The sequence below is a fragment of the Stegodyphus dumicola genome, chromosome X1, assembly GCF_044657685.1.
Source record: "Stegodyphus dumicola isolate Sdum_Otavi_A_Nest chromosome X1, ASM4465768v1".
NCBI classification, from domain to species: domain Eukaryota; kingdom Metazoa; phylum Arthropoda; class Arachnida; order Araneae; family Eresidae; genus Stegodyphus; species Stegodyphus dumicola.
The window spans coordinates 131,737,230-131,881,408 of record NC_140780.1 but is presented as its reverse complement, the minus strand read 5'-3'; the positions used below and the strand labels follow the sequence as shown (position 1 = coordinate 131,881,408).

The following is a 144,179-nucleotide window of genomic DNA, read 5'->3' as shown; positions in this document are numbered from 1 at the left end:
TCTTGTACCAAGCGGGACAGTCTCCGGCATCCTCTTTCTTTGATGACACGTGAATATCCAACACCTTGGCATCTACAGAGGGTGTTCACACATTTTTGTAAAGACTTTTTCCATGAATTTAAATATTAATTTTAAAATACAAACGTGACTGGCGTCAAATTGGAGTAAGTATCATCTGCAGCATTAAAAATATTCTTTTCATTAAAACATCGTTGAAAAATAAACAATGGATCGAAGGCTATATTTTTGCGCTGTCCGAAGAGAAGTGCTCTTATTCAATTATTAAAAAAAAAGATTTGAAAAGCATGATTTTAATATTTATACACATAAAATAAGTGACATAATTAATATGAAAGGAAAGGAACGTCAAATCTTACATCTGATTGGGAATCAGTTCATACTCGACAAAGGTACGTACAGTTCTTATTAAATCAACAGTTGCATCTCATTTTTTAAAGGAAAGTCTAGCCCCAAAAAGGCTATTGCAGAATTTTTAAATATCTCTGTAGGAACTGTGAACAAAGTTATAAAGTCTCTTTTAAAGCTAATCAAAACAAAAAAACATGATGTGTACCGCCTAATGCCGAAACATGTTTCTCAGCGTAAGACTATGTGCCGATTGCTGTATGAAAATTATTTGGCAGGTGAAAAATGGGAATATATAGTTACAATTGATGACGCTTGGATATACTTATCGACCTGCAATATAAAAAGATCGATATTCTACCAAAAAAGACCTTATATGTTGGTTCAGAAAAAATAAGAAAAGTTGTTCTAAAAGTTTTATTGTTATTACAAGTTTCTTTTATAACAGAAAACTTAAAATATTGAAAGTAGACAACCAAATGTCAAAATTAATTCGGATTACTATCAGAGATATGTTTTAACACCTATTTTTAAAGAACAAATTCCATCTCGTTACCCAAACAATCTTCACTGTGTTAAGTTCCATCAGGATAAGGCTCCAAGCCATACCTCTAAATCTACTGCTCTGTTTTTTTGAAAAAATGAGAAATGAATTCGGAATTGAAGCTATTCCCTTTAAATGCATCCCACCCAAGTCCCCTGATGTGTCTCCTATGGATTACTGTGTATTTCGACTTTTAAAACAAGCTCTTTATAAGTGGTGTCCCAAAATATTGAATGGACTCTGGAAGATTGTGAAGGAGGAGTGGAATAAAATCAACCTTGACGTCTAAAGAAAATGATTTTATCTTGGAAATGAAGATGTAATATGAGAGTTTAGCAAAAGGGCTATAAGAATGAACATATTAGAAAATAAAGTTCTAAGGTTTCTTTATATATAAATCTTTGCAAAATCGTTACAAAAATGTGTGAACACCCTCTGTCCTGCTGGTTTCACAGTCATTTATCCACTTTATATAAATACCAACAACGGCAGATCGTGAACAACATACCAGTCGTGCAGTTTCGGAGATACTCGTTCCAAGTCTTCCAGGCCATTACATTCCGCCCTCTATCAGATTCGCGTAGATCAGCAGCCTTTCCCAACACTCGTTAAAGTAACCGCGAGAATAATTCCTTACTTCAATCAATCAATACATGTATTGCCGCCGGGCTATCGCTAAGATGTGTGATGTTGCCGGCTCCATGATAAATCTGCCTAAAAGGCACATGACGTTACAAGTCGGCCGCAGTAAGAGGAGGTCTGAGATGAAGAGAGGGAGGAGACCATACACCCCAAGGTTTCAGAAAACCAAACATGAGAATAGAAAACCAGGAGAGGCTTCACAAAAGTGTGGAAATCTGACTGGTGTTAACAAAACGTACATAAAATAATACACTGAAAATGCAAAAATGTATTTATTATGAAAATGCAATAAAATGAATAGTAAAGCACAAAAATGATAAACACAAAATATATACAAAAATATATTACATTAACATATACGCAAAGGTATACAATGAAAAAAATTAAGTCGGGAAATTTGAGTCACGGGTGAGGTGGGCCGCGTAAGGTCTGATATTAGCATCCTCATGTAAGACTATGTAGTCGAAAGTATTAAAATCACTTAAATGTGAGCAGAATTTGACCTTCGTAAAGAAGTTTTTGTTCGTGCGGTGAATGAATTCCTCTACAGGTTCAATTTTTAAATCATTATGCAGTGTCATTGAGACATAAAAGTGAGCTTGAGTAATAAGCCTTGGATACTTATTTTGAACTATCTGTAGCTTGTTTAGGTCCTTTTTAGTGATTGCTTCACAGGCGGGCGAAGCATAGGTAATTGTAGGCCTTATAATGGCTGTGTAAACATGCTATTTCCTCAGAAGGTCCAGTTTTGAAAATTTTCCTGTAAGTGGAAATATATTTCTCATCGTGGAGAGGGCTTTACCACGTACTTTTTTTATGTGATCACACCAGTTAAGCTTACTATTGAGAGTGACGCCTAAGTAATTTGCCTTCTGCACTATAGGGACATCAACATTAAAGAATTTTATTCTGGCGGAGACGAGTCATGAGAAGGCTAAAAGGAGTTTTTCTCATGAGTCCTTTTTCTCCTTCTTATGACAAGTAGCTGAGGTTTTTGTGCGTTGATCGAGATTCTCCACACCGTGCACCAGTGTTCAATCTGAGGTGCGATGATCTGGAGTTTATTAATTGCATTAGCAACGCTAAGTGACTTAACCGCCAAAGCTATATCGTCGGTGTAGCATCCTATAAATCCATTTAAGTCCGTGAATACACGCGGAAAATCCGGCACATAAAATATATACAAAATTGGGCCTAAAATAGACCTCTGAGCTACTCCTGTATTAAGTCTCTTCTGAGTGGAGTCATCATTTCCGATATTCATGTAGAATTTACGTTTCTTGATAAAAGAGTAGATCAGTAAAATTTAGTCTCTGTTGAAATCAAAGCCGATTAATTTGAAAATAAGCCCACCAGGCCAGACGCCACGTCTGGCATGAGTAAGGCGACCTTTTGGTGATTATGAAGTGCCGATCCGATAAATTCGTTCAGACGGACAAGTTGCCTGGCAGTAGACAATGACTTTCTAAACCCGAACTGTTCAGGCGGCAGTTGGCCAGGAAGGGGTTCATTCTTCTTAAGATGATTCTCTTGTAGATTTTCCCTAATCCTGGTAAGAGGCTTATAGGTCTAAAACCCTCGGGTTTTGTAATGTCTTTACCTGGTTTAGATAACAATATGACCTTCGCAACTTTTTGTTTTTGGGGAAAGTAATGCATGCGTTCAGAATACTGGTGTACTTTGTGACAATATATAAAGGTAGTTTCTAAACTGCAATGTTCGTAATTGCGTCATATCCTGGCGCTTTTCTATTTTTTTTAATTTCTTGATATCCTTCACTTCACTGGGTGTAGTAAAGTCTGGTTTGCTTCTTGGGCTGGGACTATTCATCCTATCTAATGTCGTACGAAAACGTAAGGTCGCAGGGGTCTATGTTTGGCATGAACTGTTTTTCTAAATGTTCAGCCATTATATTAATTTTGCCCTTTTTTGTCATAGTAATTTTATTTTCTCCGTAAATGGGCTTATTAACAGTGGGCTTCCTTTTCAGATTTCTAGCGAACGACCAAAAAGCATTGTCTGGCTCGTTAAAGCTGGCAACTTTGTCATTCCATTTCTCGTCTCTAAACTTATAAATATTTTCTTTGATGATTCTATTAAGTTTATTGAGTTCTCTTTTGATATTTGGGTCCTAGGATATGCACTATCTCTTTCTGAACTTATTTCGCTCTTTAATCTGGTTTCGAAAGTTACTTGGGAGTCGTTCTGCGTTGTTATCAGCCGGGAATTTTTTCGTAGCGTTATTGTAAGCAGCAAGGGTTACTCTTCGTTAGAATCTCTATCCCTAAGTCAATATCACTGATGCTTTTAAGATTGCCAAGTTCCAGAGTATTTTTAATAAGGTACTCATTAAAGAAAGTCCAGTCCGTAGATTTTCTGTACTTTGTATCGTCGCATTGATTTGTGCCTAAAAAAAGGCAATAATTGGAACATGGACGGAAGCGAGTTTTATTTTAACTTCTACATACATGGGTATCGAGGCAGTAGCTAGAATAACATCCAGTATCGCTCCTCTTCTGGAGTTTTCCGGTAAATACGTAAATATGTATATTTCAGTTGGAGCGAAAAAGTAGATAGGATAATTGTTTATAAAGTCAGAGTTGTAACCCATTTTTATTCGAACTGCGACAACCCCATTTCACGTTCTTAGCATTCCAACCTCCTCCTACTATCCTCTGCTTGTCAGTGGGAAGAATCTCCGTAAGTATTCATCAAGCGGGTTGTTAAGCGAATTGTAAAGACAGCTAAAATATACTATCGCAAGCAGAGGGAGTAGTACGGAAACAGTAACAATTTTGCAGCCATTCCTTCTAATTCTCTTTCATTAGACAAGCTTGAAGGGACCTTTTTATAAAGATTGCAACCCCCTCCCCACCTCTATGACTCAAACGATCGCAAATGAAACAATTATAATTAGGAATATTTAAATTATTGCTCGGACAAGCATAAGTCTCTCTAATTAGAGTGATATCAATATCGTAGGTTAAGAGAAAGTTGTGTAGTTCATGAATTTGATTTAATACACTATGTGCATTCCAAATCATCAGTTAAAACGGAGCCCTTTAATTGTTGTGTTGACCCATTATTTGAACTATAATTTATGTTTTCTTCACTGGTTTGTTTAATTCCTTACTTTCTCCAACAGCAGTTAAATACCATTCCCACTTAATTATGTGCATTTCACGTCATCCAGACGAGTTTATTGAAAAAATGTGGGGATGGTCATAAAGTTTTGGCTCGTCTGTGCATTTTCAAAATGACGCAAGTATTCATTTTTTGGCCATTTTTAAATTTAAAACATTAATTTTGTAAAAATTATGATTTCTTTTTATACATCCTGGTCCCTATATATATCGAGGGAAATTTTGAACTCTTCATACAAACAAAATGCAAAAAGTGTGATTTCCGCAACATAAAAATTGATCGAGATATTTGATATTAAATGTGCAAATCTTTCACAGGATGTACATAAATTCAAGAGCGATATGTTTGCATTATTATTTAACTAAAAGTAAAACATCAATGAAGAGAAAAGGTTTCTGATCTTAACAGATTCAATGACAAGAATTTTTGTGCAGATTATCGTGAAAAGTATTGGTCAATGCAATTTCTTTAAAAAGGGGGATGTCATTCACAGAATCTTGTAGAAAGTGTTCCAGAAAATATTGCCAAGCACATATCCAACTATTAAAATTATTTGCATAAATTAAAAAAATGCTTCTAGTTTAAATGGTTTTTTCCATGCTTATTATATTATGGTTCTAAGGTAATACAATTGCATGAGAATACTAACAGCATATTCTTTAGTTAGAAAGCTTATAAATTACTCGTTTAAAAACTCTTTTAGCATATGAAATGTAAAAAAATAAATAAATAATTAAGAGCACTGACAAATCACAAAATGTCACTGAATGGCATTTAAGGGAGGGAACCAAACTCGAGTTGTTCTAATTTGTTCATTAACCGACCCTACAATGCAAGTTCAAAATGATCTCAAACAGCGGAAATTTTGAAATTAAATATCGCGGTCAATTTTTGCGTACGGGAATTTTTTTGTTTTAATTTTTATGATTAACGTTTCCCTAAATTTAAGCATAGAGTTCAGGGGAACGTATAAAAAGTTATATTTAGTGTTTTATACAAAATTAATTTTATGAAATTATGAAAACAAAATTTCCTTAAATTATGAAAACATTAATCTTTGAACCATTTAAAATATTTTTGGATTAAAAACAGTCTCTAGCAACGGTTGCAAAAATATAGACCGCGGGTAATGACTTTTGAACATGATGTATATACAACATAAAATACTGCATGATCTCTAAAACGGCAATATATATTTATGCGTAGTTAAAGCACTTCATTATTCCTTGATCTGGATTGTGGCAAAATCAATTAGAGCTGTATGCGTAAGGAGAGATACACCTTCGTGGAAGATTTTCTAACAGGCTCGTATTTACTTTACATATGACGAGACCACTGAAACTCTTATCTACGCTGTCCATTCCTTCGGATTTGAACCTAAGACGAATGAACTACCATGTTCAGTGGTCGTACCCACTTGGCCAATGGAAGGCACATTATGAATTGAAGAAAATACACGTAGGAGAGTGCTTTTATTTTTACTTATTTACAAACTACACGATAAGAAGTACGGTCGGCTGCAAACCATTACATGTGCCCACTGTAACGTCTTAAGCTATTTATCGACCCTCACGAAGCTCTCAAAGGAATGACCACATCGAAAGTTCCCACGGACAGAGTATTTCTTAGCGAATTCTAGGAAAGAGGAAGTGACCAGCAGTCACAAAACAATCTAAGCTTTTTTGTTCCTCTTATAGTTGTTCGAAATGAGCCATTGTTCCGTTCCCTTTCATCAGTTTATAGGTTCAGTGTCTCAGACCACCCGGTTTGAGACCCCCAGTTGGAATCGAAAAGTTCCCATGGACTTTTTCCCACACTGTCTTCATCATATCCAGTTGTTAATCAAAGTGCTCTCGCCAATCTAGAGGCGCTTCTAAAAATTACGGACAAATAAGGATCCTGGAAGTTCTTCCGACAGTACAATTTTGAACAAAATCATGGAACGCAGTTCCAGAGGGAGAGAAAAAGTGAGAGTTAGTTGCAGTAAGTAGAGAGAAAAACATTCTCTCTGGTTTTTTCCAGCTCTAACGACGAGCAAATTTTTGTTTCGATCTGCATAAAGCCATATTAATATCTCTGCTGAGAGATACAGCGAGGTAGCCGAGTTCGCCGGTACCTTACGGAGAGCATCCTGCTCGAACACAGCTCAGTCCGGCAACCACCGGCTGATTTGATTTATTCAAGACAGCCTCATCTTGAGCCTATTCTCATCTTGAACTATTTCTAAACAAGAACTTTCATCTAAACAGGACTTTATTCACCCTACTTTGAGATCAATATTTTATAAGTCTATTTATTTTTATTTATTTATTATTATTATTATTATTATTATTATTATTTTGCATATAGCCTAGAAAAAAACGGAAATAAAACTAGTTACGCTACCTCTTGTCTTTCGAATTCGTCACAGCTATAGAGGCTATGTGTAAAAATGGTGGCAGCTAAGTGGATCCTGGAGGAAGAAGTAATTGAGACTTCTCCGTTTCCCGCGCAGTGTCAGCTACAACAAAGACTGTGTGCAAAAACTGCCTGCAAAACGACAGAAGAAAATTTCCGCTTATGTGGATAATAGCAAGTTTCAGAGATCTTTATCTCGGAATACGCGTTTGCGGGAAGAAGTACCTCCAACTGTGACACCTACTATGAAGTGATTTGTGCATCCTGAATAGTGTTCAGTGAATAGTGATTTCCGTGCTAAGTGAAAAAAAAAGTGTGTTTTATTTAGTCATATAAAAAAGGAAACAAATAGTGCCATAGTTACGATGAAATGCTTCTGAATTGATTAGAAAGATGTGTCTGCTTGTCTGCAAAACGGGGTAAGTCAATTTAGACATTAACCTTTGTAGAGGCAATATATATTTTATTTTGTGAAATTGCTATGTCAGATTTATATGTTTAAATTGATAGGTCACTCATAACCCTGAATGGTTTTGAGAAACCGAATTTTAATGTCAAATTTTCAAATTTAAGAGGCATGTGTTATTTATAAATTAAGTTTTCTTGAGCTTTCGTCGAAAAGTATTTTAGAAATTTGCTTATTGTATTGAGCATTATCAACTGCTTGAAATATTTTATTTAAGCTGGTAAGCTGAAATTATTTGTTTAAAATTTGCTTTAATTCTTCAAAATTTTGCTAACCGCAAGTAGTCTGTGTAAAGCATATCATAAATTGCAATGTTATTTTGTGAAAGATTTTGATAGTAATGTATGTCAAGCATATCAAATTGCAATGTCATTTTGCGCTATTCTATTTAATTTTAAAGTGTGAAAGATTTTGATAGTAAGAAGCTAATACTTTTGAAAAACTATTTTATTTTGTGTATGATCTGAAATTTTGGAATTTGAAATATGTCATATCTTGGGAAGGGTAGGAAACAGGATCTCATAAATCTGTCTGAGGAATTAGGTTTGGAGATTCCCCCCAATGCAAAAATACAGGATCTTATAAACCTTATTGTGCAGAGTCCTCATTATGACGAAAAATTTGAGGCAACGCTAGAGTCCATTATTGAAACTCGGATAAAACAGCGTAGGCTCGAAGAAGCTGAACAGCAGAGACTAGAAAAGGAAAGGGAGAGAGAGTTTGAATTGGAACGACTGAGATTAACAAACGCCAACAGTGTTAGAGAAAATTCCCAGAATAATAATATTCCTAGGTCAATAAGAAAATTGCAAAATTTAATGCGGAGATATAATCCCGAATCATCGGATATTTCTCTTTATTTATCGATGTTTGAGCGTCAGGCTCGTAAAGCGAATGTAGACGAAGGAGACTGGGTGTCGCATTTGATGGCTTTATTGCCAATGGACATTGTTTCTATTATTATACGGGAACCGGAAGAGGAGCTCGATAATTACGTTTACGTAAAGAAAATTCTTTTACAATGTTTCAAGTTGAGCCCAGAGGCTTTTCGGGTTAAATTTGTTCAACACCAGCGGCGCACAGGTACTCGATATAAAGATTTTGCCTTCGAGCTGAGGAATTATCTGGATGAGAGGTTAAACGGAGCGGAAGTGAGAAATTTTGATTCGCTAGAAGACTTAATGTTGACAGACCAAATAAAACGTCGCGTAAACGGCGAAATTCGTGCACATTTCGTGGATGACTGGCCGAATATAATATCTTCCGCTGAATTATTCAGAAAATTAGATGAATATGAAGAAGTACGTAGGTCCATTAAGAAACCGACAGGTTTTGTTAAGAGCACCGAACAAGACTCTAAAGAAAGAAAGAAAGGTGAATCTGCAGATAGAATACGTCGCGGTGATGACGTCCCGTGATTAAAAGCTACGACGGAATCTATGGAAGTCGTAAATAATTTGGATATTTTGGGTATCCCAAACATGTGGCTTGACCCATATATTAGTACTGTGAAAGTCAACGATCGAAAGATTAAAATGTTTAGAGATACTGGATCCACTATTGACTTAATAGGAAGGGATCATGTAACATCGGAAATTTTGTTAAAGGAAACTGTCTTGATCAAGCAGCCTCTGGACTCGCAACCAGTTCGGTTGCCTCTTGCACAAGTAGAACTCGAAGGAGAGAATTTTGGGAAGGTAATTACCAATGCAGCAGTAATTTGCTAAGATCTCAATCAGGAATACTACTTATTGGGTAACAGCTCAGTTGATTGACCGTAATATAAAGATCTTTGGTAAAGATAATGCAGTGCAAGCGAAGTTGCCCCAACGAGATGCAGGCGTTAACCCAAACAAGAGAAAGGAGACGAAAGTCAGTGAGTCCGTACAGATGAAAAAGGGAAGTTTCCCCTTCGAGTCAGCTAAGGCCCGAGGCAAAGAAAGGGTGAAGTGTCCTCAGCTTTTGGACAACAAGGTCAAGAAGTGTTCAAATTAAGATAACAAAAGCGGTCATTAACCCACGAAGTACATGGGCTTCTTTAGATTTACGAAGAAAGCGAAACATTTTCTAAGAAAAAGACGCTGGTACGCCAGGACGAATTTTTGTCTGGAATCCCGGAAGAAAGAACTCGGAAAGAAAGGAGTGCAGGAAGACCCCAGGAGCGTTTCCATTCACGATGTGCTGTTCGGAAATCTGAAGCTGAACATCGAAATCGAACAGATAACTGGCAAAGTAATTTTCGAGATAGGAACAAAATATTTAGCCATAAGTGGGAAACCCACAGACATAATGAAAGCTCCTAGGTGCGAAAACGCAACAAAGAAGTTGAGATTTTATCTGAAGTAGGTTCCAATAGGAGCCGAGAACTTGTTTGAGCACAGTAATTTTTTGTTTGTTTTGTTTATTGTAGTACTTTGTATATTGTGTGTTGATCCTTTTAGAATTATGTAGGCTTTATTGTGTTCCTTAGCTTTATGGTACAGTTTCATCCTTGCAACTTCGAGGTTGTTTATCTCATAGGTGGGCTAAATAAATGCTGATGAGCTGAGACATCTAAAGGAAACACTCTTTGCTAGGATGTGATTCTTCGGTTATTGAATATGTATTTTTATGATGTGCAAATATAATACTAGAATAGTATACAAGTTATTTTTGTTTCCTGTTAAGCATATTGTAATGTGTATATATATATATATATATATATATATATATATTGAATTTATTAAATTCTCGCCTCTAAAGGTAATGCTTAATTGACATATATGTGAACTATCTATTAGTGACATTATTATTATTAGTATTATTATTATTGAATGCAACAGTGTTCTTGTTTAAACATACTTGAGGATATTTTTTAGAGGACAGCAGTATTTACCTCTTGTGTGTTGTGTTTACGAACTTCTGCAGAAGTGAGGTGAACTTTTCTCTCGTCTGAACTCGAGAAACGTTCTTCCCAAGGGGAAAGGAATACAGCTGTAACGTCTTAAGCTATTTATCGACCCTCACGAAGTTCTCAGAAAAGGAATGACCACCTCGAAAGTTCCCACGGACAAAGTATTTCTTAGCGAATTCTAGGAAAGAGGAAGTGAACAGCAGTCACAAAACAATCTCAGCTTTTTTGTTCCTCTTATAGTTGTTCGAAAGGAGACATTGTTCAGTTCCCTTTCATCAGTTTATAGGTTCAGTGTCTCAGACCACCCGGTTTGAGACCCCCAGTTGGAATCGAAAAGTTCCCATGGACTTTTTCCCACACTGTCTTCATCATATCCAGTTGTTAATCAAAGTGCTCTCGCCAATCTAGAGGCGCTTCTAAAAATTACGGACAAATAAGGATCCTGGAAGTTCTTCCGACAGTACAATTTTGAACAAAATCATGGAACGCAGTTCCAGAGGGAGAGAAAAAGTGAGAGTTAGTTGCAGTAAGTAGAGAGAAAAACATTCTCTCTGGTTTTTTCCAGCTCTAACGACGAGCAAATTTTTGTTTCGATCTGCATAAAGCCATATTAATATCTCTGCTGAGAGATACAGCGAGGTAGCCGAGTTCGCCGGTACCTTACGGAGAGCATCCTGCTCGAACACAGCTCAGTCCGGCAACCACCGGCTGATTTGATTTATTCAAGACAGCCTCATCTTGAGCCTATTCTCATCTTGAACTATTTCTAAACAAGAACTTTCATCTAAACAGGACTTTATTCACCCTACTGTGAGATCAATATTTTATAAGTCTATTTATTTTTATTTATTTATTATTATTTTTTTTGCATATAGCCTGGAAAAAACAGAAATAAAACTAGTTACGCTACCTCTTGTCTTTCGAATTCGTCACACCACACAACCACAATTATTAAATGCGGCTTTGCTTTCGCTAATCATGGGCGTGTCTCAGTGCGCGTCGGATGGATGCGGCGTACGTCTATCAATTTAAAATGAGGGGATTTTTTGTTTAACTTATTCATGTAGTAAAATCTTTATTAACTGCATTTATTCTGTAGGTATTCACTAAAGTGCATGCTGTCACGTTTACAGCTTCAAGGAGAGTACTTATTTACCAACGAATTTAGCGCAATTTATTATTATTTCTTAGTACTTTAAAATATTTCTCTACTTCAAGGTTTGCAATGTAATATAAACACTACCTGGCCAAAAGTATCCGGGCACTTCCCTAAAGAAGGGTGATCTGGCAGGTGACGTAATTTGATGCTTAACCGAAAGCTACAAAAGTGTCAGGTCATATTTATGCGTTTGTGAGACACCGAGTCAAAGGAGCTTGGTGACTTGGTGGACTTGGTGATCATGGCAGTATAGTGGGATCGTGAAATTTCGGACATTCTGCAGAATCCAAAATCCACTTTGATGTAATTGTGAAGTGGAAATGTCCAGGCAATGAAACTGCAGAAAAACGAAGTGAGGCTGAAAAAATTAGCGAACGCAGCCGTAGAACTCCGAAAAGGGTACTGAATCAAAATCGCAAGTCCTCGTTCGTTAAAATACTCAGGAGTTTCCAAAGTTCCTCAAGCGTTAATGCTAGCAGCAGGACTGTTCGTCGAGAGCTAAAACCTTGAGATTCCATAGTCGTGCAACCGCTCACAAGCTAAATATCACTCCTCAAAATGCGAAGCGTCGATTGGTGTGGTACACAGTGGCGTAAATAAGGGTATGCAAGGAATGCCATCGCATAGGGGCCCGAAGGCTTAGAGGGCCCTTAAATGTCCTGCTGAACTACATTTACATGTTTAAACTTAAAAGACGGATTCCATTACATATGTAAAGAAGCTTTAATTCATTTTCCCTTGATGAGTTCGGAATTAGAATTTCAATAAAAGAAGATTAATTATTATTTTTATATGTTTTATCTTGTATTTTTTCCCTTTTGCTTTTCATTTATATTTTTAGAATTTGTACTACTATAAATTCTTATTTTGATATGTTTTGATTTTGTGTTAAACCCCTTTTACACTATTGTTAATATTAATATAGTTGAGGAATAGCCTTGATTTGACTCCAATTTACTTTTAACTTTAGAATCTTTTAAGTATATGTAGATAATGGAATTTGTTTTCTTTTAAGTTTTTAAGGTCCCCTCAAATATATGGTGCAGTAACGCAATTCTGTGTATGACACAGATAGGAGGCCCTTGGAAGTACCTGAAATAGCTAAATTCAAGTGTTTGCAAAGGTTAAAATTCCAGCATTCGACTATGAAATAACTTCATGACCTACCCCAGTTTAGGGATAGCAATGAGAGGAAAATAGGAAAAGTTTCTTTGTATTCCTTAGTCTCAAACCTGAAAATTATTAAAGGCGACCCCCTAAAGTAAAGGTTTCTCCTTTTGCAATCCCAAATCAAAAAGAGGTGGAAGTAGAAATTAATTGTAACTATTTATTATAAAGTACTTATTATATATATATTAATTTTTTTCTGTATAATTCGCATTATGATCGAATAATCAGTAGACATATTTTCTAAGTATAAATCAAAGAAGTAACTAGGCAGGATTCTGGTACTTTGGAGTGAACTTTGCAAGTTAAGAGAAATAGTTATATTTTATTTGGAGTTAATTTTCATATGTCATTCTGGTAGCGTTTACTTTTGTTCATATATTGAATCTCACACTAGCTTTTCCATTAAACGCAAGGTCCAAAAATCAGCCCTAATATTCAATTTGAAAGTGAATTTATTAATGTGAATGATTCTTAGAATTTAATATAACATGTATTTCGTTGGTTCGCTATAAACGGCGTATAACTTTTCAAATTGTTGCCACCAAATAACCTCACCCTGTATTATTTTTAAAGAAATTAAATAAGGAAGAATCTGCATGTTTGAATTATAGTTCTCACAATGTAAAAAACGGTGGTACTTGCAACCTGTGCAACAGGTCGCACAAAGGGACAAGGTAAGGGACAGAAACATTTTAGATTTAGAAGCGCAATTGACTTTACAAAATGGCAAAGTTAATAGCAGATCGATTTTTTTCTATCTTTTTTACACTAATAAGCTGGAGGGGGAATCATTCGTAAGTATTAATTTCTAACTCCAGAATACATGTTTTTCTTTCTTAAGGACACAAAATCATTGACGTAATTTGAGCAGTTGTGGCATGAAAGGCAGTTCTAGTGCAGGAAACGCCAAGAATTTATGGCACACATTTGAAAAGGAGAGATTTCCCGTTCGGCTTAGAGATCTTTGAATATATTCAAGGTCCGGAAAAAAGGGGGCAAGTTTTACGACAGGCTACGAACACACAGATGGTCAAACATTAAGCGGCCAAAAATTTCAGTTAATTTCCGGCGTAAATTTGATGAAATTTTTTCATTTACTTTTTCACTCGGGGGGGGGGTAGGAAATGGGAATGGATGAGTATTTGTACTTGAAATAATGAGTAAATCAATATTTTTAAATTTTGCATATCAAAATTTACAAAATATTCTCACATTGCAGATAAAATAAGGTTAGGAATTCTTTAAAATCCCTAATCGAGAATTAAATCTGAAAGCACAGAACTCGTTTGAGGAGTTACTTGATTTGCTTTAGAAAAGAGAAGAGCTGTAGTGTTTCTTAACCTGTAAATTACCCATCTACCAAAAATTCACACTTATCTGTAAAAGATAATTTTGAAGACATTAAATTTGTTTTGAAAGTAATATATTAATCTCTCTTCGTTTGAAAAAAAATAATAAATTACAATTTTTTTAACATTTAAGCGTATAATTGAGTAATGCGCAATAATTTGTACGTTATTTAAACGGAATTGAATTATTATGTAATAATAAAGCCTTCGAGGACTATTTTCCTAAGGGGAAGAACGCCTTCATGGAGTACTTTCTAATCGTCATTTGAAATGAAATTTTAGAATTTACTTTACTTTTTCTTTTAATTTACTTTCCTCAGCATTCAGTACGTGAAATCATCAATAATAGTATAATAATGAAAATAAAAATGGCATCACACAACTAAAAGTATATACTACTTCGTAAATTTCGATAAATTAATTACTGAAAATATTAAACATATCAATGGCAGCGTTGCCCTAATAGTTTTAAGTTGCATTTCAACATCTGAAAGAACGCGAATTACATTGCTATCTTCACTACACAAACGAATGGAATACTTCAGAAAAGAATGCTCCCCCGTTATTGCAATATTTCAATAATTTTTGCAAATTAAAAAATTTAATTACTGCGGTTTAACAGTAAATGATGCGATTTTCACTCATAAAATCCCTTTGTACATTATTCTCTTTCATTTCAGCATCATTGCTTAACTTTTCTAAGACATAAATTGCTTCCGTTAATGTATGTTCCCATACATTATATTTATTTTTTATATTTTTATCATTAATAAATTCATGATTAAGATAAAAAAATTATACTGCTTAATTTATAAGCAATGTAAAGACTGGAAATCTGAGGTCATTAATTTCTGAGACATAAATAGCTTTCTAAGACGCAAATAAAACATAATAATAATCATAAATATAAATGCTCCTAAAATATATCCGCTTTTCCTAACTGATTTTTGCTTTTTGATCCACCTGGGGTACAACAAACCTTTTTTCGTAATGAAGTTTTGCGCATTTCTCTACGAAGTACGCAAAACTTATTTAATACAACTTTATTTTTACTAATTATGAAGAAACTTTCTACTTATTTTCTAAACAAGCATTTATGTGTACTACTTTTAGAATCAATGCGACAGAGTGTGAGTACTCATCTTCAAATTTACGTTAGTATCAATAAGCTTAACTCTAAATTATTAAACATTTCTGGGACCTTGAAACTTGGAAGGGAATCGTCATATTTTGCTACAGTAAGTATTTAAATTTAGATAAATCCTCATACCATAAGCATTTTGTGTTTAATTTTAAAATTTCTATTTCGTATTACACAATCACTTTCAAAGCTCTTTGGATACATATCAATAAAATTTGTTTCTACCTGTTTATGATTTCATCGTAAACTTGTGAAGAATTTCCTAAAAATATTCGAATATCCATAATTTTTACTGTTAAATAGTTAATAATTATACATTAACTGAAATGCATTTATAGTACAGAGGAAATGTAGAAAGATATTGCAGGTGATGTATTATGTATCATTGGAATATGACAATAATAATCGTACAATTTGACTGAAGAAAAAAGAAAAAAACAGATGTTTCAGCGTTTAAAAAGGGAAATGGACAATGGACATCTTTACAGTAAAGTCTTGAATGAAAGTTTTACTGTGACTCAACTTGGGGGAAGACACTGGAAATTTATAGAGGAAAATTATGGAGGCGGGGTCCCTTTCTTCGTTAAACAGCCGCATTGAAGTGTGAACCGCGACCCCTCAAGTATACTTGTAAATTGGCTGATGACTTAGAACAGTAAACTGAAGTTAAACTTGCTTTTATTCTAATGCCATTTCTCTAGTCTACGGCGAGAACAAACATAAGTTTTTCTTTTTAAATTAAATTTCAAAGGAATCTCAAATATAATTCTTCATTATATAGATAAGTTATTGATTTGTAATATCTAAATTAATCATAAACTAAATTTTTATAATTTAAAACTTGCTAAAAATTCAATTCAGCTAAACTTTTAATCCATTTATCTGAAAAATCCAAAAGTATCACCATTAACAATGCAAATGTCTACTAATATTAATAACGTATTGTTATATTAACATGAAATATTTTTATGATAAATATGAAATATAAATATAATCTATGTTTCCATACATTAAGAAATATCATAACAGGCCAAAATTAAAACAAAATTTTTTAAACACGTCCTGCGCTATAGTGCAGGATCGATCAACCAATCAATCGGCTCGACAATCGAAAATGAATCGACTTGAATGGAGCTCATTAACATCTAAAAAGCATTTCTATTAATATGCAAGATATGAGAAACAAGTTTGAAGACATTATGAAAGAAGCTGAGTTTATTGCAAATAAATGGGGCATAGAAACTAAATTTGAAAAATAAAAGAGAAATAAAGAACCTAAAACACTGTCATTGATAACAAATACGGAAATTATTAATAATGTTTCAAAAATACAGAAAACATATAAAGACTTGCACTGGAAGTACAACTTTTATTATTTATAAATACTTTCAGAACAGAAATCCAAAATTTGAAATCCTTTAAAGATTTAGCTAAATTAGCAATGGTAAAATATTATGACATGACAAGCAGTTATTCGGGAGTGTGCAATTCACTTATATTGTATTTATCATTACCTATAACCACAGCCATGAGTGAGAGGTCCTTTTCACTACTGAAACTAATAAAAACATATATAAGAAACAGCATGACACAAGATCGGTTGTCAAACCTTTCACTATTGAGCGTTGAAGCTGAGATGACTGTGAAAATGGATGTCCAAGTATTGATAAATAATTTTGCGGAAATGAAGGTTTAGGAGACGCAAATTTTAAAAGAAGGATTTTTTCCTTTATGATGAATTTTGGCCACCAATGTTATCATTACACTTATTGAGGGAGGAAAAAATTAGAGAAGAAGAGCCGTACGAGCGTTCGACAGAGTCTGGCACGACGGCCTGATCTATAAAATCAATAATTGCATGTTCCCCATCAGTTTTGTGAAGCTCATGATTTCTTATCTGAAGAGAAGAACTTTTCAAGTTTGGGTTGGAGATACTCTGTCACAGAAGAAAGTAATACAAAGTGGGGTACCGCATAGCTCAGTTATCGCACCAAGGCTTTTTAATATTTTTATAAATGACTTACCTAATCCATTCGGGTCTAAAACACTAAAATATGCAGATAACACAGTGATTTTGTCGCAATCAAGAAGCCCGCAGTTAGCTCTAAACAACCTCCAACTATACGTGAACGTAGTCGCCGCCTGGTGTCAGCTCTGGCAGGCAAAAATTAATACCACAAAATGCAATATTGTTCACTTTCGTCGTTACAGAAAAAATGAGAAAACAAATAGCGACATAAAAACTGGAAATGATATCATCCCAGTCTCTTCGTCCGCTAAATATCTCGGAGTGATTCTTGATGAACGACTTAGCTTTAAAGACCATGTAATTAACTAAGTTACCAAAGCAAATAGAGCTTACTGTCTCTCTATAATCTCATAGGACGGAAATCTAAACTTAGTTAAAAAATTAAACGTACTCTGTATTTAGCACTTATTAGACCAATTTTGATTTATGCAGCCCTGGCCTGGGCCACGGCGTTAAAGACTGAAGGAAAGTTAACCTCCTGCAAAATAAAATACTAAGAGCGATGGTTAATGCGCCTTGGTATGTTAGAAATACAATCATTTAAGAAGATTTAAAAATTAAACCAATACCGGAGCAGATCCTAATGGATGCTCACAACTTTTTTGAGAAAATGGAGAATTCGCCAGTCAATACTTTGAGAGACATGAGTCAATACTTTGAGAACTATGATCCCACTGTGGAAAGCGTCGTGAAACGACCTAGGTCAATTCACCACAATGTAAGGTGGTAGCTGTAAATATGTATATGGTTTTATGCAACTTGTCTCATTTTATTGAAGTATTTAATCAAGCATTTAATCCTAGTATTTATCCAAGTATTTGACCAAGATTTATTTCGTGTTTGTGAATTTGTGTTTGGGTTTACTACTAAGAATATGGACTTAGTGTCTGGACAGGCAAAGACTTTTAGTGTTATTTATACAAAGTGTAAATAATTGAACTCACCATGCCTACCACTGTAGATCCAAGCGTATTGGCTAGGACTGGTCACGTGATACTCATACCCTGAATTCTCAAGAATTAGGTATTATTATCTCGAATCTCTCATTAAGCAGTTTTATGTTCTTCAGTCAGGACTCAGATGATTTTCATGTTTGAAATTTTATTATGTTAGTGTACGCCACGTTGACTTTCCACCTTAAAGCTCTGATTGCCTGATCTCTCAGACTCTTATCTTCGCCTTCGGGTGAGTGGCGTGATAGCGCCCTAAATTTTTTCTACAACCGTGAATGGCCGTATGGCAAAGAAGTTGATGCCTGTAGTGGACGTAAAGCATAAGCATAAGAGCAGTACGGATTGAGGAAATTTAAAAGGAAACAGTAAAAATCTCTAGCATTCATATTTTTTATAAAAAGTATTCAAGTAGTTTAGTGTACCAAAATGTTTTTTAAAAAGACAGAAAAAACTTTACCATACATATTTCCTACAAAAATTGTACGTTCAAATAATTTTCTTTATGAAGTTTATGATAAATATGTTTTATATTTAACAAATGTATAATTTACATTATAAAAGCTCTTATTTATTACTTGTATATTATTGCATAAATCATGTTCATAAGCTGAGTAATATACATTAATCACAGAGTACTATACATTAAACCTCCTAATGGAATTTTTGGACTCAATTCATCGCAGGAACGGAGTAGATACCGCGTCGGCTGTGCTTTTGCCTCTGATAATTCTTCGCCCTGGATCTCTTCTGGTACCCCTTGGGGTTGTTGTCAATGGGTAACGATGACTATCTGCTGCTGAGGCTTTATTCGTTGCTTCCAGATCCCTCTGTGGCGCCACTCGTTTCACTGGTTTTCCATTCGCTGCGCTTTTTCTGTTTTCTGATGGCACTGGACCTTTTCTTGAGGCGGGATTCGTTTCGCTGGCCTTCCACTCGTACCTTCCGCCTTCTTCCATTTTTCTGCTAGGGGAATCCAGTTTGTTGCTTGAGTATCCGAAGTTCTTGGCACGTTTCTAGGATCCTGAAAAAGATCTCTTAAGACTTCAAAATCAGTTCGACTATAGTACGGTTTAACTTGGTCAATGTTAACTACTATTTCCTGGTCATTTTCAGCCTTTAAGTATAACGTTGTGTATTAAATTTTCTGGATAACAAAAGGCCCTTCGAACCTAGGCTCAAACTTCTCCACTCTATTTTCTGGCACAGATGATAAGAAATGCTTCAATTTTAATGTTTTTTGACCCACAGAATATTCTACCTCCCGTCTATTCCTGTCATAGTAGACTTTCTGTTTCTGCCTCGCTGCATCAGAATTTCTTACTGCTTCATTAATGACTTCTTGAATGTTCTTTAATTCAAATTCCTTTTCCCTTTGCTATGCAAAATAGAGTTTATCCAAGGGAGTGAAAGTTTCCCTCCCTAAAAAGAGTTCTGCGGGAGCTCTTTTGCGTAGTATCATGTTTCTTAAAGCAAAGCGTAATTCATTGATGCAGCTATCCCAACGGTCGTGATAATTTTTAATTTATCCCCGAATAATTTTAACAATGTTTTTGTTTACACGTTCCGCTATACTCCATTGCGACCTATATGGTATTATTTTCAGATGGCGTATGCCAAGTCCTGTGCAAAGATTTTTAAATAAGTTGCAAGGATTATGTTAATATTATTAACAGTTAAATTTTAAGTTAAAGTTCCCTCCTGTCAAATTCTTAACTTCAACTTACTACTTCCGGCTAGAACGTAGTTTTGGAATCACTGTGCAGAGTTGCGAACTCTCCCGATTTAGGCGGGAGACTCCCGATTTTCGACCGCTCTCCCGCCAACCCGATTTACAATATATTTCTCCCGACTTTTTCTTATTCTTAATATTTCTCACGATTTTTATGGAACTTGGCTTAATACTTCGTTATATGAACCAAAAAAAAGTGATTTTGGACGTCTGAAAGCAACTGAATTTTTTCTAGATTATATCTAAAATGAAACTTTGCGAATCGGATGAGAATTTCTGCTTTGCGATTGACAGCATACGCATCCAGAAACTTCGTTCTCCAGTTGTCCAACGGGCATCGAGCTCCACTGCGTGTCATCTGGCATCTGGCCAATGAGTACAAAGCAAGATCAAGGCCGTTGGCCGTTCTTTGGATGTTCTTTCGCTATTTCGTTCATCTTGTCCTGAGTTGTGTGAGTACACGTGCCTTTAGGAAATAGTTTTAGAAATTATCGTCTTTTGATATGTCTGCGAGAAAGGTGAAATACTCGTGCACGTTTCAAAAATGGTACACAGTTGACTTTCCTTCCATTATTTCTTCAAGGAAATGTAATAAATTTGCGAGGTGTACCATCTGTCGTTGCGATTTTTCGATTTCGCTTGGTGGAAGGGCAGATGTTCTCAAACATGTGCGTACACAAAAACACAAGGACAACATGAGTTGTTTTGAAAAAACGAAAAATTAAATTTTTCTTCGGAAACAAAAGACCAAAAAGTGATTAATGCAGAATGTCTGTTCTCTGCCTTTTTACTGGAGCACAACCTGCCACTGAATGCATCGGATCACGCTGTAGCTTTATTTAGAAAAATGTTTCCCGATAGTGAAATCGCTAAGAAATACTCAAGTGCAAGGACCAAAACAGGTGCAATTGTTAAAGAAATGGGTTTGAAAAATAAATCTTCAGTTATTGATTGCATTAAAACAGCTCCGTTCTGCCTCTCTACGGATGGAAGCAATAATACCAATTCAAAACTGTATCCAATTGTTGTTTCTTTTTTTAATCCAGTCTTCAGAAATTGAGTGCAGTTTACTTTCTGTCCCCACTTTAGAAGGACATTCGACAGGCTTTAATACAGCACAGCTAATTATTAAAACTTTAAAATAAAATGCAGTCCCTCTGGATAATTGCTTAGCGTTTGGTGCTGATAATGCACCAGTAATGGTAGGCTTGAAGACTGGTGTTGCAGGCATCTTAAGAAAGGCAAATTCAGATTTGCAGATTATGAGGTGCACCTGTCAGCTCTTAAATTTAGCAGCTGAAAAAGGGGCAGCTTCTTTACCATTAAATGTGGATGAACACATTGTTGATATTTATTATTATCTTGAAAGGAGTTCTAAAAGAAAGGAAAAATTGAAACAGTTCTAACAGCTGCATAATACTGAAATGAGAAAAATTTTGATTTTTTGTAATTTCTGCATCATTCAGCAATTCAACTGGCAGTTCTCAAAATAATACTGCAAAATATAAGCGTAAAGCTGATACAAATTTCTCTCAAAATAAAAAAAAAATTGCTCAACACACGAAACATTTTCCGATTACTTTAAGTTTATCTTGTGAAGAACGAATATTTATGTTTTTTTCTTCGGACCTTAACAAAGCTTTTTGCTTTTTTTTTACAATTCATTTTGCCATCATTCGATGTTCTGAACACAATTCTACAAAGCAGAATTCCATTAATTCATGTTTTGCAATCAATGATTTATGATCTGTTTAAAGACATTTTATCAAAGTTTGTAAAACCAGTCTGTGTTTTGTCTTGTAATTCTATATATGATATGATTTATGGTGAAACAGAAAATCAGAAGGAAGATGAAGATTTGGTAATAGGAGCTGCAACTACAAAAGTAGTGGAAGAACTTAAGACAAAAATAAGTTTTATCTTCATGTTAGAAATTACTTCTGTCAAGTATGTGATTACACACTACATAAATTTCCAGTCAACGATGAAGTGATTTTGCATGCTAAAGTTTCTGATGTTTCTGCTCTAGCAAATGCATCTTTTTTTATATAAGGTACTTTTTGAACAGATTTCCTGTGTTACTTCGTTTAGTCATGAAAGATGATGATATTGATGTTGCTACTGATATACTGCAGTCGCAATTTTGCAGTTTACAATTAGAAAACTTGGATGAAGTTATAAAATCAGCTAGGATTGATACCCAGTGGAGGTTAATTGGAAAATTGAAAGGTGCTGATGGAATTTTAAAATATAGTGAACTCTCTAGAATTATGTTGGCCATCTTGACAGTTCCCCATAGTAATGCAGAGTGTGAGAGGATTTTCAGTGTTGTTGCGAAAACGAGGACTAAATTTAGATCTAATATTAGTGATGACACATTAGAAAAACTTTTATTAGCGAAAGCAGGCCTACGTGGCAATTGCTATGAACAAAATTATGAAGTTTCTTTCTTAACGAGAGCAAAATCTGCCACTGTCCATAACATTTGTATGAAAACTGATTAAAGTGCCCTTTTTTTTTTTTTTTTTTTTTTTTTTTTTTTTTTTTTTTTTTTTAACGATGAAAGTAATAAAAATGTTTTTTATGTCTAAGGTATTTTTGTTTTGCTTGCATTTAAGACTTAGTAACTATTTAAAGTTAATTCATTATTAAAAACTATATTTTTATCATTTAAAAAGTCTTTGTAACATTGTGAAAAATCTCCTGATTTCTTAAAAAAATCTCCTGATTTTTGAGTGTCATAGGTTGGCAAGTATGACTGTGAATACTTAATGAGGAGAAGCGGTATTTCAACCGCGAAGTTCTACTTGCTGAGTTAGAGAGAATCAGAGTTTCTGATTTGCGCGCGTCTGCCTTTTGACTACTCTCTCTCAAAGCTGTTATTACGTTTGGCCGTACTCAGGCTCTTGGTAGCTTCGCAGTCATCTCGTGTTTAAGGGGCCAACTGCATTAAAACTTTGATTGCTGCGGCTATATCTCTTTAGTTTAAATTAGTTTTAGTTTACTTCATAGCCTCTTAAGTTCAAGCCCAAGTGTCGGCTTTTATTGTACACTCCAAGACGGAGTTCTGCTAAATCTTATTTGAATAATAAAGGGTTATTTACCCTTTCATCTTGTTGTTTCTTGTCACACGAACTCAAGCAATTATTCGCTGAACTATTCTTAGGATTCTTCACGTTCCACAATACTTTAGCATTTACAAAGTGAGGAACTCTACAAAGTGACTAACAAATTGTTTTCTGTTATCAGATATTACTTTTACTGGGGCCCCATATTTTAAAATATAATTATTTAAGAACGAATCTGACACTAATTTTGCTGATGCTGATTTAAGGGAAATTATTTCCACCCACTTCGAAAAGTGATCAACGATAGTTAAGAGATATCCATTCTTATTTAACCTTATTCAAGGGTAAGGTCCGAGCAAATAAATGCCCACCAGTTCATTGTGGAACGTGTTCTTTATGTTATTTAAGTGTCCGGCTGGATTATAATTAATGTCGTTGATTAATTGGCACATATGACATGATCTGACACACGCCGTTCCCCCTCTGTAACTGCGGAAAATCAACCGCTTCGCGGATCCTTTGCAATGTTTTTCTGATACCTAAGTGACCCGAAATGGGCGAATCACCAGCTCCTTTAAAATATTTAACCGTAGACTCGCTGGGATAACTGGCTGGTATTCGTGATTCTTGTTAGTTATTTTCGTATAAAACAGCAATTTATCAATCACTTCATAGTGGGCCGTTCTGTTTCGAATAGCCATTATGTCCACATGCTCGAGATGTTCGGTGTCTTCAAGGTATACATAAATATCTTTGAATTTCGTCTTCAGATCTGAAATTATTGTTTCACGGGACTCAATTATTCTGAAAATTAGCATCGTACATCTGACTGTATTTCCGTCTTGGGCAATCTGAATTCTTGATGGGGCATCCGCGACAACGTTTTCTTTACACGGCGTGTGCGTTATTAATAGGTTAAACTCTTGTAGCTTTAACATTCAACGTATAAACCGGGGTGAAAGATTCTTCCCGAATACAAATGACCAACTGCCGTATGGTTTGAGTAGACTGTCACTGGGGCGCTTTCAAAGTAAACTTGGAATTTCTGGACTGCTAGTAAGACAGCGAGAGTTTCTCTTTCTGTCGCGGTATAGTTGCGTTGAGTTTGATTTAACGTTTTACCATACTAGGCTATTGGCTGCCCATCGTGCGAGAGGACGGCCCCAGTTGCGAAATCAGAGACGTCTGTTGCAATTTCTAAATTCTGGTCCCCTTCTGGGAACTTGATAACTGGAGCGCTGATTAATGCGTGCTTTAATTCTTCGAACGCAGTGTTCGCCTCTGCGATCGAAGTGAATCTAGTTTCTTTTTTTTTTTTCGTTTCAGAACCAGTAAGGGTTCTACTATCTTATAGAGTCCTTGATAAATGATCGGTAATGCGAGCACATGCCCGAAAAAGATGCTAATTTTTTGGTAGTATCAGGAGGTGGACAACTCTTGATTGCTAAGCTTTTAGAATTATCGGTTTCAGTACCATTTTCCGAGATCTTATACCCGAGATTTCTAACTTCCTTTGCCGCAAACTAGCATTTCTTAGGATTCGCCTTGCGTCCGGCTTCATTTAATAATGAAAAACTTCCTCCAGATGTTGGACATGTTCGTCGATAGTTCCTCTGGTAAGGATTATATCATCTAAGTAGATGAATGTAATTTTGCCTAAGATAGGTCTTTATACGATATCCATGACTTTTTGGACTGTAGCCGAAGCTCATCATAAGCCAAACGGCATTCTCAAGAAGGCATACACTCTTGACTTCGTAATGAAAGCTGTTTCCTAGACAGCCTCGGGTTTTACTGCAATTTGAAAATATCCTGACGTCAGGTCTAGTGTAGTCATATACTTAGTAAATCGGAGTTTTCTGATTATCTCATCAATTATCGTCGAGGATACGTAGGATATTTAGTTATACTATTCAGTTTGCTGTAATCAACGGCGAATCTCCACGAATTCGGATCTGACGGTGGGAGGCCACTTCGTCTTTGTACATAAAACTACCGGGCTTGCGTAGGGGCTGCCACTTGCAACAATTATTTTATTCGCCAGTATTTTCTTAATATGCTGTTCTAAAATCTCTTTCTCACTTGATCATACCGATACGGCTTAGACCGGACTGGGCGGATATTTCCAACATTGATCATATGCTGCATAGCCTGGCAGAAACCTGGCTTCTCATCAAATAATTTACAAAAATTTCTTGCCAAAATTTTCTATTTCCTTTTTCTCCTCTTCTTGGAGGTGGTTCAGGTCCACGTCTGGAATATCCCCTCTTCTTCTTCGACAGCATCCATCAGGACCTGTAAGGCCCAGATGTAAGGTCCAGATTCTTAAAATTTAATTTAACACTTGCTGCGCGTAAAAAGGTGACCCCCAAAATAACCGAAGTTAGTAAATCCTTCACTACCAGAAAATTAACTTTTTGTGTCTCATTCTTTAGCTGCACGGGCAGCTCTACTTTCCATAAACAGATACACTGTTTTCCTTGGGCGGCAATTACCCTCTGTCCCGTGATTTTTAAATAGCCTGTAACGATAAAATTTTTTTTTAAAGAAGTCTTGCGACAAAAAGCTGCATTGCGCTCCAGTGTCGAGTGAGGCGGTAGTACAGACGTTGTTCACTAAAATATGAATTTTGGCAAGGCCAAATTTTGTAAAACTACCGTATTTAATTTTATTTTCGAGATATTTTTTTCAGGAGGTGACCGGCCCTTCTCAGCCACTCTGATCAGTTTAAATCTTTTTATCCCGCCTCTTGCTTCTGCTGCTTCTAATTGCGATATTCAAATGCTTTCGACTGACCCGTCTTCTTGTTATCACTTTTTTCAATCTTCCCGGATTGTCGAGAAGAATACTGCTTACTTTGAGGATTCTGTTGAGGTGAAAACCTCGAATACTGGCGGTAATTTGCTGAACACGCGTTTACAGCAGTTTATCTGCTCTGAAACTTCACGGTAAGCTGGAATAGGTTTTCCAATGTCTGTGGATTTCTTACCTCTAGGAAATCTTGAATTGACGGAAGCAGACGCGGCAAAATTACTTCGATTGGTTCATTATCTAGCCTCTTTCCATACAAGAGATTAAAAATTTGTATTTTCCCCAAGATACAGTGAGTCAAATCTTCGACGTTTGTGTGATATTTACTAAGTAGTTCTGCTTCTAGCTTTGCTCGACGGGGAATGCTTTCAATTGCGGGGTTTTAAGATTGTCCCATGTGTAGGTTTCGGAACATGGATCCACAACATCAATTTTCCAGTGTCCTTAAACTAACTTAGGGCCTGGCCTTTCAAGTTAGCTGTAGCAATTGTTACTTTCTGCAGTAGGTTTACGGCATGCAATGTGAAATGCAGGTCCAGCTGCTCTAGGAAAGTCATCTCCGAACCTTTGCCATTAAACGTCGCGGCTGGCTTCATAGCTGCCCAAAAGGATTCTAAAATGAAACCAAATCCCTCCATAGGTTTCGCTGGTGGCTATGGGATTTGGAAAGTAGGAGAGGTCAGCGTAAATTTTTTCTTATCTAACAACGTGGCTCGTCAAAGTACTTTGAATGCCAGTGTAATGTTCCTCCTTTTATCTATTAACTAAGTGAAGACCCTAGTCAACTACTAAGCGAATAATCGTTTAAGTCCAAGAACAGAAACGTAAACTCAAGAAGGGTTAATTACACTTTATTGCTCAAAATAAAGATTAACAGATGGCCCCTTTCTTAAGACGTACAACAAAGTCTTCACTTGGGCTTGAACTCAAAAATTTAAATCGTCACGATCGCAAAAGTCCTTCTTGGTGCTTCGATTTTTTTGCAAAAGAATGTATCTTCCTTATTTGAAATTTGGTTCTTAAGTAGCAGTAATAGTCAAGTAATATGCATTTATGACGGAAACGCAGGGCATATCCTAATCTGTTGATTAGAATTTGAAGAAATTCTGATTACTTGTGTAAACTCCGTACCTGTATTAAATGGGTAATTATTAGGCACTTAAAACAATAATATTTAGATATGTCTATAGTTCTTTATTTTGATTAAAGTTTTAGATATCTATCAAATAATGACAGCAATTATTCATTAAACGAATTAAAAAAAAATTTTTTTCTTGTCATTCTAGCTCCACACAGAAAAACAACTCGCCCTTCTACAATCAACACATGTAAACAATCATTTCTTTACGAGTAATCGAAAGGCGCCGAAGCAAAGAAGATTCTTTGGCCGAAGTGTCTCTGGGCGTTTAGTATTTCTCGGGGCATTTAGTCTCTGGGCATTTAGTATGAGAGCATTTCACGGCTAGACAACACATCGAAGAAAGGAAGGAATGTCTGGCTGTACTTATCTGTGCAATTCGGTAAAAATTTTCAACTGGCGTTTTCGTCTTTGTTATGCTTTATGTGGGTTAATGGTACGAAGGATGTTAGATTGTATGGTTCGAAGCTATAATTTGAACGTTTCGTTTTAAATGTTAAGATTTTCCTGGGTTTAATCGCGATCGTGTTGGATAATGCGTCTGAGAATTTCTGTAGTACTACAGCGATTGTTTCTTTTCTTGTTTTATAAATTCGTGCTATAAAGATATGTCTGAATATAACATTTCGGGCTTTCATCCGCAGAGAATCCGTTGGCGTTTCTCAATTTTGGAAATTCTAGGACTATGTAACTAATGTGTGGTCTGATGTGTATGCTTTGTGTTTCAGTTTTTGAAAAATGCGGTTTTGCGTATTGGGATTTTTGTAGGTTTTTGAAAACCGAATAGTGTATTAAAATATGTATATATATATATATTTTAATACACTATATATATTCACATGCACTTATATATCTATCTTCATTATAATTTATATATGTACACTTATGAGTTTAAAAATTAAAAGTTCGAGGTGATGTTATGGATTCTGGGAGAAGTAAACTTTAAATAAGAGCCAAAATGGAACATGTAAAAAGGGCAAAGTGAAAAAGTTTAAAAACCTAAAATATATTTGCATGTGGCAGAGGAAACGTTATTTTAATAAAAATTAAACCACAAAAAATCCATTGCTGATCATTTGTAAAATTGCAGCACAAAAAGGACTCTGAAAGGAGCGTTACAAATGATGGCGAATTGAATATTTCTAAAGTGATTGACTATTACTATCCTACTGCTGATTATATAAGTCAAATTAGAACTCTTTTCTAAAGTGTCTTTTAGAAAGCAAGAACAATTTTTTTTTTTTTTTTTTTTTTTTTTGTAAAATTTTTATTTTTCAGTATGTAAAGATTGTGGCTTTGTCATACCAACATTGATAGTTTGCTTTGAGAGACATTTGCCTGAGTAAACTTCTTATGAATTGACATACATGAAGCAGCAATTTAAAAGTTGCAGAGTGTACTGCTGAAGCAGTACTTTGCTGTTGGAATTTTTAAATTGTGATATTGGTGCAGGGTCACGAGACGAGTTTTTCGGATGGAGGGCATTTCTAAAAAAGTAGAACAAAATTTATTTGCAGTACATATTATGTGTTAAGCTTTTAAAATCAGACTAAAAGAACAAAGTAGAAGAAGTGTGTTATTAATGTTTATCCCTAGATACTAGTTCTAGTAAATTTTGTTCTGTCATTAAGTGCTTATAAAAATCTTGTGAATGCCAGTTAATTTTACATTTGTCTGGTTATGAACTTCAAATGATAGACCAGAGCATGAAATTGCACTTATAGTTTAAATTGCTATAGCCACATCATTGGAGTAAAAACTTGGCTTATTATGGCCTCCATCCTTGTTTTCTTCTGCAGATGTGTTCTTCTCTTCTCTTTTAATTATTATATAAACTTCGCTTGAAGCATAAGTACTCTTGTTAGATTTGTAGCTGATTTGATGGCTAAATTATCTGTTAAGTTAATAATTTTTCTTTGCCCCAATAAGTTTTTCATCTAGTTTAAAAAATTTTAGAGCAAAGAATGAATTGGTGTTTGAGTATCCAACAAAATTTCAAATTCCTCTTCCCTGTTTATATGATAATGCTACATAGCTCCATTCTTCTTTGTTTGGATCACATGAAAAACTTGAATGTACAAATTGTCACAGAATGTACTATGTTCTGAAACAAGAATTATTGCACAGAAACAAAATATTAATTAATAAAATGCCGATATCTTTTCCAGCAGTTTTTTTTTTTTTTTTAATTTTTTTTATCAGTTTAAGAGAGATCCTTTTTTTTTTTTTTTTTTTTTCTAATGTCTGCTCTTATTTCACTAAGCTTTAATCATAAATTAAGATCTACTTTTAATTTTGTTCAATATTTTTTTTTTCCAACTATAACATGAAAGAGCTTTATTTGAAATGCCTTTAAATTCTTCTTTTAAGTTCAGCCAAAAGTTAACAGTGTGTTATTTTTTAAATCTTCAGTTAGTTTGATCACAGGAAATTTCTATCAGTTGTTCTTTTCCTTCAGGAGATTTTTGAATTTAACAGTAAAAAATACTTTGTTTCTTTACGTACCACCTATTTTTTTTTTTTTTTTTTTTTTTTTTTTTGCATACCACCAGTTGAGAATCGCTGGTTTATACTAGGTTACTATACTACAAGGTTTGCTTTTGTGTTATGTAACCAACTCCTAGTCTGCTCAAAAGCAACTATTTCCTTTCTGTCTTCTTTCTTTTACTTTTGTAAATAAATATCAGCCTTGGAAAGAGGTTAACGTTGTTTGTCAACTGACTGTGATTCATACTATCTCTTGGTTTCTAGGAGACATCTTACTGCATGTCTACGTAACAGTGTCCTTTACAAGAAATTTCAAAGTTATTGGATTATTGATCTTTACATTTCTTCCCATGGGGATGTTTAAATTTGTTGTTTATGACACATAGCCCAGAAATCTTAGCAAATTTTTTAAAAAGAATTTTTGAGTGCTATAATTTCATGCTAAATATTTAATGAAACATATACCACAATCTGGTCAGTTGCTGAAATTTGGTCCTAAAGAAATAAAGAAATGCAACGTATATAATATTTAGCACATGATATACAGAATAGTTAAAAGTTTATACTTATGCTATTGAACTTTCTTTCTACTTTTCACTGCTGTTTTTAATTAGAGACCAGCAATCCTTTAAAACAGATTTTCTAAAATGTCAGAAGTATTATGCTTTTTTTGAAGGATATCTAAAAACCCTTCAAGCAACTTAGTTTTAAGTCATAAACATATTCTTAATTTAAGAATTATTTAAATTTGTTAACTTGTAAGTGTTTAATTTCAAGTTAATCATTAATTGTTTAATAATGAAAAGTCATGGAAAAATTTTCTGATTAAAATCAGAGCTGCATTAATCATTAATCACTTGCTGAGGGCGTCAAGGAAAGGTCTTTAGGTATGTTTTAGACTTGAAAGAGAAAGAATGGGGAAAAAATGTTTAAATATATGTTGAGGCGCCAACATTTTTCCAGTGCTTCTAAATATCTTAGTCTAAGCCTGATTAAAAATCTGTGCTTTCAACAAATATCTAGATATTGCAATTCTATTACACTATCATAAATTCAGTACTTAATTACTTATTCATTGAAGCTTTAAACATACCCAAATATGTCAAGAATAATTTTGGAATTACATAAATTCATCAAACAGTAAAATCGCTGAACACCAGCTAGTGGACCTGGCTTCAAATCCTAGCAAAGGGGCTAGCTGCATGACTAGTTACATGGATTTTCCTCATGTTTAACTTGAACCACATTAAACATCCTTTCTGAAACAATCTCTCCCTTTAGGTAGATATCCGTCAATTCAAATCACACAATGAAATAGCATAAAAAAGGAAATACATGTTATCGCATATCCACAAAATATACCAAAAGAAAATATCGACTAATATCGACATAGTTAGAAATTTCTGTGGCACATAAAATTCATTAACAACATCTAAAAACATTCTAGAATTATCTGAAACATACTGCTGTCACCACATAAATTCACAAAAGTAAGAGTAAAAAATATCCTGCGTGGTGCCCGATTGTCGGTGGCATTGAGCCTTTCTTGCGACAAACCCGTTCAAAACCATCTGAATGATATTTACATTCGATCATATGCATTTCCTTAGTACAAACAGGATACTTAAAATGACTACTAAGTAAACCTTCATTTACACAGCAGTCAATGCTTTTTTCTCCCTTTTGTTCCAAATCATATGGAAACTTCAGATTAATCTCATCAAATACAGCCATTTTATGGTGTATGACACAAAATAAGCAACGTACTTCCTATCTGACTTCCAATGCAGAAATAAGCCCTTAATAAATATTTTCTTATAGATCAAATTTACTGCAATCATGCAACCAAACAAGTCATAATAGAGTTTCCATAACATTCAACTACTCAGGTTAGCATAAATGAAACAACAAGTTGGCAATGTATGAAGCAACAACTTAGCGATAATCCAAGGGGCACCCTAAAATATAGACTAACCTGAAGTTTTTACAGATTGATCAAGGCAGATTTGAAGACAATATCAAGGATGGGAACAATTTAGATAAAATAATTAAATGCACAAATTTTGCTATAACGAAAAACAAATTATATGCATTGAATAGTAACTCTTTATGCTTTACACATTGTCTGGGCTACCGAGAATTTGTATCCACATGATGTGTGACTTTTGCCTCACTGTGCATATGTTTATGTATAGATTTCTGTATCTGTAGTCAAAGTAATATGGGACACAATTTGTACTTAAACTCATATGGAAATGTTAAGATTTTTCACATGCAATATATAATTCTTTCATTGTTTTGGGATAGCTATTATGTATTTCGTTGAATTTTTAAAGAATTATAAGTACTGAAAATAAAAGCTACCGTTTCCTATTCCTTCTTCTTCAAGATGCTAATCTAGCAATGCAATTTTTTTTTTCCAGGGGCTGTTTTAACATTCTTTAAGTTTATTTTTTAACATACCAAATCTTTCCTTTCATTTAAATTCTTTTACTATTCCATTTATGTTTGCATTCTTACTTTTGGAATTCATATTTTGTATATTTTTGCTTACAGTTTTAAGATTATGGAGTATGGTCACAATTACCAAATTTAGGTGTACATTATTATTGATTTTAGAGTTCTGAAAATTGTCAGGATGTTCATCAGATACCTTGGAAACATTATACATTTTAAAGTGTACTTGCTGCTTGTTATTCTATATTATCTTTTTGTATAGTAGGCAGTGAATTTTACTTAAGGCAGTTAGTTGTAAGAAAAGGATAGGATGTAATTAAGTGACTAAATTGTATATCCATTCCTGCTAATACAGACAACTGTAGACTCTTAATCCTCAACTCCTCATCTCAAGAGGAGAAGAATTTGACTTGATTTTGTTAATCCTTTGATATATAATGATGTTTGGGGTGAGTAGTTTATTATTAATGTCAAAACAGATTTGATATATCTTGGATGTTATGATGATGTTATAGTTAAGATATTTTCCCCCTCCTTACTGCATGCCTTTGTAGTATAAGTAGCTAATGATTGGGTGGTCTGGTGTTCGAATCCTGGTCAGGGCATTGTACATTTTTCATGGCCTCCTGCTTAAAAAAACAAAACAAAAGCCAAGTGATGCCCAAACTAAAAGGTGGTGGACGATGATGTGGATTTGATGAACAAGCAAAATCAAAACTTATCAGCCCGAGCATTTCATAAGTGAAATAAATGCTTATTTTCCTCTTAAAAGAAACAGCATACTTATTTCCATTCTTGTTTGCAACATGTTACTTATTTTTTACATAAAATATAACAAAATTTTAAGAAATAAAGCTTATGCAACGCTTATCAAGAAACGCTCGAAGTAACGACGTTTTTGGCTCAACTCGTTGTTGCCACACGGCGAATCTTAATAACTATCCAAAACATTACATCATGTTGCCACTTAGGAAGTCTTAATAATTATATGGAAACATTAAATTATATTCCACTACAATGACTCACCTCTAGGGTTTTGTCAGTTGGGTTCCCTTTTCTCCAGTTACTCTCTAAAATGGGGAGTATATAAGGTGTTTCCTCCCTCCTTTCCATGTGCCTTTGTGATGTAATTGGATAGCACGTCCTCTGAGCAGTCAGGAGGTTCGATGTTCGAATACCAGCTAAGGCATTGCACATTTTTCATGTTTCCTGCTTTGTAAAGAGGGGTGGGGGAAATAACAACTACGAGTTACATGTAAAATTTTCTCCCTTTTTTATTATATTTAAGAAGGTAAATAGATATTCAATAACTGCAAATTAGTCTTAAAAGTAAATTAATTCACATTTGTAAGCACATCAACTTATAGTGCCACCAACACTGGCTAAAGACTAAAGGAAAGATTCAATAATTCCTTGGACTATGGGACTGTGCTCAGAACAAGCCACATGTGAATCTTACAAAAACTGTCATCAAGAAGCAGTAAGCATGACTGATAGGGAACCCATGTTCCTTCAGCTAGTCATCAAAAAGGGATGACAAACCAGCATTCCCAAGTATGGGAGAAGTAACAGACACTGTTATCAATTCACAATTCCCTTTTCTTCAGCAACTTCAAACCCATTGAATCTCCGGTATTTTTCCATAACTTCAAGGAACTGGAAATTGGGACCTCCAGAAAAGAAATAACCATTTCTGGCCTTTCTTCTTCTTCAGCATCTCCAATTTTCACTTCCTCAGAAATTGTAACAAAATAAATCAAGGTCTTTTATCTTATTCACATGTCAAGGGGCTAAACTCCATTATAAGGTTTCCAGATTCAGCCTGAAGCTTTACCTGCCACTGTAGCCTAAAGAAGCAGGCCTTCTCTTTTTGCTAACTCTAAGGACGAGGTAGTTGTATAGAATACTGAGTACAGATATTAGTGAACGTACAATATAGGACTTCAAGAGGGAAAGTGTGCGAGTGATCCAAGGGGGAAAGTATATGAAGTGAATGATGTTTTGCGTAAATTTATGAAGTATTCTTTGTAATAGTATAACAATTGTTGAAGACAATTCTGCTATTTCACCCTTGTCTTTTAGTTATTAACTTAATTATTTAACCTTACCCTTCGGATATTAACTAATTTATTTAACAATCTTATCAACTGGACTAATTTAATCAATTTATATATGTATATATAGTATTTATTAATCAGTAATTGACTTTGTATCAGTTTGAATTAAAAGAAATCAAAGAAGGTGAAATAAAATAGATGAATTCAGCTATTTTTTTAACTTGTGAGGCAAAATAGAAGGAGTTTGTTTTTATACTTTTGATGTAAGAAAACATATATCCTCTTCCATTAATAAGAGTGGAAGGAGAAAGAGGCAGGTTTGAGCTAGTCAAAGATCAATTAGTCAAAATAGTATCTTAGTTACTTGCTTCATTCTTTTTCAGTTTAAACATTATGTATTTAAATGTTCTACTTTTTATTTTAAAGATAATTTGTATATTTTGTATCTTTTTTTAACACAAATGTCAAACCTTTTTGTAAATAATTAAGTATAACAAGTGATGTTAGCTGGAAAATATAGTTTTTTCCTTTTCTTTCTTTTTTTTGAGATGATGGTTTTGTAAATATATTTTTATATACAAAATGATGGCTCCACACCATTGTCTAAATGGAATGTATTTCTTGTAAGTTTTGTTAAATTTAATTAATCAAAAATTTCCTTGTCAGTTGCTTCTGTACGTAGCCTGTTTTAATAACATGCTGTTCATACACAACAGGTGAAGAAATTTAAAGCATCTGCATCAGAATGCATAACTTTTTAGACTTAATATTTGTAGTAAGTAATTTTGAGATGAAAATTCCTGTTATATTCTATGCTAATTGATAAAAGTATATACTTTTTTTTTTTAATTTCCTTTTTACTGTTTTGGTTTAGGAAAAGACAGAAGTTTCTGTGAGCTAGTATAATTCCCATTTTTATCAAGGCCATCTTAAGCAATTGCTTAAATTCTTTATAATTGAGAACTGAAAGTTTATAATTTGCTGTGTGATAGTTAACTAGAATTATTTTTGTAATGATTATAAAAAAAATTAAGTGCGTAATAGATTTTTTATCCCCTCCAGGGTTTCTATTTCAGAGGAAGGTCTGTATGCCGAGCATAGCTGTGTTAGCATCTCTTTATTATGATGAATACATAAATGTACTTTAAGTTTTGTGTTGATGTAATGTTTTTTGAAACATAATCTGGATCTACCAAAAACATGGACTGGAAATGGTATGTTTGAGCATTCAGATTCATTTTAGCATGTATTATTTTTGATTAATCATATTTTGATAAAATTATATGAGGTACTCAGTGTATCAACTGACATATGCCAATACATCGCTAAAAATTCATCTAACTCTGATTCGTGAGAATGTTTGATAATCCTAGAAACTGCTGAAGATTGTTCTAAATGTGTGCAATGTTTTATTTCTTCTTCCCCCCTTTATTTATTTATTTATTTTTTTTAATGTTCTCTATTTTTAGGGGTCAGAGGAGAGGTTAGGAAGGGTGTTGATAGCTTTATTTCTTATTTTAATGTTAATTTCAACCAAGTACATACCTATATTACGTGAAATTTTTGACAACCTTTTCCTAACAGAAATTTTTCAGCACAAAATATTTGTTCATCTCATGTTAATTTTTACTGTATTTTACTTTGTGCAGTGAATGCATTTGTTGAGATATAGAACAGTAACAGTTGTATAGGATATACCGTTTTAAATGATGGTACATGAAATGAAAATTAGTTACAAAATTTGGAAATTTGTTGTGATTTTTAATGGATGTATTCAAAATTTTTATATTTGCAATACTGTGCGAAAAATTTTGAAAAGCCTTCCCTAAGTAAATATGATTATGAAGATTCTAAACTTAATTGTGACAAATTACTTCCAGTTCATTTTTTTTCTCTCAGTTGAGGGAGTTTTTCAATGATGATGAACTTTTGGCCTGCAGAAAGAGTTAGACTTTCAGTATCTGCTGTTAATCATCTGCTAAATATTAAAACTAATTCAGAACTTTCTCGTTGTGAATTTTATCATGTAATTAAAGCAAACAAACCATTTCTGATAAAAGTCATGTCTAGTAAAAAATACAGCTGAATAAATAAAGTTTAATGTTACCATTAACTGTTAAGATTTTAAGTAATTTATAAAATATGCCCTGTGTTGAACCCAGAAAAATATAGTATACTTAAGAAGAAGAAAATTTTTGAAGAACTGATTTCCTCCACTCTTAGTTTAGATGTACCTGAAAAGCAAGGTTTTGTAATGCAATAAAAATTTTATTTGCGAATTTTTTTCTAATTTGTCTGAAAAAACACATTTTTCTCCCTTCTTTAATATAGATCAGAAATTATGTCAAAGATTTCACAGCCAGATTCTGTAAATGGTCTTAATATAGTAAACAATTATGTAAGCAATGATCTGTATGGAATACAGGATGTTTGGGCCAATAATATGGAACAAGAATTCATGAAAATCAGGCAGATAATTCAAAACTATACTTATGTAGCTATGGTAAGATGTTACCTCTTTCTCTCTCTCTCTATATATATATATTATTTTGGAAACTTTTTTATTATAGTGGTCCCCAACCATATTTCGCAATCTTAGATTTGCACCAAGATCTCAGCTGTAATTTTGCCAAGCTTATGAAGTGCAAATGTAAAAATAAACAACATAATATATAATAATACTCACATGCTGTTTTCTAAGAATCTTTATCCTTATTATTTTATTGCATGTAATTATTCCAGTCAACTGCAGCACTTTCACACATATTAAGCTGTTTATTACACCATTTCATGGATGTTAATTCCTGTGCCCAAGAATACATAAACCTAATAGCAGTGATGAAGGATAATCCGGAACCATTGAAACAATTTCCAACATAGAGGCCCTCCTTTTTGTAATTTTTAACATTGCACCTCCAAATGGTTTCAGTGTTAACATAAAGTTTCATATAATGGCCATTTACGCATACCTGTTTATCAGGTGAAAGTCCTCTTTCTTGAAAAATGGCATTCACCTAATTGCTTGGTAAATTAAAGATTGCTAATGTCATATTCACACACACACACACACACAAAAAAAAAAAGCAATGAATATATTTTTAAATAAACAATGTGAATTAAAAACTCTCATGAAAAATGAATACTATAAAAACATATGGCGAGAGCAAAAATGTAACACATTGCTAATATGCAACTATGTAGTGAGGTATAAGAACACACAACTGGTGCTAATACACAATCACATGTTTAGGTAAAAGAACATGCTGCCATGGGGAGATATCTTGGTTAATAGACAATTCAATCTCAGTGGCCACTATAACAAAGGAGTACCTTATTTGATATTATAAAAAATAGTCTAAAGAGGAAAAATTTAGTTTTTTTATTTTGCATGTTTACATTAAAATTGTTCTTGAGTAGTTAAAGTATCAGTATATTTTCAAGAATAATAATTTTACCTGTTTAAATTATTTGTGCATTTAACATATATGTTACTATTATCATTTTTTTTTTTTTTTTTTTTTTCTGTAATCTGTGATTTGAATACTTATTGCATAGTCTGTGAAACCAATTCGAAATTTGAAATTCCATTTTTACTACGCAGTGGTAAATCAAGTTCAGTTAGCCATTTTCCAGTCAGCCCAACTTTAATGAACTTTCTCTGAAATCTCAACATTAAGAAAATTGTATATATATGAAGACTTATCGTAATACAGTAAGACTTTGGTTTCTGAATTTAATTTATTCCTGAAGGCCATTCATCATCACAAATGTTCATAAACAAATTATTTTCCTTATAGGGAAAAAATATTTGTATATTTAAACTGTTTTCTCCATAGGGATTAATGTGAAAAGGATTAATCTATTTCTGGGCCATAAACGATGATCATTTATATAAACTTTATAACAGAGTTTTGTGCACAAATTTATAATGCAAAACCAGTAGTAAATCTAAGACAAAAGATAAATATAAAATTAAACAATTGAAGAAGATGAAAATTTAGTTGTTCTATATCTGTGCAAGGGGAGTGGAGTGAACAGTGTAAGTGGAAAGTAATGAGAAAAAGAAAGGAAAGAGAGGTTATTGTTGTGATCAGGATTCTCTTTCCATTAAACATGAAGTGTCTTCCTGAGGCATCTTTTGTCTTTTCTCAAGTTCCAAAATATGCTTTAGCTTAGAAACTATTGGCAAGAAGGCAAATAAACCACCAATTCGATTTCATGAAGAATTCGGGTACAACTGTGTTAGTGCAAATTTTTGTGATGTTACAGTTCCAGATAACTTTTTGAGGAGGCAACAATATGCAGTGAGGCTGGACATTGGAAAGAGGCAATGGACAGTGAAATTAACAGTCTTGTTAAAAACGAAATTTGGACACTAGTGACTAGACGAGAGGATAAAGCAATTCTAGATGTAAAGCAGGTATTCAGAAGAAAACCAGGTAATGTTTTTAAAGCTAGATTAGTAGTTCGAGGTTTCTAGCAAAAAGATAGTATTGAGGATACTTACTCCCCTGTCATTAAGATGCAAACCTTAAAATTGTTACTTTCATATTCTTGTCAGTATAATTTAAATATTCATCAAATGGATGTTGAGACTGCTTTTTTAAATGGTTATGTTGTATTTGAGGTTTATGTTAAACAACCGCAAGGCTGTTATGATAATTTGAATAGGATGTATAAATTAAAAGAAAACACTATATGGGTTGAAAGAAAGGCCATATAGTGTTTTCTTTTAATTTTTTCTGCTTGGTATGAGTGTTTTAATGAGTATATTGAGAGTTTAGGATTTCATAGAAGTAAATAAGATTATTGTATTTATGTAAAATCTGAAAATGATGTATTTGTATATATTCTTTTATTTGTTGATGATTTGTTGGTATGTTGCAAAGATACTCAGGTAATTAATGATATTAAGGAACAACTACATAATAAATTTAAAATGAAGGATTTAAATAAAGTAAAAAGCTACATTGGAATTGATATTGAATATGATAATGAGAAAAGTAATATCTTAACATTGAGTCAGGAAAATTATATTGAATTTTTAGCTAAACTGTATGGTATTGCAAATTCAAAGGTTTATGATACACTGGTGGAGATTAATCTTAAACTAAGCCAATCTAATTTAAATCAAAATGTAAAATATAGAAATCTAATATAGGAGCACTCTTGTATATTAGTCATGGTATTAGATCAGACATATCTTTCAACGTAAATTATCTAAGAAGATTTCAAAATTGTTATGATGAGACACATTTCAAATATGCTTTGAGAGTTTTAAAGTATTTGTACTTAACAAAACATCTAAAAATTAACCTATAGTAAAAATCTTAAAACTGATATTATGAATTGTTATGTTGATGCTGATTGGGCAGGTGATATTGTTGACAGAAAGTCAACTACTGGGTTTGTTATTGAATTATTTCGTAACCCAATTTATTGGAAATCCAAAAAGCAAAATTGTGTGACAAGATCTTCCACTTTTGCTGAATATGTTGCTCTATCTGAGGCTGTGACAGAAATTAATTTCTTAAAAAAATGTTGTGAATGATTTTTTTGCTGATATAACTCACCCCATTAAAATTTATGAAGATAATTCAGGAGCTTTGGCCATTGCTAATTATGGGATCTTCACTAAAAGTTCAAACCACATAGAAGTTCAATATTATTATTTACACGAAAATGTTCAAAATGGAGTAATTGAAATTGTAAGTATTGTTTCAGAATAAAATATTACAGATATCTTTACTAAGACTTTTGAAAAGGTTAAATTTTAGAAATTCAGAGAAGGTTTGAAATTGAAATAAATTTTGTATACTGTTATTTAAGTGATGTTTATTTAAATATTTTTACTTGAGATGAAATAGATTTTGGTAATGTCCTTATGTAAACTAAATCATATTTAATTTTTATTTTAACATTTAAGTTAATAAAAAGACACTTTTTTTAAAAAATAATTTGTGTTAAGTGTTGAATGTTATTGTTTATATCTATGCTTAATTGTAATTGGTATAGATGAAAAGGTTGCTTATATCTATGTGTATTTGTAATTAGTAAATATAAATGTAAGGAGGCGTGTTAGTTTGGTACATTTATCTTTCCATGTTGACAACACTAAGCTTCTTCACTGCGTACGAGCCTTTTGATGTTAGTGTAATGTTGTGCACTTGTTAAGTTTCAATAAAAAATGTAAAAAGATATGTTTCTTAATTTTCGACTTGCTTCTCGATATGATATCAGTTTATTTAACAGTGATACTATATCATTATGTGCATAATATATGAATGTTTTCTCTCATGCAATAATTTGGTATAATCTTTGTAGTATATAATATATGGATAAATGATGGTAACCATGATTTTTTCCCCCAAAACTTATTTAATTTTGAATTTTTTTATATACTTTGTTAAGTTGCTTGCATTATTTTGTAATGCAGCTGAATGCATTATTTTTTTCTAATTTTGTCATAATGTTTAGCATTCTTGTCAAACATACATTGACGAATTCATGGTATTAAAGGAAAAAATGCAAGAATATCTAGCCCTTTTCTGTGAAACACTTTCAAGATTTGATCATTATTTACAAATTCAGAACTTCTCTACAACCCCAAACCTAAATACATGTGTTTAAAGCTATGATGCTTTCAAATAGGCAATTGTTGCGCATTTATGATGCATAAACTCGTGTTTATAACTGTTTATAAATATATGTCACAGTGTTGAATAGTATTAGCAAGAAAAACAAATTCTTTTGTTTTCCTGCAGGATACAGAATTTCCAGGTGTTGTTGCAAGGCCAATTGGAGAATTCAGAAGTACAGGAGAATATCAGTATCAGTTACTGCGATGTAATGTTGATTTATTAAAAATCATTCAGTTGGGTTTAACATTCCTGGATGCGAATGGCAATGCTCCTCCAGAGTTTTCAACATGGCAGTTCAATTTCAAATTTAGTTTAGTGTAAGTATAAATTTAGTAGCAGTAATAATTATTATTCCAAAGCATGATCTCAGAATTTTATTTCTTACTGTACTTTAGAAAAATTTATATTTCTAATTATGTAGAACATAATGTTGCAGAAAAAGTGATTGTATATTTTTTTTAAATCATTCTTAATTGTAAATTATTTAATGTGTGCTAGGGAGGACATGTTTGCTCAAGATTCTATTGATCTTTTAACAAATTCTGGTATTCAGTTCAAAAAACATGAAGAAGAAGGTATAGAACCTAATGAATTTGCACAGCTTTTGATGACTTCGGGTGTTGTGCTTTCAGATAATGTAAAATGGCTGTCTTTCCACAGGTATCTTTTAGCTAACTCTTTTCTTTTAATAATTAATTCTATTAAACAAATACTAACGCTCTGAAATAATTATACAGAGAATTTGAAAAGATCACATGACTTAATTTCTCTTGAACTGAAGCTCTTGGCTATAGTTGGTTGTAGCTGTTTTCTAGGTTTAAAATTGATAAGTTTTTAAATTTCTTATATTCATTGAAAAAACTATATTTTAATAAGTTAAAATGCCTGTAACATACATAAGAATAACATTATCATTAGCATTAACTAATTAGTATTAAACGTGTTAAGTCTATGTTATCAATTTTAATGTCCCTGAAAAATAATTTAGGGGGCATTCATAGGCAATTTTTGTAAAACATTAATTTACAATTATCAATTTTTAACAAAATGTTTATTAACTTTTTAGCAGTTTATTTTGAATGTTTGTAATATCATAGTCTTCAGATTGAGGCTAAGTAAATATGAGGTAACCACAATTGCAGAATATAGGTAGGTTAGGTGGAAAAACAGATGAATTTTAAGAAGACAGAAAAACTGATCTTGCTTGCCAGTCCAAGGTTTTGTGATGAGGGGAGTAATGTTTGCTAGGGGAACTACTCAACTTTATTTTAAAGTCAGAGCAGCATTAAAATTTAGTATGAACTTGAAATCTAAACACAGTCTCTAAAACGAGTATATTGTCATCACTAAACTCATAGGTTCGTACCTCCAGTGTCAGAAACAAATTAAGTAAATTAAGCTAAACTCTTTTGGGATGAAAGGGTGCAAATGTGCACATATTGCTTGGGCCACTTGTTTCTTTTGCAAGTGTCTCTCCAGGGCTGGAGGGTTTTTCACTAGTAAGCCTAAATCTGCGAAATTACATAAAGATCAGCATGTTGTTTAATGATATTCTGTAGGGTATATAATGTGGTAAATGCTTTATATATTTTATATTTACAATTTTTATATACTTTTTTAAATATTTTTATTTTGCACATTAACCTTTTTCTGTATTTGCTTCCCGGTTAGTCACTTTTGATATTATTCAATTGACTATAAACATTTTACTTAAAATTCATTTTTAGTTTGATGGATTTCAAAGCAGGGATCTACACATGTGTGGATCCTTGCATTCCTAATAGCTAATTTACCATTTGAGAGGATTTTGGGTGGGAGTATGAACAAATGAAACATTGCCATCACACTTTCTTAGAACTTTCAACGTTCTTGCTGCCTAACATTGTTCATGAGAAATGTAAAAGGAAACCCTATAATAAATAAACTAGGCATTGGAAAGAAGGAAAGATACATACAAAAGAAAAAAAGGTCTATAAAAGTTATTATTTTTTTTTGAGACAGCAAAATGACACATTAAAAATTAACTTCAGAGAATTACATTAGAAGAAACAAATTTCATCACTGTAAAATGAATAAACTTCTAATACAAATTATTCTTTATGAAAATAAAACTTTGAAACCTCAAATTTCATATTTTCAATTTGGTCTTAAATATCTGAAAATAAAAGATTGAATTGGGAGCAGTCATATCAAGTTATTCCAAATACACTTACTGAACACTTCTTATGCATTATTGTCATGTACTCATTCAGATGATTTAGTGCTTCCTGATATAAGGGAAAATATTTAAAAATTAACAAGTGTAATTTTCAAAGAAATTATATACATATTATATGCAATCAGTATTCAAAAGCACATTTTCAGGGTCCGCATTTTTTGTTAAAAGATTTAATGTGTTTCAGAAAAAGGTATTGTTTTCTATAATAAACATTTTACAGAATTGAAAATTATGTATTCCATTTTAAGTACTAAAATTAAACTGCTCATATCTTATTTTCGGAAACAGTATTTCAAGAAATATTTATTGCTTATAAATTTTACTGAGTCTTACCAATGTTTTACATCTCTTTATCTGTATATCTAAAGATAACTTGCTGTACAAATGTTTTAAATCAGTTTCCAATAATAACTTAGAAGTGTAGCATATTAGAAACATATTTCTATTTTTGAAAATAGCAAGATCTTCAGATATATTACACCTATTGTTATTACATTATTTGTGAAAAATAATTAGCTTGTAATTATTTTTTTTATATGCAGAATTAAAGTTAAATTGGCATATTTTATATAATGCTAGGCTTCTTTCACTGGCAGAAAAGTCTCGTATTATTTTTGGAAAAGAAGGTTTAAATTGATAATGTTTGTTAAATAAATATGATAACAGTAAAGGTTTTTGTTTAAAGTGAGAGTATGTTACTTACAACATTCAGCTTCTTAATAATAGGAAGAGACATGTAGGACATTATTGGTACTTTTCTATTAACAGGATGCAACTTAGCAGCAGATATAAATATTGGCATGAAACCTAACTAAATGGTGGCAACCACAATGATAATGTAAAGCATCCTGAAAAGAGTAACTTCAGATATTGGATTCAGAATAACTACACAAAAAAAGACACATACAACAAAAAAAAAAAAAGGGGGGGGGGGAGAGATCTTACTAAGATTTTAGATTAAACATGTGGCATTAAACTGCTGATTTCATTTAATACTACCTAAAATATTTAAATTTTTTCAGTCAATTCCCACTATATGAGTTCAGTGAAGTAAGAATCTAGATAGGTGGCTGATGTTTATTTTGCAAAACTGCATTGAGTGTCAAGATCAGTAATTTCTTATTTCTGGTTAACTTGCAGGTGTTCATTCATCCATTTAAGCAATTGAAAATGGAAGAGAAAATTTTTGAACTGATATTTGTTCTTCCCTCTTATTCGCAATAACAACATTGCACAATTAGTCATGATGCAGCGTAAAGAGGCTACCACATTTAGCACTTGTGATGCCTTTAACTATTTGTGTCTCGTTAACAGAAAAATGCCAGTTTATTATTTCACATCTTTCTCATATTAACATAATTTTTTCTTTTCTACTTTCATTTTCCAGTGGTTACATACTCATCCATCAGCATTAAAGTAATACCCTACCACCAGCTTTTTACTGTTGCTAAAACTAGGTGTAAAAATTTATTGCTGCGAATCTAATTTTTCCTTGAGAAATGTTACAATAATAAATAACATATTTATCTAATAAGTATAAATAACATCTAAATCATAATAGTAGTGATTAGACAAAAATATAAAATATACATTTTATATGATATATAATGCAAAGTCCAAGATCCAAATTCATTAAGACTTCAATGATTTTTGGATTTTCTAGATTTTAAGTCATCAATTTAGATCTAGTAAGATGACATGCAGCAATGTTAAAAATATGAAATAGTTGTGTATGAAATAATAAAGTATTTATGACCATAAGGAAATCAAAGTTTACAAGAGAAAACTCAGTATTTATTTATTTGCTTTACTAAATATTTCCTTCAATATAAGTTGCTTAAATTGCTCAATTTTTTGTGTGCTAGTATTCTCTTTAATTTTATTAGATAGACAAATTTTTATATGGTTACAAAGTTCCCTTGTTTTAGTCTTTTAATTGTACTGAGAATTCCCACTAATTGAAGTTTTCTTGTTTGAAATTTTTTCATTCTCAGCAACCTTCTTGTAACTTTCTTCACTATCAGTAGTTGGCATTTTCTGTATTTAGAACCATAGTACAGATTTTGTTGTCCATTAATTGATTGGTGATTGTGGCATTGCCATCACAATGCAAAACTTCTGTTTACTAATAGCTTCATTTATTAGCACTTACACACATTTCTTCATTAATTATAAAATTTCACTTTTTGTTTGCAATATCTGAAAACCTTCAAGTATGTGCTATCATCATAAAGCTTAGTTAGCATTTGATGTTCACTGTATATTGTGAGATTGGAGACTAAAGACATTGTACTGCTAAATTTTGACTTGCTTGTATTGCACACTCAGGAAGTTTAGCTGGAATTAGATTTGTTGTTTTACTTACATCTGTTTTCCACATATGCATAAAGCTTATGTGAGTTTCAAATAAATTACCAAATATACTGTAGGCTTATATGAGCAACATATCAGTTGTTCTTAATTTAAATATCACTAAATATAATATTTTAGCTTATGAATGTCATTTATTAAATCTGTTCATGCATACGAAAATAAATTTCTCGTAAATTTCTAACACTTTGCAATGCAGTTGGATCAAGTGTTTAATCATCACAATGTATAATATTTTCTGATGGGTAAAAGGTTATCATGCTGTTTGGTATTCAGTTACTAATACTTGAAAAAGAAATATTTTAGACATCACTAAGGAGTCATTCCTGAAGCTGGCATGAGCTGATAGTCATGTGGAAGTGAATGCAAAAACTGATGGAAAATGACTTGCTAGGTTGGCGTCAGGGATGTAAGTCATGCCACAACAGCCTCTTACAGGATTTGGCTGCCTCATGCATGTGCTCCTTATAGGATCTTCTTTCTGCAATGATTTCTTTCCAGTTTTTTTATTTTTTATTTTCAAAGTTTTTAATTCTTTTTTAATGTCATTTAATCATCTAGGAGGTGGTCTTCCTTTCGCTCGAGATCTCTCAGGTTTTTTTAATGTCAAGCCTTGCACTTTGTTGAGGTTTCTGAACTGTGTATTGTTTTACCAGGTAGGATAGTTGGCCTTATGCCCAACCCCAAACTGGAGGGCCAGTCCCTAGTTATGAGTAAGATATGGGCAAAATGACTGGTTATACTCCCAGATGCTAGGTACTCGTTTTAGTTGTCTCTTATGACATGCATACGTAGGTTATTCAGTAGGTGTAAAAATAGCATAATAATCCAATGGACTGTTTCAGAATGAAATATATGCCAAGCAAGAAGGTGGCTACAGAAGCAAACTATTGATCATGCAGATTTATGCTAATAAAGAGGGCATTTCTTCCAACATGGAGGTGTTTTGTTTAGTACTGAAGTGAAGCTAAGAACCAGGATCCTCCTCAAGCGTTATTATGTAAAAAGTCTGCTGTGAATGTGTGAAGCATTAAGCATATGCTCAAGTGAGGCACTACTCTCTGAATTTATTTCTTCTCTCTTTTCACAAAAAAATTCTAAAAAAATTGTGTATGGTCTGGAGGTCCAGATATTGGATGTCTTGATTTTGATTGTTGCATTGTATGTAATTCCATCAATACAATATTTTAAAGGGGATTTGGAAATAACCAATCATGCGTGAAAAATAACTGCAGTCTCATACAGTATCTTCATAACTCTCATACAGTTTTGTGTAGTAGCTATAAATAAAGTATACTGCACGTAAATTAGTCAGTAGTACACAAAACATTAAATTCACATTTTATGCATAACTTCATTTCTTCTTAGTCTTGAATCTGTATTAGAAAGCTGAAGATGCTCCTGGTAAAGTCTTGAAACATAAGTAAATTGAACAGATGCTTACTTTTTTTTTAACCATGGAAATTCAGTTTATCTTTTTTACTATCTACTTTCCTCTCACATTCTAAATGCTCACGTTTAGAATGTGAGAGGCAAAAGAACATTTATTTTTCTATGAGCTAAAAGTTAAAACTATATTAGAATATGTTTTTGAAAATATTTTTCTATGAAAAATTCATTACCTTAGAGTTTATTTATTTACTGTTAGTATTGTATAAGTGTTTTTTTAATTTTTATTTTTTTTATATTTTTTGCAGTAGTTATGACTTTGGATACCTCCTAAAGCTTCTTACTGACCAGAATTTGCCTTCAGATGAAGCTGAATTTTTTGATTTATTGAGATGGTATTTCCCAACTATTTATGATGTTAAGTACTTAATGAAGAGTTGTAAAAATCTCAAAGGTGGTCTTCAGGAAGTAGCAGATCAGCTGGAAGTAAGTAAATACACTAAGCCATACCTGCCAACTTTTACGAATTTTTCGTAATTTTTACGAAAATGCATTTGTCTTTACAATTTTACGATCGTAATCCATTTTTTACAATTTTTTTCCTTTTTCAAGTGTTTTTAGTGATTTTTGTAGAAATTTTAGAATTTTTCGCCAATTCAGCGTTTTTTGCCGATTGCATCGTGTTTTACTGCCAACTACCGACTACTTTGAATCCAGTAACCTGCGGTTTCTCCCAACTCACCGCTTAACCAGCCAATCCAATGCGCTGAACTTGTTTCTCCCACTCTTTTCTTTGTGGGCGCCAGATTATTATTTTCACGTTCGCTTCAGCAGCAAGGGAATTACTCAGCTCGGACTTGGCGAGCGTGGATTGTCGCATTCTGTTTTCTTTTTGTTTGCACGTGCAATTTTCTTAATACGTCGTTGTTACGAAATGAGTTAAAAAAAACCGTATTCTCAATATTTTCGGCCTGCCTACAAAGCCGAATTTCCAACAATTAAAGAATCCTTCAAAGGAAATAACTATGCATTTTGCAACGTGTGCGTGTGTGACTTCATAATAAGTCACGGTGGAAGAAGCGACATTGTGAAGCACGTTAAGTCTAAAAAGTCCACACAGTAATGCTGAGTGCGAGAGAGTCTTCAGTGTGGTGAAGAAAAACAAAACTATGTTTCGTTCTTCAATTTCACCAAAAACTCTAGAAAACATTTTAATTGCTAAATGTTATGACAGGAAATTTTCCAAAGAATTTTTGGCTAAAGCCAAAAAATGCACTCCAAATTCATTGCAATAATTTTTTTGTGTAACATTAAGTTCTTGTTTTATGATTCCTAATAAATTTTTAGTTACTACTTAATTGAGATTTACTAATGTAAGTACAATTTTCTTTTTTCTATTTGTATAAATTGTTATTGTTTTAATATAAAAGCATGATATTAATTCTTCGTGTTCTTCTGAATTTTGGAGAAAACTTCTGAATTTGGGGGAGAAATCTTCTGAATTTTTATCTTTAGAGGTTGGCAGGTATGCACTAAGCCATACACCATGTGGTAATCAAATAATAATTATGATTTTCATTTATAATTATCTAAAGTGAGGTTTAACATTTGTAACTGATTTAATTTTAATGATAATCACTGTTTTCCATTGTTTTTGAAATTTGTAACACTTAGCAAGAGTGCTGAAGATGTCAAAATATGAAGCAGTGAAAGAGGTATTATTTTCAGTTATTAAATCAGCCTTTATGTTGCTTAGTGTTTCAGATAATAAATGTTATCTAAATTATATTTAAATAATAATGCATTTTTGGCAGTAAATCACTGTAAAATGTGAAGCCGTATTATAGTGCTTGTATTCTGACCTCTCTTGTCATGTTAGTGTTGTCTTAAATATTCTTCCATTAGTAAGGAATGCTAGGAAATTCAGTACTACCTGTAATAAAAATGCTTGTTCTTAAGGTAATGTCTGCTTAAGTTAATATTAGCTTATTAAACTTAAGGAAGTCTTTTGAGTTCTAGCTGCAAAACTTGCTATTATCAAATATGATTAATTTATTTGATACTTCTGTTTGAAAATGTAATAAAATTTAGACCAATTTCTGTCATCAAAATGTTTGCATAACTAAGATCAATAAATAGGTTTTGAATTAAAGTTAAGGATTGGATAATGAGGATAAAATCTGAACTTCTGGTAATACTTGTGGCATTTGAATTTACTGAAGGATAACGAATATCAATATTAAAATTCTTTTCACTATGTAGGAGATTCTTAAAAATAAGAATGATGTATTTGTGAGCTACTTTAAACTAAGTCTAGTTCTTTTCTGCTTATTATTCATTTTTACTGAATTTAAATTCTAAACATTTTTACAGGTCATTCAGAAACTTGAGTTGAATGGAGAGCGGATTCATGTGTTTCTATTGCCTTGCAGAAAGCTTTTCCAGACATCCATAGTATGTGAAGCAAATAAGTTTAACCCCTTCGTGCCTGGTAACGCAAACGCGCGCTTATCGCGGAGGCCGGCAGTGTCTTACGCGAGCATCTGTCCAGGGCCGGGGGCTTTGCTATTAAGCCTAAATCCATGAAATTTCCGAAGTATCAACGCATTGTTTAATAATGCTCTATAGAGTATTTAAACGGATTATGCTTTATAGATACTTTTATATATACTTTTATATATACTTAATTACCTTATTTCTTGTTTAAATGCATATTTTACACATTTTATTTTCATTACTCACCATTTTATGACTTTTAACATTATACATTTGAAAACTAAATATATTACTTAAAATTCTCTTTTCGTATGAAAAATTTGAAAGCAGGGATCTACACACAGTCCTACGTTACATTCCTTGCACTCGTAATAACTCATTTGCCATTTTATAGAATTTTTCCGGGAATTTGAACAAACTAAGCATCGTCGTCTCATTTTCTTATCAGTCTCTTCTGAACAAAGTTTTGGAAAATGTCTTTCAATTAATCATTCAGAATATCAGAATTTCAGAATCAATATCTGAAATATTTTGCATCATTTCTGCTATTTCATGCTCTGTTAAACATTTTCGACGCTTCGACATTGCAACCGTAAAAACAGAAAGAATTCACGTCTAACAAGATCTAATTATTTTCTAAAAACTGAACTGCAAACCGAAATACCCAATGCTTTAGCGAAAATAAAACTTCTCTACTTACAATAAACAACTACCACGTGCGAATTTAAAGAGACGTCATAAATCACGCCATTCGGAAACATTTAGTAACCTTTTGTTTATCTAATCAAAAACACGTGTATGTTAGTTATGCTTCTCTCATTTCGAGTAGAAGGTCTAATTACATGTATCTGAAACCATATGGACATACAGTGCCATCTTGTGGCAGAAATTATAGTTTTCAAAACGTTCCAGGACACTGGCACAAATACGTGACAGTCGGGGCTGAACGGGAAAATGCTCTGGCACGCTTGCGTGTCTGCCGGGAAGTGAGTGTGTTCGTTGCTGGCACGTAGACGTGACAGTCGGCGCGAAGGGGTTAATGCTGTCATATACTATGTGATCAAAAGTACCTAGCTGCTAGTAGATTAGAGTTATCGTGCATATACTGTATTTCCTTGCATATTTTCTGCCTAGCCTTTCAGTTTTAGGTTCTGAGATTTTTTAAAATATTCACATAATTTGTTTCCTTCCCCTGTTCATAGTTTCTTCCTCTGAGAGCTAGTTTATTGGTAAATTGTGTTCTGTTAATTATTTTTATTCAGTATATTCAGTATGTATTTGCATTTTTGTATTTTAGCAGTTCATCCATTTTATTTTCCCTTACATTTAATTTTTGAAGTGTGTTTTGTGCAGATTCCTTGCTATGGTGTCTGGACATGGCAGGTGTTCTCGTAGTTAAGAAACTTTCCAAGTGTCTGATTTCATCTTACTTCTGTTATTTGTGTTCCAGCTAATTGTAGCCTTATCTACTTCTGATGTGTTTGATCTTTCAAAATCTGGGCCTTTTGTTTGCTTTTTCTCCTTTGTTCCATTTATGTCCCTCTTGAGAACTTCAACCAAAACTTATGTTAGGTGTCCCTGGGGCGTTGCAAGGTAATTTATCTGGACAATAAGAATCTAATAAAATATAACATAATAAATCATAAGAGCATAATATGTTGCACTTCTTGTAAAGAAATAATGTGATAGTTACCAGTAATTTGTCCAGGACTACTTTTCTTTTGTTATGTTCTTAGTATAACCACAGTCTTTAGAAATTAAATTACTCTGATAATTTTCCCCTCTCAGGTTTTGGATGGTAAACTAGTTAAAATAAAGGAAAGAATATGCAAAGAAGTTTGGTATATGCCTTTGCAATAGAAATTAGTGTGGACTAGGGCTCCCGTTGTTTGTAACAAAGTGGCCACTGTATTAAGAAGTCTATCTACTAGATTTTGGCATCTTGTTGCTGAATACTCAGATCTTGCTCGGTCAACCAGGCCACAATATCTAAAACTGAGCCATAGTGTCCAAATCAGATTAGGCTTTGTGTCCTGGCTATCAAACAACATTCCATTTCATCCTTTAAATGTTCTGTAAGATTTAGATTGGAGCTCTGAGCTGATGAATCCATTTCCACAATATCCATATAAAAAAAGCCATGTGTTAACTGAATGTGATATTTGGATTGGAGCCTGATTGCTGAAACAGGAAGGGTTCCACATGCTGTTGCCACAGTGTTGGTAGCTCTGGATTGTCTATAGATTGATCACAGAGTTTCGTAATGCCTATGTATTGCATAGATGTTAATGAACTGAACTTTCTTATTGTTGCAGGGGCTGGATATGCAACTAAATCATCATTAATGAGTCCACTTACACCATGGAAGAATGGATCGTAGTGACACATGGGCTCACGAGCGACCCTCCCCCCATATATGAAATTCAGTGAGATACATTCAGCATGATTTCACTGTTTGGTTGCATGCATGGTTTCAGAAACCTTCCCCTCCAAAATCAACAATGGCAGAAAAAGCTCTTTGTAACTGGTTGCATAAAAGACAAGCCCCACTCTGAATGACCTCCAAGACAATTAGAACCATGTTTGGAGGCTGCAACATCTGTCAAATTTTTGCCAAAAATGTCTATTCATGAGTGGTCACAGGAATTGGCTGTTTCATACTCAACATTACAGAAACATATAACAAAGGATTTGCAATTAAAAGCATTTAAACTTTCATTTGTAAATGAATTAAGTGATAGTGACGTGCAAGAATGTCAGCAGGCTTGTGGGCAAATGCTCAATGTCTTTACAACTTTTCCTTCAAGGGGGAGAGTGTTTTTCTCAGGTGAGTGTGCAATGTATTGCAGTGCAAAAGCCAGAAACATTTATTTCTGGGGAAAAGCAAACCTACATTTTTATGAAGAACAAAACCCACCACGTGTTACGATCTGGTCTGCAGTGTTTGGAAAGCAATTGGTAGGTCCTATTTTTTTGACGGTGCTGTGAATCATGTAATGTATCTCAACATGTTGTGTGATTAGTTTATTCCATATCTGTATAATTTTGGGCACTTCTTGTCCATGTATGGTTCCAGCACTATGGTGCACCAGCCCATTATGCTATTGCCATTTTAGACTATCTTAATGAGGTATTTCCTGATAAATGAACTAGACAGGATTCTGTTTATTTGTGAGCACCTTTGGCATCAAAGTCTTGAACTGTCATCTTGGGACAATGCATTGTGGGGGTTCGTTAAACAGAAGGTTGCTGCCACATGTTATGAGACAGTTGACAAACTTAAGGATGCTGTGTGACATGCATTTACTGCCATCATGCTAGCAGTGTAGATGAGAATTTCACATTGTTCATGGAAGAGAATCATACTGTGTTATGAAAATGTAATGTACACACAGGCACTTTGTAATAAATAGTAAAATTATCATTCTACCTCAAAGTTATCCTCTGCTGTAATACCACATTAATACAGTGCGATGATCTTTGAATATGTGGACATGTGATAGGGATAATGGGACTATGGGATCACTCTGTACAATATTAACTTCTTAATGCACTCAACCAAGTTAACTGAGGTATACCTAATTAAATTATTTCTGCACATCTGCGTACATTTAAAAATGTTTTTCAATTAAGAATACAGCAGATTATATCCACTAAAAGTAAAGAAAGAGGTTGAGTTAAAATAAATAATTAAAATTTATGGAAAAAGACCATTTTCTGAATTTTTATTGCTGCATTTAGGGGTTAATGTGGGCTTCTGTCTTAATGCTTGCCTTTACAGGAATGTGGAGGTCAAGATTAAATACCATAAGGAGCAAAGCCATACCCATAGTGCTGGGTTCACCAAACTTGATTTCAGGTTAAATTATAGTATGCTCATAAATGTCATTCACCTGGTATTTTACATCTAAACATGGCCATTTGACTTTCATATAAGTAGAAGTGGGCTGGACACCAGAAGTTCACCATTGGATGTACAGGTGTAGTTTCAGTGCATCAACTGTGTAAATTCCCTGCAAGTTTGATGGGGATCACCCCTGGGGATAGATTCAAGAGTACCCCATCTCTTTATCTGCCACTGAACCACATGAGAGGACTGTGGTATGGTCTCATAGATTAAAGAGTATCCCATCTCTTTACCTACCACTGAAACACAAGAGAGAACTTCCAGCTTTCTGGTGTTTTTAAAGCCTGCATGCTTTACAAACATCCATGTGTTTTTCAAGAATTGAATCTAGGCCAAATGAAACCCAGATTTTGCAGCTCCCCATGAATTTGATCTTGTGAGAACATTATAGAAGTATAGTACAGCTTTTCGTGAATTTTTCAGCTTGTTCCATATGGGTTTGGTTCACTTCACTGCAAAGCTTTTTAAATTATAAGCCTTAAAACTTTCCTTTTTCCAGTAATATCTTTAGTAGTTTAACTTACCTTCTTTTAACACTGTTTAACTTTCATGAGTGTATTTTCTGCAATGGAAACAAACTTGCAAATGTTTTGTCTTTCAGACTTACTGAGTTAATATTTCCCTTCGATTTCACATTGTATGGTTTGCTATGTGTCAGAATTACTTCTTTTATATCTGCTTTATCTTTTTTTTTAATCCACTGCTATGTCAGAGGGCAAATCTACTTTTTTGCTGGAAGTGCTTGAATATTTTTGGTTATATGTTTTGCCATGAGGGTTTTTTTTTTTTTTTTTTTTTTTTTTTTAAAGTTTCAGAAGTTTTTGCATGTATGAAATGTGAAATGAAATATTTGAGATTGGTGTAGATCAGCTCTTAATTTAAAATCTTCTATAAATTATTTTACTTTTGTCCCCATGTTAATACACATTAATCTTCTGTGGACTAGTTAAGACAAGTACTGATAAATTAATATTGCTTAATGCTTTCAAGTATCAAAGAAAAGGCACCTGTTTGGCGCAAATTGATCTGAATTATTCAGTGGGAGCTCTAAAGGAAGCATTGTTACACTTAACAAGGCAGTCTTAACAAGTGTATTTGTACAGTCTAAAAATGTAGCACTGTGAAATATTTGATAATGGTAAATGTATACTTTTGAGTACTGAATATTTGAAAACATTGTTCTTGCTAAAATAGGGTAAATTTTTCAGTGTAGCAAATTTGTTTTAAATTACTTAATGAAATACATCAAAATGAATTTATTGCCTATAAAATACATTATTCATTGTTATGTAATGTTGTTTGCTAGTGGTTCTGTAAATTTTGAGAAGAATAATGATCTAAGAATAAAGAAAAACTTATTTTACTTTGGGAACTTAAAAAATGGAAAAAAAAATTCTGGTACTATCCAATGTATGAGTGGGGAATCCAAAATAAAGTTACAAAAGTAATAGAAAATTTTTATTAACAATATTCAGAAAATACAAAAGGGAATTAATAGAAGAAGACTTAAGAAGGATAACACTATCACTCAACATACAAGTGGTGCTTACGTCAGATGGCTTCACATAATCTTGTCAAAGTGGTACAATAACGATCAGTAAGATGTTATGGCCACACTTCAAATACTTGATCGAGATAACAAATCACTGCTTGCACCTCCAAGCGAGATCACTTTTCTAAATGTCTTGCCATTTTAGTCGCTCTGATGTGTCTGTGAACTTACTCGACCTATCCACACAAGTGCTGCTAGATAAGAAGTGCCATCTGTCTCCACTCTGAGGAAAAGTATTACCTACACAATAATTACTTTTGTAATGCTGATGCTTGTAATTTTCTTTCTTTCTTTTTTTTTTTTGGAACTACCTACATATTTAGCCAAAGACCATTGTTGACAATGTTTTCAGATTTGATTGATTGCCAGAGATGGATAAGCAAATTTACAATCTACAAAAATATTCATCATCAAATTTCACCAAATATTCAAAACATGATGCACCCATAGAAATTGTTTAATGTCTTAGCCGTCTTTTCATAGTACAAAAAGTGCAAAATTTACTTTTTGTAAAAATGTAAGATATATTATTAATTAAAAAATAATTACAAAATAACATCATACAACAGTTTATGAAAATCCTATTATCTTAACCCTTTGACATGCGCAATATTATTTTTATAATTTTTTAACTAAAAACTAGAAATTGAATACAGAGTTGCCAACTCTCCCGATTTTCGTCGGCTCTCCCGCCAACCCGATTTACAATATATTTCTTCCGAATTTTTCTTATTCTTAAAATTTCTCACATTTTTTTATGGAACTTGGCTTAATAAACTTTGTTATATGAACAAAAAAAAAAAAAAAAAAAAAAAAAAAAGATTTTGGACATCTGAAAGCAATTGAATTTTTTCTAGATTATATCTAAAACAAAACCTTGCGAATCAGATAACTTCTGCTTTGTGAGTGAGAGCACATACGTATCCAGAAACATTGTTCTCCAATGGGTATCAAGCTCCAGTGCATGTCATCTGGCATATATTAACCAATAAAGACAAAGCAAGCTGTTATTTGGATGCTCTTTAGTTATTTCGTTCATTTTGTCCCGAGTTGTGTGAATATACGTGCCTTCGGGAAATAGTTTTAGAAATTATCATCTTTTGTTATGTCTGCGAGAAAGGTGAAATACTCGTGTACGTTTCAAAAATCGCACACAGTTGACTTTCCTTCCATTATTTCCTCAAGGAAATGTAATAAATTTGCGATGTGTACCGCCTGTCATTGCAATTTTTTGATTTCGCACAGTGGAAGGGCGGATGTTCTCAAACATGTGCGTACACTAAAACACAAGGACAACAGGAGTTGTTTTGAAAAAAAATGGAAAATTAAATTTTTCTTCGGAAACAGAGGACCAAAAAGTTATTAATGCAGAATGTCTGTCCTCTGCCTTTTTACTGGAACACAACCTGCCACTGAAAGCATCGGATCACACTGCAGCTTTATTTATAAAAATGTTTCCCAATAGTAAAATCACTAAGAAATACTCAAGTGCAAGAACCAAAACAGGTGCAATTGTTAAAGAAATGCGTTTGAAAAACAAATCTTCAGTTATTGCTTGCATTAAAACAGCTCCGTTCTGCCTCTCTATGGATGGAAGCAATAATACCGATTCAAAACTGTATCCAATTGTTAATCCTTTTTTTAATCCAGAGTCTTCAGAAACTGAGTGCAGTTTATTTTCTGTCCCCACTTTAGAAAGACACTTGACAGGCTTTAATATAGCACAGCTAATTATTAAAACTTTAAAAGAAAACACAGTCCCTCTGGATAACTGCTTAGCAGTTGGTGCCGATAATGCACCAGTATTGGTAGACTTGAAGACTGGTATTGCAGGCATCTTAAGAAAGGAAAATTCAGATTTATAGATTATGAGGTGCACCTGTCACCTCTTACATTTAGCAGCTGAAAAAGGGGCAGCTTTATTACCAATAAATGTGGATGAACACATTGTTGATATTTATTATTATCTTAAAAGAAGTTCTAAAAGGAAGGAAAAATTGAAACAGTTCCAACAGCTGCATAACAGCAGTTTACAATTAGAAAACTTGGATGAAGCTATAAAATCAGCTAGGATTGACACCTAGTGGAGTTTAATTGGAAAACTGAAAGGTGCTGATGGAATTTTAAAATATAGTGAACTGTCTAGAATTATGTTGGCCATCTTGACAGTTCCCCATAGTAATGCAGAGTGTGAGAGAATATTCAGTGTTGTTGCGAAAATGAGGACTAAATTTAGATCTAATATTAGCGATGACACATTAAAAAAACTTTTATTAGCGAAAGCAGGCCTACATGGCAATTGCTATGAACAAAATTATGAAGTTTCTTAAAGAAAGCAAAATCTGCCAGTGTTTATAACATTTGTACGAAAACTGATTAAAGTGTCTTTTTTTAAATCAGTTTTTTAAGTGTATTTTTTTTGTTGTTGTTTTGTTTTCTTAAACGATGCAAAAGTTAAAGTTATTTTTGTGTTGCTTGCATTTAAGAATTAGTTACTATTTAAAGTTAATTCATTATTAAAAGCTATATTTTTATCATTTAAAAAGTCTTTTTAACATTGTGAAAAATCTCGTGATTTTTGAGTGTCAAAGGTTGTCAAGTATGTGAATATTATGATCCTAGAGACAAATAATATATGAATTTAAAAAAATCTACTCTTGCCCGTTGTTCTGTGGGTGGTGGTCACACTGTGAAACCACCGCACGTCTAGGACTTTGAAACTTACTGATGTAGTAGGAAAAAAAAACTTACAATTTCCCACGCGCGTTTCCAGTAAATGATGAAATTTACGGATTTAAAAGAAATGCATGCAAGAATTCAATTATATATAATTTTTTTACATTATTTTACAAAGTAAATCATCAGAAAAAATTTAAAAATAAACATTTATGTAATTTTTCTATAGCAGTGAAAATATAAGTACCTACATAATAAGGAAATTTGGATGAATGGATTAAAAGACTCAATAAAATAAAGATAAAAAAGAACTCTTTTTTTTTTTTTCCCCCTCAAAGAACAAATTTTTTTTTTATGACACTGTTCAAAGCATGTTTTGTCTCTTTGGTACATGCATAGACCCACATTGCATGTTTCGCACATACACCTTGTTCTATGAGGTTTCTTCCTTGTGCTACAAAATGTACACTGCCTGGATTTAAACTTCACTGGTATATGTCCAGCGTTATTTGGTTTCTTTTCATCTGGCACATGAAATTTGTGGTTTTTTATGTTAATGGGGGCGGCTTGGTCTTTTTGGCTTTGTACGGATCATTCGTTTCCCATTCATACTTATTTTATTCATAGTTTGTCCCAAAATATTCAGAAAATACTTTTAATTAAAATAAAACTTTTACACAATTTCTATTTTTAATTAAAGCAAAGTATATTTACATTAAATTTAAACCACAGGAAATAATTTATAAAATCACACTACTAGCGTGGGGAGCAAGTGTGTTGATGTCAGAGAAAAGTATTTGGAAAAGAAAGACCTTTTTACTGGGCAGGTGCATGTATTGTTTAGTAATAAAATAACTGTGTGATTTCAAAGCCCTTTATCTATATCCGGGTAAAAATAAACATTTCTGTTTGAAAATCAAGCGAACGCCATTGAAAAGCAAACACCAGTGGTTTCAAGGTGTGACCACTGAGCCTCTAGAGGATTGTAAGCATTGTGACACAATGCTCTAGTGGCGCAGTGGTCGCGCCCTGAAACTGCATAGCAAATGCCATATATAGAGAGGATTTTTTTCATATATGCAGTTTAATTACTGCAATTTTTTATTGTTTATGATAGAAATCATGATGTGCGATGACTTTTAAAATTCAAAATTGTTTATATTAATATATAAACAATAAATATTTGTTATATAAATATAACAAAATTGTTTATATAATAAGGAAGTTATTTTGTCTCATCGAAAACGAATTTTAAAAGGCATCCGATCTGAATTATTAATACCTAAAACATATATGATTCTACAGTCATTTTGTGTTATTTAGATGTAAAAGATCAGTAATCAGTTAATTTTCACTCAAAAATTTCGGGAAAAAGAGGAGGAAAAAATTCGGAAAATGTCAAAGGGTTAAGTAGGAATCATGTCTAGCAAAAAATGTCACAGAAGGTATGTCTGACACTATGACATTTAATGCCATGGAAATGAAGAGCAGTAGCTTAATTTTAACTAAAAAAATGGTGGAATGCGTTCATTCCCTCCATTAGAGGCTAATAATAATCCTAATATGATCTTAGTTTGTAGTTTTGTAACCTCGATCTTCAGTAATTAGGGCTAGGTTTTGTAAGGAAGTTACAAAGTAACTGCTCTTTCTATTTATCTCTTGCATTTTGAAAAAAATGATTAAAATTTAAAACCTGCTTTCTGCAAAACAGCAAAGAGTTTCAAAGTTGCAAAACTGGTTATATTAATGACCATATATAAAACATTAAAAGAAATCCGAGTTCATCAAAATGACTCTATCAAAATGGTAGAATAAAAGACATTGCAGAGCAGCATGATACCACATAGATTCCTATTTAAGTGAATTTATGTGGTAATGAGTTCATGAAGTAGGAGCCAGTTCTGTTGTTATATATTCCATTAGGGTTGCTTGACTGCTGGAGTATTGGCGTTAGTTGCAACGAATTTGTCGGATAATCTCAAAGCCTGAGCTCATACTAATTCAGAAGTCAAACAACAAAAATCAGTGTTATATTTTCAAATTTTCACAGGACTAGTTTCGATGATTTTACCGAACCACCATCCTCAGCTGCAAAAGTGCAAATGAATGAGATAGGATATAATGAGCTTATAGTTAGTTATTATAAGTCATTTTCAAGATTTGTGTTTGATTATCTAAATTCAGTATAGTGATCTGGTATTATCAAATTAAATAGACAATATTTTGTTCCTTCATTTATCCAACAAAATCATTGGTGCATTTTTGATGGGAACACTATCAGCTTTCATGGTTGAAGGGAAATGCATAAATGCCAGAGTTAAGAATTCATAAAACCTTTAAATTTACCTATGTATCAGAACATAGTATGTAAGCATGAAAAATATGTATTGTAGTATTTTGGGAGCCATTTTAATATTTGCGTATATAGTCTTATATTGTATGATACTAAACATGACTCTTTCAAATTTATTTATAGCTAGAACGTATTGGGCCTCAGCACCAAGCTGGCAGTGATAGTTTATTGACTGGAATAGCATTTTTTAAAATGAGAGAGGTAATCTCAGACTTTTTTTATTTTTTTGGTCATGTGTTCCATATTAAATAAAAGTAGGGTAAATCTGGATTTAAATAGGAATTAAGAGTATTTTTGCAATGGTTTTAGTGATTTACACAATATTTACAATTGTTTAAAAAATAAATATGGAATTTATAGAATTTATGCACAGTTTTGGACAAGTGAATGTTGCTTTTTAAATAGCTGATATAATATAATAATATAAAACATAATAATACCAATGAAATATTTCCTGCAGTTCCTTTTTTGTGTATGCTAAAATTAAGAAACTATTATATTTTCTTTTATTATGCTATTGAGTTATGCTTTTGCAACATAGCAATGTCTGAAATCCAAAAATATGCACATGAGTATTGGTAAGTCTTGAAACTGTTTTATTCAGAATAACGTGACTGTGGGCCCTGTAATATATGTATATATATATATATATATATATATATTGTGAAATCATTGCCTTTATACAAATATTTTTTGCCCTTTTTTTATTATTAATAGTGTTAGCAATAATTTTTCTGGAGATATTAAAATTGTGATTAATTAATTTCATTGTTTTGAAATCGAAAAGTCTTCTTTTAGGAAATAAATTAAGATTGTTGAGATTAAGAATTTGTAGGTCGAGATAATCTGTATGTGGGTTTGTTAGTTTTAGATATCTTGTTTTTAGTTTCATTGTAATTATTAATGTCGGTGATGTCAATAATGTACCTGTAGGTAAATTAAAGAAGTTCTGATTTAAGGTAATTGTTAATAAAATTATATTTCATAATAAAGAGGAACAGGTTACAGATTGAAGGTAAATAGTTTGTTCCCATAGGAATACCATTAATTTGTAGAAAAATTTCATTTTGATATTTAATAAAACTGTGAACAAGTATACAATTAAGATAAGATTGAAATTAATTCAGTTTTTAATGCTAAGAAATAGGTGGTAGATCTCAATATAACTATTGTAAATTTAAGTGGCAAAGTGATATAAAAGTTCTCAAAATCGTAGCATTTAATATTGTAAAGTTGTTGTCTAGTAATAGATTTAATAACTTTCATTTAATTGCTGATAATTCAGTTGTTATGTATTCTAATATTAATTTTCTTCTGAAACTCAATGCAAACTTTTTGAGGATTTTGGTGCCATTAATGTCAATCGCCTTTTTTGTAATTACTTACTTCATTAGCAATGAATCTGAGTATAATTGGATTTTTATGGAATTTTAAAAGTGTATACAAACTGGAGAATTTATTATAGTGTGATATACCAGTAATTTTAGGGGTTTTTTGTGTGAAATGCTTTAAATCTGTTAATAAGTAAGTTTTCTTGACTTTTAGAGATCTGGCTAGTAATCTTGTTATTAATTTCATTGCTAATAATATTTTGATAGAACTTGTTTCATGAATTTGTTAAGTTGTTGGTTTTTAATAATATAGTACAAAGTCCAAAATCCAGATGTCCATTATCCGGAATGATCTAAAATCCGGACCTCAAAGCCACAAACATCATTTTTTCCCTTTTAATTAATGCTTTATGCATGCACATTTGATTTTTCCTTCCACGATAAAACATGTGGAGATTTTCACTTAAAAATTCCGATTCTTAATTTTACTTAGGCACTAAATAAAATACCTCATTATGGAAAAACAATCATGTAAGCATAAATTTGTGAGATTAATAATTTGGCTCCTTAGCTGAGTATCTGCTTGGCATACATCTCAAACCAAAACATTCACTTATTTTATATCTCCGATGCCAACCTAGTGAGTTATTATTTATTATATTTTGCTTTCATCACAGCATGTTTATCAATACATTACAGCTTCAGTAATAACTCATGCTGTGATGTCTAAACTATTTTTATATTAGTAATTGAATAACAAGAGTATGGCAACTTTTTATGCTAACATTATGCTTGGCGATGACTATAGATTTTTAAATGCTCTAAGAAATGTTGACGAGGAAAAATTCAACAAAAATTTATTTTCATATGCTAAAAATAAATTTTTTTAATGAAACTCCATAGGCCAAAAGATTACATTTAGTGCTATTTTTAATTAAGAATAACTGATATGTTATTCACCATAAACCTAGAAGCGGCGGCAGAATATGTTGGCACCAGACAGCAGCATTTAGGGAAGACGAAATTTTTGGAATTTGGGGAAGCACCGAGTGGCAAAATTAAGGGATGAGAAGTTTTTATGATTTAGTAAAAACACTTTGATCCAAAGTTTAGGCATGGTGAAAATTTAGAACTTAGGAAAGCGCTTTGTAGCAGAATGTAGGACCCGTAGAGACTGCAACCAGCAGTATTGAGCGCTGGCCCTAGATAAAGCGTTACGTATATGTGGGAGTTTATTTATTCAGGACTCGGATTAGTTTGAAGTATGTGCAAGAAATAAACGTAGGCATAGTAAGTAACTAAACTAATACAATTCTGGCTTAATTCAGAACGCAATAGGAGCAAGACAAAATTTAGCGAATCAACTTGGCTTTCGTTGCCAATCTTGTGATAGACAGCCAATAATGTATAACGAAAGCTATTAATCTAGGCTAAAATTATGTTTACTAATTCTAAGGCATTTCAATTAATGTAGCAAACTGCGCTGCTCCTTGATCTTCTAATTAGATCCAGCTTATTATTTTTTGCAGACTGTTATTATTACGGCACTTTTATAAAAACTAAGCTTGAACTTTCGATTATGTCGAAAAGAGTTTCCAACTCTGGAGTTGCCAAAGGATCTACAAAGCAAAACCATGTTTCAATGTCCATTAAACAAAAAGTGGAATTGCTGGTAAAATGGATAAAGGCATATCCGTCTCAAAATTATGCGAGGAGTATGGCATTGGAAAGTCCGCTGTATATGTCACAAAAGAAAAAGGAACTTTTTGAATTTTTTGTGGAAGCATCTTAAACAACTTACGTTGAAAGAAATGTTTAATAAGGTAAACAAATAAATATTAAGCTTTTTTTGTAAATTTTGATACGCTTTAGATCATAATTGTTCTTTATTTCATAAATTACGATTTCATATTTTTAATTGTATAATTTCCGCATGCCATCTTGCCAGATTTAAATTGATGATCTATTATCCAGAAAAATCCCAAATCCAGAATCGCTGAAGTCCCGACCAATCCGGATTTTGGACTTTGTACTGCAGGAAGATCTTCAGTAATAATGTTCTTGTGAGCCTGGTTAATGTATTTCTCAAAGCTTGATTCATAGCAGAAGCAAGGTGGGTCAGTAAATGGTTCTTTGTCATGGTTGGTAATACTATTTAATTTTTTGCTGTATTTGAGGCAATTTTGGCGTTTGAGTTTTTAAATGTGAATTTTTTGAGTAATATATTAAATTCAATAAAATCAAAATTAGGATTCATAAAATCAATTTTACAATAGTTAATATTATTAGTTTTGTTTTTGTATTTTATGAGATTTTTACCCTGGTTAGTGCAAATTTTATAGTACAGAGGAGTTGCTGTTTAAAAAATTATCAGTTACTAATAGCTCTTTGTTTTCTAACATGAAGATAATTTTTTATAATTTCTGTAACTAAGTTATTGCTATTGAATTTATTAGTATTTTTTCTGAATAAGTCAGAAAATGATGCAAAAGTTTTTCACTTTTTCATTCCCATGGCAATCTCTGTTGGTTTTAATTCCGAAAAGTTGTAAATTTTCATAATTGCTGGTAAGTTTATGCTGTAAAGGAAAGTTAGGGTTTCATTCATATGAATAAATTTTTTTGAATTTCAGCATTTAATATTTTTCTTGATTAAGTTTTGCTTTAGTATTGGGAATAATTTCCAAGCTTTCAGTTTTCATATTATTAAAATTATACTGTTTAAAATACTCCATGTCAGCAGTGTAGTATGCATTTTCTTTATTAATTTTATTTGTGTTATAATTTTTAATTAAGGATCTGTGGTTATTGATTATGAGAATGAGAAAAGTTTTGCTTTGTCTAATGTATTCTTCATCACAGCTATTGCAAGTGATGACATAATACAGTTAAATGTTTTTTAAAAGGTTTGTTCAGAATTTGCTGATAAATTGGGTGTTGTAGCATTGCTAGCTAATACAGATCAATCAGTTGGTATTTTTATGGTTGAAAATATTAACATCTTTGAAGCAAGCCATGAATGGAAACAGTATTCCAGGGGCTGGCTGAATACTGGGTAAAGTAATGAAACTATGCCTAATCAACAGTGAAAAGCCAAAAAATACAAAAATAACATGAAAAATACATAATTACCAAATGAAAAACACTAATACAGAAAGTCATAAAAATTCCACATGAGTATGTAGATGTCTTAAAAATGGAACTGTAAAATAAAATTAAATTTTTTGGCAAAGTGCAGTAGGAGCAGCAGGCCTTCTAATACAAAAATGAATAAATACAATGTAAAAAGCAGTTCAAAATCTAATCCGATTGCATGCTGCAAGCAGCAACAAGTATTGGTAATAATGCGAAGTAAAATAAAAAATATGTGTTTATATGTATAAAAAATATGTATGTAATAGGATGACTTGGAGAGAGCTGCAATGGATTGCTGATGGTTCTTTGCATTATAATAACTTGGAGAGACCTTTACTGCATAGTTAGTAAGATGACACTCACAGACAGACATAGCTGTAAATTTCACACAATTTAATTCCTCAATAATTAATTCTGAGAAGACATAGCCTTTTTCATTTCACATCGTTATTGTAGGTGCGTTATGCACCCCACAATTTTATACAGATTATATTTTTAGACAATGGACAATAGCTGGCAGAGGCGAGTGAACTAGCACCTTAATGAGAAGAGAGCTGAAGCAAAAGTGTGCAGTCATCCAACATAGAAGCTCACAAAGGGAAGGTTTCAGTTTAAGTTGCTTATTAAGTGAAATTTTATGTTTTTGAAATTTTAAGTTCAAATTCTGAATTAGTATCTGGATTATGCAAGTTATGTAAGATAGATTGATCTAGAAGTGATGTAGTCCAGAAAAGGACATTACTATTTTTAGAATAGAAAGGGGGAATTAAGAAGCTATTCCTAGTTTAAATTATAATTTTGATTTACAAATTTTTATCTTACACACACATTTACACATGTATGCAATAATGTTATAGAAACATTGATAGTATAACTATTGATTCATAATGAAAAGCAAACTTGACATCAGAGGCAGATTAAGTATTAATGGTTATTTCAACTGACATTTGTGGCCATTATTCTTTTGGCACTCTAATCACGCTTATTTCAAAACATTTACGTTTTTTTATATTGTTGGAATAGGAAGCAAACAGCATAGCAAAGTTTTAATGGCAAGAGAAGTAGAAGCAAAGTGCCTGTAGTTATCCAATATGACAGCTTATTAAAAGAAAGGTTCTGTTTCAAGTTCCGAATTAGGTACGTCATCATCGTTATGCAAAAGTCATATAATATATAAAGTAGTTATTATTTTTAGAAAAGAGAGTGGAAGTACCCAAATTAAAATTAGGAATTAAGGGGCTATTGCTAATTAAATTATAGTTTGATTTATATATTTTATCATAACATATTCCTTTCCTTCAATGAGAAAAAAGCTGGGTGACTATTTTTTTAAGAGATTAAGTGCCAAAGTGTTACCTTATGAAAAGAAACATTACTTGTAAAATACAATCAAAAGTTGCAAAATATACACTTTTGTAATATTTTAGTCTTACTAAAATTTTCAGTTGAAAAGTCTTTTTGTTTTAGAATCCACATGTTATTTGTTCAGGGAAGACTTCAAAACTTTTCATAGAGTATCGCAATTATAAAAATTTTATATGTGCATTATAATCACAACAAACTTCAAACTTTAACATTAATTTCCATATTTAAAAAGTACTTTCTAACTTCATAAATATAACAGTAATATTGTTGAAGTTATGGTTTCACTGTTATTATCACTCTTCTAATTTTCTTGTTTTAGACAAACTGGAAGGTCCCCACAGCTTTCTTCTTTATCCATCTATTTGGGCATATGCACTTTAACTGATGTATTAATTTTAATGAGCGATTAAGGAACACTTTGCAGTTATTTGAAAAGGCCTCCATTCCTTATATAAGGTAACTGGCCTTTGTGAATTACATTAAAACATTCCATTATATATATATATATATATATATATATATATATCACAACCACATTCAATATTTAAAAAACAACAATAAAAATACTTCTGTATAAAAGATTGCATGTTTTCATGGGAGCCTTCAAAGTTTATATTGTATGAGAATGGTAAAAGGATCATTTGTGCAGAGGTAAAAACCTTCCTTTGTTTTTTAACCAGAACTTCCTCAACATACTGTATATAAAATTACATACTTATACAATTATTAATTAATTATAGCATTCCTTCTCCATAATTTCAAATTAATTTCATAAATTCTTAGTATTTCTAAATTCTTTATAGCAATACTGAATACTTAACACTGCATATTTTGTATATTACATTGAAAACACAATTTTTGTCATTTTCTATACCCAAAGTTAGTTGATTCATTTTTTATATTTTACATCGTTTCAGTAGGTGAATAAAAATATGTAAAGATAACCAATTATCTCAAATTTATTTGTTCAGGTTTCCCAAATACTTAGCTTCCTGCATTATCCATATAGACAATACATCCCCAAAATCATCCATTGCCAGATTTGCACATGTTCCAAAATATGCAGAGGAAATCTTATACAAGCTAAGTATTAGCCTGGTTAACAAAACTGGAGGTGTAGGGAAAATTTGCTACAGAGGCACCTCCTTCTAATTTTTACCATAGTACTTATTATTAGTAATAATTATATCTCAAGCAAAGTATATTTCCTATAAAGTATTTTGTAAATAATCTTATAATTCAACATTTAAATATTCATTCAAAATTGAAAAGATTTTAATAAAGTTAAAATTTTCCAGTACCTCTGCAACAGTTTGTTTTTATTTTAGATTTATTACATTAGTTTATGCAGCATGTCACTTCAGTTTATCTCTGTTGAGGTAAAGTGGGTAGAACAAGTTACTGTCTTTAAACACATGCCATAATGATGATGGCTGAACCAGTTAGTGTAATGCATTACTGAATGATATCACTAGAAGAGTAAAGTGGAGTTGAATATTTTATTCCTGTGTCTAATTTTATCTACTAAAGGCCTAGAATTGGAAAAACAATTACATAAAATTTTACATACAAAGGGGGATTTTGAGGCTTCCAATAAAAGTGGCGACCATGCACAGGTGCTGCATTTGTTTCTGTGCCAATCAGCCCCTGCCAGATATTCAGATGCTGGCCATAAGAGTGATAGTTGCAGTTTTCTTTCCCTGGATTTGTAATAAAGAAAAGTATGTGGAGTAATCTCGGTTCTATCTGAACTAGAAGAGTAGAAAAAATGTACATCGTTTGGAAAGTTACAAGTTTTCATATGCAGAGATTTAAAGAGTATTACAAATTCTTGGCTTAAACATTCTGCATCTCTACTATAGTAACATTTGTAATATCTGTATCTACTAATATTATTTTTAGTGGCAAGTTCGCCTGCAATAGTATTGCGTTCCCAGCCATACCATTTCCAACAAACTTCCAATTACAGTTTTTAATATGATAAAATAAAATGCCATATTGTGTTATATTTCCCTTAGTATTAATTACTATAGTTGTAATAAATAGTTTTTTTCCCATGCAGATGTTCTTTGAAGACAACATTGATGATGATAAATATTGTGGCCATCTTTATGGTCTAGGTAATTGTTTCATTCAAGGCAACTTGCAAGATGATGCTTTACCAGTCTCCTCTCCTTAACTAGTCAAAAGATCTTCTGTAATCCCTTGTAATGATGATTACATATTAGTAGATAATTGTTGTCAAAGCTAGTCATATTTTGAAGAGAAAATATTTAAACTTATTTGTCTTAAATAGAAGTTTTTCATTATACTGTTGATTTAATTTTTGTTTGTTAGAATATAACATTCCAAATAAAAATATAGGTAGTTAATGTTTCAACAGTTGAAGTTTTTCCATGTTTTGTTTACTTCTGTAGCTTCCACACTTAAAATCAAATGGGCGAATTATTATCTTTAAAATTATGATTAATATTAGTTAGCTAGTTTCACATTTTAATGACCAGAAGTCCAAAACACTTGCCATACCTAAGAATAACTTTTCATCCATTTTGTGTATTTCATATATTCTTTTAACTTTCAACAATGTAGCATTTTACAAAAACACTGTCATAGCAATTTTCTTCTTTACTGATGATAACAGTGAGTAAAATATTATTGAAACATCAAGCTTACTGTGCTCAACATAATGAGCTGCAAGTGTTTACCCATAATTTGGCCTATTTGGAACCATTAAATTTGAGGTATATTTTTGAGTTAGAACTGTAGTCTTCAAATTGTAATCTCCAGAACCTCGGGTTTCAGTGCAGTTTCTTGTAAGGATTCCACAAGTGAAAATCAATGTCAAAAAAAATTATTGAGTGCCAAGACACAAACTACAGAAGTAAATAAGTGTGGAAGCTACAGAAGTAAACAAAATATGGAAAAACTTCAAATGTGGAAACATTTTAACTACCTAATTTTTTATTTAGAATGATATATTCTATGAATTCTTTAGTACTATAGCAAAGATGATAATGATTATCATATAGAAATCAGTTCTTAATGGAAAACATTTCAGCACATTTTATCTTCTTTATGACTTAGTATTCTGTATATGCACTAAAAAAACCCCTAAGCAACACAACAAATTCTAATCAATAAATATAATCACAATAAATTATCAGTCTATCTTATGCGTTGTAAAAATTATGGATCCATCTGACATAATTAATTAATTTTTTAAATTTGTATTGTCATTGTTACCTAAAATAATATGAAGTAGATCTGTTTTAAATGAATAAAGTTATAATGAAATGGTTTTCATTTCTCTTTCTGTATAATGTATATACAACATTGACATATTTTTTATGTTTTCAATATTTCTGATGAAGGTATAGGTTTCACAAAATGTATTATGCAAATTTAAGGGTTTTTAATTTAGACAAAGTTTGAAGACCACCATGTTACAACTGTTTTTTTATTCACTACTTTTGAGGGTATTTTAAAGACGTTCCTGTAGGACTTGTAGAACTATTTTTTAACCAGTCCAATTATGTGAAGGTTACTGGAAATGCTAATTTTAATATGTATTTGAAACATTTGACTTGACTATTTGGTTACGCATTAATATCATCCGGATCATAGAAGAATCAGTAACCTTACGCTAAGTGAAACATTATTTTATTGACTAAAAGAATTTGTGAATAATATGTGACCCACAACTGATGTAATGAAATTTCAGTTTGGGTTTTGTGAATGCTGTGAAAGAATAATGAAATGAGGTGCTACTGTTCTTTAAGAATAAGGAAGATTGTAAATCTTTGTTTTTATCATAAGTACAAAGCTTAAAAATATTTCCGCCAGACCTTCAAAATCATTTTAAATGCTTTCTAATATCATTTAGCACATTGTAAACATTAATTTGAGTTTAGAATATTTAGACCAAGATCTAGAATTGAAATAAAAACATATTTATTACTTCGAAAATGATTAAAAATCATATTGCCCAATTTAAAATTTATAATGTACTAGAAATTTTGAATTTTGGAAGTCATAGTATAATGTCAGATATTTAAGTAGTATTGAGTAGATGTAAATTTAGAGCTATGACATTTTTAATGACGACTTTTAAAATCTTAGGAACTGCCGATTACAGAAATTCATTCAATGTAATTTTAATAGCATATTTCAAATTTTAGTTAGTGCCAAAAAGTCTGATTTAAAAATAAAAGTCTGCTTCTTGTTTTTAGTTCTTTTGATATGGAAAATTTGTGTATTTGTCCCTACAGACTTAGATCCATAATTTTTACAACGCATAAGATAGACTGATAATTTATTGTGATTATATTTATTGATTAGAATTTGTTGTGTTGCTTAGGAGTTTTTTTAGTGCATATACAGAATACTAAGTCATAAAGAAGATAAAATGTGCTGAAATGTTTTCCATTAAGAACTGATTTCTATATGATAATCATTATCATCTTTGCTATAGTACTAAAGAATTCATAGAATATATCATTCTAAATAAAAAATTAGGTAGTTAAAATGTTTCCACATTTGAAGTTTTTCCATATTTTGTTTACTTCTGTAGCTTCCACACTTATAATCAAATGGGCTAATTATTATCTTTAAAATTATGATTAATATTAGTTAGCTAGTTTTACATTTTAATGACCAGAAGTCCAAAACTTTGGTATTCCATACCTGAGAATAACTTTTCATCCATTTAGTGGATTTCATATATGTTAAGTATTTCATATGTTCTGTCAACTTTCAACAACATAGCATTTTACAAAAACACTGTCATAGCAATTTTCTTCTTTATTGATGATAACAGTGAGTAAAATATTATCGAAGCATCAAGCTTACTGTTCTCAAGATAATGAGCTGCAATTGTTTCCCCATGATTTGTCCTATTTGGAGCTATTAGTTTTGAGGTATATTTTTGAGTTAGAACTGTAGTCTTTAAACTGTATTCTCCAGTACCTCGGGGTTCATTGTGAGGATTCCACAAGTGAAAATCTTGTGAAAATGTCCAAAAGAATTATTGAGTGCCACGTGGACTACAAACTAACTATCTGTATAATTAATTAATTTTTTTAATTTGTATTCTTATGATTACCTAAAATAATATGAAGTAGATCTGTTTTTGTGAATAAAGTTATAATGAAATGGTTTTCATTTCTTTTTCTGTATAATGTATATACAACATTGACCTATTTTCTATGTTTTCAATATTTCTGATGAAGGTATAGGTTTCACAAAATGTATTATGCAAATTTAAGGGTTTTTAATTTAGACAAAGTTTGAAGACCACCATGTTACAACTGATTTTTTATTCACTACTTTTGAGGGTATTTTAAAGACGTTCCTGTAGGACTCGTAGAACTATTTTTTAACCGCTCCAATTATGAAGGTTACTGGAAATGGTAATTTTAATATGTATTTGAAACATTTGACTTGATTATTTGGTTACACATTCATATTATCTGGATCATTTATATAGAAAATCCTATTAATTTCAAAGAATCGGTGACCTCACTTTAACACGTTGAGCGCCACGTCAGCCATCTGTGGCTAACACTAGATTATCTGTTTAGGCTGCATGAGCCATCTGTGGCTGACACTAGATTTTCTGTTTAAGCCGCGTGAGCCATCTGTGGCTGACAGTAGATTTTCCATTTAGGCCGTGTCAGCTATTCTTGGCTGACGCGGCTAGTGTCAGCCATCTATGGCTGCACTAAACTTTCTGTTTAGGTCGCATCAGTCATTTGTGGCTGACACTAGATCTTTTCGTTTAGGCCGCGTCGACTGCCGCTAGCTGACAGCATGTAACATGACATATAACTATAAAACTTGCACTGTTTTATGAAATTACACAAAATTTATTTAAAATTTACTTAATTTTGATTCATGATTTGATTTTGATTCATTGAATTTAATTGAAACACGATAAACATAAAAACAGTTCTCCATTACAGCTATTACAAAATGTGACAACACTCTTTTAGTCTTTCTACTAGCTTCTGTTGCATTTTTATCATATCATAACTTACAATATTTTCATACTTTGGTTTTCTTCAGAGTTTATGTTGTCGTTTCCTAGATATTCTTGCAGTTTGTTCGATGGAATGTCTTTTTTTTCCACAACTTGTTGCTATCTTCTACTGTGATGAATCACTGGCCCTACAATACCAGCACTTTTAAGCGAAGCACGTGGCCTGAACGGGATTGCCTAAAACATACGTGTGGCACTCAACGTGTTAAGATATTAAAATGAATAATATTTTTCAGAGTATTCTCATAATTTTAAACTTTTGCAGTGTTATTTAAATGAAGCATTATTTTATTGACTGAAAGAATTTGTGAATAATATGTGACCCACAACCATTTGATGTAATTAAATTTCAGATTGGGTTTTTTGAATGCTGTAAAAGAATAATGAAATGAGGTACTAATGTTCTTTAACAATAAGGAAGATTGTAAATCTTTGTTTTTATCATAAGTACAAAGCTTAAAAATAATTTCGCCAGACCTTCAAAATCATTTTAAATACTTTCAAATATCATTTAGCACATTGTAAACATTAATTTGAGTTTAGAATATTTAGACAAAGATCTAGAATAGAAATGAAAACATATTTATTACTTCGGAAAAGATTAAAAATCATACTGCCCAATTTAAAATTTATAATGTACTAGAAATTTTGAATTTTGAAAGTCATAGTATGATGTCAGATATTGAAGTAGTATTGAGTAGATGTAAATTTAGAGCTGTGACATTTTAAATGACGACTTTTAAAAGCTTAGGAACTTCCCATTACAGAAATTCATTGAATGTAATTTTAATAGCATATATCAAATTTAAGTAAGTGCCAAAAAGTCTGATTTAAAAATAAAAGTCTGCTTCTTGTTTTTAGTTCTTTTGATTTGGAAAATTTGTGTATTTGTCCCTACAGACTTAGATCCATAATTTTTACAACACATAAGATAGACTGATAATTTATTGTGATTATATTTATTGATTACAATTTATTGTGCTGCTTAGAGTTTTTTTTTTTTAGTGCATATACAGAATACTAAGTCATAAAGAAGATAAAATGTGCTGAAATGTTTTCCATTAAGAACTGATTTCTATATGACAGTCATTATCGTCTTTGCTATAGTACTAAAGAATTCATAAACATTTTTTTAAAATGTTAATTTGTTATGTTTAAATATGAAGCTGTGACGTACAATATGTTTTAAAAATTTTTTTTATTGTGTTATATGAGATGTGCATATTTAATACATATCTATAGTATGTTTATTGATAATAATATTTTAATTCCTCATGTAGTGAATGGTTAAAGCTTGGCCGGGTTGCATGTCATTTTTCTGTATGCAAGTTAAGTTGAGTATGAACCAGTTTTCTTTTGAAAGATATTCAGAAATGCATCTATTTGAAGTGTGCAGATAATAATTGGTTGCTTTATGATTATTCAACCAGTTGTTCAGGAAGTGTAACAGTTTAATTATTGGAATAGCCATATCATGTTGGCCATGATGGAATTTTGTCATATTGGAATAGCCATATCATGTTGACCTTGATGTCCTGAAGTATTTATATTTGAATATGCCTAAACTAGTATGCCCATAAATTTCAAGCTGATAAAGGGAGATGTTAGTTTTTGAGAGCATTAGGCATTTGCATATTTTGGTATAGTAGTGACTGGCAGCAGTGAAATGGATGATTGAAATTGAGATTGTACCTATTAGATTCCGAGTAAAAGTTGGGGTGGATGACACTGCCATTGAAAGATTAAAATCATTGATGTAGCATATGCTGAAAATGCAATGAAAAGTTCAATTGTGTAACTTAAATGCAGAGATAGGTTGACCCTTCAGCAGACAGCCCAGAATAGGAATGACAGGCATAAATATTAACAGAATGTGAGAATGCAATACGGATTGACAAACTGTCAAGTTTGGCAGCAGAAGAATTACGGATTAATTGAGAAATGAGCTACGGGTGAATAATTAATTAGCCTATTAAGAGCCCCAAAAAATAATAATAAACTTACATTGAGTTTTGGGGTAAGGTGCCGTCAAAAATGCAGGGGAAGTGGACTTTCACTTTATAAATCCACCATTGCGTGAGGCTTTTCTTTTAAGTTAAATTCTCTTATGCTGTGTTATGCTGTGTCATAATTAAAAGGCACATTGGAGCTGTGCCTTTTAATTATGACACAGCTCCATTATGAAAAGAATTCCAGAAACTGTTGCATAACTTTTCAATTCTCCTGATATTAAATACAATCTAAAATATCTCAATTTTTTCCTGTAATAACTCAAATGCATTCTAGACAAACAAATTTTCATTTAAACATGCTACTCCATTTACATAAGTTTCTTTTCATTACAGTTTTATATCATTTGACATTGAAATTTCAAGAAACTGTAATGAAAAGAAACTTGTGTAAATGGAGTAGCATGTTTAAATGAAAATATGTTTGTCTAGAATGCATTTGAGTTATTACAGAAAAAATTTGAGATATTTTAGATTGTATTTAATATCAGGAGAATTGAAAAGTTATGTAACAGTTTCTGGAATTCTTTTCATATTGGAGCTGTGTCATAATTATGAATGATTTATGATTACATATACTGCCATGCTATTCCACAAAACGTTTACTAGAATGCAATTAAATATACCATTAAGTGGCATTTTATTTACATTAATATCGCACAAAGCTGTAACCAACTGTGTAAATGAAATAATAAATTTGGCTATGTGAAATTATGATTCCAGAGCTGGTACTGCCAGTTTAAACCAGTTAGAAAATTGAATTGTTTAACACTGTTAAAAAGTATTCCTCGTCAGTATTTGTGCAAAAAGTATGAGTTTTTATAAAATGAAAACCATGCCATGATTTTGATGCAGGAAATCAAATGTTTCTTATAGGAAGCAGGCATCAACCTGTTCTTAATGCAGTTTAACCTTAAATCATTTCATTTCTGTCACATAAATATTAATAATATTTCAAGCATGCTCCAAGTTGTATATTAACAGTTATTCAGAAAAAATTGGTACACTTTTTAGTAATGATCAGATTATTTGATAGGATTAAGGGTAATAATATGCCTTGCAACAAAAGTAATTTAAGACCATTCTGGGGCAAACAGTTTTTATTTTGCTTCAGAATGCTGAGTTTTATACTTTTGATGAAAATCATAACTTTAGAGTTTGAATGTTCTCATTTTTATTCATTTGGAAGATTTCATTGCTCTGTTTCTTGAATATCAGAGTTTGGTGGTGAGGGAGAACAGAGAGCAATCCCATTAGCATCAGTGCTGGATAATGTGGAATTTTTTCTATCTGTAAAATAACAAATTACCTAATTAACAAGTTTTCAGTATTAAAATGTAGTGCAAATGTAAATCTTTGCACAAGAATACATATTAAAATGGCATTTGAAATACAAATAATGCATAATATAGAAAAAGTGAAACTCTGAGCAATAGTTATTTTACTTAAAATTGTAAATTTCACTTATTCAACTTATAAAACTTCTAAACATATTATAAGCTACTAAACAGGTTACTAAACGTGTTACAAGAGGATTTTTTTTTTTTTTTTTTTTTTTTTTTTTTTTTTAATTAGGAAATGTGCAGTTCTGTAAAAACAGATTTTATATGTGAAACGATACCTAAAGGAATAACAGCAGACTGATAATCATTTGCCTGAAAATTTGAATCGTATATTAATTTAAACATATAATTTGAATTACAATAAAAATGTGTCCTATTTTGTTTCCCCCTTCCTTTCTTCTTTTTTTAGGGGGGGGACAACAAAGTTTCCAAATTCTGAGGTTTAAAAAAATTGATAAAATGTTTTCAAGTTTTTTAAATAATAAGCGAAATGAGCGTAACCTGCATAAACATCTAACATCAGATATTTTCCTTCATAATTCAAAAAGTTTGCAGTTGAAACTGTTTAATCTAATAAAATTTTCGTAGCACAAAAAAAGGAGTTGTGAAGACAAAGATTCTTAATCATGAAAAATGACTTAGATCTGATAATTCATTCAAGGTATATCAAGGAAAATTTAACTCTATAAAGGGACATTTAATTTGTATTCATTAAAAAATAATGTTACAAAATATTGTAACATTATTTTTATAGAATAAAGTTTTTTGAGCAGTTTTTAATGCAGTGGTAATTGACGATAGCCAATTTGATAGTGGTTTGAGGAAATAATTCAGTAACTGTGTGTAAATATTCACCTTTATCTAAATGTGATGCATATGCAGGATCGAACCAGGACACTCTTATTTAAAAGTGTCCTGATCGATCATTAATACACTTCTTCAAACCAGGAAACCTCTTATTTTGAAGGGAAATATTTAAAAAATGAACAAGGTTATTTTTTCACTCAAATTTAAACAATAAAATAAAGAAAATGAAACTTTAAGGAAAATATCAGGGGGTCATATTCTGATAATTTTTCTAAATATATGATCGAATCCAAAGGGAGATGATACATACCCCTTTTTTTTCCAAAATTTTCTGAAGACACTCAAAATAAAAAAATCATAAAGAAATAGATAAAATTTTAAAAAACATAAATAACTAAAGGGGGCTCTTGAACCCCCCTTAAAAATTTTAAAAGTTCACTGAAATTTTAACAAAAACGTGACCCTCCTAAAACGGGGGGTTATAATTTATTCTGATGTTTTCCTAAAAAATATATATAAAAATCCAGGGTGGGAAACATTTTTCCCCCTGACAAGAAATTATTCTAATTCTTTTAATTTATAGATATATAGTCCATTTTTGAATCCTTTATAATGAAATATATAGTCTCCATGATTAATTTCCCTTATGGCTTTATCAGAAAGTTTTTCATGTTTTTTAGCAAGATAAAATTCTTTTTGCTCATTATCAACGTCTAATTTAACAATGGTTGAATCTCCAAACTTTGAATTTTTTTCAATGATATTAGATCATATTTTCCAGGATCTAAATCTTTAAATTTTAGGGTTTTTGGATAAGATCTAAGTGCATTGAATTCTTCCATCTTTATTTATATATAGAAAATTTTTTAAAATGTTTTGACTTCGCCAAATGGTCTATTGGGATTTTTGTCATTTATTTATTCAAATAATTTCTATTTTAAAAAACTATTAAATCAGTATTAAGCCTATTAATTACTGATAATTTTTCATCTTTTTTACCATTTAAGATACATGTAACATTATAGAAATATGGTGATATGGGAGAGTTCAAGGGTTCCATAGAAAATTCTACAGATCTTTCTTCCAAATCTTTTTTTGCTTTAACTATTATCCTTATATGATTCTTTTTAATGTTTTCTATAAAAATGTTAATATCATGGTCATATCCATTTTAATTTTTAATCTTCCGTAAAGCATTAAATTTGAACCTTTTTAAATATTATATTACCTTCGCCATCTAATTTACAGTTAAAAGAAATAAAACTTATCTATGTATTTTTTATTAACTGCATCCATGTCATTAACAGGATTAGCCACATTTGTTATAATTTTATTATTTGCATTATATTTCTCTTTTGTCATTAATGTTATTGCATTCTTTTCTAAATATCTTTTATTAACTACATGTTTCTCATTTATTGGATCTTTCATATATCATATCTGCTTATCTCTTGCATCAAAAACATTTCCATCTTTTGAATGTAAATAATTATCCATTTCTTTTTTAATACTTTGACCCAATTTTCTCGGCTGTTTCATTAACAAAATTTAAAAAAAAAAAACTGTCATCAATATTATATTTTTTTTAAATCAACAATTTCTCTTAAATTTGCCAATGCACTCAAAACATGTATTTTTGTGCTAACATCTTGATCATCTATAGGACTTTTACAATTTTTCAAAATTTTTTTATCCATATCATAATTTCCATCATCAGTTAATTTAAAACCTTCACCATGTGGACCTGGTGGCCCAGATTTTCTCTTATCATCAAAAGGTGGATAAATAGCAAACGTTTATTAGAAGTAAAATAATTTAAAAATTTAACGATTATACTATCAACTAGGGTAATTTCTTGTTCTTTCATATTTAATTGGGTTTTCTTTTTTCTTCAACAATAAAATAAAATATGCAACCTTTAGCAGTTTCATGTTTTAATCTATAATAAAAGTTTAATGTTAAATTTCCTACAGTTGTATAATTTTCATGATGTGATAGATCAAAAGGAATAATAGGTTAAATTTACCATATGATGTATAATCTGTTATACATCCTGTTTATTTCTATTCCCTGTAATCTCTAGAAAAACTTCATAGGGTATATTCCACTGTTTATTGGAAAAATCCATTATATATTTTTCAGAGGGAATAACTTTTCCATTTACCATAACCCAACATTCTTCCATGTCTAAATGATTGAATATTAAATATTTTTTTTATAATTTCCATTTCTGTCTAAATATCGAGGAATAACGAATAATGTCAAAATTTCGTTGGATGTTGTGTTATAAGGTATGATCCACTTTTAACATTATCAATTACATTTGATTTATGAATGACATTGATTCCAATGAATATCTATCGATTTATTGACTAATAGTTAATTACTTATATAATATTTCTGCATTATTTTTAAAGTTAACATGAACTCATGAGAGATAAATCGTCAATTTCTGTTTTATAATCAGGATTAGGAACATCCGTATGTATCATATTTTCATTATTTTTTCCTCTTTCAAATTCTATTTTTATTTAAAAACCTGATATTGCTTTCTTGAAATATTTTAAAAAGTCAAAAATTTGATCTAGTGGTGACCATATTATAACAGATTGACTATCTTTTGTCATTTTCCATTTTTTATCAAATCCTTCATTATAGTTTTCATTTTCTTCAACTTTTAATTTATTAGTTATTTCAGTGATGGTCATTTGAGCTGTTATGGATCCATCTTCTTTAATATGATATATTTTACTCTATTGGCATTATCAATCGTATGAAAAAACAAAACATATCAGTGGGTTGTATTGTATAATGAGGTGTATATTCACCAAGTCTTATAACTTGTTGTACAATAGGAAAATAATCACTAGTATGCTAATGACTTTATTATTTATTGATAGTTTTTTACCCGTAAATAACCCTAATACGCAATTTGCTGTAACATTACCTATAGAATTTCCATTTTTATTTGAATATAAGACTCTGGAAGTAATATTTTTGCTTCTGTATTTTGGATAAAAAATTCATATTTACTTAGTTTATTATAATCCACATTTGCTTTTTCTAATACCATCAAATCTTTACTCTCTTTATTATCATTGTAATGATAAAAGTTATCGGTTAAGTCATGATCATTTTCCATTTATTAGAAAAGAAACTTTGACATTTTTTAAAATCTTGATCCTTTTGAGAATTATTTTATTCAATTTCTCTCATATATCAACATTATTCAATCTTTCCTCATCATTATTCAGTCTTTCTTTTATTACATCATAATTATTTAATTTTACAGGTATTTTTTTACTTCTTCTATAAAATCTATATTCGTTCATTAAGAGGTAAAAGATCTTTTTCATTTTTCCAACTGTTAAAATTATCAGGATATCCTAACCATTTTACTAAATACATATTTCCTTTCTTTTTAAATATTTTTTCAATCTTGTATACATCATCTTTTTTATTATATTTCATCATTTCCTTTTCATAAAATTTATCTTTAATTTCCTTACCATTTTAATCTTTTAATTTATAACTAACTGAACTTGTCGACAATATTTTAGATACAATAAAAATTTCTACAGTGGTCATAGCTTCATAACCTCTTCTAAAGACAGTCTTATATACAGATATTCTTACTCTGTCTCCTATTTTATATTTTGGTTTTGTAATGACTTTTGGTTTAAATAAATTTTTATATACTTGGGATTCATTTTCTTCTCTTCTAGTTTTTACAGGTGTCATTTTTATAGTTCTCTGATATGAATTGTTGTAATTTTTAAGCAGTTTCGGTAATACATCAAGATATTTTTTAGTATTATTTGCATGCATATATTTTCTTATTTTTTCATTGGTTGTTCTATTAAATTGTTCAACTATAGCACATTTTATTTCTACATTTTCTGTTGTAAACCAATGTATATTATTATTTTTAAATAATTTTTGTGTTTCTTTATTAATGAATTCAGTACCTTTATCAGATTGCATTTTTTCAGGAATTCTTTCTTTAGAGATTATTTTAAAAGCATTTGTCACTTCTTACCTGTTTTTCTTTTAATGGGTATAGCCCACGCATATTTACTGAAACAATCTATAACTGTTAATAAATAATTGACACCAAAATTATATTTACTAAATTGTTTGATAAATAACAAATCTGCTTGCCATTGATCTATATGTGAAACATAAATTTACCTTTTCAATTTTCTAATTAAAGGCTTAAATCTTGTATAAACAATTTGTGTATGTAAAAATTCTTCAATATCTTTTTTAGAACATCCTGTTTTTCCTTTGACTTCATTAATTCCACAACAACCTGTTTCTGGATCTCTTTGAAATCCAGACCCTTCGCTAACTTCTGTCCTCAAAATACCGAAATGCCCAAAATAGTTTTCCAGCTTCACAGCAATTTCCTCCCCTCCCCGTCCGTTAACGCAGAAAATAGGTGTGAAGATTTCGAATGACATCCTTTGTACTTTCTAACAAAGATTCCATTAGCCTTCGACCCGGTTCTTTATAAAACTATTCTGAAGGTCAGACTAACAAGCCTTTCTGGCTTTGTTATGATCACGACTGATGTTTTGTTTATTTCCATTATTTTTATAGGAAGGAATAAATTGTTTAAAAATAAATATAATCCTTAAATTTTTAAACTGCTCTTTTATTGCTGTTTAAAGCTTAAAAGCATACTGTACCACAAAAGAATAACAACGAAATGTCAGGATCAACCAAAAGATAAGAAATTTCTTAGGACAAGCTGTCTGCAGTAAGCTGATACAATGCATTTGGGGAAACTGCACCTGCTACTGCATATCTTAGGGGGAGGGAAGAAAACAAGATTACAATCTCGGCCGTTTTCGGGCAGTTCCAGTTGTTTCAATGTAGGGCCGTGTGGGGTGGATTGGATGTGAAGGAGTTAAGTCCTTTTTCCTAAAAAATACTCTTTTTACTGTCACATTTTGCGCAATTTCTTTTTCCCATTAACCTTCTATTTTTAGAGGTCACTTCATGATAATTTTTAGTATCTGTTTTCTCTTTACACTTAACACAATAAATCTTAAGGTCTTCCAATCCCATTCCAAATTTCAATTTTGCTTTAATAATAGGTTTAATGACACCTCTGGCTATTTTGCCCCCAAATGTTGGATTAGGGATATTATCTAAATCTTCTAAAAATTCACAATCTGCCACATGTCTTTCATTTTTATCTTTTGTTTAACTATAAGCAAAATCATGTTTTTTATCAACTCTATTGATTCTAGGATCACCACGTTCTGATCTTTCTTTATATTTTGTATAAGGTCCACAGTATTGATAGCCAAGTATATGCATTTCAGGAGGATTAAATTTATCTTCTACGTATCCAAGATTTCCTCCTCTAATAACAGCTATAATACCTTTTCCGTTTATTTCTTTAAAAATATGTATAATTTTTTTACTTCCATTTATTACAAATGAAAAAAGTCTACTTTTCTAGAACAAATTTTTCATTATAATTACTAGGTTTTGGCATAAATAAAGATAATACTTTTTTAGATGATTTACCTTTATTTCTTTCTCTTATATATTTCATACAAAATAATCCACATTTTACAGATGTCTGTTTTTGTAAAAAACTATCATTATGGTCAATTTGGGTTTTTTTATTCGATTTAATAAGAAAAGTTTTAATATTTTTAGGAATGCAATCTTTTTTTAATCTGATATTGTTGAATATATATTCACAAAATGGATCAAAATATTCAGCAAATTCGTATTTTGGATCATTATAATAACAAGCCCAATGCGTACCCAGGCCTTTTGATACATCGAAATTAATAATCCAATTTTCAAATTTCTTATTTTTTTCAGGTAATGAATCTAATGTATAAACCCCACTAAATCCTTTTTCATATTTTCATAAATCGTTTGATCGGATATTCCTGTGTCAGTTATCTCAATGTTCCACGTTTTTTTTCAACCCATATCCATAATTATCTTCATAAGGTTGATAAATTCCATGTCCTGAAATTTTATCTAACACTTTAGCTTCCCAAGCTCCAATTTCCAGATCCAAATTTAAATGTTTTTAATATTTCAAGTAGATTAGGCATATTTATATATTTCATAAGTTCATTTAAAATCGGTTGTTTAATTCGTTTTGAAATATCAAATAATAATGAACTGCCATCTTTATATTTTTTAGATGATTTAAGTTGCGTTTTACTTACAGTAATTCTTTTACCATTATCAAGTTGTTTGATTTTTTTTGGTTAAATATAAATCATAATTTGGAGTTTTGGGTTTATTTATTTGTTGAGTTATTTCTTCTCCTGCAGACTTCAATTCATTTATCTGACTATCACTCAAATATACTTTCTTTTTATATAATTACTCATTTACTAGGACTTAAAAACTGATTAAAATATTTTTTTACATCTGCTTGTGACATACCTTTTTTTAATTACATAGTTAACAATAAAATTATTTAATTCAATATTTTCTTAGGTCCTTTAGGGGTTATTTTATCTGTTAAATTTGATAAAATATCTAACTCATCTAAACCTTTAAACGTCTTTTGTTGAGATTCTTTCCATTGAAGAATATTATTTAATTGTTTTATGTACAAATTCAAATGATCAAAAATGTGTCTACTAATATTTTTCTATTCTTCATGGCCTTCTCTGATAGATGGGTCTTTTGTTCTCTAAATAGCAGACCCAGAAGTTGCTAATTATTGAGATTTTTCTTTTTTCAAAATTTTTGCCTCATTTATCACATCTTTCAATGTTTCTATATTTTCATTTAAAAGTTCACTAGGTAATCTGAATCCTTTGTCTTGAATAAGCTTTTCATCAACACCTGCATCAATAAAAGGATCTAATATATTATTTCCTTTAAGCCTAGTTTGTGTTCCTGTTGTAGATTTTTGGTGAAATAAATTTTCTAAATCATATTCAATTTCAGGTCTTAATTCTAAGGGAGGAAATGATATATTTTGTAAAGCATCTTCAATATTTCTGACAATATCTTTGTTTGACATTTCATGTTTCTCGATCTCTTTTGTAACTGTGCTATGAAATTCTTCCAATGCTTTTTTGAATTCCTAATTTTTCTCTTATTTGATCATCTTTACTTTTTCTGATTTTTTGATCTAATCTTACTTTTTCAATTCATTGCTTTAATGCCTCTCTAAGTTTTTTTTTTCACATTCTATTTATTAGAAAGAATTTATGGCAGTAAAATTACTATATTGGAATATTATGAAAGTTAGATAACTGTATGTAACAATGTATTACACCTTCAGTTATACTGCAACGAATGTAAATATCATCAGATAAGTATTCAATGTTTGCATTAAGGGAATGGTTCAAATCCTAAAACTTGATGAAAATTACTTTCAGTTAAATCAATTTTATAATTTTCTTCTAATTTAATACTAAATTTATCTTCTTTTTGTCGAATTTGAATAGGAGATACATATTTTTAAAATTTTTCATCTTTTTCCTTATGTTGCAAATTGGAGTACTCATTATTAAATAGGAAACTTTGAATGCGAATATTCAATTTAGCAAGAATATAGAAATCATCATGAATAAAAAATTTATTCCATTCTTTACCATTCCAATATTTAAATTTATTATTTTCAGAAAATTTGCTAATTTTATCCCAGGAAACCTCAACGCAGAATTCTTTCAAAGCAATTTTTGTAAGTGAACTCCTGGGAATTCTCTTTTCTTTTTAAAACTAATGTATTCACTTATAGGAGTCTAAAAAAGAATTCCAGATTTTTTTTTGGTTCGTATGTCTTAGTAATTTTATGATTTATGTTAAAATAATTATAAATTTAAATTTAAAGAATATATAAGAAATTATTTTTTTTTCTATAACAGGTGAAGTTTAATGATTTTTCCAACATTTCATCAGCCTCTTTTGTAAATTCTTTGTAATTTATTGAAATATGTCAATCTACCTTTGTATCTCTTTTTAAAATAGTTAAATCAGGAAGATAATATATTTTTCCATCTTCAATTTCAACATTAAATTTTCTTAAATTTCGATATATTTCATTATATTCTTGTGGTTTACTATCTTCAGAAGAAGATTTGACATATGAAGATTCTGCAACTTCTACATTATCAAAAAAATTGTATTAATTTAATTCCCTTTAAAAAATTGTATGCCAACAAATGGAAGTGACCAAATTATGCACGCATTGTCAAATTATAAAATCACTAGATGATTTTTATAAACATCGAAATCATGGATAATTGAACTGTGACAGTATTTGCAAAACTTGTGAACTAGCAATTAGTTATAGAAAATATGATTGTGATTGTGGAAAACAATGTACATTTAATCACAAACAAAGACATTTAAGAAGTAATTATCATATCCATCGAGTCCAGTAGATTTGGCGAACGCAAACCATTTATAAAATTTCTGCGCAATAAATGGAGACGTCTATGATTACTGTTAAAAATTTAAAACAATATTGTAAAAATAATAATATTCGTGAATGTTCAAAATTAAAAAACGTGAACTTATTCAATATATAACAGAACAAATGAAAAGGAAAGAATATTTTAATTCCCTTTCAGCGAAAATATTCAAAAATGAAAACACCTAGAATGTTAAAAATAAAATGTAATATTTGTGGTGAATATTTTAAAAAATCATATATAAAGAATCATCTAAGATCAACAAAGCATAAAACGGTTTTATTTGATGATGAATCATATCTAAAATCTAAAACAAAAAGAGAACTATTAGAGTATTGTAAAAGTTTTAATTTAAAAAATCTTGAACATTTGAACAAACCTGATCTTATTCAGTGTATCATAGATCATATACAAAAAAGAAATTTTTTGAATTTATTTCCTTTTGATAAAGATATACTTTCAGAAACCAAAAAGCCTAGACCTAATCAAATAAAATGTAACATTTGTGGACTATATTATAAGCCAAAAAGAAAAGTCAACATTTAAGAAGTCTTAAACATAGAAATGGTATTTTACTTAGTGAAAATGAAGTTCAAAACATTTAATCGAGTTTTAAGGCTAGATTGAAAACATATTATACTATTAAAAATATATATGATAGACTTTATATTCCAGAATTTTTAAATGAAAAAATAATATTGTTAAAGATTTAGTTAAAGAAAGTTTAATGGATCATAAACATTTACAAGTAAGTTTAAAACTATTTTGTTATTATAAAAAAATTATTAACGATGCATTTGAAAACTTTACAGAATTTACGCATAAAAATTATATTAGTAATGAATACAGATTTAAAAGAATTCTGTAAAGAAGCGAGTTATAAAATAATAAAGGAGGCAGATGATTTTGAAGCTTCCGGTTCAGGTTGGAGTTTATATGAATTAAGATATCTAGAACTGGCAATAAATAAAAATGAACCATTAAAAGGAAGTAGTTATATGGAATTACCTCAAGTACTTAAAAATAAAGTAGCCATTATAAATGTAAAAAATTGTGATGATAAATGTTTCATGTGGTCTATTTTATCTGCAATTCATCCGGAAAGAGTTACAAATTATAAACAATATGAAAATGAATTAAATTTCAAAGGAATCCATTTTCCTTTCTCTAGATAAAATTTCAAAATTTGAAAAACAGAATGATATATCTGTAAATGTGTATGGATATGAGGAATCAGAACTTTATATGCTTATATTATACTAAAAATAAATTAGACAAACATGTAACTTTACTATATCTTAAGGATGATGAATATGATCATTATTGTTGGATTAAAAATATTAATAGATTAGTAAGAACACAAATGGGCGAGCACCAGTTATTTTGGTGTGATAGATGTTTATTAAATTTACACTCAAGAGAAAAATTTAAACAACATGAAAAAGATTATAAAACCAATGAAGCACGTAAAATTAAAATGCCATTAAAAGATAAAATAAAATTTGTAAGTTATAATCGAACCATGAGATTACCATCGTTTATGCAGATTTTGAATGTTTATTAAAGAAAACAGGCACTTGCCAGTCAAATCCTAGTGCTGGATATAAATATCATTTATTACATATTTGTAATACTTTAACAGAAGAAGAAATAGATAATGGAAAGTATAAATATATTTTAAAAGATAAATAAATATAATCTTAGTGATGAAAAAATTAATAAACAAATGTGAATAAACATTCTTATTCACTTCCTTATTAAATACAGTAATGACTATTTTAAACCACCAGTTTACTATAATGGAAGTGATGCTTAAAAAAAATGCATCACTATGTTAAGAAAAGATACTATTAAAATTGAAAAATTTATTAAGATACAAGAAAAAATATAAAAATATTAAATCTATGATAAATTTTGATGAAAATAATTTCAAAACAACTTATCAATGTCATATATGTGAAAAAGACATTTTACCAGACTCTAAAAAAGTAATTGATCATTGCCATTTAACTGGAAATCATAGGGGTACAGCACATAAATCATGTTAATCTGAACTATAAAATTCCAAGCTTTATACCTGTAGTTATTCATAATTTATCTGGATATGATTCCCATTTATTTATAAAAGAACTTGATTTCAATCAATCTCGATTACATGTTATTCCAAATAGAGAAGAAAAATATATATCTTTTTCTAAAAAATTTGGAAAATATTTAAAATTGAGATTTATAGATTCATTTAGATTTATGCCGAGAAGTCTAGATGATTTATAAAAATATTTAAGAGCAAATTCTTTGAAATCTGTTTTTAAAGAAACTGCACAACATTTTCCTGAAAATTTACTAGATTTAATAACAAGAAAAGGTGTTTATCCCTATGATTATATGGATTCTGCAGAAAGATTTAAAGAAACTAAATTACCATCACAAGAATGTTTTTATAGTACATTAAATGAATGTGGTATATCTGATGATGATTACGAACATGCTCAAAATGTATGGAAAGCTTTTAAAATTAAAAATTTAGGACAATATTCAAAACTATATGTCAAAACAGATGTTTTAATATTAGCAGATATTTTTGAAAATTTTAGAGATGTTTGCTTAAAAACACAAATTAGATCCAGCTTGGTATTAAACAACACCTGGATTGTCATGGGGATTGGACAGTCGTGTCAAAAAATACTGAAATTCAATTAGATTTGATTTAAGATCCAAACATTTTTTTAATGATAGAAAAAGGAATAAGAGGGAATTTAACAATGTTGTAATAGATATGCGAAAGCAAATAATAAATATATGGCAGACTATGATTCTAGTAAAGAATCAAATTATCTAATGTATTTAGATGCTAATAATTTATATGGCTGGGCTATATCTCAATATTCACCCTATGGGCAATTTAAATAGGTAAACGAATATGATCTTAATTGTCCAGATAATTCTAAAAAAGGAAGGATATTAGAAGTTGATTTAGAATATCCAAAAGAATTACATGATTATCATTCAGATTTACCATTAGCTCCAGAAAAGAAAAAACCTAATGGGTCTAAAACCGAAAAATTATTAACTTTTTATGATAAAAATAATTATGTTATACATTATAAAAGCTTGAAACAATATTTAGAAATGGGTTTAAAATTTAAAAATGTTCATAGAGTTTTAGAATTTAATCAATCCGATTGGCTAAAAAATACATCGATTTAAATACTGAAATGAGAAAAAATGCAACTAATGATTTTGAGAAATAATTTTATAAATTAATGAATAATGCACCGTGTGGTAAAACCATTGAAAATGTTCGAAAAAGAATAGCTATAAGATAATGCACCAATTATAATCAAGTTAAAAAATTGCTAAACCAAATTTTAAAGGAAGAACACTATTTAGTGAAAATTTATTAGCTATACATATGAATAAAACAGAAATAACATTAGATAAACCGATTTATATAGGAATGTGTATTTTAGAGTTATCAAGATATTTAATGTATGCTTTTCATTATAATGAAATGAAACCTAAATATAAAGATCTTACATTACTTTATATGGATACGGATAGTTTAACATATGATATTAAAACAGAAAATTTTATGAAGATATGAAAAGAATGATTGATTATTTTGATACATCAGATTATCCTAAAGACCATTAAAATTAATGAAATTAATATACCATTAAAATAAAAAAGTATTAGGAAAAATGAAAGATGAAAATCAAGGAAAACTGTTATTAGAATTTGTTGGACTAAGATAAAAAAATGTATGCAAATAAAACTCAAGAAGAAATAGTTGAGAAATCAAAAGGAGTTAAGAAATGTGTAGTTAAACGCACAGTTTCATTTGATGATTATAAAAAATGCTTATTAGAAAAAAATCGATGTCTATAGATCAGTGAATCTCATTAGAAGTATGAGTCATGAATTATATTCTATAAAAATAAATTAGCATTATCATTTTTTGATGATAAAAGATATATTTTAGAAGATGGAATACATGCATTAGCTCTTGGTCACTATCGATGTGATAACTTTGCTCATAATAAATGATAAAAATTAAAGATTATACGGAACCAGAAGAATTACCTGATACTAATCAACATCCGTTATTAACACAACATCTATTCAGATTATTTATAGAAGGGCCATCCGGATGTAGTAAAACAAATTTATTATTAAATCTTATTAATGGCTTTGAAAAGCCAAAAGATTTAAGATTAGATTTTGGTGCATTATACATATAAATGAACCCAAATATTCTAAATAACAAGAAACATGTACTTTCATTGAAGATATTGAAAGAGATGGTTAATTCGTATCTTAAAACTAAGAAATTAAAAAATAAAAAATAAATATTAATTTTTTATGATAAATATAAAAAAGAAGAAGTGTTATTTCTATCAGATTTAAATGAATTTATAACAGCTGATTATTTAGATCCTTCACACAAAAATCCTGTTGTTTATGATGATTGCGTAACAGAAAAAAATAAAAAACACATGTTTATTAGGGAAAGAACGAAAAACGCGTCTGTTATTTATATATCGCACAACTTTTATTTATCTCCTATCACAATTAGAAAAAATTGTAATTATTTTATATTTTTTAATACACAATCTAAAAAAATCAGCAAATAATAAGAGATGTTGACGGCTATATATCTCAAAAGAAGAATTAAAAAAATATATATTTCCTGATAGTTTCTTCATGCTCGACAGTCTTTCTGAGCAAAAATAACGGATACACATTTTTTTCTTTTAGTTTTTAAATGCTGATGATGAAAGGTACATAATATTTAAATTCCTGACAATTAAATGGATATAAATATATTCGTAAATCCAAAGAATTTTCATCCTAATAAATGGATGTTAACTGGGGTGAAGTTTCTAAAAACACAGTTTTAAGTGAAAATTTAATTAGAAATTTTGAAAATGCAGTCGATTGGCAATTGATATCTAGATATAAAAGTTATCAGAACCTTTCATTAGCGAATATAAAGATGGAGTAGATTGAGAAAATATATCAGCTTATCAGAAATTAAGTAAACCATTTATGATTATGCATGAAAATGATATTAAATGGGATAAAATATCTAGATTTCAAAAATTATCTGAAAAATTTATTTTAGATAATGAAGATAAAGTAAATTGGGATAACATATCAGAATATCAGACATTAAGTAATAATTGTATTTTACAAACTTATAAAAAATTAAATATGAAATTAGTTTCTAGATATCAAAAATTATCGGAAAATACTATTGAAGAATTGAAAGATATAGTTGATTGGAATGAAATCATGAAATACCAGGCACTTAGTGAAAATTTTTTAAATAAAAATGAAAATAAAGTTGATTGGTGTAAACCTGAATTATATAAAGAATTATCTAAGCATTTTATTAAAAGACATAGTGAGAGAATTCATATTAAATTATTAGACCATATGTGTGCGGCTCTTAATAGAAATTATGTATGATAATTTTTTATATTTTTTCAGGGTGGGAAATATTCCCCCCCTGGATTTCTTTCAATATTTTAGAATAAATTATGTTTTTGTTAAAATTTGAGTGAACATTTTAAAAGGTTTAAGGGGGTGTCAATACACCCTTTAGTTTTATATGTTTTTTAAAATTTTATCTATTTTTAAAAAAAATTTGAGTGTCTTTAGAAAATTTAGGGAAAAACAGGAGGTACGAAACATCCCCCCTTTGGATTCGATCATATTTAAAAAAAAATATCAGAATATACCCCCTGTTTCGAGGGATCATTTTATTTTCCTTAAAGTTTCATTTTCTTTATTTTTTTTTTTGTTTACATTTAAGTGAAAAAAGAAACTTGTTCATTTTAAAAATATTTCCCTTCAAAATAAGAGTGTCCTGGTTCGATCATCCTCCCATAAACTTGGAGACTTAAAAAATCATATAAAATTAAGAAATTGATGTATTTTGATATATCAAAGTACGTTTTCCACGTAAACGCTTATCACAAGTACAGATGTTTTGAGAATAAGATAGTTTTTAGTTCAAATTTAATGGTTTCGTTTGGTTTATTAGATTACGGCAAAGCACTCGAGGGCTATCTGCCTTAAGGGAGGGATGCCTTCGTGGAGGACTTTTTAAGGGAAACTGGCTCGTGTACACGTTACACATGGGGAAAACCACGAAAACACCCATGCAGCCAGCCCGTTCGCGGGATTCGAACCTCGGACCGAACTACCCGTGTTCAGCGACGTTACCGCTCGGCCGCTGGTGGGCCTCAATTTTAATGACAGCGCTGTATCTTTGCTATTCCGACAATTTGTAAATTTTAAGTTTTTTAAAGCAAGATGTGAAACTAAGAGCTTCTGATGGAAAGCTATGTTATTAGTAGCATCATAATATGCTCGCAGATATAAACAAATCAGCGTTAGACAGTCATATCCCAGTATGGTTTGTATCAGCAGAGAGGTGAAAAAAAGATAGCTTTTTAGTTTCGAAGTGCAAATGAACGATTTAAAACGTATGCGTGATCGTCTGGAACCGATGAAACTAAATACGGGAAATGAAAATATTCCTTGTGTAGCCTTATTTGTATGATGGTCATAAATGGTTATGTTATTTGAATATGACAAAACACACGAGAGCTATCTGCTTGATAGAAAGGATGTCTTTGTGGAGGACTTTTTAAAGGGAAATGGCTTGTATTTATGTTTCACATGGGCGAACCCACGAAAACGATCTATGCAGTCAGTCTGTTCACCTAGGATCGAATCCAGGTTGAACTACCAGCATTCTTTGGTGGCTATGAGTAATTACAGAGTATTGATTTATCTTAATTTCCGTACCCATAATTTTTTATAATTTCTTCCACTGTTGCCTTTCATATTCTCCTTATTTTCATTAGTAATCGATTATTGCAACAGTATTATTCTTTGAAGTTCTAAGTACCACAGTAAGGGTCCCAAAACATTAATGGTGTTCCAAGTATTTGGAAATTATTAGTGCTATGAAAATGAATATTTTTATTTTTGCTGTTGTTTCAAATATCTTATGCCCTATAGTACAAGAATTGCATATCTTCATCTCTTGCACGCGTTTTTCCACATTAAATTAAGATTTCAAAAATCTCTTATCATGACAGAGAATACATTCTGATTTATAGTATACTATTTTATGTTATTTCGTTTAAGAAAATGTCATGTATTTTTGTGCACCGAAAACTTTATTACTATATTATTTAATATTGATAATGTCTTGCCTGCATAATTTACCAGTTAAACTTTATCTTAACTACGCGCAAATGTTCTGATTCATATCACATTCACTGTTATCCTTGATTTTTTGGAACTTATTACCCGTGGTTACACGCGTTGTACTAAATAATCTTATTTCCGACTGCTCTTATAATGCGGTGTTAACAATCTTATCTGTTGATGAAAATTTTGAACTGAAATTTATTCTTATGCCTTCCTCCCAAATACCTGCAGCTTTGCTAAGTCTTTGCATGCCAATTCTTTTATTGTATTTTTGAAAAATATCTAATTTAATGAGGTACCCTGTATTTTAATATATTGCTGGCTATTAAAATTGCTACACCAGAAAGGAAAGCAAATAGCAAATATTATTTACTGCACGAGGCATGTTTTCAAAGTGAGTACCGTTCTGAAATTCTGCTGCGGTTGGCATTTCGCGCTTGCGCGCAATTTACCTACATCTGTTAGAAAGCAATGGGCGCGCCATTACGGAAACTTTTGACCATGTTAACGTTTGTTTTGAATTATTATTTGTTTTGAATTATTATTGTTATCAATATTAATACAATAATTTAAATATTTAAAATTGCTCCGCCGATTTGAGAATCCTGCCGACTGTGAAATACTATCGGTGATTATTATTTTTTTTTTTTTACATTTTTTTTTAGTGTTAAAGACGTGAACGTGGCTGAAATTCATCGGCAGATTAGTGAAGTGTACGGGGAAAATATGAGCGATGGAATGGTACGAAATGGGTTAGTGGCTTTTAAAGATAGAAGCACGAATATTTGTGATGATGAACGAAGTGGGCGACCTTCTGTCATTACTCAAGATTTGGTGCAGATAGTTGACGCAGACGGTTTTCGATTTTGTTATTATCTGATGATGATCAGTGTTCTGTATGAAATTGAGCGAATGCTTAAGTTATCTGGGTACCGAAAATGTTGACAGAGGGGCACAAAACCAAGCGTTTAAGTAATGCTTTAACTATCCTTCAGGGGCACAGTGAGGAAGATGATGATTTTTTAAGTTTAATTGTCGCAGGCGACGAAACCTAGGTGGCTTACGATACACTTGAATCGAAGCAGCAATCCGTGGAATGGTAGCATTTATCCTCAAACAAGAGAGTGAAGTTGAAGCACGAAATGGGAAGTCCGATCCTCATCTCATTAGCAGAGGTATCATTGGAACCATAGACGAAATTTTGAATACTTCTTAAGGTATATGAAAAAAAAAAAAAAAAAAAATGTTTCAGATTTTAAATTAATTTTAAAGGGGCGTTTTTTTAACATTTTGTGTGTTACATATATTTATTAAAAATCACGTTCTTCGCACTTAAACCATAAAATTCAGTTCAACAGCAATATCGCAAAATAGTTTCAAAATGAGCGTACCTTTAGAATTTCCGATACAGAGTCTCGCGCACTAGAGATAAAAAAGTTTTTTCTGTACAACGTTGCCATTGCTGGCTTTGAAATCCTTGAGTTTGTTAATCAAAAATTCGTTAAAATTTTACAAAAAATGAAATCGATAAAAAACAAATTCCAAATTTGGTCTTCCACATGCCATATTCGTAGGAGGGTTATGTCATTCAAAATTCGATGGCTCTGTGTTCCGCTGTTTTATCACAATGCGAGAAATATGCATACATTTATGCAGATTTTTCATTATTTAATTTCTTCAAATATAATGCAGGTTTGGTAGCAACAGTTTGAAAAGTGATTCGCCGTTTATAGTGATTCAACGCAAAATCACAAAACGAAAACAATAGTACTTCAGAGACACTAATAAAATGGACTAAATTGGACTAATAAAAATAAATAATAAACAAATTTATATGAATGAAACCCCAATTGTCCATAGGCAAAATTAAATTTTTAGAGTTCCCTGACTAGAAATGTGTTGACCTCGCCAACATCTTTACTTCATACAAATTAAATTTGAACAAACAGTCAATGATTCAAATCATAAACAATACAGTTTAAATTTCACATTTTTAGGAAAAGGATACTAATGAATAATTACTATTTAAACAAACGATATTAATTAAAATAATAAACAAACAGTGTAAATTTCACACTTATAGTAAAACAATGGTAATACTATGATTGCTATACAGACAATAATAATTCAATAAACAATACAGTGTAAATTTCACACTTCTAGGAAATCAATATTAATACAATAATTAGCTACACATGAATAGAGTATAATAACAAAAATACAAGATACAGTTAGAACAATTACTGATTGATAATTATAATTCAGTTTCTTTGAAATAAATAAGTTCCATAAGCTTCGAGATGGCAGATCTTCCTCGGTCCATACACATAAGCTTTATTAACCCTTTCCGGTACGCTACCTTTTAAAGTTGGAGTTTTGATTAAAAAAAAAAAAAAAAAAAAAAAAAAGGCAGGCAGTCTGATTAGGCCTAGAGGAGAACACATGTAAAATTTTGTGAAGATAGTACTTATCTTTTAATTCTGTGGGCACATTGATTGAATAGAGCTTCGAAAAGAGTGCTGAACCGAGCATTGTTGTCAATGAACTGACCGATGAGATGCGGAGAAACAAAGAATACAGTTTCTCAGTTGTCCTAGATTATCGGTGAGCCCGGTCTGGGCACACTTAGGGTTCGCCTTTTGATTTTAGGCAACATTTCAAGGTAAAAATTTAAAACTGATATAGAATAAGGAGATTGGCATACAGCCAAAAAAATAACATAGAAATTTCTTTTCAAACAATTCCTTTTATACCATAAAAAACTCTGGAAGATTTCTTTGAAAAATGAGGGTCTTAAAAAACTAAACATGGCTAAAATATATGGACTGGTTTGTGTTGAGCTGCCATCTACTATAAATAAAGAAGGTTCAAAGTAACCTATAAATCCTTTTTCATTCAATTTTTCTGTGTGTACAGGAGGAAATTTTTAGGTGTGTCCAGACCGGACACACTGTACCGCAAAGGGTTAACTTATCTTCGGATAATGGTTGTGGAAACAGTTTTAGTGTTTCTGCGTTTATGCTTGGACATTCTATAATCACATGAAATGCGTCCGCCAATGTGTTTCCACAACTGAATGAGCAGCAGTTACCTTTCAGGTTAAATAAATCTATGAAGATATCTGAGGAGTGCACCATGATTTGTCACTATTTGATTCAGACAGAAATCTGAGAAATATCTCTTTTCTGAAACTTTTGGAAAGAATTTAAATTAGCCAGTAAGATAATGTAGCTTCTCAGAATATTACATTGAATTACAGCGTTTGAATATATTCCTGATTTTGCTAATTTATCAGCCTTTTCATTTCCAGTGGGTACTTGATGCCCTCGGATCCAATGTAATCTCCTCGTCTTTGAAAGTACCTTTTTAATTTCTAATATATTTTATTATAGATATTATGCTTGTCAATTGGCTTAATATTGCCTGACTGTCAGAATAAATATTTGCCTTTATTTTACTATCTTTAACCCAAAGTAAAGCTTTCAATAAACCACCACGCAACCAGCCTGTTCGCCGAGATTCGAACTCTGGACTGAACTCTGAACACATAGACCTTAGCACTCGGGGGCTGGTGGACCTGCTTTTGACACTGAAGAAGATTGTAAAAAACGAGAACTAGAGCACTATACTGTAATGATAAAAGATAGATGTTGCGATGAAAGATAAATGTTGCTTACATTTATCTTTCATTGGTGTACGCCTGGAATGTCTCCGTATAACTTACCGATGGTAATTGTTTTAAATGCTTTTGTAAAATTGACGGAGCGATATTCATTTCAGCTGAAAAGGTAGATAGGCAAGAGAACAACAAGGTTATAAAAAAGCCAATTCTTCATGAGGAAAAGATTTGTATTGAAATGATAGAAAGAATAATATATTAGCATATTTGGTTTCTGAAACGATTTCGCAGCGTGATGCAGTTGTTGTAGTACAATTTCAGTTTTTGTAACTAAGCTATAATAATCAGAGTGGGAGATATAATAATAAGGACGCTGCTGCTAGGATTGTACTCAACCGTCTTATTTGATTCGTAAGTGTTTCTGGATCGCGCTTATGTATTTGTGCTCATGGTCAGCATTGTTATGGTCCGAAATGTTTAATTTGCAGCAAATCATTTCAATTCGCAAACTATTTGGAAACAAGTATTTGTGCTAATAAGTTTCATTTTTTTTTTTTTTTTTTTTTTTTTCAGTTCGATAGTATTTGTTTCTAAATACCATGTCTCAGAATAAACATCAGAATGACGGTTAATTTAAAACAGAAAGTACGAAAATATATTCTAAATCTTACCATATTTGTGGCTACCGAAGCTTTTTATTGAAGCTCGTCTTGACTGAGGCTGCGCGCTTTCTTTTCTAAGCCAAACTAAATGTAAAAAAGAATACGTAAGAGCGACTAAACCCGAAATTCCACCCATCACTCTGAAAGCTTGTCGAGATCCCAAAACACTCATTAGGCTTCCACCAATCATGCTTCCGGATCCTTGGCCTGCAGAAAAAGGAAAATAAAACTAACATTTGTATGGTATACAAAGAATACCGAATTTTTTTAAATAAAATAAATAATAAAAGTTAAAATAACTTAAATAAATAAATTCTGCATACAATTATATTAAATCCAACTATAGATTTTAAGAGGACTTTGCATTGTAAGAAAGAATTATAATGTTCTAAGTATCCTTATTTTATCTGTAAATATGGCATTATTTTTTTTCCTCTCATAAGAAATGGGGAGATGTGATGTCCACCAATTATTGCTTGTATCAAACTATTTTATTGCTGTAAAAAACGACAATCGAAAATATTTTAATGGCGCACAAAAAAGTGTAACTTTCAAGAAATGAGTTTATTGATGCTGTACAGTAATTATAGTTTACTAAGGCTAAGAAATCTAATTAACACAATATTAGATATGAAAAATTAGTTATTAAAAATTAATGAATGAGAAAAAGTCTGTTAAGAAACTTTGGAAGAATTTATATTATTATCAAAATTTTAAGATAGTTTGCAAAAAAAGTCACCTTTCCAAGTTTATTATTTCTGGAGAGAACTATTTATCTACTTTAGATAACTAAGACTGGATGTAAAATACTATATTTATTGTAATTTCTAACTACTAATTTCCAGAAATTTTAATCTTAAGGAGACCATATAGTGTAATAGTTATTAAAAGATAAACTCTAATTTGGAGACGCTTTTAATAAACTCTAAATTAAAAATTCTTCTGTATGCTGGACCTGACATCATATTCAACAGTTAAAGGCATATTTAATTGAGAAATAAATTAAATATTCATTATTAAAATCGCGGCAGGGTATAAAGTGGTGCTTTTCATGGTAGATTTTTCAAAGCGTATTTCTTTCGTGTTTAAGTAATGCCTACATCCTTGCACTTCGAGTTATAAAAGATAACAAAGATAAATTTCGGGAAGTCTATTGGCTTCATCTAGCCGCCTCGTTCACCGCTTCACTAACTAACGATTTAAGCGCTTGGCCATTGGCTGGCCGGTATATTTTGAAAGATGTGTCCTGGCGGAATAATATCTGAAAGTGACAAAATTTCAGTTGCCATTCCTCCCCTTTGTGGTTTTCGTTATGTGAATGATACTTGAAGCATAATAATGGCAAATTCTAAAAATTTATATGTAATCATTAATATAGATACAATAAGAAATTTAAATTTAAAAATGCGGTTTCTTTGTTTATGATTAATCTGTTGTTATCAAGGAGGTTGGACTAGATGGAGTTAGCATGACGTCACAAAAATGAAATCAAGAAAATGACAACAACATGACATCACGACTTATCATGGCTGTCATAAAGCGTACGGATGAGACTACGAAACATATTGCGGAATAAAATTACACTGAGACTTTGAGAGGTATCATTAATGTTCGTAGGTTCAGAAAAGTGTCTTGAAGCATAATTTACGTAAAATACCATTGAAATGTACACTTGGTCTTCTATATTTTACCATGTATACATTTGTCTTATAATTACCATTTCCACATTTTCATGTAGCTAGATTTTATTAAATTTCAAACAGTTATTTGCAATCCTTGCGACTTTTTTATATACTAAGTAGAAAATCATGTATGTTAAGTATTAAAATTAGAACTAGAGACTTAAAAAGGTTCAATGATGTATAGCTGAATGTTGACAACACTGATTAAGATGTAAACAAAACCAACCAAAAGTCAACATATGGCAGCGGGCATGTTAAGTTGTGACATCAAACTATGACGTTTCATTGCACGGGACATAAGGGAGAGGCTTACTCCATTTATTCTAGCCTCTTTGGTCGGTGTTGTGATAACAATATTAACAATATTAATAACTCTGTAAGCAAGAGTCGTAAGATGAATTAACTACGGGAAACAAAATTTGTACTCAAAGCATATAAATTCCGTGCATTTTCTGCAGTTTGAGGTGTAAAGAAAAGGAAATATTCACGTGATACAATACTCATTAAAATAATTATTTTCTTCCCTTGATGAGCATAAATTACTGTTTTATACTTTCCGACAAACTTTAGTTGAAAACACGTTGATGATAATTGTGGATTAAGTCAATAAAATAGCGAATGTAAACAAATATGTCACACTGGTCGGAGTATAAGACTCACATGCATAATGTTTAGAAACAATTGGTGGATTAAAATGTTTTTACCAGTTAGTTCGTAATTAATGGCTCCGTTTCAGAAACTAAATCTAGAAAGGTTCACTTCAGACTGCGAAAGTGTTGATCACATGACGCCTTTTAGTTAGGGTATAAAAATTAAAATTTTTCATGTCAGTTTGCCGAGAAAACTTCAGTTATGTTAAAACTTCAGTTAAAACTTCAGTGAGTTAGGAATCTCTTATCCTAAAGGGATTTTAAGGAGTTTTTTCATAGTATGTCAAACTGAAACTGAAAAATATTATTAGAATTTTTTTATTTAAACAATTTTTAATACAGTGAGAAGAAAGGTCAAAGAAAAAGAAGCTGTTCTAAGAGCTGCATAAAAGTTTCGAATTTTTTTGTATCTACGAATTGGAGTTTGGAACTCATGCTTCTGTACTGATATCCATCTGATCTCAAAGGTATTTATTAGAAATTTTCGCTAAAAAATTACATGCGGCTATTATTAGGACTATTTATGAAAGATCTCGAAATTTTTTTAAGAGTATCTCAGAGGAATAAATATAACTCTAAATAATTGCTAAATATAGCCATCGTCTTATTCGGTACAAGCTTTGTTACTTACTTTATTGTTTTTAAATATTCGGTTCGAAATCTATCAAAATTTCTTCAGGGACCATTAATTTTGCCAACGCTTGGAATTCGCAGCTGTAACCCATTTTCTGAAAGATAGCTTTATGAGAAAAATTCTTTTGGAATTCGACAGGAAGCTACGCCTCATTTATAAATATTTAACAAATCCGTAATATGAATGCACTCACGCACAAACCATGTTCACCCGCGCATCACATGGCGATTACTAATTGCATCGAATGATCAGACTATGGATGAGTTTGTTGCAGGAAGAAATAGGGCTATCCGTATAGATATTACTTATTTTACTGATTGTGAATCAATAGATTGCGTTTTATATGACATAACACTCTTATTTATCTTTATTATATATATATTTTTTTTGTAACTGCTACTCTGTTTATAAATATTTTTGGAGTATATTTGCTTATTAGGATATATATATGCAACTGTTTATGGAAGTTTTTAAATGATAAAATATTTGAGTGAATATTATGTAATATTCTTTCTCCTTGTTTCGGTTTCAACATACGTCTTCATATTTTTACGATGTTATCAGATCTTTCGTGTCTTTTACAGGACTTAATCTATATTACTTATGATAAACATTTAGTTCAAAATTAACTTAAAGTAAAATAACGTAGAAGCCATATTTACCAACTCCATAATGTATGCCATCAATAAATCCTTGTATAGTTGCTAAAAGGCCAGGTGATGACAGATGAGCTGCGTATGTTGCAGCTGCAACCCACATTAGATGGTACGTAAAAATTTCTAAAGCTTCGAAAGGCATGATCCACCAAGGATCTACGAGGTATGAGCATCCCACACAACGGATCATGTACATAAAAGCTGCCGCAGACACTAAATTCGCGTATCCAATCTTCGATACAAGGAATCTTGCGTAGTGAAGAAACGGTAGACCTACTAAGGAACCGACAGTAATTGTTAAGCCTAACATGTAAGTTGGGCTTCCCAGCTCTAGCATAAACCAGAATAAAAATGACTCTAGGAAACCCCACATTGTTCCTAACCAGAATAACACTAATAGCAAGAAAAATATGGAAGGACTTCTTATCAATGTCCAAAAATTCTTGAAAGTTTCAATATAGCTTTGAGGGGCATCTTCCATTTCAAAATCCAAATACCATACTGCTACAGCTGTCAGTAATGCTAAAATATTATGAGTGTGGAATGCGGGAGCATAGTTGATAACTCTATCTCCAGTGCTAATTACGTCTACCAGTATTCCAGCTAGTGGGGAGAATATTGCCATCGCTAATATTGCCCAAAACCTATAAAAGTGAAATGAAACATAAATATTTTAATTAATAAATAAAATTTGAAATGAAATGCTTATAAATCAAGAGAATGCTAAATTCTGATTCCTCGCTCAGTGCTTCATTTGCTACATAGTTTTTTCGTCACAAAGTGTATAAATAAAATATCTAATTTATGGAAATAATTTCCCCCACTTCAGTTAAACTTATAATTGGTTGAAAAAACATAGTATATGTTACACATGAGATTTAATTTCGAATTTAGTTCAATAAATGGTTTTAAATATTTTGAAATCCGTAGTTCAATAAGCCTTGATGTTTGGCGTAATTTTTGGAGGTGTTCAGGCGAGAAGAATCAGAGTAATATTCATAAATTTGCAGGACTAGTTTTAAGGATTTAAACATAAAACAATCTTCTTCAGCTGCAGCAATAAGAATTTATGAAGTCCTGATGAATATTATATGAGCAATATGAATTTATGAATATTCACAAATTTGCAAAACTAGTTTCAAGGGTTTAAATATAAAACATGCTTCTTCAGCTGCAGAATAAGAATTTAAGAACTTCAGCTGCAGCACGGAAGTCCTGCCACTTTATGAATATTAAACTGATTCTTGTTGGCTTATTCCTCCGATAACGCTGTTTTGCATGAAAATCCTCTCCGCCAAACTCATATGTTATTTCGGTAATTTCTGCCTATGTAACCCTTACACTGATTTTAAAATTGTCTTATCACGTAGCAAAATCTAGAAAACATCAACAACATTTACTATAAACCAATCGAGTGGCAATTATTTATTTACTCTTCGAAGAAAAGTCTGAATGCAGTTTTATTGTTTAATGGAAACGAACAACCATCTGTTCCCGCGGGTCGTTCTGTAAACAAGAAAGAAATGAATGAGAACATGTGTATATTACTTTAAAGCATAAATGACATAGATCATAAAGGGAATATCTGTGCCGATCGAAAAGTTGTTACACTGCTTACGGGACTGCACAGTGGCTATACCAAGCAGTGTTGTTTTTTGTGCGAATGGGACAGCAGAACCAGAAACCAACATTATGTCATTGGTTGTTACGTGAAGATATAGTGCATGGTCTGAAAAATATCCTCAATTAACCTTTAACAGAACATTAAAACATTTATTTACCTCCTCTGCACATAAAAATAGCAAATTGCAAAAATTTTTGTTAAAGTCTTAAATAGAGAAGTAAATGCTTTTCTTTATTTGAGACGGAAATTCGCATGCAAAAGTGAGACAAAGCATAAAAAAGGAAATTGTTGTTGGGCCACAAATATGAGAAATTTTAAAGACGAAAATTTTGAAAGCTCACTTTCCAAGAAAGAGAATAGGGCGTGGACTGCTTTTAAAAATGTTATGTAGCAACATCCTTGATAGAAAAAAATCGGAGAACTACAAAGATCTAGTTGAAGAACCTATCCAATCTTATAAGAGGATAGGTTGCAACATGTCACTTAAGCTGCATTTCCTTCACTCCCATTTGAAATTCTTCCCTGACAATTTATAATGATCTAGCTAAATTAGTAGTCCTCTGCAGCTAGAATACTTATAAACTGTGTAGCGAATTATTGTTGAGTTCACGTGGAAAAGACATGTACAAAGAAGGGTTAAATTACCCTTTAATTCAACTCAATAATAATTCATAGATGGCCTCCCTTTCGGCCTTACAGCAAGTCCCCACTTGGGCTTAAATAGAAAATAAGAAACTAATCAAATAATTAAGATACAATAACACGGGGAACAAACATTAATTTAGAAACCAAAAAACATTTTTTTTTCTCTTTTGCAGCTGAGGATGATGGTTCGGTAAAACCATCGAAACTAGTCCTGTGAAAATTTGAAAATATAACGCTGATTTTTGTTGTTTGGCTTCTAAATTAACTAATCAAATGCTAACTAAACTAAAACCAGCCGAAGCTGCACAGAAATAACTAACAGAGTTGGCCCTTATTCAAGTTCACCGAAGAATATTAGCAGGCACGTAACAAACAATACGGCCGAACGTAGTAAGATGTGGCTTAAAGCAACGACGTGGCCAGAAGGCAGAACACGCTGTAGTAAGAACTTCTAAGCTCTTCTTCTGAAGTGGGTTATCATTCATATAAGAGGTTTTCGACACCTGAGGGCCTTTACCAATCATTTCACATTTCCTCTTGGGCTTAAAAGTTGAAAAACCGGAATTCCAGACAGAATGGAAAGTCTTATGCGACTTTGCGCAGTAGTCTCTTTACAATAGTAATGTAAAAATTTAAATTTGGCATAAAAATTTCTGTCACACATTTCAAACATTTATAAGCATTTTAGGCTATATTGAATAATAATGCACTAATAACTCTTGAATATATGGTAGATGAAATAAAAATAAATAGCATTTACAAGTCCTCAAACTATCTTTTATGTTCAGCTGAGATCGAAGTTGTACAAAAATTTCGCCTGAACGGAGCCTTGACTACCACCGCTGGGCAACTGAGCTCGCTGGGAAAATGCGTAAACATTCGAAGTGAAGTTGAAAACTTCACCCCTCTTACACCTTACTTATACTATAATTCTAACCACGTGTAACTCACGTCATAAAAAATTGCATACTTCATCCCTAGCACGCATTCAAATGAAAATCTCAAAAGTTTTTAATCATTGGCCATTGTGGGTGTATTATCACCGATGCAAATTTCAGCACAATAAAATCTATATAGTTTGCCAAGTTATTACAAAAAAAGTTAAATCTGCTATCTGTGGAAATTTAAGACTGATTATATTTTTAATTCATGATTGAGGGGTATAATTTAAACAAAATTCGAGAGCTACTGATCTAAATTTCGATTATTTCTTTTGGTTTATTTGATAGTGGCAAAGCACGCGAGTGATGTCTGCTTCCGAAGAGGGATGGAGGCTTTCATATTAAGAACATCATACGGGTTAGGTTGTTTTGAATACGGAAAAGTCACGGTGCCAATCTGCTTAAGATGACGGATGTTTTCGTGGAGAATTTTCTAAGGGGAACTGGTTACACATGTTAAAAACGGCAGCCCGTTAGCCTAATTTCGAAACGAAACCAAGTCAAACTACCAGTATTCGGCGGTCTTAACCACTTGGCCACTGGTGAGGTGACATTAAAGAGAAACTGGCTCGTATCCAAATTAAAACCAAGAAAAAACCCATACAGCCAGCTCTTTCACTTAGAATCGAACACGGGTCGATGAACAGAACGGAATGTGAGCGTTTCTTACAACGTAATTTCAGCTATTTTTGTGAAACGAGGACAAATAAATTATCTAAGAACGTTAAATACAACACATTGCAAAGCTCATCTAAACAGTAAAGCTCACACGGAAATATCTCAGCACTCCGAAGTTGTCTTTGACCTGAAAAACTGAGAAACTGGTGCTCTCTCCAGCCTTACATAGTTTTCCCCGGCCGCCGAGAAATCTCTAGGGCCTTTCACTTCTCTAAATTAGTGGAAGCCATATTATGGCCGGATGCGGTTACAGTTACATATAGGGAGGAATTACATTTATTCAATTACAATACCAATTGCATTTATAAAGGGACCGAACCAAAATGTCGACAAATGGCCGCTAAGTTTGCGATTTTTGGTGAGTTCTTGTCAAATTTAGTGACAAAAATTTGTGGCCCAAACCGTCGCCAGCTCGACGATATCTCCCCAATTTATCGAGATAGCCGCTTATCTCAGTGTTAAATAGACTTGCTCCTGTAATCTTATTTTTGGGGCAGAGCTTCGTCACTTTCAAGCATTTCATGTTACATCATACAAAAAATACCAAAATTTCACAAATAATTTCAATAAAGTTTTTTGCATATATACAAAATTCGTAACAGTATGGTGGAGATCTTTCCCTTTTTTATTTAAAAACGTAAGCACTTAAGTTCCTTTATATCTCAGAAAAGATCATATTTTCTTTAAATTTATCAGATAGTTGTTTAAATAATTATTAAATTAATTATAATTAATAATTAATTATTAATTATAATTATTATTTTAAATAATTATTATTTTAAAATAATACTATAAATTATTATAGTATTATTTTAAATAAATAATACATATTTTATTTCATGAAGTCAATTAAGTTACATTTTTCCGTCATGAATGTCGCTTTAGTAAAAAAAAATTATCACGAAAGGTCACTAATATAAGCAACTTTCTACTTCTTTTAACATTCTTTATTTAATAAATAAATTTTATTTAATTATTAAGTATCAGTTATTAAATTCCACATTCTTGATAGAAAATGCAGGCAAGAAAAAAAAATTCAGCATACCATAGTGATCCTATTCTAACATATTTTCTTCTGGAAGTAATATTCGTATATTTTCTTAGTTCTTTAATTTAATAGCTTAAAGAAAGAAGCTATATTAATTTGTGAGAAGTAAGTATTGTATAATGTAGCTTTTAAAAATTAATATAATATACGACGTTTAAAAAAAGAAAGAATAAATTTTACTTTCTTACAAAATCTTTATTCCTTGCAACGTAAAAATTTGTTATAAATCTTCTGAAAGAAAAAGGAAAAAACATATTTTCCTCCCATGTTTGCTTATGTTTAGCATGTTATCTGAATGTATAGTCTTCTGGGACTCTGCCTGCTTTAAGAGACAGCGCTAGTGGTGGAATAATATTTTGCACATATAAAATATCTCTTCAAGACGTCTGTTTCTAAGAGAGATCATCGAAATCATCTGTAGGTAGCATAAATTTATACATCTCTGCACTTTTAAGGATCTCAGCCTTCTAGATTTTGTTTTATGGAAAATGGCCTTTTTTTTTTTTTTTCCCCTCGACAGTGATTACAGGCGAAAACATCGCAGCAGAAATATCGCGGAAGAAAACGTCGCGGAGAAAACAACGCAAGGCGAAAACATCATTGTGGGAAAACTTACAAAACGTCGTGGGAGAAAAGAGAGGAAGGAGAAAAAGCAGTTTTAAAACGTCGTAAAAAATATCGTGGTAAAAAACTAAAGCACATATAAATCATCGCAAAACAGAAACAACGCAGACATATGTTTTTCAGGCTTTAAAAGTTGAATATTCGTATAATTTTTTGTAAACGCAAGTAGAAATGAAGAATATTTTTACGACTATACTTCACACTTTTCAATTAATTAATATTTCCCTCCCTAGAAAAGCAAATAGGAAACTTAAGGGGTATCAGCAACCCCTATACCGAACAATGTTAAATTGGCCATTTTCGATGTACCTTTTCTCAAAATCTGCTGTAGATATACGCTTGAAATTTTTTGCGCAATTAAAGTATACCTATCCAATTATACTGAATTTAGCTTTTAAACATTTTGAATTTTAGAATAATTTACAGAATATTTTGTTAGGCATAGTAAAATTTAGCACTTTTCTCAAAACAAAAATTTTTTTAATTTTTTTTTCTTAGTTTATCACAAAAAGCTCATTTTAGTAAATATTAGGAAACCTAATAAATAAGCCATACCTGTGAGCAGTAGTTCCCGAGAAAAAGTACGCCGAGTATATAAAAATTACGTTTGGAGAAAAACGCGTTTTTATGTAAAAATCCTGTATAAGGTATTTCTCCCGCCTTCCTAGCGTGCCTTCGTGGTGTAGTGGTTCTGCACACTGGGCTGGTATTCCAGAAGTCCGTAGTTCGATTCCCGGCGAAGGCGGTTGCTAGTTTTTCCTCTTTCCGGCTTTTACAATTAACCTAATGTCTCTACAGTGGCGCCCGAACTAAAAAGGGTGTTGGATGATGATTCTCCTCACCCAGGATTTGGCGGTTGGGTCCCCTAAAAACCCCAGTCTCCCTTTAAAAGGAAGAGTATATAAGGTATTTCACCCCCTTCCTAGCGTGCCTTCGTAGTGTAGTGGTTCTGCACATTGGGCCGGTATTCCAGAGGACCGTGGTTCGATTCCAGGCGAAGGCGATTGCTAATTTTTCATCTCTCCGACTTCCAAAAATCCTAATGTCTCTACAGTGGCGTCCGAACTAAAAGGGTGTTGGATGAGGATTCTCCACACCCAGGATTTGGCGATTGGGTTCCCTTAAAAAACCCCAGTCGCCACCTAAAAAGGGGAGTATATAATACCCACCTTTCCTAGCGTGCCTTCGTGTTGTAGTGGTTCTGCACGCTGGGCCGGTATTCCAGAGGTCTGTGATTCGATTCCCGGCGAAGGCGGTTGCTAATTTTTCATCTTGCCTGCTTTCAAAAAAATCCTTATGTCTCTACATCTCATTCATCAAAGTATTCGATGACAAATTAAAAGTAGATTTTTTACAGTTGTAGTTTTCATAGAAATTAAAAAATGGTATTTTTAAAAAGATAAAAAAGTGTAGAGAATTTTAAAATGAAAAAAATCCGAAATCATCATTTTTTGAAGATTTGGGGGTTCCAACACCCTTTAAGCAATAAAAAATTGAAAACGAGTGGAAAATTAAAGCTGCTTATAGCAGTTAACAGAATTTTAAAATCTTATATTTAATTTAACATTTTTAATAGAAGTAACCACGTGTAGTTACTCATCTTTCTTTTTCTAATCTTTTTTACGCTATACCTTTCACGAAAAATTACCAATAAAACTTTATGAAAGAGATTAATTAATTATCTACGTTTATTAGTTAACTATATAAATTTAAAATTATATTAACTGCTATACTTAAAATTATTTTCTTCTCATTTTCAGTTTTTGAATGCTTAAATTTCCTTCTTATTGTTTCATCAAATTTTTATTAGTTAATTCAAAAAATATGAAATGTAAAAGTAAAAATATTCCTCATTTCGTCTTGGTTCACAAATCATTATGTTAATTTGCGAATTTTTAAAGTCTGAAAACGCATGTCTACGATGTTATCGTTTATACGATGATTTGCAGGTGCTTTAATTTTTACCAAGATATTTTTTACGAGGATGTTTTAAAACTCCGATGTTTTTGAACTGCTTTATTTTGGATGACGATGTTTTAGAACTATAATGTTTCCTTCTTGCTTTATTTTTTCGCACGATATTTTGTATGAAGACATTTTATCCTTAAGTTACTTTCTTCGCAACGTTTCGTCCGTGATGTATTTGCCGAGACGTTTTCGGCAGATACCTCGACAGTTATGGTAGAGCTTATAACCCACCCAGGTGTCTTAATTATCATGTTGTATCTCGATAAATATAACATTCTAGCAGTAAACTCCTTATCTCGATGAAAGACATTTGTACTTGTAATTCGTCATCCTTTTCTCTGCGATGACCAAGTCGTCGGACACTTCATAAGACTTCTTGAGGCCAATCTCAGCTTAAGTGCTTTTCCTTACTGGATTAATCAAACTGGGTAGGATGACCCTGTGTTGTATTCTTCGCCTCTCCGAGCGCTAAACTTCAGATCTTTGTGATTTTTTCCTCTAAGAATTCGTAAAACCACTGTGTAAATGCCAGTCATACAAGACCCTTTTCAAGAACATACACAGCGAAATGTTGCAAAAGAACATTCTCTAACTATAGCACGCATACAGCACGAAACTGATTATTGCAATGATGTTTGTCGTCTTGAGAAGAGTCGAATGTTTGTCTTGACAAACTTCCATTTTTGCCATCATGAGATATATACATTTCTCTAACGCAACTGTTTGTATTAACGTTGTATCGTTACATTTAGACGATAAATGGATGAGTTTCATGAAAAACTGAAGAACGTAAAGTGATACTGCAGTCAGTAACAAAAAGATGAAATTTTAATATCAGCTTTGATCCAATGTTATTCCATAAACCAGCTTTAAGGTAAGGTTATTAGGAACAAGATAAGTATCCCCTTACAAGATTGAATTTTGTCTAATTTGAAATTGGAAACTGACGTACTTCTGTTCCGCATATAAATGTAATTATTTTGACTTCAATAAAAAAAAATAAGATATATAAACAGTAATTTGAGCGCTAAAGACCCCAGAAAAAATATTCTAGACGTAAACGGGATTGCCGGTCTGAGGGCTATTCGAGAATCTTAGAGCGTTCTGAGTTTTTGCTTGGTGTGGAATATATTGCTGACATTTGGCCACGACGTTTCAATTTTTGGTTGCACTTTACGTCCTGATTCGTTATAATTGAAGACATATTAGGGAAGCCGCAGAATTATTGGTCCGTCAGCCTCCTGATATCAAGAAGCTTTTATAACAGATACAGTGCAGATTGCTAAAATCTTCTAACACTGGAAAAGTTATGTTTTCTGTAATGTTTGGAGAAGGCATTACTGAACAAATTACTATTTCTTTAATGCGAGAACATGTCGTCTCATACCTCTTAACAGCTTGAAGATTGCTACTCTTGAGGAGATTGCACACACGAATTTCTTATCTTTATCTAACGCCACATTGCGGGATGGAGGTACTTTAAATCCGTCGATGGAAAATTATCTTTAGAGAAGTTGGTGTTAGGAGAACAAAGAATATGACGCCCTAAGGTTCTCTCCTCCATCAACGCTAAGATAAGCAGACAGCCCTCGTTTCCTTTGCTATAGTAAAATAATTCATCTATTATTTTTATTAATGATATTATGCGTAATATTATGCGTAAGACTTCGTCCAAATATAATTAATTGAAAAATAATTTAAACATATTTTACAACCTGTTCCTTTTTATCTTTAAATTAACCAATAAAATATGTTTTAATTAAAAATTATCATCTATATCTCAACTTAACGGTTTTTCTTTTTTTTTTTGGGGGGGAAGGGGTCTTCTTCTTTTCTTTTTTTTATTTGTATACTAAAAATGCGTGAGTATGTGTGTGACCTCAGCTGTTTAAGTCCATGTTGCAAATTATAAAAGAACACTGCAAATTATAAAGGCCACTCACCTAAATTATTTACTTTCAGTCTGAGCTGCTAATAATTTGATATCCTTTATTATTCTGTAACACTGATTTACGAGGGATATTATTCAGATAAGTTTATTCAGTAATCAAGATTTATACTTACCTCTGTCTTCCGTATTCTCCTAATTCTGTGTCGGTTTCGGTAAGAGCCAAGGCCGATGAATTTACAAGGGTAAATCCAATGGCAGAGAAGATATTGTACACAATCCTTACCAATGAATAAAGGTAGAACGTTAAATGCTGTCCATTTCTAATGTTGTCAGATGGCATGCTTTCTGTGGTGTTTAGCTCATTGCATATAATACTGCAGTTGGGTGAGATGGGTTTGATAGACAAAGCACATACTGAACTTGCATAATACTCACATTCTTCTGAACTGACTTTGTTTGTGACGTTAAATGTTATGGACCAGGAGTTATTACTAAGCTTTGTTGCAGTACTACAGTTAAAATGACAAGGTTCTAAATGCGTGTTTTCAATACCATTAGTAACTGCAGTATTTTCACATCGTTCAGCTGTTACATTCTCGTGATCACATACAATTTTAACAGTCCATATTTTAGGATGTGAATTTTTATTTACAGCAGGAACGTACAGTAGACATGTAGCTAGTATGATTGTCATTATTATAGACAGCAATAGCACGTTCCTGTATTTTCCTAGTCTATCAGCGATAAATCCTGCAATTGGTGAAGAAAGAAACTGAGTTACGGGTAACAAGGTATAAACAATTGCTGTTTCTTCAACTGTTAATCCAAGCTCCTTCATATGGACAGTCATAAATGGTAAAGCACATGCACTGGCTAAAATAAAAGAAAAAATATTTGATTTATTGCTTGACAAATAAACTTAGTACAGACTTTGGTATAAAAATCACCTTACGTAAACATGAATTTGAATATTTGAACATGCATTAAACGAATGCCATTTACAAAAACAATAAATAGTTCATCGTTTTAAAGACACACGAAAAAGGTAAATTCAGATTTGAAATTTTAGCAATGATTTATAGGTTGAAATGAGAAGATGGAAAGGATTGTTAGCTATCATAAATATTTTTTTCATTTCTTTAAAATTACAGCAAACTATCTAAGCCGGAAAAAATAAAAAGAAGCTAAAGTTTTTACATAAAATCATCAAATATGTTTAAAGGTGTTTTGTTAATATGCCGACAAACGCAGAAGGACGAAAGTAGTGAACAATAATTGCCATGGAGCATGTTATCGTAAATCACGTTTAATTGGCCGATTGCTGATTTCTTTCTTAGGTTGGCTCCTCATAACTAGTTTAAATGGCTTTGTGAAAGACATCCGCTGGAGCTGGAGAACTTACTGACTTCTGGCGAAGGAAGATAGAGCTATTTGCGGTAGTAGTCATATAGAAAATTGCTTGTCTGTTTCATATGGGAATGAGATGGTTTATTGCACAAACGAGGAATACGCTGTATACATTTGATTTACGGCTGAGCAGGTGGTAATAGACGCTTAGCATAGCAGATATACCAAGAGCAATTCGAGGAGACATTGTCCGTACTACATCATCTTCGCCATGATCGACGATTAAGCTCTATGGGCTGTGCGTATCCGCAGCTGCACGTTCGAACACTTCTAACAATGTCTTATTATCGTTTTTTCGGCATTATATACTACACCACAGGCTATGTTATAAAGAAGCTGTGAAGTAAAATGTTTTTATACTTACTGTAATCAGTTCTAGTCCCCGCTTGACATGAAACCTGACATAAGTACTTTCGCGATTTTCTCAGAATTAACGTGGTATGCGACATCATGTTATATGGCAATTTGCTCTCCCTTTTGCCTACTGTCACCATCTGAATTTGTTGTAGCATAAAAAGACGTCTAGCATAATAATTTGCTAGACATTTCCATATTAAGGCACGTCTAACCATGCTCTTCAGAAGCTGTTAAAGCTAATGCATTGATAATGGAATTTGATCTGTTGGCTTGTTCGCACTCACATTTTATTTCAGTTTCATTAAATCATTTTCGATCGTATTAAGTTCAGCGACTGAGTAGGTTCTAGGCTAATAGAAACAAACCGTTTAGATAATATTCATCCTAGATGGTAGGACACATTATCCATCTAAAAGCTGAAATTACTGTTTCTGAACACGTCAGCAGCTGAAAGAAATATATTTCTTTTTCAGTGATGTTGATAGAGCATCATCATATTATCTTCAATGATGTGCCACCTATCCGTTCCTTCAGCTCAGTTTCTATCCCAGGGAGTAGGAAGTTTTATGCTTTGCACAGCGCAAAAATTATGAGTATCTAATTTTATTAGCGTATAAAAATGTTGCTTTTTTGTTGGATATAAATGCAACTATTATTTTACAATTTCAGGTAACAAACCGCCCCTAATACATTGTTTTCTAATCCTAATGCCTCTTTATTCAATTAATGAAAGGCTTCTGCTTTGACGTATGGGCTTCTAAGCCATTTTACTTCAGTTCGTAATTTATAATCTGTCTAAAATTCGTAACCCAAATACATAGCTATCACTGTCTTTTCAGTTTTCTACAGCCATTCTAGTGGCCTTTCAAACAATTAATGAACATATATTTAATAATATTAATGAAGAAGACTGCTGTCGCTTAAGATAATAGTTGGATCTCCTTTTTCGAAGCTGATTTTTCAAACTGCTTCTCATATCGGAGTAAAGAGTTCACTTCGTAGTTGTTAAGTGATAATAGCGATATTTAGAGGCAGTTTAGTGACAGGTCTGTCTTTCATTATGCAAAGCAGTAATCAGGACCTTATAACAGCTTATATTTGCAGAACGCTTTCAAGGCCTCAGATCTTAGAAGGCCTAATAATTATCCTATAATTACTCACAGTGCTGTTTTCCCCTGACAGGAAATTAGAACAGAGACCCCATGAAGACCCTCGAAAGAACGCTTCTCCTGTCTTCCAATCTGGCATAATCAAACCATGGCAATAATCATACCATGAATAAAATCTGTCTTTAGGCATGAGTAATTGAATTAGAGATAGCTGACATGCTACAGTATTGCGTCATACAGCCGTGGCTAAAAGAAAATTGCGCTACAAAGGCGGACTCATAAGGCGTACTCGTAAGACACCGCGTGTACAAAGGCGGACTCATTAAGATACCGCATGCAGCAGTTGTGAGGAGGTCCACGTTACAAGGGACCTTAAAGTCATTAGTTATTTCTTTTAAGTATCAAACATATTCTACGTCTTAAAATAAAGGGTCGAGAAAAGTTCAGAAACGATGGGTCTTCCATTTCATAAATCCACCTCTGGCTATAGCTGCATTCCTTCCTACACGAGTACAAGTTTTCAGGAAGGTAATACGTAGTCTCGATATGCCTCAATTCTCAGCAAATAAAATTAGAAATCTGACAGTATAGCTACTTTATTATAGGATAATATACTGTATCGATATGTTTCAGCTCTCAGAGATTAAAATTAAAACTCTGACAGTATAGCTACGTTATTCATCGAGATATTATTTATGTCGACTGTATATAAAAACAGTGAACAAGTTAAATTTCAGTATTTAAGAGTGTTTTTTTTTCTTATAAGGTTTCCAGAGGGGCTAATGGCGCACATGATTTGCATATGTGTTACTTATCATTTACTTTTTCTTCCATGATGCACATTTCATATCGATTGAATGCATCCTTCCTGGTGTTGAAATTTTAGTGGCAAGCAGGATAAACAGAATAGTGAAGTAATGTATGATAAATAGCTGAGGCATGATCTTACTCAAGTCCCTGTTAGGTATTCGCAGCTTTAAATGAAGAAACTGATCATTCATCTTTTATTTGCCTCCTGTACTTAAAACAAAAGTATTACATGCCAAAAAATTAATTAATTAATTGTTTGCTTAGTTAACCTTGTCAATCAGAAAATTACACTATAAATATTACAGCATAAGGATGTATACCAATATAAGCCGGTACTAACATCATAACATATAAAACAAGCATTAGCAAGATATAATGCAAACATTGCAATGCAAAGATATGCCTTGATATTACCTGTATTAGAAAATTAAGGGATAATTTTTTTCTCGTACACTAAGAAACAAAAATTCATTGATGTTACAATAAATTTCATAAATGTTTTAATGCGTCAGAGTTTAGATTTATCTTGTTCATTATCAAGTAATTGAAATGTTCATAAAATGTTGAATTTTTTAGTTGCCCATTTTTTTAATCTTCTTCAATACTTAACTTTCATTATAAACTATATTTATAGTTGGGGTACTCAATTCATTGCATTAAATATATTTGAATTTAGTGCATACTAAAAGTATCAGTTTTAATAAATAATGATATTATGGTATAAAAATACTCTTCCTCATCTAAAGTACGGCTACATAGTATAAAGTTAGAGACATAAAATGACACAGAGTTAAAACGATAAAGTTAAGAAAGTATATAATTTTTAGGTTAATACTAACCTCCAAACCATCCAAACATAACCATCTTCATTGGCAAAAGCCTCTTATTTATGTTACCGCAGACTGCCATTTTTGTTGCCTAAAATTAAAGAAATATTCAACTGCCAAAAATGCAATAAACTTTCATAAAATTCGTAACAAATCTTATTAATTAAATAATTTTCGTGCACGGAGAGAAATAATTGTTATTTTATGTTTTTGTCCTGATTATTGATCGACAGTGTGCAGAAAAATATTCATTTAACAAGTGCGTAGTGGCCAATTGTTTTCGGTTTTAGCAGGATGCTCTCGGTTTTTTCATTACGTTTTCTAGACTTTCAGTTTTTAATTTCTAGCCTTTACTAATAAAGTGTTTTTCTGCAATAAATAGAATTTATAGAATTAATGAAAGTTAAATTGTGCAAATTTTACTCCTCCACCCCTAGCGAGTTTCAGCAGAATTTTCTTATTGAGTTATATTTTATCTAAATTTTCTTGAATCTGTTAGACATCTGTAAGACTTCATTTCAATATTTAACCAATGTTTATTCAGTAAATATTTGGGTTTATCATTATTGTACGTCAATACATATTACATTACTCAGTTTATCCACTTATTAATGCACATTAATTATCAATTTTATCTCCATCATGCTTACTTTGATAGAGCTTTCTTTCCTTATTAGGATTTTCTTAGTACAAAAGTGTAAGAAAATTGCAAAATGAAATTAGAACCCCCCCCCATAAAATTTAGAATATCTAATTAAATATTAACATATTTTACGTCAGAATTATATTATAACTAGTCGAATAACTTAAATCATGAGTTGTAAAACAAATTTAAGTCAAATTGGAATTCTTTTGAAATGATGCCGTCGTACAGCGCGAAAAACCTCCTTGAAATTTCGGATTTGGGGAGTGAAGACTTCCTGATTTTTCTTATTTCGAGGCTGATAGCTACGTTAACAAATTTGGCTTTTAAGTTTAGTACATGAAAACTACTTCTTAAGCCTTCTATATGCATATAATCTAGAGTATTTTGATGCAGAGTAGTAAATATTATTTTGGGACTTCAACTGTAATCATCAGGAATTTGTAGAATAAACTTGTAAACATAAATTTTAGCTCTAAACAGAAAAGCGCATTTAATTTATATTCTGTAGCTAACTAACTATGATACTGACAGATTAACTGTATTATACTCCTGTAAGTTTCAGCTAAATTATTTGATCGGTTATTAAAACAATGAATCATTTCTACATTTCGAATCAATATTAGCTGATTTTCATAAAATCACTTTACAGTGTAAGTTACATTAATTTGTGAATATACTCTAATTTAGAGCGCTTAAATATTCGCGTAAATTATAAAAGCAGAATGCAAAAGGATATACTTTTCAGAGAGGAGAATATGCAAAGAAGCTAATAAAAATTTTTTAGCCTATATTGCTATCTGTACGTACTTTCTGCCAATTAAGTCATCCAGGCACATATCCACTTAAGGGTTAGACTATTTGTAGCCACATTAGAAACTTACAACTCACAAAACGTTAATTCACTCATACTCGAAATATAATTTCTCGTATCAATGCAACTTGCTACGCAAGTAACTGTGCTTCCAAACGAATAGTTGGTAAGCGTTCCTGGTAATTATGCTCTGTCTGGATGCTCATGTAGCGGTAAAACCCTCATAAACGACGTGAAGTTCTTACATCCTGCATTTAAATCTGTCAGTTATCTGAACAACTTAATGCTGAGAAAATAATGCATAATTTTATGTTTGCCATACGCCGACAGTCACATTTTGAATGAAGATAGTTTGAACTTCAGTTCAAGGGTTCAAAACTCAAGCCCGACATTTTTTCTGGGAATTACAAAATGTCGCAGCGAACTACTACTATTTAAAATAAATAATATAGTTCAGCCTAAAAAGACTACTTATTTAGATAAGTTCTCTATATCTTTCAATTTTTTTCAAGATAAAAGTAAACTGTTGATAATACTTAAATTTCATTAATAAAGTGGAGTAACACAATACATCACAGAAATATGTTTTATGTTATTAAACTGTGTAAGAAAAGTAGAAAAGCATAACATTTTATAAGTGTTATGCGAACACTGTACGTATGATACGTTTTTAAAAGAAATGTGTCTTAGGTGGTCTAGTGCTTTGAAAATGTACGGTTTTCGTTGCAGTTAAAAATTTACAAAGGAACAAAACTATAACTATTTCGCTTTTAGCACTATGTTAAGTTAAATCATACATTTTAGAGAAGATTAAGTGTTTTATTATAATTTGTAACAACAGCGGCTTTGAAGAGCTTTAGCTTTGATGTGGTCGATATAAACGTTTCTACGTTGATTTCTGTAGCCCAAAATCTCATATCGATAGTACTTAGAGTAATTTGCTTTTTTTCGGAAGAATTGTTTCGGCAGAACAAATTCGAAATTTTTTTAATCAATTTCAATAAAATTAATATCTTTGCAGTAAAAGAAACTGAGTGGAAGATGTTAAATTTATTTTAAATTAAATTTTTAAGAATTAATAAATAAGTTTAATTTTTTGCGTGCGATATTTTGAGTTTTGCTAATAATAAGGGTTTAGTAATTCTGTGTTAACTTCAAAAAGAAAATTAGCTTATTTTTACTGATATTTCTAACCAAAAGCTGGTAATGGAGGAAAATTCTGATACAGAAGCTATAATATGAAAAATGAACTGATTTTCTATTCCTGTTTTGCTTAATATGAAAAATGAATTGCTTTTCTATTCCCGGTTTGCTTATCACGAAAAATGCATTGCTTTTCTATTCTCGTTTTGCTTAACAACTTCCCGATTTGAATACTTTCATTTGATATCCCTCCAAAAATGCACAATTGAGTTCATGGATGGTTAAGCCTTTGCGGCACTGTGTGTCCGGTCTAGACACACCTAAAAATTTCCTTCTGTACGCAGAGAAAAATTGAATGAAAAAGGATTTATAGGTTACTATAGGTTACTCTGAACCTTTTTTATTTATAGTAGATGGAAGCTCAACACAAACCAGTCCATATATTTTAGCCATGTTTAGTTTTTTAAGACCCTCATTTTTCAAAGAAATCTTCCAGAGTTTTTTAGGGTATAAAAGGTATTGTTTGAAAAGAAATTTCTATGTTATTTTTTCTCTGTATGCTAATCTCCTTATTCTATGTTAGTTTTAAATTTTTAACTTGAAATCTTGCCTAAAATCAAACGGCGAACCCTAGGTGTGCCCAGACCGGGCTCAGCGATAATCTAGGACAACTGAGAGTCTGTATTCTTTGTTTATCCGCATCTCATCGGTCAGTTCATTGACAACAATGCTCGGTTCAACACTCTTTTCGAAGCTCTATTCAATCAGTGTGCCCACAGAATTAAAAGATAAGTACTATCTTCACAAAATTTTACTTGTGTACTCCTCTAGGCCTAATTAGACTGCCTACCTTTTTTTTTATCAAAACTCCGACTTGAGCGTGCCAGAAAGTGTTAAATTATGTGTTACAGTTAAAGTATGGGTATGGAAAGTTTTCACTGCTCATATATTTTTATGCCAGCAAACAATAGAGCAAAAGTGTTTATTTTCAAAATATTTGGACATTTGTTACTTTCTTTCATTTTCTCCCTCTCGCTCTCTCTCTCTACATATTAGAATTTTGTGATTTTACTTATAATAATTCTAGTTAAATGACGACTGAAATAATAGATAACTCCGTTATAAGAAGTTCTTTTCTTAATTTTTAGACGATTGTTTTACAGATGCTCTTAAAAAGGCCTCCCTTACCATGCCGTAAATAAATTTAAAAAAAGACGTCATAATGTGTGTGATTATGAAAATGGATTTGATACCACCTCATCAACCGGCCACCTTTTACACTTTCGTTGTAATGAAACGATTGTTATATCTAGTGTTCAGTACAGTATTTGCGGCGAAGGGCTGAGATTATTTTAAAAGGCGGGAGAAAACAGAACTATGCATTTAATTAGGTAGTTTTAAAGCAGGTTGATATCTAAAGATAAAAACTTCACGAATATTCGTGATTTAATGTGCCTAGATTATTTCCATTTCTAAATATGAACAATAGACTGAAACTGAACGTAATTCTTGCCTAAGTAATTTTAACCAACTTAAATTTTCCCATAACTGGTTAAATTAAGCAATAAATTTTATATTGCATTGTGATAGCAATTTCAAAACATTTAAGAATAGTCAGCATCATTTTCGCTAAGATATTTATGTTTTCAGATACGTGCAGAAAAAGGAAAATATAACAAAATTAGAGCAAAAAAATATTAATATCTAGCTGTATGGAAACAATTTCTGGATATATAGAATATTTATGAGTATTTTCCATGCATTAAGATATTTAAAATTTGGTTTATCATCAAAAAACTTATCACAAAAATACCATTTGATTAATAAAAATGCTGTCAAACTTACTCTTCCTTGGGTATGCTTAGAAACGGACAAGATGTAAGATAAAAGCGGTTATTCCAAATCTCATTTAAATGAAAGAAAGTCCAAAATCACATTTGATAATAGAAACATATTAATTTTGTCATCACCACTTAACAAGTTTGCAATGAAATTATTTAAAAACTGTGCCATAATTCCTTTGCAGCTAAACTAATGCAAATCGTTTGTAGAACCAATGAAGTTTCAAATCCACTGCTTAAGACATTAAATTCTGAAGATGCTGCTTCATCGTAAACCAACGATGGTAGAGGCAGGAAAAAGGGCTTCATAAACTTTGATCTTTTTGACGATAATCAGCATTGAGGTTGGCGAAATTAAACGTTTGGATCTTCCGATCAGTTATCATGTAATCAGATTGTATATAGTTCTGGTCTAATCAGTTAGAATAGACAGAATATGTCATGATGCGCTATCTTTAAAATATCTTGTTTTTAATATCCAACAAATGCATTCCCCTTCCATCATTAAATAAAACGTACTATAAACATTATTTGTTGCAAGAAAAGCCCTCTGAAATAAAGTTTTGATTGCAATAAGTGTTTTTACTAAGGAATGCATCATGATCACTAGAAAGTCAGAATAATGTACACTGTGTCCATAAAAGGTTTTTATTCTTGCAATCATTGGTAGCAGACAAATGTACTTACAGAACAAATACTATCATAAAAATATTTTAAATGACTCAATTATTCGTGCTTTGACATTTTTTGATTAAAAAAATGAATTTTATAAAAATTACGAAACCTAACTTTTTCTACGTTACCGCAGTCCTTGCACTTATGTTTAAGAAAACTTTATATTCATAATAAAAAATAAAATATGGCAAATTTCATTCCTCAATTTCAAAATTTGCAATTTTTTGCATTATTTTCCACTTGCCTTGAAAGGCCGGTCAATAAATCAGTTAAAATAATTCGAGGTAGTTCCTTTTCTTTAAAAGTCATTCATTGACATTCTTTTATTATTTTGCAATTTATTGCTGTGTTAACATTCTTTAATTTATAGTTTTGTTACAACTGGTATGCCGAAAGACTATTTTACACAATTAATTTATCAGTTTCCAAACGCTAAATAATGTTATTATTATTTTGGTTTAGTTTTGTTATTTTAGAATCATACAAAAAACTTGATTTAACTAGAAATAATTTTAATTTATGAAAATAATGTTGCAGATTGGCTATGTGTTAATACTGAAGCCTCCCAGTGTTTACTAAAACAAGGATGGCCAACCAGAGGCCCGAGAGCCACATGCGACCCACCGTGTAAAATTTTGCTGCCCACGGCGAAATTGAAGAAATTTGTAATTTGTTACATTTAGTTTACTAAGCCAAGAATTAAGAAATCAGTTCTGACTCTTCTGAGTAAAAGCAACACGGACCGTCATGGTAACTGTCAACAGAAACACGTCGGAGTTATAACGTCACTGCTTCTGAGAGGTCGAAAAAGTAATCAAGACAAAGCTGGAGGGATCACATGACTGTCACTTTTAATATATTCGGTCCTGATGCGCACGGGTATAGAAAGATTGTTCAGTGTCTTCAATTAAGTAAATTTTTGGTATGAGTGCAAAGAAAAAAAAATTGATGGCTTATAGACAAAACAGTGAACAACGGGAAGAAAAGTACTGTTTTATTATTCAAAGCTCCAAATTAATGTGTTTAATTGGTTTAGAAACTGTCGCTGTATTTAAAGAATACAGTCTGAAAAGACATTACGAAACAAAACATAGAGATTTTATGACACTCTAGAAAGAAGTAAAAAAAATGAAAGCTGACAGCATTTAAATCGCAATTAAAAGTTCGACAAAGAATGTTCAGTTTAGATCTACGATAATCATCATCTAATGCTGTGAAGCAATTTATTTCGTTTCACTTTCAATTGCTAAAAAGAATGAAGCCATTTTCTGAAATTGAGTTTGTAAAAAATGTTCAGAAGCTGTTGCAAAAGATGTAGTGCCTGATAAAAGTAAATTATTTTTAAATATTAGTTTATCTCTACTAAAAGTATGTCGGCGAATTATCGGCATTTCGAATGAAATTGTTACAAAGCTGCGAGATCCAATTCGAAATTTCAAATGCTTGCCTGGGTATTTGGTTAAAGTATAGATATTTCGAACATAGCTCTGCTTGTAGGATTTATGGGATAAATGAATAATTTCAAGTAACCGAAGAAATGTTAAACCTGATCAGTTTGAAGGACACTAGAAAAGCAGAAGACATTTTTCAGCTGTCGGAAACTGCTCATGCGAAAACGATTTGCGTTTAGAAATTCTTTTCGGAGTACCAACTGATGCCGCAGCATTTATGACTGGTTGAAATAATGCAGCTGTAAAATTACTAATAAACAAATTAGAATCAAACAGCATTAAAACTGAAGTTTTACTTTATAAGGTATTTCTCCCGCCTTCTTAGCATGCCTTCATAGAAAACAAGGAAGAGGCAAGAGTATTCATTTTTGGCCCGGATTAGCGCAAGACGTCGATATTTTTTTAAAGCATGCAAAAACTGTTAGTTTAAGAGTCGGAAAAGCGATAGGACAAGCTTCTCATCACATCGGTCATAAGACCAGAATTACCTTTCAAAGTAGTGAATATTGACAGACTTAGACATATTGAACCTCCTTCTGCTAGAACTCATTAATACGTGTTATGCCTAGTAGATCAACATTCCCGATGACCAGAAGCAATCCCACTGAGAAAAATCCACTGACAGCAAAAGCTACTTGCGAGGCACTTTTTGAGATATTTACGAGAACAGGAATTCCCAATGAATACCAGGTAACAACAGAAGCAACTTTGTTTCAAAATTAACTAAAGAATTTCAGGAAAAATAGGTTCTCACCCTAGATTTTCACATTTGCTTACAGCGCTTCAAATCGATTAGTGGAAAGATGGGAAAAGTCCATCAAGCAAATGGTACATCATGTCATCAGGAATGACCCTTCAAATTGGTATAAGCACATCCTGTACTTTCTCTTTGCTTACCGAGAAGTACCGAACTGCACCACTGGAATGTCACCATTTTAGCTGATGTACGGTCTGTCTATCGTAAGAAAAGCTCTCGCCAGTTAGTCTGCAGCTGTCTGTTGCCGTAGAAACGAGCCTTGATCCATTTCCCGTAGGGGTGTCTTGAAGACGTATGATAACTCTTTTTCCCTCGGCCCACCAGCGGCCGAGCGGTAAAGACGCTGAACACTGGTAGTTCGGTCCGAGGTTCGAATCCCGCGAACGTGCTGGCTGCATGGGCGTTTTCGTGGTTTTCCCCATGTGTAACGTGTATACGAGCCAGTTTCCCTTACAAAGTCCTCCACGAAGGCATCCCACCCTTTAGGCAGATGGCGCTCGTGTGCTTTGCCATAATTAAATAATCCAATCCCTTCAGTCAACAGTCCCCCAAACAAATTAATAATAAAGCAACCCTTGGTTCGCCCCTATTTGAAATATACTAGCCCTGTTGCTATAGTGATCGCCACCCGCCAGACACTGTGGCGGGAGGCGTTCTTCTCGTAGACAGACAGTACGAAGACAACCAAGAGGTTCTTTAGCAGTTTTATTGTGTTTTTCTCTGGTAAATATAAATAGCCCTTGTTGGGGAACATAAAATTAATTTTGTTGCCTGGAGGTGAAAGGAAAAAAGGCATATATTTATAAGATTCCTGAATCTTTGAAATCTGAAATAGATAAACAGATTGAAGAGATACAGAATTAGGATCTTATTGAGCCAAGTGAAGCTGAAATAGCATATCCAGTTGAATGTGTGGCCAAGAAAGATGGAAATATGCGATTGTGCATCGATTTCAGATTATTGAATGCAATGACTAAGCCTGTTGATTTTCCAATGAAGAGTATGACTGATCTAATCAATCAGATTGTACAAGCGTATCACTTGCGTAGACATTTTAAAAGATTACTGGGAGATACCTTTCAAAGAAGAGAGTCGTAATTTAATATAATTCAAAACACATCGTTTCCAATATCGTTGGAAAGTGATCCCTTTTGGATTGAAAATACAGCTGCTAAGTTCCAAAGACTAATGAATAATGCATTAAATGAACATAATGATTCAAACTCCAGACCTCCCGAATATGCGTCAAGTGTGCTTCCTATTACATCACAAAGATACGCGGGAAGAAGGGAGAAAATACTTTATATACTCCCTCTTTTTAAAGAGCTACAGGAGATTAAAGGAATCAGTCGCCAGACCTGATGGTAATGAATTATCGTCCCCCACTTTTTAGATCGGGCACCATTTGAAGAACCTCTTAGAATTTTTTGATGTCGGGAAATTGAAGAAATCCGCAGTGCACTCACCGGGATTCGAACTCCTGACCTCCCGGATACACGTCGAGCGGGCTTCAATTTATAACACGAAGGCCTGCTGAAAGGAGGGGAAAATACTTCATACACTTATTCAAAAATTCTAAGGTTATTATGGATTTAATTTTTCTGTTACGTATATTTATGCAAAAAAGCCCAAACTACGATTATGATGTTAAATATGTTTTAAAAATAAGTGCTTAGAATATCATATACTAAGCTTTTCAGCTTTTAACATGTCTATTTTACTACTGGTGAAGAAATTTTCTAGTTTCGAAAGTTATTACTTATTAATTCTTTTTATTAATTACGGAAAAGCTAAATAGATAAGCAACTATGTTAAAATATTCCTTGTTCAGCAAAAAGCTGGCTTACCAGTAGCCGAGCGATAAAGTCGCTGAAAACTCGATGTTCGGTCTGAGACTCGAATCAAGCGAACGAGCTGGTTGCATGGACATTTTCTTGGTTTTCTCAATGTTTAACGTGTATACGAGCCAGTTTTCCTTAGGAAGTCCTCCACGAAGGCATCCCTTCCCTTAGGAAGATAGCCCTGAGTGCTTTGCCATAATCAAATAAACCAGACCAGAGGAAGACTGCTAATTAAAATCTTATACAATAAGAAATACGAAATAATTGCATTTCTTAGTTAAATGCGGATTGCGAAAGTAATTTTAATTCAATTTATAATTAATAACAGGAAATAACACAAAATACTTTTTGATGCATTATAAAACTAAAACAGCACAACTATGCATTCCAGTAACGCATCATTAAAACAAACTGTCGACAATTCAGATGTGTTTCTCAAAATTTTGAAGATACTGCTTCATTATTTATTTAAAGAACAGGATTATGGGAACTGATTTTTTGAAATGACGTAGAAAAATAGCTGTTTTGCTCTCTCTATTTGTTGCGTAACCAGATGTGTGTTCATAGTCTATTCACTAGTTAATATGCATAACATTTCAAGATGGGATATCTCTAATATCTTTTGATGTCAAGCAAAAACTGCTGTCATTTGATTTAAGAAATCAACAAAGCAGCAATGCACATTATTGTGGAGCAAAGTTATTTACTTAAATAAGGCTTCAGCTGTAATAAATATTTTTTTCACTCGAAAAGTTTGCAAAAATTATAAATCAGGCATGTTCAGTTGAAATTAACGTATATATCTTATAAAATTTATTAATAAGTACTGCAACTGGAAATTAAGAATAACTGAAGTTAAAAAATTTACTATTTTTTTTTTTTTTGTTAAATTTAAGCTGAAATATCAAACTGCTGTTATTTTAAAAATAGCAGTCTAATTTTTTTTTTTTTTTTTGCTTATTACGTTTTTTACACCTACGTTATTTACACGTTTGCTTATTACGTAATTTTTTCTCCTTAGGCACTACATGAAAAGGGAGGGATGCTCCGTGGAGGTCGTTTTAAGGAAAACTGGCTCTTATCCACGTTACACATGGGGAAAACCATGAAAACGACCATGCAGCCAGCCCGTTCGCCGGAACTCGAACAGCGGATCGAACTACCAGTGTTAAGCGGCGTTAACCGCTCGGCCGCTTGTGGGCCTAGTCTAATTTCTTTATAACGTAAATGCTCATTAAGAAACACGCATTTACGACAATATACCAAGATGGTATTTTGTATGAATCTAAGGAAGGGTTGCCGGCTCGTCGAATGCTGTACGACGTGTTTTCGCGAGCTCGCTTTTCGCCTTATTATTTTTAATTTTGATATAGTTTACACAAGAGTTATATCAATTTAAAGTTCTTCAAAAGCTGAGCAATTTGATATGCATCTGGAGCGATTCCGTTTATTAGTGGTGGATTAATTAAGTCTTTAAAGCAGAAGTCATTGTTCGTATCGCGACCTCGTGATATCTGCTGAGGGTTACCGTGACCCTGTGAAGTGCCGTTTTGTGGTGTTTACATCTATTAAGATTTCTCTGGCACCTACAGGCATCCAATTTCAATCCTAGTACCTTTGGAAAGTGGAAGATATGATCTCTTCATTGATACCAGTGCTGTGATTGTGAAGTGTTTGTGCGATTTATTACAGTGTTTTTATTGTGCGACATAAAAGTGCCATACTTCTGGATTAATCTGCCCTTATCTCCGGTCTAAGTGGGAATATCGACACCATTCCTAGACGATAAGGTAGGCTTTTAGATTACCTTTCTTTTAGTGTATCATTCGTCCTGCTAGCTTAATTAGTGACTGAGTGCCGTAAGATTTAATTGCAATTTTCCTGTGTGACCTTGTTCTTTCCCCGGTATCCTCACCCGGCTCATTTTTACGACACAGCGGTGGAGGGTCGGTCCAGCAGGACAGGTCGCCTTTTGAACTTGTCGGACAACTCCTTGTCAAGCTTTTCTAGCGCATGCGCGCATAGTAGAGTGCAGTTGCTATAAGTCTTGCACGTGCTTTTGTTTACAATTTGAACTTAGCTGCACGGTACTTAGCCAGCCTTTAGTACACCCAAATTTTTAACCCTGTTGTAGTTTTTCACTGTGCATTTAACTTTTATTCTATTATATTTACTTCTTTTTATTACTTTATCATCATTATTATAATTTTTATACTTATTTAATTTCATCTTCCTGTAAATTTTTGTTTGTGCTTATTTACTGATAGCCATCTATTGTACTCTGTTTCCATACCTTGTTAATTTCGTTTAGATTTTATTTCTGTATATGCAATTATTCTGTGTATTGTATGCATTATTCTGTGTATTGTATGCATTGTTTGAGAAATAGGCTCTGTGGCTGGTTTCTTCACAGCATTCAGTTCCGTACATTTAGCATTTGTGACGGAAATTAATGAGTTTTCTGTAAATTCCATTCACTTCTCATTTACTTTTCACCTTGTACCCGTGCACGCTAACTGTTGGCAGCGCTTTCATTGCACGCACTTATATTTAACTGTATTGCCTTAGATTATGTAACTGTACGCTTTTTATTGTAATTCTACATATTAACTGTCATTGTCTGCATTATATCATGGTACTACAATCTACTCTATCTACTGACGAAGATATAACAACGTCGTCTAGCGCCTTAGACCCGACCTCTATCTTAAACTCAGACATAGCTCATGCTGAAAAGGTAGGCCTCTTCTACCAGGAAATCAAGAGAGTAACAACTACCTACCGAGGTGGTAAATTTCTGCTCCGAACAGAACTCAGAGAACGTATTCTTACCTCACTAGAGGCTCTACAGAAGCTAGCCCTAGAAGGCCCCGAATACACAGCAAAACCAACAAAAGCCGACACAAGTACCAATACCTCCACTCTCTTCTGCTGCGAATTAGCACATGCAAATAACCAGTATCAAACAGACCAGCAGAGGCATAACGTGTTCGCTGTAGCACCACTGCCTAATCCGATCAGAGGTCCATCCTACGCGGCTGCCGCAGCTAAGGCTAAAGATACTAGTCACATAACTACGCCCCGGCACACACTATTACTATATCCTAAGGAAGCCACCTGCTCCACCAGTCAAGACCTTAAGGCTAAACTCAGCCAGGAATTCCCACTCCCCAAGATAGGAGTAAAGGTATCCACAGTCAGAAACATACAAAAAGGAGGGCTAGCCGTTGACTGTCACACGAAGGAGGACCTTGACAAGCTAAAAAATACGCTAAACAGTGCAAAGGGACAAGAACTGGTAGAGACCAAGCTTCCCGCCACAAGACTTCCAAGAGTTGCTATCCACAGCGTCCCACATGAAGTCCAGGAACACGAAATAGAACGAGCTTTGGCATCGGAGCACAATGCTACCAAATCAACAGTCAAGATCCTCTACCGCCTCCGAGATAGAAGAAACACAGTTAAATGGGTTCTTGACTGCCAACCTACAGTCTACCAGCGAATCATGCAGGCTCCCAGACTCTACCTCGGCTGGCGGGCATACCGAATTGCAGACTTCTATAACACCAAGCGATGCTACAAATGCCAGGAACTCGGCCACACTCAAAAGGAGTGCTCCAACAAACATTATTGTGCATACTGCACAGAAGAACACGACATCCGTGAATGCCGAGCGCAGCAGCCCGCGTGTATCAACTGCGCAGACTATAACTATAGGACAAACAGGAGCATCCCCTGCGATCATCCAGCCTATGATGTCAACTGCCCCTCGTACGGAAGATACATCGCTAATATCAGACGCAGTGCCAGATACGAGTGATTTGCCACAGCCGCCCACTCAAATAATGCAAACACCAGACATCCAACGAGAAGTTATCAAATGCATCCAGATTAATTTACAAAGAGCAAAAGCCGCCGCGTCACAATTGATCCAACATACAATCAACTATCAACCAGATATACTATTGATTCAAGAACCTTACTGCAGAGCAGGGGAAGTCGCCTGTTTGCCACTCTGTTGGAAAATATTTCAGAGCAAAGCACAACAGAATGAGCCACCACCAAGAGCAGCAATCGCCTGCTGCAACCCGCTCTGGTCCCCGCTGATAATTACACAGAAGCGAGACCATGTAGCAATCCTCCTCAGCTTCTCAAATTCACAGATCATCATTTCCTCCATCTACAGTCCCCCACCGGATGATATCCACCATACCATCAGGAGCATCGAAGAAGTAAAGACAAAGTGCCCCACAACATCATATGGGGTTACCCAGCTACCACTCCAAAAGGGCAAGTCTTGGAAGACTACATATTGGCCAGCAATCTGCAAATCATAAACACCCCAACGCGCCACCCACATTTGACAACACGTACCACCACGGATGGCCAGATATTACAGTGACTACTAATGATATAGCCAATAACCTACAAGACTGGATGGTAGCAGATGAAGAGAGCTGCTCGGACCATCGCTACATACACTTCAATATTGCAAGCGACACAAGGATCAGCATCTTTAAAAGATACAAACTTCCGGGTAACAAATTGCGAATACTTAACAAAGCTTTCTCTCTAACATTACAGCAAGAAGAGCAGAAGCTAAGTCAATACAAGAGCCCCAATGATCTGAACACTTATACCGAGCGTCTGCTTGACACTCTACGGAGCATCTGCGATCAGCACCTGCCCACCAGAGCAGCAAAATGTTTGCAAGGAATTTCCTGGTGGACAAAGGAACTGCGACAGCAACGGCAAAAGTGCAGGGCTTTACGACGTCGCCTTCGCACCAACATTAACGAAACCACCAAGAATGCAATACTAGCAACCTTTAGGGAGGAAAGAGCGCATTATAAAAATAATATCCTTAAAGCCAAAATAACCAGCTGGCGTAAGTTCTGCACAGAAAATAACAACCCATATGGAATTCTACACAAGCTTGCCACCAACAAGGTCTTTAAGCCGGATCAACTCTATGCCCAAATTGCCAACCAACCCATTACCACCAACATAGCAGAATCCACGGCAGCCACAACCTTAAACACAGTCTTCCCAGCAGACGATCCGGACGATGACACGCCAGAGCAAAGGCACACAAGGGGAAACACCACTATCCCAGAGACTTCAGACGACGAACCATTTGAAATGGAAGAGATCAAGCAAATCTTTCGACAGCTTCCAGTCAAAAAGGCACCAGGTCCTGACGGCCTGGATTATGCAATAATCAAGGTCGCCTTCAACGCTCGACCCACTTACTTTAAAGTTCTGTTTAACAAGCTTCTACTTTGTCAAATCTTCCCTACTGCATTCAAACAAGGACAGGTTGTCCTGTTTTTAAAAAAGCATAAATCCCCGGAAGATCCAAGATCCTTTAGACCCATATGTCTGTTATCTGCATTGGGTAAGATCTACGAAAAACTGCTAGTCAACAGGCTGAAGCACCATCTATACCGACAAAACTTTCTTAGCCCACATCAATATGGATTCAGGACAGGCACATCTACCATCCATGCTCTAGAACACATTCGAAAACATATAAATGACAACAGAATCAACAATCTACATACTGCATTTATCTCTTTAGATCTTCAAAGTGCCTTTGATACTCTCTGGTGGCCTGCAATAAAGCAGGCCCTCAGGGAGGCAAAGTGTCCAAGGAACCTTTTTAATATCTTCACTGACTATCTCCACTCTAGAAGTCTAATTATAGTCAATAATAACGGTGTCGTCACTAAACAGCAGGAAAGAGGGTGCCCACAGGGCTCATGTGCCGGGCCTCTACTGTGGATAATCACGTTTAATTCCTTATTACAAATCAAATGGCCTACCCATACCAGAGTGATAGCATATGCAGATGATGCGGCATTGCTAGTCTCTGGCCGCACAAGAGAAGAACTCGAACGAAATGGTACGGAAACCTGTTCCATATTTTCAGATAAATGCAGTAGACTTAAATTGATCATTTCCGCACAGAAGTCAACGGCAGTAGTCATCCCACGACCGAGAACTAATCCAACGCGACGGCCGTGTATAAAATTGATGGGACGAAATCTAAAGATCTCAAAAACCATAAAGTATCTCGGACTTACATGGGATCAGGGTCTCACATGGCTGCCCCACCTTCAAGACATCAGAGTCAAGACAGCAAATATAGCTAAGAAGGCCAGACAATTCCAGGGAAGCAACTGGGGGCAAAACCCTCACATCCAGAAACTGCTATATCTAACGGTAGCGGAGAGAATTGTACTTTACGCATCGGCTATATGGGCGCAACCAATGAGCAGTCGCAAGATCAAACTCTTGACAACAATACAACGGCCATTTGCTCTAAACATAAGTAGGGCATATAGGACAACGGCATCAAGTGCAATAACGGTCCTTGCGGGACTAACACCCCTGCACATAAAGGCCAGCATAGAAGCTGCATATGAGCGCCTAATTAGGCTAAAACAAGATGCCAACTTTGCTGGCACCGCCTTCCATGCAACACAGTATGAATTACCAGGGAGTGTGCAGTATGTGCACCCGGCACACAAAAGTAAAGGCATCCATGTCGTGACAGCACAACACCCAACGCCTCTCAGAGAAACTCCACATGTGAACTCACGATTCTACACCGATGGATCAAAGCATGACAATGGAGTGGGATGCGCCTTCGTTCACTTCAAAAATGACCGAGTGGAAAGCAAATGGAAAGGCCATCTCGCTACCCACAACAGCATTTTCCAGGCAGAAGCTGTGGCAATAGCAGCTGCAATTCAGTATGCTCAGGATATCAATCTAGCAGCAACCGAAATTCACACAGACAGCATGTCAGTGCTACAGGCAATCATGAATCACCACCATACCTCACCCACAATTATAGCAATCCAACAGCTTCTGCGTAACAATATACAAACACACATCAAACTAATCTGGGTGAAAGGACATGATGGCATAGAGGGTAACGAGATGGCAGACCAGTTAGCAAACGAGGCGGCACTCAACAACGACGCGCAAGAGGTGACAACTCCAATCCCGACTTCGTATTTAAAGCGAACGCTAAGAGAACTAAGCAAAGAACAGTGGCAACAGGAGTGGGATAACTGTGATACAGGAAGAAGGACACATGGATTCTACCCAATAGTAGACAACGAACGTCTCCAGGCCATTGCACCCTTGACATACTATATCACGGGGCACGGCCCATTTCCATCCTATTTTCAAAGACATGCAATTTCGATGACAGATATATGCGTCTGCGGGGCAACTGGCTCCCCCGACCACTACATATTTGAATGCAGCCTTACATCCAACTTACACCTACCACTCCCAGCCACAAATATAGAATCATATAAACGATTCATCATTAAGCACCCACTAGCGGTCAAAAAGATCTGCCAAATAATTAGGCAGGTCAACGACCTAGGGCAAGATATCTGCCAACCAAACTAGCGTCAATTAAGGCGTCTCATAAAGCAACCACAGTCAGCTTTCACTACCAAATCATCAACAGAATTCTGACAGTCTCTTATACTAACAATCAGCTGAATGCAACTTACAATATGTTTAAATTATGTGCTGCGCTTATAACATAACTGCACTGTAACATAACTGCAGACATAGCTGCTTAATGTGTACAGTACTCACTTACGGCGTATAGAGCAAACTACTGACTATGAAGAGACTGCTACCTGCATTGTGTCTCTGTAGTAGTTACAACGACTGAAATATCTATAGAAGTATTTCCTGGAATAACCACAGTTATTACAACAACTGCAAGTTATATATCAGTGTATAAGGTACTGTGCGCAGAGTAATTGGAACGCCCTGACAAATCGTGTACAGAACTTATCAACAGTGTACAGAGCTCAACACTGACTAACCACAGGTTACTACTTGCATGTCCATGCTAGTCCATGCTTAACTGAACAGTGTAAAACAAATGTGTATCCAACTTTGCATTGTGTAACCATTCTGTAAGCATTGTGTATACAACAAGCATCATGTATCTATTACAATACTAATATGCACTGTGTATTCTACAACATAGTGTTTCTCCTACAGTCATTGCCAGTACTGTATTACACAAACGCGTTATACAAACTATCTGCAATAAATATGCACCTCATTCTGCACTGAATTTGTCAAATTCTGCCGAGTATCTGCTGTATATAAAGCATATAATTACTATGCAACTATCTACATTGCGTGTGCATTACCTGCAATACCTTACAACCTGTTGTGTATCTGACTTTGCACTGTGCATTTGTTCTGTGAGCAATGTGTATATAAAAAGTACTGTGTACCTACTTTAATCCAATAAACACTGTGCATCTAATATAATATAAAATAAGCTCAGCGCATTCTATAACATAGTGTCTCCACTACAGTTATTGCCTGCACATCATATCTGTATTACTCAAACTATCTGTATTATATCTGCACTGTATCTGACATATGCATAATGTATAATTCATCTATATCTATCAATATTGTATCTGCATTACCTGCATAATCTCATAGCTTCGCATAGAAATATATAGCTTGGCAACATAGCATGCATGGTGCTGCGTACTATAATTGTGTGTATACAATAGTATAGATTTTTTTTAATGTGTAAGTATAATTGTGTTTATATAATTGTGCACAATTGTGTTATAGTGTTTTATTCTGCGTTTTAATACGTTAGTATAATTGTGTTTGCATTATTGTACACCATAACTGTGTTGTATATAGTAGTATAGTGTCCTATTTCGTTTGTACAATTGTGCGCAGTATAAATTCTAATATCTAATGCTTTACAAGCATAGTGTATCTGTTTTTACATTGTGTATCAATTCTGTAAGCATTATGTATATAAAAGCGCTGCATATCTATTCAAATTAAATAAGTATTGTGTACCTGATATAATGTATTGCATAATGTATTCTCCAGAGTAAAGTTTCATCTGTAATTACTATATCATCTAATAACAAAATTTAATATTCTACAGTGTGCCTGCATGCTTTATGTATGTTTATTTGTGCATTTTACATGTGATATGTGATCTAAATGTATCTAAATGATCTAAATGTGTCTTTAGTGTAAGTGTATACTATATATTAGCTTAAATATGTTTCATTATAAGTATGTGTTTTACTTGTATAAGTGTGTGCAAACTAGTATCTAATTTCTATTTTTATATAATGTGCTTACATGTTTTATATGTGTTATATATGTGCTTTTATATGTGTTTTACAAGTGTTTTGTATGTATCTTTATATGTGCAATTGTATGTACTTGTATGTGTATGTATATGCTGTAATTAGTGTCTAACAGTGTCTAAACACCAAGATGTAACAAATCAGCCGCCGTGGCCTCATGAGGCTCCTGGGAGTTGCTGCCACTAGATAGGGGAGGGCGCGGGACATATGCCTGTTTACCTCTGTTAAACATCAGGCGTCCCCGTCTTCCGTCACCTGTCACCTGTATGAATCTAAGAGGAAAATAATTTAGATTGCTCGTAAATTAAATAAAAATCATGCATATCATATAGAAACTTCCAAAATTCAAAAATGCTTCTCCATCTATGGTTATGTTATTTATTTGCCATTTTTTATTGTGATCTAGAACCAAAAAGGTAAATGCTGAGAAATGCCGCATAATTATGCATGTATTTTGATAGTAAATTGACAGTTCGTTTGTTATATGCGCAATGATGTTTGGAAAACTTGCGCCGCGAAAACTTTTGAATAACTGGTTTTAGATCCATAGTTTCATTTTAAGAAATTGATCTGATAAATGATACATAATTAGCCTCAGACTAATATATTTGGAAAATCGTATACAAATATTGCTCTAGATACCGTGCATTAAGTTTTCAGTGTCGGTTGTCTGAAATATACTTTCCACGTTAGAAAACTATGGTATGGATAGAGCTAGAAAACTCTAGTGCAGAAGTATGGTTTGGAATTTCCAGATTGTAGAAATGCTACCAATCGAATAAATTGCATAGTAAAGCTTCAATTTTTATTGTGATCGCTAAAATCGAAGTAGTCCCTTCCTTTGCTGTTCTTTTCACCGAATAAAAATAATTAACTTAGAAAATTTTTTTACAGAGCATATTGTATTACAGAATCGATTTTTTTTTCTTTTCTAAAAGATTCCGAATAGGATCGAGAGTTGTTTAAGGAAAAATTAGTGACTTTTAGACAGTTTTAATAATTAGGGCTTTCTCTGTGGTGGGTTCATATTAAAAGCTAAGTTTCATGTGGACTCTGTACAAAGTCTGTACGAAATTTGCTAAAACGTTATCACGTGATCATAACGGTCGTAATCTGCAAGTCAAAATCTTTATTTCTGAAACTGGAATTCAAAACCTTTCAAACCTTTCAAAAGACATTCAGTTGTTCGATGTTTTTTATGCAAGCTGTACATGTAGTTCATTTACATAAAATTTATTCACGATTTTAAGAATTGTATATCCATTACGAATGGCTCGCTTGCGTTAATAAATCATTTTATGCTCATTTAAGACTGTCTGCTTGGCAAACTGTTGATCGAAAGAATAAGTGTTAAAAACAAAACTGTATGTTTTATAATCTCAATCAACCACTTGCAAAGCGTTATTCCTAATACTGCATTTGAATGCAAGAGCGGAGTTGAGAATGGATTACTGATTAAAATTTAAGACGGATATCTTCTTGAGTGGTAAAAGTACGAAACAAACCAAATAAAACAGGTCGCGTCAAATGGCAAGATAAACAAGCGGTATGAAATGAATAACATATATCAATAAAGAGTGCATGCAGCACTTTTGATAAAGGATAAAAGAATAATAAAATTTATTTGATGTCTGAAACATTTTTTTGTGAGTCAAAGTTTTGATGAAATCCAGCCTTTAATTTTCAAGAAACTAAAACAATATTTTTCTTTTTATTACGTCAATTCATTAACGTCAATTCAGTGATAAGCATTTATATGCTTTTTCATTTGCTGATTCTGACTAGGATATTTTTGCTGATCAAATTTTGTAAAATTCGAATGCTGATGAGGAATCCAATTTCAGACTTTTCAATGTCAAGGCCAGAGCTCTACTATTAATTCCTGAAACTATTTTCGTTTCTTCAACGAGATGTCTCTGCGATCTAATTTCGTAAGGCTTACTATTAGTGGTTGAGTTTATACAATTGATCACAGAATGCGTGGCGTGTTCAATTTTTGGAAAATGAATGAATTGGTTGTTTCGTGGTCCATAAATGAAAACTGAATACGAGGGTTTTCGTTTATAATGCCCTTCCCGAAAGAATTCCTTTATGACAGATATTCCTAATGTACTTTGTTATAAAATAAGTACTTCAATCTTAAATCAGGAAGAGGTTGTATGATTCAAATTTGTATGTTTTATGTGGTTCTTCGAACGTCGAAATCTGGAAACTTGTTAATATTTCGAGAAAGAAATTCAGTAATCAAACAATAGTTCACTTTTTATCTACTTATGATACCTTCCCCCCCTATAGGATGACACCTTTAAGGGTTAATTTTAATTAATATAAAAGGCGGATTTTCTTTTATATTCCTTATATCAGCATGAGATACTGGGCAAATTTAATTTACCAATAATTTAATTCTTGGTGAAAGAAAACTGAATAACTTTCTTTTTAATTTATGAGCTAATTGTTTTCTTTAGTATTAAGAAAAGATACAGAGGGTATCCACACAGTTTTGTAGCGATTTTGATATTCTCAATAAATTTAAATATTAATTTTAAAATACAAACGTGACTGGCATCAATTTAGAGTAAGGTTTAATTATCGTTTGCAGCATTAAAAATATTCTGATCTTTAAAATGTCGCTGAAAAGTAAACAATAGATCGAAGGCTATATTTTTGCGCTGTCCGAAGAAAAATACTCCAGAAAAGATGTGAAAAGCATGGTTTTAACGTTTCTACACGTAAAATAAGTGGCATCATTAATATGAAAGGAAAGAAGCGTCAACGTTTACATCTGACTAAAAAAAGGCAGAAAAACGGGTACCCAACAAAGGTAAGTACAGTTCTTATTAAATATAAAGTTGCATCTCATGTTTTAAAAGAAAATTCAGCCCTCCAGAGAGCTATTGCAAAATCATTAAATATCTCTGTAGGAACTGTGAACAAAATTATAAAATTTGACTTAAAGCTTGTAGGGATTTATATTTATTTTAAATAACCAATTTAATTTAATTTTACGTTCTTTCCTATAAGCCTTCATTTCCCTAATTGTTAATGCTAGAATACTTAAATTTGGTAGCGCGCGTGAAGTCATTCTACCTTGTGTGTGTATTTAATTATGGCAAAGCACACGAGAGCTATCTGCCTAAGGGGAGGGATGCCTTCGTGGAGGACTTTCTAAGGGAAACTGGCTCGTATACACGTTACACATGGGGAAAACCACGAAAACGCCCATGCAGCCAGCACGTTCGCGGGATTCGAACCTCGGACCGAACTACCAGTGTTCAGCGACTTTACCGCGCGGCCGCTGGTGGGCCATCAAATTCTACCTTGAGGAGGAAAAGTTTTAAATACTGAGTTCTATAAGGCGAAATTAGAGAGTTTTGGGCATTCGCCGTCACCTCTATACTGTGCGCTTCTACTTCTGCAGTTATTGCTGGTTTATGTGGCGTAACAGCTTTTACTTTGCTGCCACTAGTTTTTGACGCGGTTTTAAGTAATAGGAGTTTTCTGAGCCCTGTAGAGAATTTCTGCTACTTGTTAATATCTTCGAATTTTTAGTTTAGCTCTTGTTATTTCAGTTACCGTCCGAGTGAAGCGTAGTATGTTAGCGTCAAGTCGACGCATTGTGAATTTCAAAGAGTTTAATAAAGGGCACTTTTAACCCTTCTTCTGTGTAGTTCCTACACGTACTTACCACAGTACAGTTGTCATAAGCAAGTGGATTTTATAAGCTAATTAAAACAAAAAAAAAATGATGTTCATCGCCTAACGCCGAAACATGTTCCTCAGCGTAGGACCATGTGCAGATTGCTATATGAAAATTATTTGGCAGGTGAAAAATTGAAACATATCGTTACAATTGATGAGGCTTGGATATACTTATCTGATTGCAATAGAAAAAGAACGATTTACTGCCGAAAAAGAAGAGAAAAAGACTACATGTTCACCTGCCACTTAAAGGGCAACGTGTAAACATACATCTGCATCATTATAACATCGGCAGCAACAAAACTCCGGTTATATACACGCATGACTCTATGGATGACAAAGTTGGCAGCGCACTAGTTCTTCAAAATGGAGAATAAACTCTACATATATGGAAGCAACGACTAAGCGATAATACTACCGTGTTTCCGGCAGAAGCAGTAGCTATTTCCAGAGCTATCCAGTACAACACTCAGCGAAACCTACAAGACATCATCATCCACACAGACAGCATGTTGGTATTTCTGTCAATATTCAACCATCACCACGCATCTCCTATAGTTACGCAAATCCAGAGAAATTTATGGAGGCATCAACATCATAACATCACTCTCTCTTGGGTGAATGCTCATAATGGGGTGAGTGGAAATGAAACTGCTTACCGATTAGGCAAGGAAGTAACATCAGAAAGTATTCATAATCCCCAACCAGCACTTTAGCCACACTCATACTTGATGAAGTAACTGAAACGCAAGGCACAAATTAAATGGCAAGCAAGTGGGATGAATGTGAACAATGCCGCCGCATTTACCACTACTCCTCACAAGTAGACTATGAAAGAAACATCACTTCCCCGCAAATTAACAATATTTTTATTTCATGACATGGTCCCTTTCCTGAATATTTATATTTTAATAGACACAGCGTCAGCAACACCGATCTCTTTGTCTGTAGATAAACTGATACCTCAAACCATTATCTTACTATGCACTTACTTACACAAGAATACCACTTTAAAATCACCCGTAATAATACTCAAGCTTTCTGCAAGTTTATGGTAAAACAACATCCAGTGGTGGCAAGGATCGCCCACATTATCGACAAGCTTGCAAAACTCGGAGCTGATCTATGCCTCGTTATAAATATTTTAAACTTTAAAAATTAAATAACGTTTTTAAAAATTTTTTAAACTACTTTTTCCGGGGGGAGGATGTTAACAGGAACAGCGCCTACTGTAAAAAATTAATATTCACTCAGTTTGTTTGTAAATTTGTAGAGACATTAGGTATTTTTCGAAGTAGGCAACATGAAAAATTAGCAACGTCTTTGCAGGGAATGGAACCGCGGATCTCTCAATTACGCGCTGAGCGTGCAGACCCTTACACCACGAAGGCTTTCTATGAAGGCGAGAGAGATACCTTATATACTCCCCCTTTTAAAGGGTGATTGGGGTTTTTAGGGGACCCAATCGCCAAATCAGGGGTGAGGAAAATCATCATCCAATACCCTTTTAGTTCGGGCGCCACTGTAGAGACATTAGGTATTTTTCGAAGCAGTCAGGTTGAAAAATTAGCAGCACCTTCGCCGGGAATCGAACCGCGGACCTCTCAATTACGCGCTGAGCGTGCAGACCACTACACTACGAAGGCTCGCTAAGAAGGCGGGAGAAATACCTTATAAATTATGTAATTCTGTTCTGAGCAACGCTGGCTACATTTGTATTTTTAATGCTAGATATGCGGGAACGCAAGACAGTACCACCTAACCTCTTGGTAGAATGACAGTATCTTCGTCTCCCGTCAACTGTCAACTGTGCTTCATTACATTTTAAGAGAAAGTTTAGCATTTTGAAAACTGTGCAAGATCGAGTGAAGCTGTAAACCCCTTATTTGATTCAAATTTAGGAGATGAAACATGTTTTAATTTGTGATGCAAGTACGAGCTATAGTTATGACTGTCTTTTTAAATGTAAGTGAGATTAAATCTAAATGGTCTTAATGCGTTAATTAGGAATTTTTAAGGAAATTATCCCAAATAATACGACATCGTTAAAAAGTTGAAAGACTCAGATCGTAAGGATGATGTTTGCCTGATATGCAATCGATTAACCGGCGACTATGGATTCGTATTAAATATAATAAACAGCAATGAATTTACTTTTGTTTGTTTGTCTTTCTTTAGCATCTTTTTCTACAAATATTTGTTTTCTTAAATGAAAGAAAAATATTAGAAATATTTAAATTTTACTATGCATTTACGTTTCAATGGCATTAACTCTGACAGCAGGAAAGAAACGGGAAAAAGTGAATTCTGTTAGTAATATTAAATTCATAATTATCGATGACAAAAGTATATTCTGTATTTTGTTTTAAGGAAGAAAATTATTTTAATTATTAAATCCATACTAGTATCTAATGGTATTGTTAGGTATTGTTATTTTTAAGGTATGATCTTTTGTTTCAAAGCTGTGAATATAATACACTGACTGAAAAAATTAAATTATTCCACTTGCATTACAGTAAATATGTATATGGCCAACAACCTAGTTATCGGAATTTTTTTTTCGATATCCAGATGAGCTGTGGATTCATTACTTGAAATTATATTGCAAATCTTTCACGTGCAACCTGAATGCATAATATTTACTTAATACTTAATAAGAAGGGAAATGAATGATCCAACAATTGAATAGCCAGTTTTATTTCATCAAGCAGCTGCACAGTAATCAATCCTAATCTTGGATTTCTGCCAGAATGTATATGTGCTATCTGATACCATGCTACTTTCTAAAATACAATCCGAGTATATTACAAACATTTAAGTCTTTGCAATAAAAATGGATACAAATGAAACTTAACGAGCGGGAATGCTGGAAATTCAGGATGTCTTTCATTAAAAGCGACGAAATTCGATTATTTTATTACACTACCAGATGTCAGAATGACTAGATATTAGGATAGAAAAAAATTAGGTTGGGAAGGAAAAGAATGATATTCGAACTGCATGGTTTCTTTATGGGCACACTATGAGAATAAAGAACGTATTTCAAAATGGAAAAGTTTTTCAATTCTAAACATTAAGTTTTAAACGCGGTTCAGTCAGAACATCATTGATTAACACGTACTGAAATTATATGATCCTAAGAAGGAAATAATATTGCAGACTGGCAAGAAATAAAATAAAATTAGTTCAAAGTACACGAAAATTAAGAATTATTGTAGAACGCAGATAAGAATTTGATTGCGCACAACAGAAAATAGCTGCGAAGTAATTAATTTCAGCAGATAACACGGAAAATTTATTCTGCTCAAGATGTAGCGTGCCCAATATAATTACGGAACTCAGTAAAACAGAAATTTATGAACAAGTCGCTAAGCGCGATACAATTTGGCACTATTTCGATTTCTTTATCGATATCATTTCGGAGTAGACCCCAAATAGCACACGACGTTGCAAAGACGTTAATAGTTAATGGTATGCAATTTACTAATGTGTAAGTCATTGTCCATTGCGTGGATTGCTTTTTGAATATGATGCCCTCCCTGCACAACACCTTTATCTAGGCGGCTTTGGAAGCTTGCCATAACTCGGCGTAACGTATTCCCTGGGACATTGCCGACGGCAGTTCGGATGCGATCCTTCAACTCAGGAATGGTGGCACAATGTTTTCAGAAAACTTCTTGCTTCAGGTGCCCCCAAAAGTCGACACATGAAAGATCAGGTGAGCGAGGCGGCTAGGAAATGTCACCGAAATGGGAACTTACTCTACCTGGAAATGTCTGTCGCAATGGTTCGTCCATCTGGAACTTTCCCATAACGTCCCAAGTTGAAATGTTGCCGAAATAGACGCTGGGTAGCAATAACAGAGTAGTTATTCTTGGAATAACTTTCAACAGCAAAGGCATGATGCTGTGCACTCCAACGATCCATATCACTGTCACACTCGAAATGGCAGCTCATTAGTACACGAATGTGACACGGGCTGTCGCGCATTCATGCGGCCAGCTCGTGCCGAGTCCATGCGTGCCAAGTCCATTTGAGTCCATGTGCGGTACTCGGATTGCCAGTCTGCAATATTATTTCCTTCTTAGGATCATATAATTTCAGTACGTGTTTATCAATCTCATCTAATGAAATATAAATTTAATATGTATATACTTGAATTATTAAATTTAATTAGTACTAAAAATACGTGCTAATTTATTATTTAAAATTTAAAAAAATAATTAATACTTAAAATATTTTTTTATAATATTATAGCAAAATACTTTAAAATGAAACTAATCTATAAAGTAAGTTGCATTTTATGTTCTATAAGTAGTTATGAATTTTATGTACTTAAAAAACTTATTTTTCCGAAATCAATGCAAACCATATGTGTTATCAATTATTTCACTGCTAAAATATGACTTTATTTATTATTTTTGAAGTAAGGACGAATTTATTTCAATTATTATGCTGACATAATATGAAACATTTTACCGCATACAGTACAAAAAGTACAATTTTCGCGGAGATATAATTGTGCGTGAAGATGTATTCACGGATAAAAAAGGCGCGATTTTAAGAATTCGGGGAAACGTCCAATGTTAAAAGACGATGCATATCCATGCATATTTAACGGTTGTCCAATATATATGACGGAAATCTCACCGACAGTCAGGAGAAGCAGAACGGAAAAATTAATGAAAAAAGAGAAAGAATAGCACTTTTCATGGAAAACGACAAAATTGATGTATTTGATAAATTACTAATAAATGCTGACATTAAAATTAGAGAAACTGTGAGCAAAAATACGAAATTCCTTACCTATAAAAATTCTGATGAACTGTTTGCTATGTTTTTATGTTTTTGTCCATCTATATGCATTCAAAAATGCTTGGTTTGAAACTAGTATACGGTACACTCGAGATTTGGCGACATTGATATTACAAATGGTTTAGTGAGCCCGATAAATAGTTTTTTGTAAATTTCGTATTTGTGAACATTGTTCGTAATTCTATTCAGTTGAAATAATTCTTCTAGGCCGTTTAAAAAAGAATCTATTAAATTATCAGAAGAACCGTCGAAAGGTTTAATGCAATCGAATAAATCGCTGAAACGTTGCGCTGAATTGCTGTTCGACATTCCATGTATATTATTTATTGGATGATTATATAAACGAACATCTGAGCTCGAGGCTTGCGCGCTTTGGCTAGCTGCCAAATTCGAACAATTTAGTAACGGAACAAGATAGTAACTGCGCGATAATTTGACTCCATCTTATTTTTCGCCCACCAGCGACCGAGCGGTAAAGACGCTGAACACTGGTAGTTCGGTCCGAGGTTCGAATCCCACGAACGGGCTGGTTGCATCGGCGTTTTCGCTGTTTTCCCCATGTGTAACATATATACGAGCCGGTTTCCCTTAGAAAGTCCTCCACGAAGGCATTCCTCCCTTTAGGCAGATAGCCCTCGTGTGCTTTGCCGTAATTAAATAATCCAGTTCAATCCAATCCATCTTATTTTCAGGAATATTTTCTTCACGCTTTTGTAATTCACCGTCAGAATTAAATACTGGAGAGCTTCAATACAGAAAGAGAACGACGTACAAAAATATAATGATGGCAGTTTATTTTGAATCGATAAGAAATCTTAGTAGTAATGCCGAATTTCTGCTTATTTTGTCTGTGAATATCTGCTTGCAACCTGCTAACATCGTCTATAGAGTTAAATAGTGTTCTGTTTTGGTGTTTTATAACTTTCCGGTGATTAAAATTATATAGTGGTTTTCCAATCTTCAGTGGCTCCAGCGGTGCAATATTTGGATACACAGATTCTGTTATAACGTCGTGCAATATTTGGATACACGGATTCGGTTATAATGTCCTAAGTGCTATAGCGTATATATTTTTCATATGAATCGATTATTGTGTTTATTATACAGGTTAGACTTTGCGCATATAATCGAAAAAATAGTGTTAAGGAAACATTAGCATTGCTATGAAATATTGTAATCTATAATTATGCCATACTTAATTGTGTAGTATTGAAAAACACTAAATATTTCTTTATTGATTGCAGATTGTAGTTTTATTACTTGTCGTTTGGTACCTATTCTTCCAAACACTGTGTAATTCGCGTGTTTTTAAATATTGCCGTTATGTATGTCTATTAGATTATCTCAATAAATGAATGTTGGAAATTAGGTTTTGTTCTTTATTAAATTTAAGAATATTCATTATATTTAATAAGTATATTAAGTAAGTCATTTAAGTATAGTATATTCATAATTTAAGTATATTCTTCGCTAACATTTTATGTGCTTGTGATAACAAAGAAATTCATAATAAATAGAAACAAAATGTTTCATCGTGTGCTATTTAACGAAGAGCTTACTTTAACGTACTTAGCTTACTATCGTATACTATAATATTTAAATTATTTCTGTACAGTATCAAAAGGAAAGTTATTGATTATAAAAGTGCCTGAAATGATCATTGTAATCTAGCACTATTCTAAAATGTAGGAACTAAAAATTGGTAAATACATTTACATAAGATCGAAAGAAATGGTATTAAGAAACATCAGCATTACTAGTAAATACTGCAATCCATAATTATTGCACTTTAAATTGCTTACTATTTAAAAAACACAAAATTTTTTTTATTAATTGGAAATTTTAGTTCTGTTTTTGTTGTTTCTGTTGGAAACTTTAGTTCCTACTGCTATTTATACTTTCAAACACTACTAGTTCATGTTTTTTTTCTTAAATAGTGCTGTCATGTATGTTGTTTGTTAGGTTATTATTTCATTTTAGAAATGAATATGGAAGTTACTATATTATTTAAATTATAATGATATAGCAGATATAAATTATGATAATATAGATTTAGGTATATTTTCGTATCAAATATTTTTGATCACATTTATTAACTACTTTATACTGTCTTTCATTTGCATATCTTGGAGATATAGAAGTTAATGGTTATATTTTTTTCTGTGGAACGCGAATAAATTTATACTTGAATTCAGGTAAAATACTGATTATGTTACCTTAAGAACCGCATCCTAATTTATCAGGGAAGGGGCAATTTTCAATGTCTCTGAGATTTAACAGAAATAAATGTGATAATTCTGTTGTCAGAAACGCTCTTTTTTTTTTTACCCACATATATATCTTTACTTTTATTTATGTCTACTTGAGTTTTAGTTACTTAAAACCTACTATTAATGTTATATAGTATTTATAATAACCACTTTCAGAATTACTCTCACTTAAGGAAAAAAAAATGATGAAATCTTAAACAATCATAACTTAGAATTTTAGTTATTTAAAAACTATAGTTTAAAGTACTGAAAATAATTAAGGCTATTATTAATTATGCATATTTAGTCTAAAGAGAAAAAAAATGTATTATCTTCTGGTTTTCAGGAAATGATAAAATATTTAAACTTTAGATAAATACAAGGAATACAAAATTTTAAAAAAGAAGAAAAATATATTAATTATTAAGCTTATTTTTCTGCATAAATCAATATGTAACACAAGGACATAACAACGACATTTTCACAACTGTTGCAAAAAGGTGGAATTTTGCGAACATTTAGGCATTCTTAAGACGTCGTGGTACGATGCTTTCACAAACAAAATATCACCTGCGAAAGACAGAATAACGAGGTCTATGCGACAAGAACCTTATCTGCAAAGATGTCTTTGCAATGGTTGCAAAACAGTGGATGTTCGCGGACATCTGGGCGTCTTAAGGACGACATATTGCAAATTATTTGCAACGACATCCGCGACGAGTTTGCAACGTCGTTACGACGTTGACAGAAGGGTAATATTAAGATCCAATTACATCAAACTTAAATTCAATAACCGTCCCAAGCAGCACAGCAACGTCATTACGACGTTACAACCTCTCGAACATCGTGTGCTTCGGCATACGCCTGTTCGGAAACCGTTCCTGGTACAACCGCAAGGCTGCTCTGCCGTACCCATTAGCAACACCATACATGAGATCCATGTCAGCCTTTTCCCTGTGCGTAAACTCACCCATCACACTCGACATCAGAGTTGCGAATGATCCTCTGATGCATCGGATCGTGGTTTTTCCCGGCTAACTACCGCCCTCTATGATTGTCATTGCCAGTCAATCACAGCTGTAGTTCCTATTACTGTTAGTGTTCTCTTTTTTGAACAGTTATTATGAATACTGTATTGCTGCAAAAAAGCACTTTGCGTTGATTTGTACATAAACACATTTTCCTCTCGTGTCGTTTTTTTGCGTTCCTGTCTTAACCTGTCACTTTAGACCCTATTCCTATACAAAAAATGCATGTTTTAGTACGCTCCACCACCCCTCCAAGTTTGTCTATGATCTATGAAACACCCTGTATACATTTTTTAAATACTTCAAATGTCACACCTGATATTAAAAATATTGTTTTCTAATTTGCAGTAATTTCAATAAAAATGAGAGCCAACGCTTAGAGATGCACTTAGCCCCTTCTCATAAAAAATTATTCATACTTCATGAATACTTAACTCATGTAATTTCAAATCAAACAAGACCAAAGATTACATAGCTAATTTCTATAGGCCTTGAGCGCCTTTGGAGGACAGTGCTATGGAAATTTTGTTTAATGTTGACAAATTTAAGTTAAGTTTAAATCCACAAATTTATGCTAGTGAGGAGAGTGTCATTGGAGTGGGCCTTAGTCACCTATTCAGTAACTTTTCTTAGTTCCGTACGAGTTCTGAACGAGTTTCTCTTCGTCCAAGAGTCTCTTTCTCTTTTCTTACCCCCAAACCATTCGAGGGGACGTTCAACTCGCTGTGTATTTTGTGCCCGCATTCAGCAAAGATGCTATTCTCTTACAAACATCCACGCCTATTTCTTGATTTGACTCTGAGTTCAATGATGCTAAATACTATACCAATCAGCGCGCTGTAAGTTTAAGTTCACTGTAAAATTAAAATAATCCTTATTATCTATTGTATTCTCTTAGCGTATTCCATCGTGGGTTTATGATTAAATAACCTTA

General features: G+C 32.5%; 2 protein-coding genes across 6 annotated transcripts; one reads left to right on the top strand and one right to left on the bottom strand.

Annotated features, from left to right (window-relative positions):
* Positions 1–27,172: 27,172 nt before the first annotated feature.
* On the top strand, positions 27,173–70,587 carry LOC118194895 (CCR4-NOT transcription complex subunit 7-like). Of its 5 annotated transcripts, none has more exons than XM_035366113.2 (9): positions 27,173–27,381; positions 35,063–35,214; positions 36,332–36,503; positions 40,765–40,958; positions 41,140–41,301; positions 46,927–47,104; positions 59,726–59,803; positions 62,908–63,046; positions 67,495–70,587. In XM_035366113.2, the coding sequence occupies exons 3-8, from the start codon at positions 36,342–36,344 to the stop codon at positions 62,998–63,000; spliced, it is 867 nt and encodes a 288-aa protein (XP_035222004.1). In that variant the 5' UTR covers positions 27,173–27,381; positions 35,063–35,214; positions 36,332–36,341; the 3' UTR covers positions 63,001–63,046; positions 67,495–70,587. The 5 variants fall into 5 exon arrangements, 3 of the variants coding, with proteins under 3 accessions (XP_035222004.1, XP_035221997.1, XP_035222011.1); XR_015038734.1 differs by lacking the exon at positions 62,908–63,046 and adding an exon at positions 65,752–65,888 and having other exon boundaries at positions 27,174–27,381; XR_004759172.2 differs by lacking the exon at positions 62,908–63,046 and adding an exon at positions 65,091–65,204 and having other exon boundaries at positions 27,174–27,381.
* A 3,973-nt stretch (positions 70,588–74,560) lies between these two features.
* LOC118200078 (major facilitator superfamily domain-containing protein 6-like) lies at positions 74,561–117,842 on the bottom strand. Its single transcript, XM_085808564.1, has 6 exons — positions 117,553–117,842; positions 113,120–113,198; positions 108,771–109,470; positions 99,185–99,822; positions 95,566–95,763; positions 74,561–74,768 (listed from the first exon to the last, which is right to left on the bottom strand). The coding sequence occupies exons 2-6, from the start codon at positions 113,187–113,189 to the stop codon at positions 74,671–74,673; spliced, it is 1,704 nt and encodes a 567-aa protein (XP_085664690.1). The 5' UTR covers positions 113,190–113,198; positions 117,553–117,842; the 3' UTR covers positions 74,561–74,670.
* Between the last annotated feature and the right edge of the window lie 26,337 nt (positions 117,843–144,179).

Excerpts from the sequence above, each read along its gene's own strand:
- LOC118200078 (XM_085808564.1), bottom strand. The coding sequence starts at position 113,189 with ATGGCAGTCTGCGGTAACATAAATAAGAGGCTTTTGCCAATGAAGATG. Across the intron at positions 109,471-113,119 it reads TATGTTTGGATGGTTTGGAG|CCAGTGCATGTGCTTTACCA; the intron begins GTTAGTATTAAC and ends CTTTTATTTTAG. Across the intron at positions 74,769-95,565 it reads CTTCGGTAGCCACAAATATG|ATAGAAAAAATTCCACATTA; the intron begins GTAAGATTTAGA and ends GTTATTTTACAG.
- LOC118194895 (XM_035366106.2), top strand. The coding sequence starts at position 36,342 with ATGTCAAAGATTTCACAGCCAGATTCTGTAAATGGTCTTAATATAGTA. Across the intron at positions 40,959-41,139 it reads AATTTCAAATTTAGTTTAGT|GGAGGACATGTTTGCTCAAG; the intron begins GTAAGTATAAAT and ends AATGTGTGCTAG. Across the intron at positions 41,302-46,926 it reads AAATGGCTGTCTTTCCACAG|TAGTTATGACTTTGGATACC; the intron begins GTATCTTTTAGC and ends TATTTTTTGCAG.